The sequence below is a fragment of the Pithys albifrons genome, chromosome Z (assembly GCF_047495875.1).
Source record: "Pithys albifrons albifrons isolate INPA30051 chromosome Z, PitAlb_v1, whole genome shotgun sequence".
Lineage (NCBI taxonomy): Eukaryota > Metazoa > Chordata > Aves > Passeriformes > Thamnophilidae > Pithys > Pithys albifrons.
Genome location: NC_092497.1, coordinates 82,150,179 through 82,293,639, shown reverse-complemented (window position 1 = coordinate 82,293,639; position 143,461 = coordinate 82,150,179). Strand labels below are relative to the sequence as shown.

The 143,461-nt window shown below is 47.2% G+C and overlaps 1 protein-coding gene across 4 annotated transcripts; it reads left to right on the top strand.

The window, feature by feature from the left end:
- Positions 1 to 51,950: 51,950 nt before the first annotated feature.
- Positions 51,951 to 143,065, top strand: TRABD2A (TraB domain containing 2A). 4 transcript variants are annotated; one of them, XM_071580306.1, is made up of 8 exons: positions 51,951 to 52,297; positions 61,243 to 61,885; positions 82,126 to 82,208; positions 114,604 to 114,750; positions 116,910 to 117,084; positions 130,244 to 130,334; positions 138,246 to 138,494; positions 142,129 to 143,065. In XM_071580306.1, the coding sequence occupies exons 1-8, from the start codon at positions 52,190 to 52,192 to the stop codon at positions 142,307 to 142,309; spliced, it is 1,677 nt and encodes a 558-aa protein (XP_071436407.1). In that variant the 5' UTR covers positions 51,951 to 52,189; the 3' UTR covers positions 142,310 to 143,065. The 4 variants fall into 4 exon arrangements, with proteins under 4 accessions (XP_071436407.1, XP_071436408.1, XP_071436409.1 ...); XM_071580307.1 differs by lacking the exon at positions 82,126 to 82,208 and having other exon boundaries at positions 61,243 to 61,803; XM_071580308.1 differs by lacking the exon at positions 138,246 to 138,494.
- Positions 143,066 to 143,461: the final 396 nt, after the last annotated feature.

Below are 143,461 nucleotides of genomic sequence, written 5' to 3'. Positions count from 1 at the left end.
CCAAGGTGCGACACTTCAGTACTGGGAAAGAGGGTTCCCCTGGGAAGCCGACAGTGGTGCGACACTTCAGGCACTGGGGAAGGGGGGTCCCCTGGGCGGCCTCTTGAGGGGTGACATTTCGGGCACCGGGAAAGAGGGTTCCCCCGGGTGGTCTCCCACAGGGCGACACTTCGGGCTCAGGGAAAGGGGGATCCCCTGGGCAGCCTTCCGAGGGGCGACACTTTGGGCTCCGGGGAAGGGGGTTCCCCCGAGTGGCTTTTCGAAGAGCGACACTTCGTGCACGGGTAAAGGGGGGTCCCCCGGGCGGCCTCCTGAGTGGCGACACTTCGGGCACCGGGAAAGGGGGATCCCCTGGGCAGCCTACTGTGGTACAACACTTCGGGCACTGGGGAAGTGGAGTCTCACGGGCGGCCTCCCGAGGGGCGACACTTCGGTCTCAGGGAAAGGGGGGTCTCTTGGGAGGCCGCCCGAAGGTTGACACTTCGGGCTCAGAAAAAGGGGGTTCCCCCGGGAGGCGTCCCAAATAGCAAAACTTCTGGCTCCGGAGAAGGGGGTTCCCCCGGGCGGCCTCACGAGGGGCGCCACTTCGGTCTCAGGGAAAGGGGGCTCCCCTGTGCGGCCTCATGAGGGGCGACACTTCAAGAACAGGGGAAGGGGGTTTCCCCGGGCGGCCTCCCGAGGGGCGACACTTCAGGCACTGGGGAAGAGGGCTCCCCCTGGCTGCCTCCCGAGGGGCGACGCTTTGGTACAGGGAAAGAGGGTTCCCCTGGGCAGCCTACAATGCTGCGACACTTCAGGCACTGGGGAAGGGGGGTCCCCAGGGCAGCCTCTTGAGAGGTGACTTTTCAGGCACTGGGAAAGAGGGTTCCCCCGGTTGGCCTCTCGAGGGGCGACACTTTGGGCACCAAAGAGAAGGGTTCCCCCGGGCGGCCTCCCACGGGGCGACACTTCAAGCTCAGGGATAGAGGGATCCCCTGGGAAGCCTTCTGAGGGGCGACACTTTGGGCACCGGGAAAGTGGGTTCCCCTGGGTGGCTTTTAGAAGAGTGACACTTTGTGCACGGGGAAAGCGGGGTCCCCTGGGCGGCCTCCCGAGGGGCAACACTTCGGGCCCTGGGAAAGTGGAGTTTCCCGGACAACCTAATGTGGTGCAACACTTCAGGCACTGGGGAAGGGTTGTCCCCCGGGCAGAATCCCGAGGGGCGACACTTAGGGCAGTGGGAAAGGGGACGTTTCCTGGGCAGCCTACTGTGGTGCGACACTTCGGGCACTTGGGAAGGAGGGTCCACTGGGCAGCCTTCCGAGGGGCAACACTTTGGGTACCGGGGAAGGGGGTTCCCCTGGGCGGCTTTTCAAAGTGCGACACTTCATGCACGGGGAAAGGGGGGTCCCCCGGACGGCCTCCCAAGTGGCGACACTTCGGACGCCACAAAAGGGGGATCCCCTGGGCAGCCTACTGTGGTACAACACTTCGGGCACTGGGGAACGGGGGTCTCCCGGGCGCCTTCCCAAGGTGCGACACTTAAGGCACCGGGAAAGGGGGTTCCCCAGGGCGGCCTCCCGAAGGGCGACACTTTTGGCATCAGGAAAGGCGTTTCCCCCAGGCGGCCTCCGGAGCGGCGACACTTCGGTCCCAGGGAAAGGGGGCTGCCCCGGGTGGCCTTCCGAGGGGGCAACACTTTAGGCACTGGGAAGGGGGTTCACCCGCGCGGCCTCCCTACGGGCAACACTTCAGGCTTTGGGGAAGGGGGCTCCCCCAGGTGGCCTCCCGACAGGCGACACTTAGGGTACCAGGGAAATGGGTTCCCCTGGGCGGAGTCCCGAAGGGTAACACTTCGGGTACCGGGGAAGGGGGTTCCCCCAAACGGCCTGCCAAGGGGCGACATTTCAGGCACCAGGAAAGGGGGGACCCTTGGCGGCCTCCCGAAGGGAGACACTTCGCACACTGGGAAAGGCGGTTCCCCTGGGCGGCCTCCCGCGGGGCGACACTTTGAGCTCAGGAAAAGGGGTTTCCCCTGGGCAGCCTTCCGAGGGACGACACTTTGGGTACCGAGAAAGGGAGTTCCCCCGAGAGGCTTTTCAAAGTGCGACACTTCGTGCACGGAGAAAGGGGGGTCCCCTGGGCGTCCTCCCAAGTGGCGACACTTCGGGCACCAGGAAAGGGGGGTCCCCCAGGCAGCCTACTGTGGTGCAACACTTCGGGCACTGGGGAAGGGGGGTCTCCCGGGCGGCTTCCTGTGGGGCGACTCTTCGAGCTCAGGGAAAGGGGGATCCCCTAGGCAGCCTTCCGAGGGGCGAAACTTTGGGCACCGGGGAAGTGGGTTCCCCTGTACGGCTTTTCGAAGAGTGACACTTCATGCACGGGGAAAGGGGGGTTCCCCGGGCGGCCTCCAAGGAGGTGACACTTCGGGCACCGGGAAAAGGGGGTTCCTTAGGGCGGCCTCCCAAGTGGCGACACTTCGGGCACCAGGAAACGGGGATCCCCTGGGCAACCTACTGTGGTACAAAACTTCGGGCACTGAGGAAGGGGGGTCTCACGGGCGGCCTCCCGAGGGGTGACACTTTTGGCACCGGGAAAGGGGTTTCCCCCGGGCGGCCTCCCGAGGGGCGCCACTTTGGTCTCGGGGAAAGGGGGCTCTCCCAGGCGGCCTCACGAGAGGCGACAATTCAAGAACTGGGGAAGGGGGTTCACCCGGCCGGCCTCCCGAGGAGCGACACTTTGAGAACAGGGGAAGGGGGTTGCTCCGGACGGCCTCCCAAGGGGCGACACTTCAGGCACTGGGGAAGAGGGCTCCCCCTGGCGGCCTCCCGAGGGGCGACACTTTGGGTACTGGGGAATGAGGTTCCCCTGGGCGGCCTGCCGAGGGGCGACACTTCAGGCACGAGGAAAGGCGGGTCCCACTGGCGGCCTCCCGAAGGGAGACACTTCACGCACTGGGAAAGGGGCGTCCCACAGGCGGCCTCCTGTGGGGCGACATTTCGAGCTCAGGAAAAGGGGGTTCCCCTGGGCGGCCTCCCGAGGGGCGACACTTTGGTACTGGGAAAGAGGGTTCCCCTGGGCAGCCTGCAATGCTCTGACACTTCAGGCACTGGGGAAGGGGGGTCCCCCGGGCAGCCTCTTGAGAGGTGACATTTCAGGCACTGGGAAAGAGGGTTCCCCCGGTTGGCCTCCCGAGGGGCGACAATTTGGGTACCAAAGACGAGGGTTCCCCCGGGCGGCCTCCTGCGGGGCGACACTTCGAGCTCAGGGAAAGAGGGATCCCCTGGAAAGCCTTCAGAGTGGCGACACTTTGGGCACAGGGGAAGTGGGTTCCCCTGGGTGGCTTCTTGAAGAGCAACACTTCGTGCACGGGGAAAGGGGGGTCCCCTGGGCGGCCTCCCGAAGGGCGACACTTCGGTACAGGGAAAGAGGGTTCTCCTGGGCAGCCTACATTTCTGCGACACTTCGGACACTGGGGAAGGGGGTTCCCCCGGGCAGCCTTTTGAGAGGTGACATTTCGGGCACTGGAAAGGGGGTTCCCCCGGGCGGCCTCCCGAGGGGCGACACTTCAGGCACTGGGGAAGGGGGTCCCCCGGGCAGCCTCTTGAGAGGTGACATTTCGGGCACTGGGAAAGAGGGTTCCCCCCGGTGGCCTCCCGATAGCGAAACTTTGGGGACCAAAGAGGAGGGTTCCCCAGGGCGGCCTCCCGTGGGGCGACACTTCAAGCTCAGGGAAAGGGGGATCCCCTGGGAAGCCTTCTGAGGGGTGACACTGGGCACCGGGGATGTGGGTTCCCCCGGGCAGCTTTTCGAAGAGCGACACTTCGTGCACGGAGAAAGGGGGGTCCCCTGGGCGTCCTCCCAAGTGGCGACACTTCGGGCACCAGGAAAGGGGGGTCCCCCAGGCAGCCTACTGTGGTGCAACACTTCGGGCACTGGGGAAGGGGGGTCTCCCGGGCGGCTTCCTGTGGGGCGACTCTTCGAGCTCAGGGAAAGGGGGATCCCCTAGGCAGCCTTCCGAGGGGCGAAACTTTGGGCACCGGGGAAGTGGGTTCCCCTGTACGGCTTTTCGAAGAGTGACACTTCATGCACGGGGAAAGGGGGGTTCCCCGGGCGGCCTCCAAGGAGGTGACACTTCGGGCACCGGGAAAAGGGGGTTCCTTAGGGCGGCCTCCCAAGTGGCGACACTTCGGGCACCAGGAAACGGGGATCCCCTGGGCAACCTACTGTGGTACAAAACTTCGGGCACTGAGGAAGGGGGGTCTCACGGGCGGCCTCCCGAGGGGTGACACTTTTGGCACCGGGAAAGGGGTTTCCCCCGGGCGGCCTCCCGAGGGGCGCCACTTTGGTCTCGGGGAAAGGGGGCTCTCCCAGGCGGCCTCACGAGAGGCGACAATTCAAGAACTGGGGAAGGGGGTTCACCCGGCCGGCCTCCCGAGGAGCGACACTTTGAGAACAGGGGAAGGGGGTTGCTCCGGACGGCCTCCCAAGGGGCGACACTTCAGGCACTGGGGAAGAGGGCTCCCCCTGGCGGCCTCCCGAGGGGCGACACTTTGGGTACTGGGGAATGAGGTTCCCCTGGGCGGCCTGCCGAGGGGCGACACTTCAGGCACGAGGAAAGGCGGGTCCCACTGGCGGCCTCCCGAAGGGAGACACTTCACGCACTGGGAAAGGGGCGTCCCACAGGCGGCCTCCTGTGGGGCGACATTTCGAGCTCAGGAAAAGGGGGTTCCCCTGGGCGGCCTCCCGAGGGGCGACACTTTGGTACTGGGAAAGAGGGTTCCCCTGGGCAGCCTGCAATGCTCTGACACTTCAGGCACTGGGGAAGGGGGGTCCCCCGGGCAGCCTCTTGAGAGGTGACATTTCAGGCACTGGGAAAGAGGGTTCCCCCGGTTGGCCTCCCGAGGGGCGACAATTTGGGTACCAAAGACGAGGGTTCCCCCGGGCGGCCTCCTGCGGGGCGACACTTCGAGCTCAGGGAAAGAGGGATCCCCTGGAAAGCCTTCAGAGTGGCGACACTTTGGGCACAGGGGAAGTGGGTTCCCCTGGGTGGCTTCTTGAAGAGCAACACTTCGTGCACGGGGAAAGGGGGGTCCCCTGGGCGGCCTCCCGAAGGGCGACACTTCGGTACAGGGAAAGAGGGTTCTCCTGGGCAGCCTACATTTCTGCGACACTTCGGACACTGGGGAAGGGGGTTCCCCCGGGCAGCCTTTTGAGAGGTGACATTTCGGGCACTGGAAAGGGGGTTCCCCCGGGCGGCCTCCCGAGGGGCGACACTTCAGGCACTGGGGAAGGGGGTCCCCCGGGCAGCCTCTTGAGAGGTGACATTTCGGGCACTGGGAAAGAGGGTTCCCCCCGGTGGCCTCCCGATAGCGAAACTTTGGGGACCAAAGAGGAGGGTTCCCCAGGGCGGCCTCCCGTGGGGCGACACTTCAAGCTCAGGGAAAGGGGGATCCCCTGGGAAGCCTTCTGAGGGGTGACACTGGGCACCGGGGATGTGGGTTCCCCCGGGCAGCTTTTCGAAGAGCGACACTTCGTGCACGGGGAAAGGAGGGTCCCCCGGGCGGCCTCCCATGTTGCGACACTTCAGGCACCAGGAAAGGGGGGTCCCCCGGGCGGCCTCCCGAGGGGCGACACTTCAGCCACTGGGAAAGTGAAGTTTCCCGGACAGCCTAATGTGGTGCGACTCTTCGGGCACTTGGGAAGGGGGGTCCGCTGGGCGGCCTTCCGAGGTGCGACACTTTGGGCACCGGGAAAGGCGGGTCCTCCGGGCGGCCTCCCGAGGGGTAACACTTCGGTACTGGGAAAGAGGGTTCCCCTGGGAAGCCGACAGTGGTGCGACAATTCAGGCACTGGGGAAGGCGGGTCCCCCGGTCGGCCTCTTGAGGGTTGACATTTTTAGGCACTGGGAAAGAGGGTTTCCCCGGGTGGCCTCCTGAGGGGCGACACTTTGGGCACCGGAGAAGAGGGTTCCCCCGGGCGGCCTCCCGCGAAGCGACACTTCGAGCTCAGGTAAAGGGGGATCCCCTGGGCAGCCTTCTGAGGGGAAACACTTTGGGCACAGGGGATGTGGGTTCCCCCGGGCGGCTTTTTGAAGAGCGACACTTTGTGCATGGGGAAAGGGGGGTCCCCCGGGCGGCCTCCTGAGCGGCGACACTTCAGGCACTGGGGAAGGGGGGTCCCCAGGGCAGCCTCTTGAGAGGTGACATTTCGGGCACTGGGAAAGAGGGTTCCCCCGGGTGGCCTCCCGAGAAGCGAAACTTTGGGCAGCAAAGAGGAGGGTTCCCCAGGGCGGTCTCCCAAGCGGCGAAACTTTGGGCACCAAAGAGGAGGGTTCCCCAGGTCGGCCTCCCGCAGGGCGACACTTCAAGCTCAGGGAAAGGGGGATCCCCTGGGAAGCCTTCTGAGGGGTGACACTGGGCACCGGGGATGTGGGTTCCCCCGGGCAGCTTTTCGAAGAGCGACACTTCGTGCACGGGGAAAGGGGGGTCCCCCGGGCGGCCTCCCGAGGGGCGACACTTCGGGCACTGGGAAAGTGGAGTTTCCCGGACAGCCTAATGTGGTGCGACTCTTCGGGCACTTGGGAAGGGGGGTCTGCTGGGCGGCCTTCTGAGGTGCGACACTTTGGGCACCGGGAAAGGCGGGTCCCCCGGGCGGCCTCCCGAGGGGTAACACTTCGGTACTGGGAAAGAGGGTTCCCCTGGGAAGCCGACAGTGGTGCGACACTTCAGGCACTGGGGAAGGGAGGTCCCCCGGTCGGCCTCTTGAGGGGTGACATTTTGGGCACTGGGAAAGAGGGTTCCCCCGGGTGGCCTCCCGAGGGGCGACACTTTGGGCACCGGAGAAGAGGGTTTCCCCGGGCGGCCTCCCGCGGGGCGACACTTCAAGCTCAGGGAAAGGGGGATCCCCTGGCAAGCCTTCCAAGGGGCAACACTTTGGGCATTGGGCATGTGGGTTCCCCCGGGCGGCTTTTCGAAGAGCGACACTGCGTGCACGGGGAAACGGGGGTCCCCCGGGCGGCCTCCCGAGGGGCGACAGTTCAGGCACTGGGAAAGGGGAGTTTCCCAGGCAGCCTACTGTTGTGCGACACTTCGGGCATATGGGAAAGGGGGTTCGCTAGGCGGTCTCCCGAGGGGCGACACTTTGTGCACCGGAAAAGGTGGGTCCCCCGAGCAGCCTTCCGAAGGGCGACACTTTGGTACAGGGAAAGAGGGTTCCCCTGGGCAGCCTACATTTCTGCAACACTTCGGACACTGGGGAAGGGGGTTCCCCTGGGCGGCCTCCCGAAGGGTAAAACTTCGGGTACCGGGGAATGCGGTTTCCCCAGTCGGCCTTCCGAGGGGCGACACTTCAGGCACCGGAAAAGGGGTCCCCCGGGCGGCCTCCTGTGGTGCGACACTTTGGGCACCTGGGAAGGGGGGTCGCCAGGGCAGCCTCCCGAGGGGAGACACTTTGGTCTCAGGGAAAGGGGGGTCTCTTGGGAGGCCTCCCGAAGGTTGACACTTCGGGCTCAGAAAAAGGGGGTTCCCCTGGGAGGCGTCCCAAAAGGCAAGACTTCTGGCTCCGGAGAAGGGGGTTCCACCGGGCGGCCTCCCGAGGGGCGACGCTTTGGTACTGGGAAAGAGGGTTCCCCTGGGCAGCCTACAATGCTGCGACACTTCAGACACTGGGGAAGGTGGGTCCCCCGGGCAGCCTCTTGAGAGGTGACATTTCGGGCACTGGGAAAGAGGGTTCCCCCGGGCGGCCTCCTGAGGGGCGACACTTTGGGCAGTGGAGAAGAGGGTTCCCCCAGGCGGCCTCCCGCGGGGCGACACTTTGAGCTCAGGAAAAGGGGTTTCCCCTGGGAAGCCTTCCGAGGGGCGACACTTTGGGTACCGGGAAAGGGAGTTCCCCCGAGAGGCTTTTCAAAGTGCGACACTTCATGCACAGGGAAAGGGGGGTCCCGCTGGGCACCCTCCCAAGTGGTGACACTTCAGGCACTGGGGAAGGGGGGTCTCCCGGGCGGCCTCCTGAGGGGCAACACTTCGGGCACTGGGAAAGGGGAGTTTCCCGGGTGGCCTCCTGTGGGGCGACTCTTCGAGCTCAGGGAAAGGGGGATCCCCTGGGCAGCCTTCCGAGGAGTGACACTTTGGGAACCAGGGAAGTGGGTTCCCCCGTACGACTTTTCAAAGAGTGACACTTCGTGCACGGGGAAAGGGCGAGTCCCCCGGGCGGCCTCCCAAGAGGCAACACTTTGGGCACCGGGAAAGGGGTTTCCCCCGGGCGGCCTCCCGAGGGGCGACACTTTGGTCGCAGGGAAAGGGGGGTCTCTTGGGAGGCCACCCGAAGGTTGACACTTTGGGCTCAGAAAAAGGGGGTTCCCCTGGGAGGCATGCCAAGAGGCAACACTTCTGGCTCCAGAGAAGGGGGTTCCCCATGGTGGCCTCCCGAAGGGTGACACTTCTCTTTTAGGGAAAGGAGGCTGCCCTGGGTGGCCTTCCAAGGGCGCGACACTTTGGGCACTGGGAAGGGGGTTCACCCTCGCGGCCTCCCGACGGGCAACATTTCGGGTACTGGGAAGGGGGTTCCCCTGGGTGGAGTCCCGAAGGGTAACACTTCGGGTACCGGGGAAGGGGGGTTCCCCCAAACACCCTGCCGAGGGGCGACACTTCAGGCCCCAGGAAAGGGGGGACGCCCTGGCAGCCTCCCAAAGGGAGACCCTTCACGCACTGGGAAAGGCGGGTTCCCCGGCGGCCTCCCGCGGGGCGACACTTTGAGCTCAGGGAAAGGGGTTTCCCTCGGGTGGCTTTTCAAAGTGCGACACTTCGTTCACGGAGAAAGGGGGGTCCCCTGGGCGCCCTCCCAAGTGGCGACACTTCGGGCACCAGGAAATGGGGGTCCCCTGGGCAGCCTACTGAGGTGCAACACTTCGGGCACTGGGGAAGGGTTTTCCCCCGGGCGGCCTCCCGAGGGGCGACACTTCAGACACTGGGAAAGGGGAGTTTCCCAGGCAGCCTACTGTGGTGCGACACTTCGGGCACTTGGGAAAGTGGTTCCCCTGGGCGCCCTCCCAAGGGGTGACACTTCAAGCACCATGGAAGAGGGTTCCCCCAGGCTGCCGCCCAAGGGGCGACACTTCAGGTACGGGAGAAGGGGGATCCCCCGGGCGCCCTCCCGAGGGGTGACACTTCGGTCTCATGAAAAGGGGGCTCCCCCGGGTGGCATCCCGAGGGGCGACACTTTTAGCATCATGGAAGAGGGTTCCCCCCTGGTGGCCTCCCGAAGGGCGACACTTCGGGCACCGGGAAGGGGGGTCCCCCGGGCGGCCTCCCAAGGGGCGACACTTCAGGCACGGGGGAAGGGGGGTTCCCAGAGCGGCCTCCCAAGGGGCGGCACCTCGTGCACAGGGAAAGGGGGGTCCCCCCGGGCGGCCTCTCAAGGGGGCAACACTTCGGGAACCGGGAAATGGGGGTCCCCCGGGGGGCCTCCTTAGGGGCGACAGTTCGGGAACCGGGAAAGGGGGGTCCCCTGGGCAGCCTACTGTGGTGCAACACTTCGGGCACCGGGAAAGGTGGGTCCCCCGGCGGCCTCCTGTGGTGTGACACTTCAGGCACCGGGGAAGGGGGGTCCCCCGGGCGGCCTCCCGAGGGGCGACACTTTGTGCACTGGAAAAGGCGGGTACCCCGGGCGACCTCCCGAGGAGCAACACTTCGGTACTGGGAAGGAGGGTTCCCCTGAGAAGCCTACAGTTGTCCGACACTTCGGGCATTGGGGAAGGGGGGTCCCCCGGGCAGCCTCCCGAGGGGTGACATTTTGGGCACCGGGAAAGAGGGTTCCCCCGGGTGGCCTCCCGAGGGGCGACACTTCAGGCACCGGGGAAGGGGGTTCCCCCGGGCAGCCTCCCGAGGGACGACACTTCGGGTACTGGAGAAGAGGGTTCCCCCGGGCGACATCCCGAGGGGCGACACTTCGAGCACCAGGCAAGGGGGTTCTCCCAGGCGGCATCACAAGGGGCGACACTTCGGGCACTGGGGAAGGGTGTTGCCCCGGGCGGCCTCCTGATGGGCGACATTTCGGTCTCAGAGAAAGGGGGCTCCCCCCAGCGGCCTCCCGAGGGGCAATACTTCAGGCACTGGGGATGAGGGCTCCCCTGGGCGGCATCCCGAGGGGCGACACTTTGAGCACCGAGGAAGGGGGTTCCCCTGGGCGGCCTCCCGAGGGGCGACACTTCAGGCACTGGGGAAAGAGGGTCCCCCTGGCGGCCTCCCGAGGGGCGACAGGTCGGGCACCAGGAAAGGGGGTTCCCCCTGGCGGCCTCCCCGGGGGCAACATTTCAGGTACTGGGAAAGAGGGTTGCCTTGGGCGGCCACCCAAAGGGTAACACTTCGGGTACCAGGGAAGGGGGTTCCCCCGGTCGGCCTCCCAAGGGACGACACTTCAGGCACCAGGGAAGGGGGTTCCCCGAGTCGGCCTCCCGAAGTGCGAAATTTTGGGCACTGGGGGTCCCCAAGGGGGGTTCCTGAGGGCCGATATTTTGGGCACTGGGGGTCCCCAAGGGGGGTTCCCGAGGGCCGACATTTTGGGCACCGGAGGTCCCCAAGAGGGGTTCCCGAGGGCCGACATTTTGGGCACCGGGGGTCCCCAAAGGGGGTTCCAGAGGGCCGACATTTTGGGCACCGAGGGTCCCCAAGGGGGGTTTCCGAGGGCCAACATTTTTGGCACCGGGGGTCCCCAATAGGGGTTTTTGGGGAGGCGACATTTCAGGCACGCAAGGGGTTCCCCGGCAGGGGGTCCCGGGGGGCGACATTTCGGGCACCGGAAGGAGGGATCCCAGGCGGGAGATCCCGAGGGGTGACATTTCGGGCACTGGGCGCCGGGGAGTCCCTGGCAAACGCTCCCAGGGGGCAGCATTTCGGGCACCGTGAGGTGGGGTCCCCGGCAGGAACTCCGGGGGGCGACATGTCGGGTACCGGGGTGGGAGAGTGCCTGGGGACCCCAAGGCGGGGCTGGCCGAGGGGCAACGCCACGGGCGCCGGGGGTCCCCAGGGTGGGGCTGGCCGAGGGGCGGCGCCTCGGGCGCCTCGGGTCCCCAAGGTGGGCCTGGCCGAGGGGCGGAGCGTCGGGCGCCAAGGGTCCCCAAGGCGGGGCTGGCCGAGGGGCGGAGCCTCGGGCGCCAGGGATCCCTAAGGCGGCCCTGGCCGAGGGGCGGAGCCTCGGGCGCCTGGGGTCCCCGAAGTGGGGCTGGCCGATGGGCGGCGCCTCGGGCGCCGTGGGTCCCCAAGTCGAAGCTGCCCAAAGGGGCGGCGCCTCGGGCGCCGGCGGTACCCAAGGGGGGGTTGCCGAGGGGCGAGCTCTTGGGCACCGAGGGTCCCCGAAGGTTGGTTGCCGTGGGACGACGACTCGGGCGTCAAAGGTCCCCAATGTGCGCCAGCCATGGGGCAAAGCCTCGGGCGCCGGGGGTCCCCAAGGGGGGGGTTCCGAGGGGCGGAGCCTCGGGCGCCGTAGGTCCCTAAGGGGGGGTTGCCGAGGGGAGGCGCCTCGGGCGCCAGGGGTCCCCGAAGAGGGGGTTGCCGAGGGACGACATTTCGGGCAGCGGGTTCCCCAAGAAGGATTCCCGAGGGACGACATTTTGGGCACTGGTGCACCCCACGGGGGAGTTGCCGAGGGTCGACGCCTCGGGCGCCGGGGGTCCCCAAAAGGGGGTTGCCGAGGGGCGAAGACTCGGGCGCCGGGGGACCCCAAGGCGGGGCTGGCCGAGGGGCGGCGCCTCGAGCGCTGAGGGTCCCCAAGACGGGGCTGGCCGAGGGGCGGAGCCTCGGGCGCCGAGGGTCCCCAAGGCGGGCCTGGCCGAGGGGCGGAGCCTCGGGCGCTGAGGGTCCTCAAGACGGGGCTGGCCGAGGGGCGGAGCCTCGGGCGCCGAGGGTCCCCAAGGCGGGCCTGGCCGAGGGGCGGAGCCTCGGGCGCCAAGGGTTCCCAAGGCGGGGCTGGCCGAGGGGCGGAGCCTCGAATGCCGGGGGTCCCCAAGGCGGGGCTGGCCGATGGGCGGCGCCTCGGGAGTCGGGAGTCCACAAGACGGGGCTGCCGAGGGGCGGCGCCTCGGGCGCCTCGGGTCCCCAAGGCGGGGCTGGCCGAGGGGCGGAGCCTCGGGCGCCTGGGGTCCCCAAGGCGGGGCTGGCCGAGGGGCGGAGCCTCGAATGCCGGGGGTCCCCAAGGCGGGGCTGGCCGAGGGGCGGAGCCTCGGGCGCCGAAGGTCCCCAGGGCAGGCCTGCCCGAGGGGCGGAGCCTCGGGCGCCGGGGGTCCCCAAGGCGGGGCTGGCCGATGGGTGGCGTCCCGGGCGCCGGGGTTCCCCAAGGCGGGGCTGGCCGAGGGGCGGAGCCTCGGGCGCCTCGGGTCTCCAAGGCGGGGCTGGCCGAGGGGCGGAGCCTCGGGCGCCGGGGGTCCACAAGGCGGGCCTGGCCGAGGGGCGGAGCTTCGGGCGCCATGGGTCCCCAAGTCGAAGCTGGCCGAGAGGCGGCGCCTCGGACGCCGGCGGTACCCAAGGGGGGGTTGCCGAGGGGCGAACTCTTGGGCGCCGAGGGTCCCCGAAGGTTGGTTGCCGTGGGGCGACGACTCGGGCGTCAAAGGTCCCCAATGTGCGCCAGCCATGGGGCAAAGCCTCGGGCGCCGGGGGTCCCCAAGGGGGGGGTTCCAAAGGGCGGAGCCTCGGGCTCCAGGGGTCCCCGAAGGGGGGGTTGCCGAGGGACGACATTTCGGGCACCGGGTTCCCCAAGAAGGATTCCCGAGGGACGACATTTTGGGCACTGGTGCACCCCACGGGGGAGTTGCCGAGGGTCGACGCCTCGCGCGCCGGGGGTCCCCAAAAGGGGGTTGCCGAGGGGCGAAGACTCGGGCGCCGGGGGTCCCCAAGACGGGGCTGGCCGAGGGGCGGAGCCTCGGGCGCCGAGGGTCCCCAAGGCGGGCCTGGCCGAGGGGCGGAGCCTCGGGCGCCGGGGGTCCCCAAGGCGGGGCTGGCCGAGGGGCGGAGCCTCGGGTCCCCAAGGCGGGGCTGGCCGAGGGGCGGAGCCTCGGGCGCCTGGGGTCCCCAAGGCGGGGCTAGCCGAGGGGCGGAGCCTCGAATGCCGGGGGTCCCCAAGGCGGGGCTGGCCGAGGGGCGGAGCCTCGGGCGCCGAAGGTCCCCAGGGCAGGCCTGCCCGAGGGGCGGAGCCTCGGGCGCCGGGGGTCCCCAAGGCGGGGCTGGCCAATGGGTGGCGTCCCGGGCGCCGGGGTTCCCCAAGGCAGGGCTGGCCGAGGGGCGGAGCCTCGAATGCCGGGGGTCCCCAAGGCGGGGCTGGCCGTTGGGTGGCGCCTCGGGCGTCGGGAGTCCCCAAGACGGGGCTGCCTCGGGGCGGCGCCTCGGGCGCCTCGGGTCCCCAAGGCGGGGCTGGCTTAGGGGCGGCGCCTCGGGCGCCGGTGGTCCCCAAAGGGGGGTTGCCGAGGGGCGAGATTTTGGGCACCGGGGGTCCCCAAGAGGGGGTTGCCGAGGAGCGACGCCACAGGCCCCAGGGGGCCCAAAAGGGGGGGTTGCCGAGCGGCGACGCCTCCGGCGCTGGGGGTCCCTGAGGCGTTGTTGCCGTGGGGCGACGCCTCGGGCGCCGGCGGTCCCAAAAGGGGGGGCTGGCCGAGTGTGGGCGCTTTGGGTGCCGAGCGTCCCCAAAAGGGGGCTGGCCGAGAGGCGGCGCCATGGGCGTCGCGGATTCCCAAGGCGGGGCTAGCCGAGGGGCGGTGCCTCGGGCGCCGGGGGTCCCCAAGGAGGGGTTTTCGCTGGGCAACACCTCGGGCGCCGGGGATCCCAAAGAGGGGGTCCGAGGGGCGACACCTCGGGCGCCGGGGGTCCCCAAGGGGGGTTGTCGAGGGCCGAGCCCTCAGGCCCTGGTTTTCCCCAAGGGGGAGTTTGCCGATGGGCGAGACCTCGGTCGTCGGGGGTCCCCAAGACGGGGCTGGCCGATGGGCGGCGCCTCGGGCGCCTCGGGTCGCCATGGGCGGGGATGGCCGAGGGGCGGCGCCTCGGGAGCCGGAAGTCCCCAAGGCGGGGCTGGCCGAAGGGCGGAGCCTCGGGCGCCGAGGGTCCCCAAGGCGGGCCTTGCCGAGGGGCGGCGCCTCGGGCGCCGGGGGTCCCCAAGGAGGGGTTTCCGCTGGGACACCTCGGGCACCGGGGATCCCAAAGAGGGGGTCCGAGGGGAGACACCTCGGGCGCCGGGGGCCCCCAAGGGGGGTTCCCGAGGGACGACATTTTGGGCACTGGGGGTCCCCAAGGGGGGTTCCCGAGGGCCGACATTTTGGGCACTGGGGGTCCCCAAGGGGGGTTCCCGACGGACGACATTTTGGGCACCGGGGGTCCCCAAGGGGGGTTCCCGACGGACGACATTTTGGGCACCGGGGGTCCCCAAGGGGGGTTCCCGAGGGCCGACATTTTGGGCACCGGGGGTCCCCAAGGGGGGTTCCCGACGGACGACATTTTGGGCACCGGGGGTCCCCAAGGGGGGTTCCCGAGGGTCGACATTTTGGGCACCGGGGGTCCCCAAGGGGGGTTCCCGAGGGCCGACATTTTGGGCGCCGGGGGTCCCCAAGGGGGGTTCCCGAGGGTCGACATTTTGGGCACCGGGGGTCCCCAAGGGGGATTCCGGAAGGACGAACTTTTGGGCACCGAGGTCCTCCAAGGGGGGTTCCCGAGGGGCAACATTTTTGGCACCGGGGTCCTCAAGGGAGGTTTCCGAGAGACGAACTTTTGGGCACCCGGGGTCCCCAAGTCGGGCTCCCGAGGGCCGACATTTTGAGCACCGGGGGTCCCTAAGGGAGGTTCCCAAGGGACGACGCTTTGGGCACCCGGGTCCCCAAAGGGGGGTTCCCGAGGGCCCACATTTTTGGCACCGGGGCTCCCCAATAGGTGTTTTCGGGAGGGCGACATTTCGGGCACGCAGGTGGGGTCCCCGGGTGGGGCTCCCGAGGGGCGACATTTCGGGCACCGGGCGCCGGGAGGTCCCCGGCGGGGGCTCCCGGGGGGCCTGCATTTTAGGCAACAGGGGCGGGGGTTCCCGGCGGGCGCTCCCAGAGGGCGGCATCTTGGGCACCGTGAGGTGGGGTCCCCGGTGGGAACTCCGGGGGGCGACATGTCAGGCACCGGGGTGAGGGAGTCCCTGGGGTCCCCAAGGCGGAATTGCCGAGGGGCGACGCCACGGGCGCCGGGACTCCCCAGGGCGGGGCTGGCCGAGGGGCGGCGCCTCGGGCGCCTCGGGTCCCCAAGGTGGGCCTGGCCGAGGGGCGGAGCCTCGGGCGCCAAGGGTCCCCAAGGCGGGGCTGGCCGAGGGGCGGAGCCTCGGGCGCCGGGGGTCCCTAAGGCGGCCCTGGCCGAGGGGCGGCCCCTCGGGCGCCTGGTGTCCCCGAAGCGGGGCTGGCCGATGGGCGGAGCCTCGGGCGTCGTGGGTCCACAAGGCGGGCCTGGCCGAGGGGCGGAGCTTCGGGCGCCATGGGTCCCCAAGTCGAAGCTGGCCGAGAGGCGGCGCCTCGGGCGCCGGCGATACCCAAGGGGGGGTTGCCGAGGGGCGAGCTCTTGGGCGCCGAGGGTCCCCAAAGGTTGGTTGCCGTGGGGCGACGACTCGGGCGTCAAAGGTCCCCAATGTGCGCCAGCCATGGGGCAAAGCCTCGGGCGCCGGGGGTCCCCAAGGGGGGGTTCCGAGGGGCGGAGCCTCGGGCGCCGTAGGTCCTTAAGGGGGGGTTGCCGAGGGGAGGCGCCTCGGGCGCCAGGAGTCCCCGAAGGGGGGGTTGCCGAGGGACGACATTTCGGGCAGCGGGTTCCCCAAGAAGGATTCCCGAGGGACGACATTTTGGGCACTGGTGCACCCCAAGGCTAAGCCTGACCCGAATCCTAAACCTCACTGAAACACTAATCCTAATACTAACCCTAAACCATGGGGGTCCGAACCCTAACCCTAACCCTAACCCTAACCCTAACCCTAACCCTAACCCGAACTCTAACCCTAACCCTATCCCAAAAACCTATCAATAACCCTAACCCTAACCCTAACCCTAACATTTAGCCTAAACCTAAGATTATGATGAAGCCTAAGCCTAACCCTAAGCCTAACTGTTACCATAACCCAAACCCTATTTCTGGCCGTAGCCCTGGCCCTTGCCGTAGGCCTGGCCATCACATTGGCATTGTTTTGGCCCTTTCTTTGGCCGTCGCCCTTGCCGTGGCCCTGGCCCTAGCTCTAGCCTTGGTCAGAGCCCAAGCCCTGGGCCTAGCTCTTGCCCTGGCCCTGGCCCTGACCTTAGCCCTCATCTTGGATAGGGTCAGGACCTGGGGCAGGGCCAGGTCCTGGACCATGTCCAGAACGAGGCCCAGGTGTAGGGTGGGAGTCAGAGCCAGAGCCAGGGTCAGGGCCAAAAAGAAAGCTCAACGGCTAGAGCCAGGGCCAAAGCCAGGACCAGGGTTACAGCGAGGGCCAAGGCTAAGGTGAGAGTCGGGGTCAGGGCCTGGGCCAGGGCCACGGTCAGGTCTGAGGTCAGGGAGAGGTCAGGGCCCGAGCCAGAAGCAATTCCAGGGCAAGGGCTAGGGCCAGGACAAGGTCTAGGGACATGGCCAGGGCCAGGTTGAGGGCCAAGGACAGGGCCAGGGCCAGGGCAAGGCTGAGAGCCAGGGTCAGGGCCCAGGTGAAGGCTGGGGCCAGGGCGAGGAGAAGCGCGAAGGCCAGAGGCAGGGTAACGACCAGGGCCAGAGCAAGGGCAAGGGCGAGGGATAAGGCCAGGGCCAGGGCCAGGCTCCAGGCAAGGACCTGGGCGACATTCAGGGATCCAGGGCGGGTCTAGAACTCTCCAAGATGGTTCAGGTGGATCCAGAGAGGTCCAAGAAAATCCAGGGAGATGCTAAAAGGATGCAGAAGGGTCCAAAAGGGTACCTAACCCTAAGCCTAACCCTAATGCTGCCCTAAGCCTTAACCTATGAATAAGCCTAAGCGTAACCCTAAGCCTAACCCTAAGCGTAACCCTAACCCAAACCCTAACCCTGACCCCAACCCTAAACCTAAGAAGGCTAATCCGATTATTAATCCTTACCTTACCCCTGGCCCCGAACAAAGCCCTAGCCGTCGCCCTTGCCACTCCCATAGCCTTGGCCCTGGCTTTGGCCCTCTCCCTGGCCATAGCCCCAATTGTGGTCCTGGCACTGGCCCTGGTTCTAGCTGTGGTCTTAGCCGTAGCCCTAGCCTTAGATCTCGCCATAAGCCTGGCCCTGGCCCTAGACCTCATCCTACCGAGGGTTAGGGCCTGGACCAGGGCCAGGAACACGGTCATGGCCAGGGCAAGATGCAGGGCTAGGGTGAGAGCCAGGGGCAAGGGCAAGTGCAGGGCTAGAGCAAAGGTCTGGGCCAGGGCGATGGCACAGGCAAGGGTCTGGGACAGCATTAATGCCAGGACCAGATGCACGGGCAGGCCCAGGGCAAGGGCTAAAGCCAGGAACTGGGCAAGGGCCATGGTCAGGGCCAGGGCCAAGGGCCACGGCAAGGGCAAGGGCAAGGGCGAGGATAAAGACCAGGGATACGGCGAGGGCCAAAACTAATGCCAGGGCGACAGTCAGGAGTCCAGACTGATCTCGCAGTGTCCAATATGGTCCAGATATATCCAGAGAGATCCATGAGAATAGAGGGAGTTCCAAGACAATCCAGGCGGGTCCAAGTGGGTAACTAACTCTAATCCCAACCCTAACCTTTATGAAGCTCTAACCCTGACCCTAAACCTACCGATACCCTAAACCTGAACCTCACCCTAAACCTAAGCCAAACTCGAAACCGCACGATAAGCCTAAACCTAAACCTAAACCTAATCTCAACCCTAACGCTAACACTAACCATAAACCCTAACCGGAACTCGAAATCCGAAACCTAACCCTAAACCTAACCCTAACCCTAACCGGAACCCGAACCTGACCCTAACCGTAATCCTAAGGCTAAGCCTAACCCTAAATATTACCATAACCCCAACCATAATCATAACCTGAATCCTAAACCTAACCCTATGACTAAACGAAAGGGGTCCCTAACTCTTTCCCTAATACAAATCCTAATCCTAATCCTAACCTTAACCCTAATCCTAAGCCGAATCCTAAACCTCACTGAAACACTAATCCTAATGCTAACCCTAAACCATGGGGGTCCGAACCCTAACCCTAATCCTAACCCTTACCCTAAAACTAATACTAACCCAAAACCTAACTGAAACCCTAACACTAGTGCTTACCTTTAACCATGGTGGCCCCTTATTCTAACCCTAACCCTAACCCTAACCGTATCCCTAACTGTAACCCTAACCGTAAATCTAACCATAATCCTCACCCTAACCCTAACCCTAACCCTAACCATAACCATAACCGTAAAATCTAACCCTAATCCTAATGCTAACCCTAAACCTTAACCTAAACCTGACCCTAACCCTAATGGCGCCCTAACCCTAACTCTAACCCTAATGGCTCCCTAACCCTAACCCTAACCCTATCCCTAAACCTAACAATGACCCTAACTCTAACCCTAACCCTAACATTTAGCCTAAACCTAAGATTATGATGAAGCCTAAGCCTAAGCCTAAGCCTAACTCTTACCATAACCCAAACCCTATTTCTGGCCGTAGCCCTGGCCCTTGCCGTAGGCCTGGCCATCACATTGGCATTGTTTTGGCCCTTTCTTTGGCCGTCGCCCTTGCCGTGGCCCTGGCCCTAGCTCTAGCCTTGGTCGGAGCCCAAGCCCTGGGCCTAGCTCTCGCCCTGGCCCTGGCCCTGACCTTAGCCCTCATCTTGGATAGGGTCAGGACCTGGGGCAGGGCCAGGTCCTGGACCATGTCCAGGACGAGGGCCAGGTGTAGGGTGAGAGTCAGAGCCAGAGCCAGGGTCAGGGCCAAAAAGAAAGCTCAACGGCTAGAGCCAGGGCCAAAGCCAGGGCCAGGGTTACAGCGAGGGCCAAGGCTAAGGTGAGAGTTGGGGTCAGGGCCTGGGCCAGGGCCACGGTCAGGTCTGAGGTCAGGGAGAGGTCAGGGCCTGAGCCAGAAGCAATTCCAGGGCAAGGGCTAGGGCCAGGACAAGGTCTAGGGACATGGCCAGGGCCAGGTTGAGGGCCAAGGACAGGGCCAGGGCCAGGGCAAGGCTGAGAGCCAGGGTCAGGGCACAAATGAAGGCTGGGGCCAGGGCGAGGAGAAGCGCGAAGGCCAGAGGCAGGGTAATGACCAGGGCCAGAGCAAGGGCAAGGGCGAGGGATAAGGCCAGGGCCAGGGCCAGGCTCCAGGCAAGGACCTGAGCGACATTCAGGGATCCAGGGTGGGTCTAGAACTCTCCAAGATGGTTCAGGTGGATCCAGAGAGGTCCAAGAAAATCCAGGGAGATGCTAAAAGGATGCAGAAGGGTCCAAAAGGGTACCTAACCCTAAGCCTAACCCTAATGCTGCCCTAAGCCTTAACCTATGCATAAGCCTAAGCGTAACCCTAAGCCTAACCCTAAGCGTAACCCTAACCCAAACCCTAACCCTAACCCTGACCCCAACCCTAAACCTAAGGCTAATCCGATTATTAATCCTTACCTTACCCCTGGCCCCGGTCAAAGCCCTAGCCGTCACCCTTGCCGCTCCCATAGCCTTGGCCCTGGCTTTGGTCCTCTCCCTGGCCATAGCCCCAGTTGTCATCCTGGCCCTAGACCTGGCCCTGGCCCTGGTTCTAGCTGTGGTCTTAGCCGTTGCCCTAGCCCTAGATCTTGCCATAAGCCTGGCCCTGGCCCTAGACCGCCTCCTGCCTAGGGTTAGAGCCTGGACCAGGGCCAGGAACTGGGCCACGGCCAGGGCAAGGTCCAGGGCTAGGGTGAGAGCAAGGGGCAAGGGCAGGTGGGGGGCTAGAGCAAAGGTCTGGGCCAGGGCAATGGCACAGGCCAGGGCCTGAGACAGCATTAATGCCAGGACCAGATCCACGGGCAGGCCCAGGGCAAGGGCTAAAGCCAGGAACTGGGCAAGGGCCATGGTCAGGGCCAGGGCCAAGGCCAGGGCCAGGGTCAGGGCCATGGCAAGGGCAAGTGCAAGGGCGAGGATAAAGACCAGGGATATGGCAAGGGCCAAAACTAATGCCAGGGCGACAGTCAGGAGTCCAGGCTGATCTTGCTGTGTCCAATATGGTCCAGATATATCCAGAGAGATCCAAGAGAATGGAGGGAGATCCAAGACAATCCAGTCGAGTTCAAAAGGGTAACTAACTCTAATCCCAACCCTAACCTTTATGAAGCTCTAACCCTGACCCTAAACCTACCGATACCCTAAACCTGAACCTCACCCTAAACCAAAACCAAACTCGAAACCGCACGATAAGCCTAAACCAAAACCTGAACCTAATCCCAACCCTAACCCTAACACTAACCATAAACCCTAACCGTAACCCTAACCGGAATTCGAAATCCGAACCCTAACCCTAAACCTAACCCTAATCCGAACCCGAACCCGAACCTGACCCTAACCATAACTCTAAGGCTAAGCCTAACCCTAAATATTACCATAACCCCAACCATAATCATAACCTGAATCCTAAACCTAACCCTAAGACTAAATGAAAGGGGTCCCTAACTCTTACCTTAATCCTAATCCTAATCCTAACCCTAACACTAATCATAACCCGAATCCTAAACCTCACTGAAACACTAATCCTAATGCTAACCCTAAACCATGGGGGTCCGAACCCTAACCCTAACCCTAACCCTAACCTGACCCTAACCGTAACCCTAAGGCTAAGCCTGACCCGAATCCTAAACCTCACTGAAACACTAATCCTAATGCTAACCCTAAACCATGGGGGTCCGAACCCTAACCCTAACCCTAACCCTAACCCTAACCCTAACCCTAACCCGAACCCTAACCCTAACCCTATCCCAAAAACCTATCAATAACCCTAACCCTAACCCTAACCCTAACATTTAGCCTAAACCTAAGATTATGATGAAGCCTAAGCCTAACCCTAAGCCTAACTGTTACCATAACCCAAACCCTATTTCTGGCCATAGCCCTGGCCCTTGCCGTAGGCCTGGCCATCACATTGGCATTGTTTTGGCCCTTTCTTTGGCCGTCGCCCTTGCCGTGGCCCTGGCCCTAGCTCTAGCCTTCGTCGGAGCCCAAGCCCTGGGCCTAGCTCTCGCCCTGGCCCTGGCCCTGACCTTAGCCCTCATCTTGGATAGGGTCAGGACCTGGGGCAGGGCCAGGTCCTGGACCATGTCCAGGACGAGGGCCAGGTGTAGGGTGAGAGTCAGAGCCAGAGCCAGGGTCAGGGCCAAAAAGAAAGCTCAACGGCTAGAGCCAGGGCCAAAGCCAGGGCCAGGGTTACAGCGAGGGCCAAGGCTAAGGTGAGAGTTGGGGTCAGGGCCTGGGCCAGGGCCACGGTCAGGTCTGAGGTCAGGGAGAGGTCAGGGCCTGAGCCAGAAGCAATTCCAGGGCAAGGGCTAGGGCCAGGACAAGGTCTAGGGACATGGCCAGGGCCAGGTTGAGGGCCAAGGACAGGGCCAGGGCCAGGGCAAGGCTGAGAGCCAGGGTCAGGGCACAAATGAAGGCTGGGGCCAGGGCGAGGAGAAGCGCGAAGGCCAGAGGCAGGGTAATGACCAGGGCCAGAGCAAGGGCAAGGGCGAGGGATAAGGCCAGGGCCAGGGCCAGGCTCCAGGCAAGGACCTGAGCGACATTCAGGGATCCAGGATGGGTCTAGAACTCTCCAAGATGGTTCAGGTGGATCCAGAGAGGTCCAAGAAAATCCAGGGAGATGCTAAAAGGATGCAGAAGGGTCCAAAAGGGTACCTAACCCTAAGCCTAACCCTAATGCTGCCCTAAGCCTTAACCTATGCATAAGCCTAAGCGTAACCCTAAGCCTAACCCTAAGCGTAACCCTAACCCAAACCCTAACCCTAACCCTGACCCCAACCCTAAACCTAAGGCTAATCCGATTATTAATCCTTACCTTACCCCTGGCCCCGGTCAAAGCCCTAGCCGTCACCCTTGCCGCTCCCATAGCCTTGGCCCTGGCTTTGGTCCTCTCCCTGGCCATAGCCCCAGTTGTCATCCTGGCCCTAGACCTGGCCCTGGCCCTGGTTCTAGCTGTGGTCTTAGCCGTTGCCCTAGCCCTAGATCTTGCCATAAGCCTGGCCCTGGCCCTAGACCTCCTCCTGCCTAGGGTTAGGGCCTGGACCAGGGCCAGGAACTGGGCCACGGCCAGGGCAAGGTCCAGGGCTAGGGTGAGAGCAAGGGGCAAGGGCAGGTGGGGGGCTAGAGCAAAGGTCTGGGCCAGGGCAATGGCACAGGCCAGGGCCTGGGACAGCATTAATGCCAGGACCAGATCCACGGGCAGGCCCAGGGCAAGGGCTAAAGCCAGGAACTGGGCAAGGGCCATGGTCAGGGCCAGGGCCAAGGCCAGGGCCAGGGTCAGGGCCATGGCAAGGGCAAGTGCAAGGGCGAGGATAAAGACCAGGGATACGGCAAGGGCCAAAACTAATGCCAGGGCGACAGTCAGGAGTCCAGGCTGATCTTGCAGTGTCCAATATGGTCCAGATATATCCAGAGAGATCCAAGAGAATGGAGGGAGATCCAAGACAATCCAGTCGAGTCCAAAAGGGTAACTAACTCTAATCCCAACCCTAACCTTTATGAAGCTCTAACCCTGACCCTAAACCTACCGATACCCTAAACCTGAACCTCACCCTAAACCAAAACCAAACTCGAAACCGCACGATAAGCCTAAACCTAAACCTGAACCTAATCCCAACCCTAACCCTAACACTAACCATAAACCCTAACCGTAACCCTAACCAGAATTCGAAATCCGAACCCTAACCCTAAACCTAACCCTAATCCGAACCCGAACCTGACCCTAACCGTAACTCTAAAGCTAAGCCTAACCCTAAATATTACCATAACCCCAACCATAATCATAACCTGAATCCTAAACCTAACCCTAAGACTAAATGAAAGGGGTCCCTAACTCTTACCTTAATCCTAATCCTAATCCTAACCCTAACACTAATCATAACCCGAATCCTAAACCTCACTGAAACACTAATCCTAATGCTAACCCTAAACCATGGGGGTCCGAACCCTAACCCTAACCCTAACCCTAACCCTAACCCTAACCCTCACCCTAACCTGACCCTAACCGTAACCCTAAGGCTAAGCCTGACCCGAATCCTAAACCTCACTGAAACATTAATCCTAATGCTAACCCTAAACCATGGGAGTCCGAACCTTAACCCCAACCCTAACCCTAACCCTAACCCTAACCCTAACCCTAACCCTCGCCCAAACCCTACCAATAACCCTAACCCTAACCCTAACCCTAACATTTAGCCTAAACCTAAGATTATGATGAAGCCTAAGCCTAACCCTAAGCCTAACCGTTACCATAACCCAAACCCTATTTCTGGCCGTAGCCCTGGCCCTTGCCGTAGGCCTGGCCATCACATTGGCATTGTTTTGGCCCTTTCTTTGGCTGTCGCCCTTGCCGTGGCCCTGGCCCTAGCTCTAGCCTTGGTCGGAGCCCAAGCCCTGGGCCTAGCTCTCGCCCTGGCCCTGGCCCTGACCTTAGCCCTCATCTTGGATAGGGTCAGGACCTGGGGCAGGGCCAGGTCCTGGACCATGTGCAGGACGAGGGCCAGGTGTAGGGTGAGAGTCAGAGCCAGAGCCAGGGTCAGGGCCAAAAAGAAAGCTCAATGGCTAGAGCCAGGGCCAAAGCGAGGGGCAGGGTTACAGCGAGGGCCAAGGCTAAGGTGAGAGTTGGGGTCAGGGCCTGGGCCAGGGCCACGGTCAGGTCTGAGGTCAGGGAGAGGTCAGGGGACGAGCCAGAAGCAATTCCAGGGCAAGGGCTAGGGCCAGGACAAGGTCTAGGGACATGGCCAGGGCCAGGTTGAAGGCCAAGGACAGGGCCACGGCCAGGGCAAGGCTGAGAGCCAGGGTCAGGGCCCAGGTGAAGGCTGTGGCCAGGGTGAGGAGAAGCGCGAAGGCCAGAGGCAGGGTAACGACCAGGGCCAGAGCAAGGGCAAGGGCGAGGGATAAAGCCAGGGCCAGGGCCAGGCTCCAGGCAAGGACCTGGGCGACATTCAGGGATCCAGGGCGGGTCTAGAACTCTCCAAGATGGTTCAGGTGGATCCAGAGAGGTCCAAGAAAATCCAGGGAGATGCTAAAAGGATGCAGAAGGGTCCAAAAGGGTACCTAACCCTAAGCCTAACCCTAATGCTGCCCTAACCTTTAACCTACGCATAAGCCTAAGCCTAACACTAAGCCTATCCCTAACCCAAACCCTAACCCAAACCCTGACCCCAACCCTAAACCTATGGCTAACCCTAATCTTAATCCTTACCTTACCCCTGGCCCCGATCAAAGTCCTAGCCGTCGCCCTTGTCGCTCCCATAGCCTTGGCCCTGGCTTTGGCCCTCTCCCTGGCCATAGCCCCAATTTTGGTCCTGGCCCTGGCCCTGGTTCTAGCTGTGGTCTTAGCCGTAGATCTCACCATAAGCCTGGCCCTGGCCCTAGACCTCCTCCTGCCTAGGGTTAGGGCCTGGACCAGGGCCAGGAACTGGGCCATGGGCAGGGCAAGGTCCAGGGCTAGGGTGAGAGCCAGGGGCAAGGGCAGGTGGGGGGGCTAGAGCAAAGGTCTGGGCCAGGGCGATGGCACAGGTCAGGGCCTGGGACAGCATTAATGCCAGGACCAGATCCACGGGCAGGCCCAGGGCAAGGGCTAAAGCCAGGAACTGGGCAAGGGCCATGGTCAGGGCCAGGGCCAAGGCCAGGGCCAGGGTCAGGGCCACGGCAAGGGCAAGGGCAAGGGCAAGGGCAAGGGCGAGGATAAGGACCAGGGATACGGCGAGGGCCAAAACTAATGCCAGGGCAACAGTCAGGGGTCCAGGCTGATCTCGCAGTGTCCAATATGGTCCAGATGTATCCAGAGAGATCCAAGAGAATGGAGGGAGATCCAAGACAATCCAGTCGGGTCCAAAAGGGTAACTAACTCTAATCCAAACCCTAACCTTTATGAAGCGCTAACCCTGACCCTAAACCTGAACCTCACCCTAAACCTAAGCCAAACTCGAAACTGCACGATAAGCCTAAACCTAAACCTAAACCTAATCCCAACCCTAACCCTAACACTAACCATAAACCCTAACTGTAACCCTAACCGGAACTCGAAATCCGAACCCTAACCCTAAACCTAACCCTAACCCTAACCCGAACCCGAACCTGATCCCAACCGTAACCCTAAGGCTAAGCCTAACCCTAAATATTACCATAACCCCAACCATAATCATAACCTGAATCCTAAACCTAACCCTAAGACTAAATGAAAGGGGTCCCTAACTCTTACCCTAATCCTAATCCTAATCCTAATCCTAACCCTAACCCTAATCCTAACCCGAATCCTAACCTCACTGAAACACTAATCCTAATGCTAACCCTAAACCATGGGAGTCCGAACTCTAACCCTAACCCTAACCCTAACCCTAACCCTAACCCTATCCCAAAAACCTATCAATAACCCTAACCCTAACCCTAACCCTAACATTTAGCCTAAACCTAAGATTATGATGAAGCCTAAGCCTAAGCCTAACCATTACCATAATCCAAATCCTATTTCTGGCCATAGCTCTAGCCCTTGCCCTGGACTTGGCCATCACCTTGGCATTTGGTTTTGCCCTTTATGTGGCGGTTGTCCTCGCCGTGGCCCTGGCCCTAGCTCTAGCCTTGGTTGGAGCCCGAGCCCTGGCCCTAGCTCTCGTCCTGGCCCTGCCCCTGCCCCTAGACCTCATCCTGCCTGGGATCAGTACCTGGGTCAGGTCCAGGTCCCGGACCACGGCCAGGGCAAGGGCAAGGGCTAGTGCGTGAGCCAAGGGCAGGGGCTGCTGGAGGGCTAGAGCAAGGGCCTGGGTCAGGGCGATGACACAGGCCAGGGCCTGGGACAGGATGAAGGGCAGGGCCAGAGCCCCGGGCAGGGCCAGGGCAAGGGCTAAAGCCAGGACTTGGGCAAGGGTAAGGGCAAGGGCAAGGATAAAGGCCAGGGCTATGGTGAGGGCCAAAACTAAAGCCAGGCGACAGTCAGGGGTCCAGAGTGAGCTCGCAGTGTCCAATACGGTCCAGGTGAATCCACAGAGACCCAAGAGAATGGAGGAGATCAGAAAGGGTCCAGTCTGGTCCAAAACGGTACCTAAACCTAACCCCAACACTAATCCTTATGTAGCCTCAACACTGACCCTAAAGCTAATGGTGCCCTAACAGTTAACCTCGCCGGAAACCTAAGCCAGACCCGAAGCCTAACTCGAAAGTGAAGGATAACCCTACAACGAAACCTAATGCTAATCCTAAACCTAACCCTAACGCTAACCCAAACACGAACCCTAATTTTAACCCTAAACCTAACCCTACCCCTAATCCGAACCCTAACCCTAATTCTCACCCTGACCGTAACCCAGACCCTGACCCTAAAACTTACCCAAAACCAAACCCTAACCCTAACCCTAACCCGATCACGAACCGTAATTTTAACCCTAAACCTAACTCTACCCCTAATCCGAACCCTAACCCTAACCCTAATCCTGACCATAACCCAGACCCTGACCCTAAAACTTACCCAGAACCTAACCCCAACCCTAACCCTAACACTAACCCTAACCTTGACCCTAACCCTAACCCTGACGCTAACCCTAACCCTAACCCTACACCTAACCCTAACCCTAACCCTAACCATAACCCTAATCCTAAACCTAACCCTAACCCTAGGCCCTAACCCTAACCCTAAACCTAAACGATAAACCGAACCCTAACCGTAAACCTAACCCTAGCTCTAACCCTAATAGCATCCTAAACCTAAACCTAAGCCAAAACGTAACCTGAACCCTAACCGTAACCCTCACCCTAATGGCGCCCCAACTCTAAACCTAATCCTAACCCGAATCTGAACCCTGGCCGTAACCGTAATGCTAACCGTAACACTAACCATAACCCTAACCCTAAACCTAAGGCTACGCCTAACCTTAAACATAACCCTAACCCTAACCATAAACCTAACTGGAATCCTAAATGAAGGGAGTCCGTAACCGTTACCCTAACCCTAATCCTAATACTAATCCAAAACCTAACTGAAACCCTAATCCTAATCCAAATCACAACCCTAATCCTAATCCTAACTCTAATCCTAATCCTAATACTAATCCTAATCCTACTCATCACACCAATCCAAATACTAATCCTAATTCTAATAGGAATCCTAATCCGAACCTAATCCTAAAACTAATACTAACCCTAAAACTAATCCCAACCGGAACACTAAACCTAACTGAAACCCTAACACTAGTGCTTACCTTGAACCATGGTGGTCCCTAATCCTAACCCTAACCCTAACCCTAACCCTAACCCTAACCCTAACCGTAATCCTAACCCTAAGCCTCACCCTAACCCTAACCATGACCATAACCGTAAAATCTAACCCTAATCCTAACCCTAACCCTAAACCTTAACCTAAACCTAACCCTAACCCTAATGGCACCCTAACCCTAACCCTAACCCTAATGGCTCCCTAACCCTAACCCTAACCCTATCCCAAAAACCTATCAATAACCCTAACCCTAACATTTAGCCTAAACCTAAGATTATGATGAAGCCTAAGCCTAACCCTAAGCCTAACTGTTACCATAACCCAAACCCTATTTCTGGCCGTAGCCCTGGCCCTTGCCGTAGGCCTGGCCATCACATTGGCATTGTTTTGGCCCTTTCTTTGGCCGTCGCCCTTGCCGTGGCCCTGGCCCTAGCTCTAGCCTTGGTCGGATCCCAAGCCCTGGGCCTAGCTCTTGCCCTGGCCCTGGCCCTGACCTTAGCCCTCATCTTGGATAGGGTCAGGACCTGGGGCAGGGCCAGGTCCTGGACCATGTCCAGGACGAGGGCCAGGTGTAGGGTGAGAGTCAGAGCCAGAGCCAGGGTCAGGGCCAAAAAGAAAGCTCAACGGCTAGAGCCAGGGCCAAAGTCAGGGGCAGGGTTACAGCGAGGGCCAAGGCTAAGGTGAGAGTTGGGGTCAGGGCCTGGGCCAGGGCCACGGTCAGGTCTGAGGTCAGGGAGAGGTCAGGCCCGAGCCAGAAGCAATTCCAGGGCAAGGGCTAGGGCCAGGACAAGGTCTAGGGACATGGCCAGGGCCAGGTTGAGGGCCAAGGACAGGGCCAGGGCCAGGGCCAGGGCAAGGCTGAGAGCCAGGGTCAGGGCCCAGGTGAAGGCTGGGGCCAGGGCGAGGAGAAGCGTGAAGGCCAGAGGCAGGGTAACGACCAGGGCCAGAGAAAGGGCAAGGGCGAGGGATAAGGCCAGGGCCAGGGCCAGGCTCCAGGCAAGGACCTGGGCGACATTCAGGGATCCAGGGTGGGTCTAGAACTCTCCAAGATGGTTCAGGTGGATCCAGAGAGGTCCAAGAAAATCCAGGGAGATGCTAAAAGGATGCAGAAGGGTCCAACAGGGTACCTAACCCTAAGCCTAACCCTAATGCTGCCCTAACCCTTAACCTATGCATAAGCCTAAGCGTAACCCTAAGCCTAACCCTAAGCCAAACCCTAAACCTGACCCCATACCTAAACCTAAGGCTAACCCTGATCTTAATCCTTACCTTACCCCTGGCCCCGGTCAAAGCCCTAGCCGTCACCCTTGCCACTCCCATAGCCTTGGCCCTGGCTTTGGCCCTCTCCCTGGACATAGCCCCAGTTGTCGTCCTGGTCCTAGACGTGGCCCTGGCCCTTGTTCTAGCTGTGGTCTTAGCCGTTGCCCTAGCCCTAGATCTCGCCATATGCCTGGCCCTGGCCCTAGACCTCCTCCTGCCTAGGGTTAGGGCCTGGACCAGGGCCAGGAACTGGGCCATGGCCAGGGTAAGGTCCAGGGCTAGGGTGAGAGCAAGGGGCAAGGGCAGGTGGAGGGCTAGAGCAAAGGTCTGGGCCAGGGCAATGGCACAGGCCAGGGCCTGGAACAGCATTAAAGCCAGGACCAGATCCACGGGCAGGCCCAGGGCAAGGGCTAAAGCCAGGAACTGGGCAAGGGCCATGGTCAGGGCCAGGGCCAAGGCCAGGGCCAGGGTCAGGGCCATGGCAAGGGCAAGTGCAAGGGCGAGGATAAAGACCAGGGATACGGCAAGGGCCAAAACTAATGCCAGGGCGACAGTCAGGAGTCCAGGGTGATCTCGCAGTGTCCAATATGGTCCAGATGTATCCAGAGAGATCCAAGAGAATGGAGGGAGATCCAAGACAATCCAGTCGAGTCCAAAAGGGTAACTAACTCTAATCCCAACCCTTAACTTTATGAAGCTCTAACCCTGACCCTAAACCTACCGATACCCTAAACCTGAACCTCACCCTAAACCTAAGCCAAACTCGAAACCGCACGATAAGCCTAAACCTAAACCTAAACCTAATCGCAGCCCTAACCCTAACACTAACCATAAACCCTAACTGTAACCCTAATCGGAACTCGAAATCCGAAACCTAACCCTAAACTTAACCCTAATCCGAACCCGAACCCGAACCTGACCCCAACCGTAACCCTAAGGCTAAGCCTAACCCTAAATATTACCATAACTCCAACCATAATCATAACCTGAATCCTAAACCTAACCCTAAGACTAAATAAAAGGGGTCCCTAACTCTTACCCTAATCCTAATCCTAATCCTAACCATAACCCTAATCCTAAGCCGAATCCTAAACCTCACTGAAACATTAATCCTAATGCTAACCCTAAACCATGGGGGTCCCAACCCTAACCCTAACCCTAACCCTAACCCTATCCCTATCCCTAAATCTAACAATGACCCTAACCCTAACCCTAACCCTAATATTTAGCCTAAACCTAAGATTATGATGAAGCCTAAGCCTAACCCTAAGCCTAACTGTTACCATAACCCAAACCCTATTTCTGGCCGTAGCCCTGGCCCTTGCCGTAGGCCTGGCCATCACATTGGCATTGTTTTGGCCCTTTCTTTGGCCGTCGCCCTTGCCGTGGCCCTGGCCCTAGCTCTAGCCTTGGTCGGAGCCCAAGCCCTGGGCCTAGCTCTCGCCCTGGCCCTGGCCCTGACCTCAGCCCTCATCTTGGATAGGGTCAGGACCTGGGGCAGGGCCAGGTCCTGGACCATGTCCAGGACGAGGGCCAGGTGTAGGGTGAGAGTCAGAGCCAGAGCCAGGGTCAGGGCCAAAAAGAAAGCTCAACGGCTAGAGCCAGGGCCAAAGCCAGGGGCAGGGTTACAGCGAGGGCCAAGGCTAAGGTGAGAGTTGGGGTCAGGGCCTGGGCCAGGGCCACGGTCAGGTCTGAGGTCAGGGAGAGGGTCAGGGCCCAAGCCAGAAGCAATTCCAGGGTAAGGGCTAGGGCCAGGACAAGGGCTAGGGCCAGGACAAGGTCTAGGGACATGGCCAGGGCCAGGTTGAGGGCCAAGGACAGGGCCACGGCCAGGGCAAGACTGAGAGCCAGGGTCAGGGCCCAGGTGAAGGCTGGGGCCAGGGCGAGGAGAAGCGCGAAGGCCAGAGGCAGGGTAACGACCAGGGCCAGAGCAAGGGCAAGGGCGAGGGATAAGGCCAGGGCCAGGGCCAGGCTCCAGGCAAGGACCTGGGCGACATTCAGGGATCCAGGGTGGGTCTAGAACTCTCCAAGATGGTTCAGGTGGATCCAGAGAGGTCCAAGAAAATCCAGGGAGATGCTAAAAGGATGCAGAAGGGTCCAACAGGGTACCTAACCCTAAGCCTAACCCTAATGCTGCCTAACCCTTAACCTATGCATAAACCTAAGCATAACCCTAAGCCTAACATAAGCCTAACCCTAACCCAAACCCTAACCCTGACCCCAACCCTAAACCTAAGGCTAACCCTAATCTTAATCCTTACCTTACCCCTGGCCCCGATCAAAGCCCTAGCTGTCGCCCTTCTCGTTCCCATAGCCTTGGCCCTGGCTTTGACCCTCTCCCTGGCCCTAGCCTCAGTTGTGGCCCTGGCCCTAGACTTGGCCCTGGCCCTGGTTCTGGTTGTGATCTTAGCCGTAGCCCTAGCCCTAGATCTCGCCATAAGCCTGGCCCTGGCCCTAAACCTCATCCTGGCTAGGGTTAGGGCCTGGACCAGGGCCAGGAACTGGGCCATGGCCAGGGCAAGGTCCAGGGCTAGGGTGAGAGCAAGGGGCAAGGGCAGGTGGAGGGCTAGAGCAAAGGTCTGGGCCAGGGCAATGGCACAGGACAGGGCCTGGAACAGCATTAAAGCCAGGACCAGATCCACGGGCAGGCCCAGGGCAAGGGCTAAAGCCAGGAACTGGGCAAGGGCCATGGTCAGGGCCAGGGCCAAGGCCAGGGCCAGGGCCCAAGCCAGGGCTAGGGCTAGAGCCTAGGCCAGGGCCAAAGTCAGGGCCACGGCCAGGGCAAGGGCAAGGGCGAGGATAAAGACCAGGGCAATGGCGAGGGCCAAAACTAACGCCAGGGCGACAGTCAGGGGTCCAGGGTGATCTCGCAGAGTCCAATATGGTCCAGATGTATCCACAGAGATCCAAGAGAATGGAGGGAGATCCAAGATAATCCAGTCGGGTCCAAAAGGGTAACTAACTCTAATCCCAACCCTAACCTTTATGAAGCTCTAACCCTGACCCTAAACCTACCGATACCCTAAACCTGAACCTCACCCTAAACCTAAGCCAAACTTGAAACCGCACAATAAGCCGAAAACTAAACCTAAACCTAATTCCAACCCTAACCCTAACACTAACCATAAACCCTAACCGTAACACTAACCGGAACTCGAAATCCGAACCCTAACCCTAAACCTAACCCTAACCCTAACCCGAACCCGAACCCTAACCCTAACCGTAACCCTAAGGCTAAGCCTAACCCTAAATATTACCATAACCCTAACCATAATCATAACTTGAATCCTAAACCTAACCCTAAGACTAAATGAAAGGGGTCCCTAACTCTTACCCTAATCCTAATCTTAATCCTAATCTTAATCTTAATCCCAATCCTAATCGTAATCCTATCCCTAACCCTAATCCTAACCCGAATCCTAAATCTCACTGAAACACTAATCCTAATGCTAACCCTAAACCATGGAGCTCCAAACCCTAACCCTAATCCTAACCCTAACCCTAACCCTAACCCTAACCCTAACCCTAACCCTAACTCTATCTCAAAAACCTATCAATAACCCTAACCCTAACATTTATCCTAAACCTAAGATTATGATGAAGCCTAAGCCTAAGCCTAAGCCTAACCATTACCATAACCCAAATCCTATTTCTGGCCATAGCCCTAGCCCTGGCCCTGGACTTGGCCATCACCTTGGCTTTTGGTTTTGCCCTTTATGTGGCGGTTGTCCTCGCCGTGGGCTGGCCCTAGCTCTAGCCTTGGTTGGAGCCCGAGCCCTGGCCCTAGCTCTCGTCCTGGCCCTGCCCCTGCCCCTAGACCTCATCCTGCCTAGGGTCAGTACCTGGGTCAGGTCCAGGTCCTGGACCATGATCAGGGCAAGGGCAAGGGCTAGTGCGTGAGCCAATGGCAGGGGCTGCTGGAGGGCTAGAGCAAGGGCCTGGGTCAGGGCGATGAAACAGGCCAGGGCCTGGGACAGGATGAAGGGCAGGGCCAGAGCCCCGGGCAGGGCCAGGGCAAGGGCTAAAGCCAGGACCTGGGCAAGGGTAAGGGCAAGGGCAAGGATAAAGGCCAGGGCTACGGTGAGGGCCAAAACTAAAGCCAGGCGACAGTCAGGGGTCCAGAGTGACCTCGCAGTGTCCAATATGGTCCAGGTGAATCCATAGAGACCCAAGAGAATGGAGGGAGATCAAAAAGGATCCAGTCTGGTCCAAAACGGTACCTAAACCTAACCCCAACAATAACCCTCACGTAGCCTCAACACTGACCCTAAAGCTAATGGTGCCCTAAGAGTTAACCTTGCCCGAAACCTAAGCCAGACCCAAAGCCTATCTCGAAAGCGAAGAAAAACCCTAAACCGAAACCTAATCCTAATCCTAACCCTAACCCTAACCCTAACCTGAACACGAACCTAATTTTAACCCTAAACCTAACCCTACCCCCAATCCGAAGCCTAACCCTAACCCTAACCCTGACCGTAACCCAGACCCTGACCCTAAAACTTACCCAAAACCTAACCCCAACCCTAACCCTAACCTTGACCCTAACCCTAACCCTGACGCTAACCCTAACCCTAACCCTACACCTAACCCTAACCCTAACCCTAACCCTAAGCCTAAGCCTAAACCTAACTCGAACCCTAACCGCAACCCTCACCCTAATGGCGCCCCAACCCTAACCCTAATCCTAACCCAAATCTGAACTCTGGCCGTAACCGTAATGCTAACCGTAACCCTAACCATAACCCTAACCCTAAACCTAAGGGTATGCCTAACCCTAAACATAACCCTAACCCTAACCATAAACCTAACTGGAATCCTAAATGAAGGGAGTCCGTAACCGTTACCCTAACCCTAATCCTAATACTAATCCAAAACCTAACTGAAACCCTAATCCTAATCCAAATCACAACCCTAATCCTAATCCTAACTCTAATCCTAATCCTAATCCTAATCCTTATCCTAATCCTAGTTGTCATACCAATCCAAATACTAATCCTTATCCTAATTCCAATTGGAATCCTAATTCAAATCCTAATCCTAAAACTAATACTAACCCTAAATCTAATCCCAACCGGAACCCTAAACCTAACTGAAACCCTAACACTAGTGCTTACCTTTAACCATGGTGGTCCCTAATCCTAACCCTAACCCTAAGTGTAACCCTAACCGTAAACGCTAACCGTAATCCTAACCCGAACCCTAACCCTAACCCTAACCCTAACCCTAAACCTACCCCTAACCATATCCGTAAAATCTAATCCTAATCCTAAACCTAACCCTAACCCTAAACCTTAACCTAAACCTAACCCTAACCCTAATGGCGCCCTAACCCTAACCCTAACCCTAACCCTAACCCTAACCCTAATCCCAACCCTAACCCTAACACTAACCATAAACCCTAACTGTAACCCTAACTGAAACTCGAAATCCGAAACCTAACCCTAAACCTAACCCTAACCCTAACCCGAACCTGAACCTGACCCTAACCGTAACCCTAAGGCTAAGCCTAACCCTAAATATTACCATAACCCCAACCATAATCATAACCTGAATCCTAAACCTAACCCTAAGACTAAATGAAAGGGGTCCCTAACTCTTACCCTAAACCTAATCCTAATCCTAACCCTAACCCTAATCCTAAACCGAATCCTAAACCTCACTGAAACACAAATCCTAATGCTAACCCTAAACCACGGGGGTCCGAACCCTAACCCTAACCCTAACCCTAACCCTAACCCTAACTCTATCCCAAACATTTAGCCTAAACCTAAGATTATGATGAAGCCTAAGCCTAACCCTAAGCCTAACCGTTACCATAACCCAAATCCTATTTCTGGCCGTAGCCCTGGCCCTTGCTGTAGGCCTGGCCATCACATTGGCATTGTTTTGGCCCTTTCTTTGGCTGTCGCCCTTGCCGTGGCCCTGGCCCTAGCTCTAGCCTTGGTCGGAGCCCAAGCCCTGGGCCTAGCTCTCGCCCTGGCCCTGGCCCTGACCTTAACCCTCATCTTGGATAGGGTCAGGACCTGGGGCAGGGCCAGGTCCTGGACCATGTCCAGGACGAGGGCCAGGTGTAGGGTGAGAGTCAGAGCCAGAGCCAGGGTCAGGACCAAAAAGAAAGCTCAACGGCTAGAGCCAGGGCCAAAGCCAGGGGCAGGGTTACAGCAAGGGCCAAGGCTAAGGTGAGAGTCGGGGTCAGGGCCTGGGCCAGGGCCACGGTCAGGTCTGAGGTCAGGGAGAGGTCAGGGCCCGAGCCAGAAGCAATTCCAGGGCAAGGGCTAGGGCCAGGACAAGGTCTAGGGACATGGCCAGGGCCAGGTTGAGGGCCAAGGACAGGGCCAGGGCAAGGCTGAGAGCCAGGGTCAGGGCCCAGGTGAAGGCTGGGGCCAGGGCGAGGAGAAGCACGAAGGCCAGAGGCAGGGTAACGACCAGGGCCAGAGAAAGGGCAAGGGCGAGGGATAAGGCCAGGGCCAGGGCCAGGCTCCAGGCAAGGACCTGGGCGACATTCAGGGATCCAGGGTGGGTCTAGAACTCTCCACGATGGTTCAGGTGGATCCAGAGAGGTCCAAGAAAATCCAGGAAGATGCTAAAAGGATGCAGAAGGGTCCAACAGGGTACCTAACCCTAAGCCTAACCCTAATGCTGCCCTAACCTTTAACCTACGCATAAGCCTAAGCCTAACCCTAAGCCAAACCCTAACCCAAACCCTAAACTTGACCCCATCCCTAAACCTAAGGCTAACCCTAATCTTAATCCTTACCTTTCCCCTGGCCCCGGTCAAAGCCCTAGCTGTCGCCCTTGCCGCTCCCATAGCCTTGGCCCTGGCTTTGGCCCTTTCCCTGGCCATAGCCCCAGTTGTGGCCCTGGTTCTAGCCCTGGCCCTGGCCCTTGTTCTAGCTGTGGTCTTAGCCCTAGCCCTAGCCCTAGATCTCGCCCTAAGCCTGGCCCTGGCTCTAGACCTCGTCCTGGCTAGGGTTAGGGCCTGGACCAGGGCCAGTAACTGGGCCATGGCCAGGGCAAGGTCCAGGGCTAGGGTGAGAGCCAAGGGCAAGGGCAGGTGGAGGGCTAGAGCAAAGGTCTGGGGCAGGGCGACGGCACAGGCCAGGGCCTGGGACAGCATTAATGCCAGGACCAGATCCACGGGCAGGCCCAGGGCAAGGGCTAAAGCCAGGAACTGGGCATGGACCATGGTCAGGGTCAAGGCCAAGTCCAGGGCCAGGGCCTGGGCCAGGGCTAGGGCCAGAGCCTAGGCCAGGGCCAGGGTCAGGGCCACGGCCAGGGCAAAGGCAAGGGCAAGGTGGTCTGGCACCTCTCCTCCTTCGATTCCTTTTCCAAGAGGCATCTTGGTCCGCCTTCAATTCTTGGATGAGAAATGGCAATTTCCCAGCCCCAGTGGTGCCAAGGAGGGACTGAGTTTTGTGCCAAGAGAAAAGGTGGCAGCCTTGGACTCTCAGGTGCTAATGATGCCGTGCCATGAACAGTCAAAAGACACCCAAACCTTAATCCTAACACGAAAGAGAAGCCTAAATCTAACCCTAACCCTAAACCTAACCCTAACCCTAATTCTAAGCGTAACTCTAAGCGTAACCCTAACTGAGGAGTCGCGAGTGGAGAGAGGAGGGAGTGTGGCATAATAGAGAGAACATGGCCAGCCCTTTGTGGGCTGGCACCTTTCCTCTTTCGATTCCTTTTCCAGGAGGGATCTTGGTCCGCCTTCAAATCTTGGCTGAAAAATGGCAATTTCCCAGCCCCACTGGTGCCAAGGAGGGACTGAGTTTTGTGCCAAGAGAAAAGGTGGCAGCCTTGGACTCTCAGGTGCTAATGATGCCGTGCCATGAACAGTCAAAAGACACCCAAACCTTAATCCTAACACAAAAGAGAAGCCTAACCCTAACCCTAACCCTAACCCTAACCCTAACCCTAACCCTAATTCTAAGCGTAACTCTAAGCGTAACCCTAACCCAGGAGTTGAGACTGGAGAGAAAAGGGAGTGTGGCATAATAGAGAGAACTAGGCCAGCCCTTTGTGGGCTGGAACATTTCCTCCTTCAATTCCTTTTCTAAGAGGGATCTTGGTCCGCCTTCAATACTTGGCTGAGAAATGGCAATTTCCCAGCCCCACTGGTGCCAAGGAGGGACTGAGCATTGTGCCAAGAGAAAAGGTGGCAGCCTTGGGCTCTCAGGTGCTAATGATGCTGCGCCATGAACAGTCAAAAGACACCCAAACCCTAATCCTAACACAAAAGAGAAGCCTAACGCTAACCCTGACCCTAACCCTAACCCTAACCCTAACTCTTACCCTAATTCTAAGCGTAACTCTAAGCGTAACCCTAAGTGAGAGATATCAGGCTCCTCGCTGATATCTATCTTCTCTCCTTCCCCAAGTACACTTTCCTGGAACCAGAAACACCACTCAGCAAGCTATGTGAAGCTCTGTCAGACTAGCAACATTTCCATGCTGTATCTGAAAATTGTAATTATTTGCATAATTTAAAGGGAAGTGCAGACATCCCAGCCTAAAGCCTTCTCTGTCCCTTCTTCTCCCCATTACCTGTTTTGGTGTAGCCAAATGCAGTCCTACTCATTCGGCATCCAGCCATGCCTGGAGCACCTTAGAGATCCTGAGATGTGATTTCTCGTAGGACTGAATGACTTAGCCACTTTGGAAATTGAAATAGCAGCATTGCAGGACACATTTGTGAGTATTGTTTTCAAGTGACAAACAAGCTTTGTTGCAAATGCAATGGCTTATGATCTTCCTTGGCTGTGAAGATGCCTTGCTCTGAAACTCCACCTTCGTGTGAAATCTCTCATCTTCCACTGAGTACTTGGTCCTGTCTCCTGGTAGTTGCCCCTATTCACCAGTATCTCTAGCACCTCCTCCATCTTCAGGGCAGTGGATAGTCCTTCATGCCCTTCAGTGATGCTGGAGACAAGGGCAGCTAGACACAGTGGTAAAGAAGCACCAACTTCCTCACATAACTGCAAAGTTACCTCCAAGGATCTTTCCTGTCCTCCTTCTTTAGAAGTGGAAACAGCCTGCCTCTCACTGTACACCCAGGTCTTGCCAATGTGCTGATGTCACTGTGAAGGTTCAGGTCCCTGACATATTTCATGCTTCCTTCCTGAAGCTCCAATTGCATGCCAACACCTTGATCTTCTGGGAAAGTTTTCCTGTGTGCAGTTTGTGTCCTAAATATGGCAAAACAACTACTTGTCCTTGTTCCCTTGCCCTCTTTATATTGGGTTTGGCATCGTAAGTTGGTTGTAGGAGTCCTGAACAACCCACTGATACAAGATTGCAATATCATTGGGTCATGTTCCCAGATTTGCCTCAGCAAAGCACTAGCATCTCTGTCTAGGTCTTTTTTTTCATCCTATGAAAATTCTTGTTGGCTGCTCTGCACATTTATGAATTACAGGGAACAAGGGCCAAGGCTGACTAAAGCCAAAGGGCTGGCTGTACTTTTCAGATATGCAGTTAAAGTGTCCATTTCCTTTCTAGGATGACAGTGCCATGATTGCAGACTGATTCATGGCATCATCCTTCCTGCTGCCAGGTAGAAAAATTTGGAAACGTATCTATTTGAACTCTTGCTGTGGAGGTAACACCTCTCAGACACTATACTATGTGACTTCTGTACAGTTTTGCAGAAGTGGCATAGGATGGAAGGACCTAGTGGAGTTAATCCTCCAGGGATGCATTGTCTTGAGGTTTGTCAAGCTGAAAGCATCACACAGCACACACGTGGGTTTAGTGTTTTCATCTCCAGCTCTGAGATCACAGGTATGTCTGGAAACCAGGAAAGCCAAGAAATTTCTTATTTTAAGTCTCTATCACTCTGCATTGTCATAGGCCAGACTTGGAAAGGGGCCTCTAAACAGAAATCCCTAAGGAGGAAGTGCATGTAAAGGGCCAAGTGTTGGAGGCTGGCTGCTCATCACCAAGCACCGAGTATGTTCCATAAGAAAGATGTTTGAGTGCTTTAGCTTGTCCTCTTGAACATTTTTGTGATGAACAGATGAAGTTGAATGATCAAGAAGTGTTCAAATACTATTAAGAAGTTTGGGAAAAAGAGATCAGATCACTTGGTCCTTGACAAAAGGTTGTTATCCAATGCACAATGATGATTAAGAAGACTTTGGGAGTTAGTTTTTTAATGTGGTGTGCAAGGTGATGCAGCTTGGCTTATGACAGTATCTGTCACAGTAACCACTGTATCAGTACTGCAGAATCAGCCTGGATTTGGAGTTTGTCTCCACCTGCCCTTCCAGCACTTAGTGAAGAATTCAGATCACTTGATAACCTAAGTAGCAGGTCTCCAAACACTGCCTGAGAGGAGAAAATGAAAATGTCTCCCTCACTCTTACATTGCATCATCAGGGGAAAGGATAGGAGCATGTTGCTGTGAGGTTTTCAGGCAGATATGTTCACCCAGACATGATGCAAGCAGCAGACAGTAAGTTAGAAAATGACATGTTTACACAGACACCTTTCTGATTCTAACTATTGTGGATGTGCCCAAATCCTCTGCTGAGATCACGTTTTTTTATGCTGCTCTGAGAGTAATATGTATGGAGTCTTTCAGCATAGGCAGTACAGGTAAAGCCCTGTTTCTGAGACAGAGACGTGAAGGTTTGCTTTAACAGCTTTGTGGGACTCTGTGGCTATTATAGCTGACAGAGAGGATCTGCCACAAAATTTAAAATCAGAGCATCAGCCTTTTAAATGATCTTCCCTCTGCAACTCAAGAGTAGCTTGTTAGCATGGTAGTTCAAACTTCCCAGTTTGACTGTGATGTCTGAGTAAGTGTTTTGCAGGCTGCCTTTTAATCCTGGTAGGAGCAGAGCAGTCATTCAGCAGTTAGCTGGCCCGGCAAATGAATTCCCACTTCTACAGGCATACACTGTGTGAGATTACAGATATCTACACAAGAAAGGAAACGTTGTCATCAAAGGCTGTGGCTCAGATGAGAATGCATGAGCTGTTTTACTTGTATCATGTCATCTGGAGGAAGGGTCTTTCTGCATTTAAAAACAAAACAAAACAAAACAAAAACCAGCAGAAAAACACAAATGGGAAGAAAAGTGGGGATTTCATCAATTTGTATAAATAGTTGAAGGAAGGGTGCAAATATGTTGGAGCTAATTTCTTTTCAGTGATGCCAAGTAATGGGACCAGAGACAATGGACAGAAATTGAAACACAAGAGGTTCTCTCTCAACAGGAGGAAACAGTTTTTTACTGTGAGGGTTATGAAGCATTGGCACAGAATGGCCAGAGGTGGTGGCTTTCTTGGAGATATTCAAAAACTGTCTGGACACAGTCCTGGACAACTGGCTCTTAAGTGGCTCTGCTGGACTATGGGGCTGATTTTGCAACAGTGAGTGAGGGTATCTCTTCACACCAGGCTGATGTGACCATGCTCTTCACCCAGATACCGGGAGCAGAGTTCACCAGCTCAGTGGCACAAGGCAGTGAAATGCCTTAGCCATGATACTGTGTTAGTAGCAGTGCTTACTCTTATACAGCTTCTCTCTGTTGCAGACAAACAAGCGCATTAACAACCACCCACATTTCACAACCACATTAAAATGAGGCACTGGAAATTTCATATGGGGTCATTTAAATCTAAGACAGCTTCAGAGGCCAAAGCACAAGGTAATACCAGTTACTGCATGAGGTACTTATGCAATTCTGTCCTAGAGAGAAATGAAGCAATGCATTCCAGCTTTTCCTCTTAGGACAACTCAGTTATACCTTCCTTTTCCTTCTATCCTCTATGTCTGGGGACAGTTTAACTGGTAACTGACACAGGTGAAATTTCTGAAAGAGTTCCCAGCTCATAGAAATATAATATGTAATATATTTATATAATTGTATAAATATAATAAGTCACATAAAAGTAGAAAAGGAACAGAACTAGAAATGTCCTTGGATAATCAGCAGATGAACAACCTGTTCCAGCCTACTAAACTTGAAACACAAGCAACGATTTGGTCAGTTTTGTTTCAGTGCTAAATAATTATGTGGTATGAATGAAATAAAAGGCCAGTGAAAAGGTTTCTCTTCTACTGCGTTGAGGAAATGTGCACCAGATGATTGGAGTCTGTGGGCAACAAACAGCAGTGTGACAGACTGGATGGATTTTGAAACTATGTTTCTAACTGATCTAAAGAATACATAAAGATAAAATGTCCAGCAACTGGCTAGGTGAAGATAATAAATAGAATATTAGAATCCAGGCCTCAAAGATGGTTCTCATTGACTTTATCTGGGAGGAATTTTCAGAGAACTGACCCAAAACCAATCCTAAAGTTGAATGATTCATTCTCTCAATATACTGGTAGACACAGGGACAATTTTCTAGTGACTGCCTGGTTTAAATCCTACTTACAGTTTTGAGTTTACAGCACTGCAAATCAAGAAGAGCAACATTATTTCTGAGATAGTTTGTTGTCTGTGGAAGTCAGCCTTGGTTCTCTGAGAGCTTTTGAGGTCTTTGCCAGCACCAATAATCTTCCCTTGAGGAAGAATACAGACACTGATAAAAACAGTGCAAAGCATCTAAAGACATGATCCTTCTGAAGCTGATACAAAAGTGCATCTGGTCTCAGAGCACAGGTTATGTGAGACATCAATACCATTTCATAGGGGTCTTCTCACTTGTGATGCCACAGTAGAGCTAGTTTGGGATTCTGATGCAAGATCAACCTAGCCTGTGCATAATCAGCTGTGTAGTAAGACTTGACCTGAGATCCTATGTTCTCACTGTTTGTCATTAATAGTCTACCTTAAAGAAAACCAAGTCCCAGATTTAGCAGAAGCTTTATGGCTTGAAGACGAGCTAATGTGCACATGGAGTGGTGTGGTGACTTCAGCTAAAGAAAAGCCTTCTTGCCACTCAGCTGACCACTGTAGCAAGGATGTCGCGCATCTCCAGGAGTTTCTGTGGCAGTTGACTTCTGCTGAACTCACCTGTTCTATTCATGTTTATGAAGGTGCAGCCACAGTTTTTAATCAGATGGGAAACTTTTTAGTACTATAGTTTTCATATAGCACTTGTTTTCTGTCCAAAATGTCACTTCTAAGCTCTTAGTTCTGCTTACACCAGGACTGGATAATGTTTGTGACAGTGGCAGATGTCATAGATATATCAGGATGCTTGATTACAATACTTCACCTTAGAACACTTTTCATCCTCACTCAGCATGGCTGGATGACCCTGGCTCCTAAAACAGAGCATGGATCACAGACAGGTCCAGAAGTAGAATAGCTGCTTTAGCATAGTGATACAGGGACACACCACATAACCTGGCCCCTGAATATGCTGCAGTATGGAGTTGTGCAGTTCTATCTGCCTTTGAACTTTGTTATCTCAGCATGAGACTACATATTATAGCATATTCATCCCACTGTCTATCAAGGACCTTAAACCGCTGTAACTTTCAAGCAAACTTGAACACCTGGCTGTTGAATTGCATCCTTCAGCTTTTCTGAAAACACGAACTGTAAAAATATGATGTAATGTTTTTCACAAGGTGTGTTCCATTGGTTAAGGTAAGGTGACCTATCCTAAAAGCTGGTTAGACTGCTATGACACAGCAGGCAGTTTGCAAATATTCATTGTTCCAGTTTTTCACTATATGTAACAAAATCCATCTCTGGAAGCCAGAACTGGTGTATGAGAACAAGTGGGTAGGCAAAGTTATTTGAAAATGCTTCTGGAGACCAGAGCCTGCTTGGGGGTGTCAAGCACTGCCTTAAAATTAGAAGACAAAGGGCAAACCCACAGTAGATCTCCATCCTTTAATTTTGAATTTTCTTGAAGGGGATCACATAGATCAGTCCCATGGAAATCTGCTGGAGTCTGACCTCTGGGTAGGTGTTGAGGAGAGAAGAGGGTGAATTAAAACAAGAAGGATTTGAATTGCAGACAAGAAGTGACAAGGTATAATTGTGTTTTCAGGAGTGATGGGAAGAATCCCAGGAAGCGCAATGTAAATTATCTGGTTTCTTCCACTGTTTGCTTAGGAGAGGGCCTGTGGTGCTTTCTACAAGGGTCCATGCTGCTGCTGTCTCACACAAATAGGTCAAATGAGCACTTCTGAGCAAGTGTAATGAATCAACACTGGCCCAGGCTCAGAAGGAAAACAGTGAGCCCTCCAGTCCTTACTGAGAGTGTATCTGTAGTTACAGATGCCTGGGGGTATGCGTCATGAGGAAGTGCAATCTTCCCCTTTCTTTTAGGGTTACAGCCTGAAGACCATTTTTAGAAATGACAGGGAGTATGTTGTGTGCCAGCACAGGAAGAACATGTACCGGTGTCTCAATGTGCTCTTCGTGATAGGTTTATTAGCTGCTCCTGAGGAGCAACTGGAGGGATTTTTCTTGCAGGATGACATTTAGCACAGTCATGGAATTGTTAACACAGGGTTAGCCTTTGTGTTTCTAACATCACCACCTTGTAGATGAATTCTTTATGGGGGATGTGGACAGACACAATCACCTTTTGTTATTCTGGCACACTAAGATTCAGCATTGAAACCAGAGTGGTGGCATTGCTCCCCTCCCAAGACACTGGCCTCACCCTCTGTGCCCTTCCTGTCACCCTCCATCAGAGGTCTATCACTTCTTTAAGTAATGATGATTTTTAAAAATGATTAGATAGAAAGACTGACTTGATAGAAGCATACTGTAAGGAAAACCCCTTCTATACATAAGTGATGCTCCAGTAGTATCTTCTGTCTAGTCAGTCTGGAGCTAAACCCTGCCAGTGCATAGTCACTCCAGGGGGCCCCTTGCAGCCAGCCTGGGACTAGAAGTGATTTTGCTGTGTATGCAAGGCACTGAGCCCAAATTCACAAGCCCTGCCAGGCCGGAGTGGGCATTCCAACAGCATTGACAGGCAGGATGGAGAAGCAAGAGGTTAGGAAAAATAAATCCTTACTAACAGAATGCCTTGAGGGTGTGCTAAGTGTAAACAGGCAGAAAAATCCTTTTCCAGACAGGTCCAAGAAAGAAATCTTGTAGGTGATGGAAAAGATAACAAGACAATGCAAAGACTGGAGGTGCAGCAGATGCTGCTGAATTGGTGTGAAGAGCTGTCAGAGGTAAAATAGATGGTGAACAAAGTCATACTCTAGCACCACAGGTTTTTTGGCATACAAAATGGCTATGTTGTGCTCTTTTCCTTTTCCTCACCAGGAACTAAATTCGCATCCAGGCAAAAGCCATTTACAGATTGGAGTATGAAACCATCCAAGCCAGTTCCCTACTCTAGCATTCATACGGCTTTTAGAGATGTAGTTTTGCAGTAATGAAGATGTTGCTCCGTTTTAAAGAGTTATTCTGTCAAACATTGGCAGAAAAACACTTCTTCCTGCCCTCACTTCCTCATCTATCTGCTCTTTTGACTTGATAATGGCCAGGATATATCCTACAAAGCTTGGTATTCATCCAAAATATTTTATTAAACTTTCAGACAGTAGGAAATGGTATTGTCTTTAATGTCATTTGTCCCCCAAATCCTTTCGACAGGATCTAAATCCTCTTTAGAACACAGTCTCTGTATTGTTCACATTAGAACATTTTCTGTTCACTTAAATTGCATGAATGCCACTCCACCTCATTGCTGTACCTGTCCAGAGACAGACTGACACATCTAGATAGTGATTATTCTTGCTTTGTTGTCATATTGCTCAACAATAGAAAGCAGCAAAATCAAGAAGAGAGTGGAGGAAAGAAACATTCTCTAACTGGATTTAAAATGTTATCTGTAACTTTTCTTAATCACTTATACTGAAATGTCTGGCATTTATAAATCAGTCAAATAGAGCCAGGGAGTTAGAGTTCAGGAAAAAATAGCACCTCCCTAATTCCTTCTAGTAGAACTGGTCACGATTGTTTCCTGTGTTGAATATAGCTGCTTTTATTTGAGCATGTGGCCTTCCTGCCTTCTCTGTAGAGCTGTGAGAGCTGACTTGCCATGGCACTGAATGCTTGGTACCAGTCTGCATGCTTTGTGTGGAGTCTAGACATTGCCTTGCTATCGGGCTCCGATGTTGGCAGCTACTGAACAGAAGGACCCAGAAGCAGATGGTTCATAGAGTCTAACAGATATTGGGGCACGTAGTGAGGCCTGAAGCCTGCTAAAATGGCTTGAATCCCATGAAGATGAATAAGGGGGAAGAGACCATCCTAGGAAAGGGATGGTCCTATGCCTTAGGATGGATCCACAGAAATCATAATGCTAAATTTGTGCCACAATGTCAGGAAAAGAGAAGGGGCAAAGAACAATATATCCCAAATCCCTTTATCTGCAAAGAAAGAAGACTGGAGTCAATGTTGAAATTTTAGAATCCCCCTCAGTATCTTGTGTAGATCTCATCTCTGCACAGGTAATCATTTGTGCTTGAATCCTGTGCAGTCTGAGTCAGGCAAGTAACTCTGACCCTCTGTATGCAGTTTCAAGCAAGCAGATGAAATAAGCCTGTGCATGGGCTTCTATTACTGATACAAGCTAACCCTGTGGCCTGGGGAGAACAAAGAGGTAGCAGCTAGCTTGGCTACTTCTCAGGTATGGAGGTAAAGAGACCTGGGAGATTCATAGAAGTCCTGTTCTGGATCTCTCATTTTCTGACTATGGGACAAGTGTCCCCGTCCGCCTGAAGGAAGGCTAGATGAGGTCCACAGGCCCTTCTGCTTCTGTTTCATATGTTAGGCTTTTCCATCCACAGTTGCACCACAAAGTGTCAGAAGTCATTTTAGAAAATGTCTCTAAAGTTTAAAAAAGTGAAGCTTTGGTTTAAAATAGTTGCAGATAGTCATGGCAACTAGGTAGGAGTCCTATCCACCACTGGAAGGCAAACAAAGAGGGCGAAGTAGCTTTATTGCATGGTCCAGGGGTCCAGTGAAGAGTGGGCTGTCTTGCTGATGTTTTGGTACAGATGGCTCAGTACCAGGTCTTTAGTCTTCACATGCTGAGGAGATATTACGAAAGAACTATCTCCTCAGGAACTACCCTCCTAAGTGATTTTACATGTATTCAGTACTACATGAGGGTTCAGATTTCTTTGATTGTTCTGGTTTGGGTTTATTTGCTGCACAACAGAGTTTGACTAGATCTCAGCCTCAAGTGGATATCTGTTTCAGCTGGGGTACTGTCCGTCTGCTTCAGGTTAAGCATGCTTTCAAGAACCTTCCTGGTCTGGAGTTAGAACATGCTCCCTCTGCTTTCTTGTCACTGGCAACTCACTTACTTGAAAGATATCACAATGATAAAAAAAATTGTTTTATGTCATCATAATGAGTCCAGAGGAGGTAATTTGGTAATTTGTAGCACATCATCAACACAGGATTTAGGGAGTAATCCTGTGGTCACTCATATTCTGGACAGAGCTGTTAGTATGGAGAGTGCAAATCAGACACAGACTGGCTGAGAAAATTAAATAGCATTTCCAGCAGAAATGGTCATGGTGTCTGATAAAGGTTGGACAATCTTTCAGCTTCTCAAGTTCACCTGTATGGCAAAGGTGGGTGAAAGAGCCATGACTGAAGAAAGTTATTAGCCCCCTCTCTTCACCCCAAAAGGCTATTTCAGCAAATAAATTCAGCATTAAAAATCGACAACTTAGAGTTGTGCCATTTCTTGGAACAAGTAGAAAGCAACTTCCTTTCAATTTTTGTTTGTTTTTTGTTTGCTGGTTTGGGGGCTTTTGTTGTGTTTGTTGGGGTTTTTTTTTTGTTTTTTTTTTTTTTAATCCTGATAAAGAAGCATAGGCATTTTCCTTTTTTCCTCATTATTTGGTGGAGTGAAAGAAAATTCACATTTGACAGAAAGCAAAGCAAGCACTGGCTAAAAGACAATACAGCTAGAATAGAAACTTAATTTCAGCTCTGCTACACTGGGCTGAAGAGAAAGAAGAATCTTTGCAATTAAGAAAGGGATAATTGCTCACAGAATCATACCCAGCTATGTTGTCTGCTGAAAGGGTTCAAGGCTAATTCAGAATTGCATGGAACATTTTCAGTATGCTGTTTCTTTAATTTTCCTGGGATATTTGGCAGTTAGAGAAGGAAACTGCCTATGTAAATCTTCACAAGCTCTAGGCTTTAAATGCCTTGAGGCAGGGTTGCCATTTGCTATGCCAGACTATATCGCAAATAGCCTATCATGATCACCAGTGGCTTTCTGCCACACAAGCACACATTCAAGTGCTGCTCAGAAATCAGGTCTAAATGGGTTGGCAAATACATAGTAGTTCTGTAGTGCCACAAATGACTCATCTGACCTTCAGCATCCCAAAGAAAAATTCTGCCCCACTGAAATCAGTATCAAAACTACTGAACCCCCCGAAAAAATGGTTTCTCTTGTGCTGGAGCTTCACTCCCAAGATGCACTCTGTGGCTCTTCGTGCAGGGATACATTCACCAGGTATTTGTCCAGTTTTACAAAACAAGAAAACCAAAAAACAAAAAAGCACCTTGCACACTGTTAAGACAACAAGTTAGAGGTGTCTACACTGTGTCTTCAGCTCTGACATCTTTGCTTGTGCTTTTTTTTAGAGACAGATAGAAAACCAGGAGAAAGTAAGTGTTTCCTCTTGAAAAATTGCTCCCATATTTATGGAAATCCTTAATTACAGCTGCTAGAAAACCATGATAGCTTTTCTCCCCTAAAGACATCTTGAAAAAAAATTCTAAATTAATGAATAAACTGAATTCAATGCATATTTATGTGTTTTAGATTGGCTGTTCCACGGCAAAGTTGTCCTGATCTTTCCTGAAGGATGTCAGAAATATACCTGTGTAAATTAAAGGTTTTGCAATTTTTAAGCCCTTCTGAAGGCCAGCTGCCTCTCAAGTGGATGCTTCTGTGCATAGGACCAGGATTCAATGGGGTTTCAAGGACTCAATGCTCCTGTATCTTTTTTCCAACTCAATAAAGGGCTTGAGAAGGAAGAGAAGAGAAAGAACAGAGGAGAGGAGAGGAGAGGAGAGGAGAGGAGAGGAGAGGAGAGGAGAGGAGAGGAGAGGAGAGGAGAGGAGAGGAGAGGAGAGGAGAGGAGAGGAGAGGAGAGGAGAGGAGAGGAGAGGAGAGGAGAGGAGAGGAGAGGAGAGGAGAGGAGAGGAGAGGAGAGGAGAGGAGAGGAGAGGAGAGGAGAGGAGACTGTTACATCCCTACTTTTCAATGCCTGAGTAGAAGTTTTTCTGCCAATGGGGCTGAGGGTCTTGTATAGGGTAGAAGCGGAATTACAGTTCCCACAGGCAGACGGACTAGCCTTCTGTGACAAATATTTCTCTGGTGCAGAACTTACTGTGCTTACTGTCCAGTATGTGATTTCCATGCTCAATACAGAGGAGCATCAAAGCATAAGGTGAGAGGGTGAGCCATGGCCTGAGCAGGATGAAACATTCGTATTGGAGAAAATCAATTAATTTAACTCAGATTACTGGAGCTGTGGTCTGTTTCTGCTTTTCCAGTTGCAGTATGATGGCAATGCAAATCAGCAACCCCTTTAAAATACCTCAATATACACAGGAATTTCTATCTGCATGAGATATGGGGTCCCTATTACTGAATTTAATGAAATTATCTATTAATAATATTTATTTTTACAATTCTTCATGTCTTTTCTTCCTAACATTATGAATTAATATCTGGAGAGTCCATACTATTTCTACTACTTTGTTAGCACTTTATTATCACATTTTAAACAGCTCGGGTTTTGATTGCATTGTTACAAAGAATACTTTCAGATTGGGGAAAGTGGTTTGCAAGTTTTCCTTTAACTCCTTCCTGCCTGGCTTCAAATGATCCTCTTTTATTTCTAAAGTACTGGAGCCCAGCACAATTCAGAACTCCCTGTTATGGTCATGTCCTTTCTCCTCATGTCCTTTCAATGTCTAAGAGATTTATTTTTGTTTAGCATTCTCTCTCCATTCAAAATGAGAATAGTATTATTAAGATGCATTTAGGGAACAGAATTCCACTCTTTACTCTTTATTTTTGGCTTTTGACTAACTATGCTTGATAATTACATGTAACCACTTCACTTTGTAATATATTCCCCATATTTCCCTTCCAGCTGACCTAACACTTTCATACAGTAACATACTACAAAGTTCACTAACTCTTTTTTATTTAGAGGCATAATTAGGACTCAGTGTTCCTGAAGCTCTGAAGTCCACATCAATCCTTCTAAGCAAACTTCCTTTCAAATGCAGATAGAGTCCTTTTTCTCAACTTGATGAAGAAAGCCCCTTTGCCTCCTTTATTATTTGCTTTATGATATCTGTTCCATAATTTTAAATTGTGAGAAATCCTCATGCTTAATTTTCAGGGTGCTTAAAATCTATGTTAAATTCAAAACCAGTAAAATCATGTTCAGCAGTGGGTGAATCAGAGCTGACCTGCCTGTTAACGGACCGTGAATATAATTCTGTCCTGAAGTCTGTGCAAATCTCTTTTGTGGCAGCTTCTTCCATGCAAAGTTCACTGTGTTTGATTGTTTGAGCTGGCTTTCTTTCCCACTGCAGGTTGATGTTACGTAACAAAGGCACATGGACAATCTGGAGGTCCCTGGAGGTCCCTCAGGCGTGCGTGCACTGTGCCATGTGTACACATGAATGCATGCCATCTAAATTAGCATATAGGAGTTTTGGACGGTGATCCTTTGCAGATCTGTCAGCAGTAACACCCACTTGAGCAGGCTTGTGCCTCTGACAGCCTCTCAGCCATTTCTATGTAACTACTCTTGTGGCCTGCGAAACTGGCTGAAGTTATTAAGCTATTAAGCTATTAAAGTTATTAAGCTATTAAAAATAATTGCTTCTGTTTACACAGAGCACATGTTACTTCTTGGCCCCACCCATAGGCACACCTAAAGCATAGGAGGTGAGTGTAAGCAACTGCCTGTGCATGACAGATGCTTAAACTAGCTGCTTAAACTCTGCTGCTGTAAGAGACATGGCTCCTTCAGTTACTTTGAATTAACTACCAATCAGACAACTCAGGCCACAGACTCTCTGTGGTCTAAGGCCATGATTAAGAAAAGCATTTAAGGGCGTACTTCAGTTTATGCATTCTCTGCAATGTACAGAAGCATATGGTTGAAGTCCTATTGAAATAATTTCACAAGGGACTGGGATAAACAAATACCAGTCATTCTAGAGACAGAAATTTATCAAATAAAATGTTAGGTTTGTCTTTGAGGTCTCTGATAATAGGTCTAAATCTAGCTTTCTACTGAAATGTTGCAGTGAAAGCATAAATAACTTTTGAAGTTTCTTTAAAACATTCCCATTGTCCTTCCTTTTCCCCTGTTTTCCATTAGAAATTCACAACAAAGAATGCATTCCCCCCAGTTCAAAAATAAGGCCAAGCGGCATGTTAACCTGCATTGCCTGTATGTCTGCAAGCTGTGTTTCAGAAAGTGTTGTTACGTATTTTGCTATTTTAGAATCAAAAGCAAACCAAATGGTCACATAGAAGGTAGCTAATTGGTCAGGGAGCATATATCTCTGCCAAGAACATTTTTTCTTATTTCCTGTAGATGGATCTAGGTATTGAATGAATGCTATCTGGCTTTCAAGCTGAGAAATACATAGGACAAAATATAGGTCTGGCTTACTACATTCCAGGGCAAAGAAAATGTTGCTGCTTTACATCGAGCTGCTAAGACCAATGTTTAGAAAAGCTGCTTAACTGTCTGTGACCGGTGGGCAAACTCATTTTTTGAACACTCAGTGTTGAATCAGGGTTGCTTTTTTTTGAGAGGATGATGAAAAAACACTTCTAGCTCTGACTGGTATAGAAACACCCGGATCACTAGAAAAATGTAGGTAGTATTTTAACTTGCTGTAAAAGAAAAAAAATAATTAAAATAGTTAGGATTTTAACTACTGTATGTTGCATAAATTCATACTTGCTCAGGTAATGCCTCTTACTCAGATAATGCTTTTTCATCTAAATGGTTAGCATGACTTAAAAAATGAAAATATATTCCATGTATTACCACTATCATTCTCCTCATCAAAATTTACAGTATTCTGACAGAAGGAAAAATAATGAAGGGGTTTTATTTTACCTACCTTCTTCTGGGAAGAAGGAATGATCTCCATTATAAAGAAATTATAGTGGCCTTTTAAGAACATTTTTTTCATTCCGTTTACCCAGTTCAAGAGTAAGTCAGGACCATCAGCAACTAAACAAAAAAAAAAATCCAGACGCAACCTCATTCATCCACACAGGACAGTAGACATAATTATGACTACTAAAGTAGAAATGGTAAAACACTATTACTTAATAGTATATGTTACCACATTACTCTTATAATAATATATATTACTAATATATACAATATTAAAAATTTATAAAATAATACTGAGAAAAGATGGAGAAATGCATTGTGCAGAAAGATTTGCATAAAAGCAACACTTTACTATTCTTCTTAAATAGCTTGTGCTGGCTCACAGAGTGGCATAACCTTTTCCTTTCATTTGACTTCTATTGTCTTTTTATTTAAGGCTCCAACATATTTTGGCTTTGGTGTTAGGAGGTACTGAATTAAAACACCTGGGGATGGTACAGAAGGAAGTCTTTCATACAATAGCACAATAAACCTTGGTGAGGCACAGTGTGTTAGTATTCTAACTTTAAAGGTTTACTTAGCTTAAACTTTAAAAGTGGTAAGTTTTGGTGAATTAATTATACACGCCGTAATAAAATTACCAGAAATATCCTACTGAGTATTTTGAGAACTATGAAAGCTCATTATTTTAATTCACATTGGACTAAAAACTGATGTATTTTTGGCTTTTCTCAATGTTTTTAAGACTGTGCTTCATAACAAGATGTACTTTTGTGAGGATTTAAATACCAGTCTCCTCTGTAAGAACGGCTGATTTTCGCTATTTGAGATGGTGATAATTTTTACTGTATTTTTAATCATAAAAGGATCACACTTAGAGAGTGGTGCTAATAACTGCAAGGCGACCGGTTCAATCCTTATAAGGGCCATTCGCTGAAGAGATGGACTTGACGATCCTTGTGTATCCCTTCCAATACAGAATATTCTGTGATTCTGTGAACGCTGCTTGGGCAAAGCACCTTGGACGCAACATTTTTGGACAGTCACCCCTGAAAGAAGAACGAGTCAGAGTAGTTCAAGCCAACGAAGGGGCACAGCCGGGGTCTCCCCGCGTTGGGTGGCGCTGTCGGCGTCTGCGGGACACCCGCTGCTGCCCCACTTCCCGCCCCCTGCCCGGGGAGACCCGCGCCCTCCCCTTCCTCCCCCGCCCGGCACGGGACCATTTAAGAGGAGGGGGTAGCGACTTGAGTGCTCGGCTGGGGGACGAGGCTGCTCCTGAGAGGGCGCTAGGATTAGATCGGCCGAAAGAAAAAAGAAGAAAACAAAACAAATTACCTAAAGAGGGAGCGAAGGGGAGGGGAGAAAGGAGGGAAAAATAGTCAAATTAAGAAAAAAAGAAGGACAAGAAGGAAAACGGGAGGTGTGGGAGCAGGAAAAGAGGGGGAAGAGCAGAAATAGCTGTGGGACCCGGTCTACAGGCTGCGCGCAGGGCGGGGATGGTGCGCCGCGGCGAGCTGTGCCTGTTGCTGCTGCTGCTGCAGGGCTCCCTCCTCTTGCTGGCCTCAGCCCGACGCGGCCGCTCCGCCTGCGCCCTCGGCAGAAAGGTAAGCGCTGGCCGATATGCCCCCTGGGGACCGGGGTGCCTTGGGGCAGAGGGTCTGTTCCCCTCGGGGAGCGGTGGTGGGAGGGTGGGGTGTTCGAGGCCGTGCCGATCGCAGCCCTGCCCGGTCTCGGGTGGGCGCGGGCGGCGGAGCTCGGCTGGCGGCCGCCCGAGAGCGGCGCCGCGGAAGGCGGGCGGTGGCTTCCCGGAGCGGTGCGCCAGGTGGGACGACCACCACCTGAGTGCTGAGCGAAGAGCGTGACGGAGGAGCAAGACCCCGGGCTGAAGGCCAGAAGGACCTTTTGCTTATGCCGGATTGGACGAGCTGCGCCGTTCGCGATAGGACGGACTGGCCCGGAGTGACTTGCTGCCAGCATCACTCGCATCGGTACTCTCTATCCCTATTGCGTAACGCCGAGATGCTGGAGTAGGTTTGGACCAGCAAAAGGCCGTGCCCCGGGAGTAAAAATGCGGGTACAGCTTGTGTTGGGCTTTGCTTCTAAGCTCGTCAACCTAACTGCAGTAACCCGGAGCAGCACGAGCTGACCTAGCTACGGTGGGTGGCTAGCGCAGCTGAGAATCTCTGTTGCAGGTGAGGGGTGATACGGCCAATATGAGGCTTGTGAGCAGCGTGTCTGTCATTTCCATTGAAAATCAGACACTGAGAAAAAAGCCGTTCTCGATGAAGTTTCTGACATAAAAGCACCAAAAATCAAGTAGGAAAAGCCTTCTTGAACTTTGTGTTAACAGACCATCTGTGCTGTCTCTTGGCATCTTCTGGGAAGCAAGGTGTATCTGGGACACGTGTACCACCTGTTGTGCTCATCATCCTTCTCAGGCAGGGTTAACTCCTCCAGCACAACTGTTACGGAAACTAGAAGTCTTTAGAATTAAGTGCAGCCCTGCTGCACTGGTGAGGTGACAAAGCCACAGCAGACTTGTCGGGGTAGGTGTGAGAAATCTTTGCAACTCTGAAAAAGGTCTGTTCTGTGATTTTACTCCTCACTCTCACCTGCACATACCCCAGGTCCTGGGGTGTTGCTGCCACCAGTTGAGTGTGCCAGTTTCCTGGGATGTCTTCTGGGTGGGGAATTGCTGATTCAACCACATACCAAGCTACATGTGCTTCACTGGCCGTGTCTGCCTGAGCTTGAATTCAATAGAGCTTAACCCTGCCTTGTGGGGAGTGTGTCTTTTTGATTTGTTTGTACCTGGAACCAGTTTGTCAACTGGATTTATAGGTGGCCAGCTGTGACACTGCCATAAAGCCAGGTGAAGCATTTGGAGTGGGTACCTCCTTCACCTGGAGGGCATGAAGCACAAAAACCTGTGAGCTGCTGTGAAACTACTGCAAGGAGCTAGTGAGAGCAAGGACTGCGGGGACAGCCTCAGAGAACCTGAGCAGCAGAAGTCATACTTGTGGAAAGTTCACAGATTTAGTGTGACACGCAGGGTTTTTTTCTCAGGAGCTATTGACTGGACTCACGCCAGTCACTGGCAAAACTGATGGTGAAATGTGTTAATGTTATGTCATTATCTGCTGATTACTTTGTCATTAAAATGTGAGACTACTTGTAGCTGTGGAATTGACAGGCTGTTTCCTGGGTCATTAGGACAGTGTAGTAACCACACTGTCTAGGAATGGCAGCGTGTGCCTTATTTACTAAACTGTTGAGTTTATGAATATTTACACCAACCCCTGAGGAAAAAATATATTGTCTTGTTCCTCCATCATCAGGGATGGCTTTTTTGTTGTTTATTTTAGTTCTTGATGGGATTCATTTTTTCATCTCTCTAGATTACAAGTCTACCTTTCTTCCTTTTGTCGGGTTGCCTAAAGTTTTTGTAATGTAAGAAATATGTGCATTGGTGCCTGAAGGAGAGAAGCTGCTATTTTAGGGAATGATCATACAATAAATTAAGAGGGCTTTCTCATCATCACTTTAAGTTATAGTTAAAACTACTACCAGTAATATGCCTTATCATTTTTTTTAAATAGGGAAAAAGAAAGACATTGAAAACTGTTAATCTAAAATAAAGTACGCTGGAATCTTTTGGGGTTATATGCCAGTTACTAAATAATGTGGTCTGGTAGTGTTTTCTTTTTGCTTAACATTGGAGTGTATCTGAAAAAATGAAGCCAGAATTCAGGGATTAGCAGTGGAATGCTTGTGGTTGTACTTGGTTATTATTCTCTGATGTGTTGTTCCTGATAGAGGGCCAATTAATTCATATGGCTACTTTTCCCCTAATAAGGACTTTGGCAGAGCAACTAATCTGTCTGTCCTCAAACTGTGGCTTTTTAGTTAAAAAGATATTTTTTTTCTCTTCTGGCAAATGGAGACTGAACGTGTGTTCTTTTAGTAGTTGTAGTCAGAGCACTGTTTATCCCTAGATGAGTTCTGCTTAAAGTCTTAAGCTGAGTTTGAATGTCAGTAATGCAAGTGGGCAAAAGCTCAAGACCATTACAGTGTGGTTAGCATTTTGGTATGCATTACCGTAGTTGTATGGGCTGTTAACATGGTTAATAAAATTACAATCTTTGCCTGTATTAGGTGCAAATGAACATGACAAGATATGACATCAGGATAGATAAAAGCAAGGGAGAAAGCCATATAGGGAGGGTTATAGGGCTGCCTGCTGGGGTGAAATATTGCATGCCATGTGTTCTGCCTTCTTTAGCAAGGAAAAAAAAATACCACCAGTAAACATATATTGTAGATTAAGAAACAGTGCAGTTCTGGACTGAGGTTTGGAAGGTGCGGCTGTGAGGCCAAGTGGTGAGTATTAGAATTAGGGGTCCTGAAAGATACTGAAGCCACAGAGGGCACTTACCTGCCCAGTGAATTATACACTTTTTGCTTGGAAATGTATGGTCTACACAGATGAGAGAGAGAATGGAAGAAAGCACAACCAATGTAGAAGGAAGCAGACCAAGTGTAGGTTTTCCATGTCCACAGTTCATGTGCAGTTCCTCAGTCTGTGGACAGCAGTTTTCCTTTCACTCTGAGCCACTGTTTCACATGTAACCACAGCCTTCCATCTTTATTTTTTCCTTTTCAGTTTTAAACTCTTATGTGCTTCTAGATGTTTGGAATATTGCCAAATGCATTCTTTGTTCTTCCTGGTGTTTTTCTGTATTGTTTATCATAATTTTACTCTTGATAGTACATAATGTGTCCCAATTTGAGCTAATTTCTCTGACACACCCCCTAAATGACACTTTCTCTGATCCTCTTCTGCACCATTCTTCCAAAGGAGTCATTGCTGCCTCACCTGAAGTGTTGCATGATAACTGACAAACACAGTAGTTTTTCTGTATTTGAAGTCTACAGGTTGCATCCTGTGGTGGATTTATAAATACTGCTGGAAAGACAAGCTGCTGGGCCTAGTTAAAATGAAATGAACCTGAAGCTTAGGGTTTTTTAACTGATAGAAGAAGGAACCTCAGCTCCTGAGGGAAAACCCTGGATGTGCACCATGCTTTTTCAGAATTTCTTCAAGGGCTGACACTGTCCCCTCGTGTTGGGTAAGCATTGTCAGGCTTTATGTGTCACCATTGCACCTCCCAGTGGACAGTGAAGTTTGTCCCCTGTGCAGTTCTGGTTGAGAAGGAGACTTTCCAAGTCTCATGGTAGGGAATGGATTCTACAAGTCCAAGTGTGTTTTCTGTGACAGTGTCAACTTGCACAGCTCCATTTCCTTCTCCCTCATTCTTCTGCTGGCTGAGGAAAAGACATTCTCCTTTATTTTTCTAAATCAAGGAATTTTTTGTCTAGGCTGATACCCTGAATCAGTTTACAGATGGCTGTTTTTCACCCAGGCAAATGAGGTAGGGGAGAAGGCACCATGCCAAAGTGCTGAGGATTTGGAAATACCTTGATCTGATGACCCCTTAGATCTCGGTGTGGCACCAAATTGTGTTCTCTTGTGGGACTGCTGCTCTTTCCAGTTGCTTGTAGTTTTTCCCATCATGAGTAATGTATGGAGTGACATTGGTAAGTTGAAGAGTGGACACAGAAATACACATCTTGATCTTTTTGTGGACCTTCTTGTTATGCTGCTGAAACTGAAATTCCTCAAGTTGTACAGCCTCTCTTAAGCTTCCAGGACACCACTTTGACTGTAGTTTATGTTGGTTTTAAACCACCCTTTTTTGATGTAGTTGTGTTAAAGGATCCTACTGCAAAGCAAAATTGGGTTGTAGCACCTTTATCTACTGCATGCTGTCAGGCAAGTAATGTGCTGCCAGTGTTGGTGTATAGTGCGATGCTTAACAAGCCTCAGCACTGCTCCTGTGCTATTTCACAGCCACCTCGAGCACTTCTAAGGGCTTCCCTTTTAAGGTATTGGTGGAGATTATATCCATGCTTTTCCCTTTCTGAAGGTGCAGTGAAACATGTGAGGTAGGCAGGAATATGAGTGGGCTCAAAGGTACAGCAAGGGAATACAGACCTGCTCAGGCACACCAAGGATTTTCATAGAATAGAATCATAGAATCGATTAGGTTGGAAAAGACCTCCAAGATCATCAAGTCCAATCCTTGGTCCAACTCCAGTCCATTTACCAGATCATGGCACTCAGCACCACGTCCAATCTGCGTTTAAAAATCTCTAGGGATGGTGAATCCACCACCTCTCTGGGCAGCCCATTCCAATGCCTGATTACTCTCTCTGTAAAGAATTTTTTTCTGATATCCAACTTAAATTTCCCCTGGCAGAGCTTAAGCCCATGCCCCCTTGTCCTATTGCTGAGTGCCTGGGAGAAGAGACCAGCCTCCACCTGGCTATAATTTCCCTTCAGGTAGTTATAGACAGTGATGACGTCACCTCTGAACCTCCTCTTCTCCAGGCTAAACAACCCCAGCTCCCTCAGCCCCTCCCCATAGGGCTTGTGCTCCAGTCCCTTCACCAGCCTTGTTGCTCTTCTCTGGACTTGCTCCAGCCCCTCAATATCCTTTCTGAACTGAGGGGCCCAGAACTGAACACAGTACTCAAGGTGTGGCCTCCCCAAGGCAGAGTACAGGGGAAGGCACTTGGCCTTGTTGAACTTCAGCCCATTGGAATCAGCCCATCTCTCAAGTCTATCCAGAGCCCTCTGCAGAGCCCTCCTGCCTTCCAGCAGATCGACACTCCCTCCCAGCTTGGTGTCATCAGCAAATTTGCTGATGATGGACTCAATCCCCTCATCTCAATCATCCATGAAGATATTAAACAGGACTGGACCCAACACAGACCCCTGGGGAACACCACTGGTGACCGGCCGCCAGCTGGATGCAGCTCCATTCACCAGCACTCTCTGGGCCTGACCCTCCAGCCAGCTCCTAATCCAGGAGAGGGTACACTTGTCCAGGCCATGGGCTACCAGCTTTTCCAGGAGTATATTATGTGAGACAGTGTCAAAGGCCTTGCTGAAGTCCAGATAGACCACATCCACAGCCTTCCCCTCATCCACCGGGTGGGTCACCTGATTGTATAAAGAGATCAGGTTGGTCAGACAGGACCTGCCCCTCCTAAACCCATGCTGGCTGGGTCTAATCCCTTGTCCACCCTGAAGGTGCTGTGTGATTGCACTCAGGATGCCCCATCTCCTCTTGCACAGAGCAGTAGCAGTCTGTTTGCAGGGGTCTGGCATGGACACAGAGCAGTGTTGGGACTCCAGTCTCTGCTTTCTGAAGAAAAAGGAGATGCCAAAGGAGTGCAAGGCATTAGCATGTCCTGAGGGTCTTTTAAAGGGAGAGTGAGTTTTGTGAGCTCCCTAAGTACCATCCTTTGGTGATGATATCTGTCATGACTGTTTCCTAACAGATACCAAACTCCTGGTGCCCAGAAACTGACTTGGCAGGGTCCAGGGAAGTTTCCCATCAGTGATGGAAAACTGAGGATTCTCTGTTTTCCATGCTGGTTCCCAGCTATTCTGAGAAGGCAGGTCTGAATGGTGCTTGGAGTGATTTCCGAAGTTCACAACTGCTGATGTTGAGATGGAAGTGCCAGCAAGACTGCTCAGCTGCTCTGCTTTGAAATGTCTCAGTCTCAGGGATTGAGTGAAAATTTTTGTTAGGTCTCAGACTGCTTTTTTCTGCTTGTACTACAGACTCTTTAAAGGAAGATTTTACTCTGTGCCTGATGGCCTGTGTGATTTCTTTAGTGGTACCACTAGTAGCTGGCAGTGTTACTCTGTTTTCAGTATCCAATTATGAAAGCGGGAGGACTATGTAGAACAAAAATAGCCTTTGTAGCTAGGCTGTGGCCAGTACTCCAGAGTAGCACTGATGAGCCCTATTAAAGTCTAGTACCATTTATCTGGCTTGAGTCTTCTGCCTGGGTTTAGGAGCTGGAATGAAGTTTTAATCTGGCTGCTGTCCACTTGTTCTTTACAAGTCTTTGCAGTTGTGGCTGTTCTTGTGCAATCCCAGACACATGCTCAGACTTGTGTGACAAGGAGTATTGACCTCCTAACCTTGCGCCTTTCCCAGGTGCCTCTTCTCTCTTTACATTTGCAGTAGATAGAAAGTAGAACTTCTGGTCCTTCCTCGTTGCTGTCTGGCCACTATTTTCAGTTCATATCCCTCCACAGTGGTGTGTCCTTCCATTTTCCCTTTCGGACTAATGACAGGAGAAGCCCTGTCTTGTTTTCCCTCTTTCATCCTTCCTGGGTCTGTAATGATCTGTAATTCAGGTGTGTTCCAGGATTGTCCTATAGGATACAAAACTGTAGCGTGGTGTTATTAGGGTCCAAAGTATCCTTCAGACTCTTGATATGGTACAGAAAGGTCTGAAGAGTCCTTTGGAATATATTTGGTGTGGACAGTGCTCTCAGATACATAGTGTGATTCTTGAGGCTGTGCTGTGTAGTACCAGAAGTTGGACTTTGATGATCCCCATGGATCCCTTTCAGCTCAGGATATTCTATGATACTGTGAGGCACGCTGATAAGCTTGGACTGGTGGTAGCACTTCTCTGAAGTGCTGCTTGATCTGTCGCCTGGGTTTGATGTAGAGAGCTGCTGGAGAAGGTTATCTAGGATGAGCCATTGCAGAGCAGCCTTCAAGATTAACCTTTCTGACCCTGGGTTATAGTGTCAGAAGTTTATAGGCAATGTGCTTCCAATAAATTCCTCCAGGCAGCCTGTTCTGCATTTGGTAGTCAAGCAGGATTGTTAGACCAGCACACATGCACAGTTAGCCTCATTGCTGAGGCTAGAGGTATCTGCTGGCTCAAGGCTGACCAGATGTTTAACTGCATCTGGAAGCCTATTCTCTTACTTAGACATGCAAAGGCTATCTCTTCCTGTCTGTGCAGACAGAAACTGTGTCCATTGCTCTGCAAAGTGCTGCTGTGCCTGTGGAGGGCATGCTGTGGGTGATGAAGGTTGTGCATGGTGCTGGTGTGAAGTGAGTTGGAAGGATTCAGGCAGGATCCATTTTGTCCCATCTTCTGTCTTGTGGAAACACCACAGACTTTTACTGAGGTATTCCTAGTGATGCTGTGAAGTACATTTTTCATCAGAACAAACTTAATTCTGATTCTGACTTTCTGATGGCTGTGGTTTTGAAGAGATTTTAAAAGCTAATTTAAAGAAAGAAGCTTTTTCCTCCGCTATTTTAAAAGTGTGATACCCTGGAACCACAGGCCAAGAATTTTTCACTCATTTTCCAAGGTATTTCATGCCCTTCTCTGTTTCTTAAGGAGGAGAACTGGGCTGAGAAGGGTTTTTATTGACTGTGTGTCTGTCTGACATGTGCTTCATCCCTGTAAAACTATTTCTACCTGCTCCAGCAAGTCTGCCTGCCAGCTGTGACTTGTGTTACTCATTTTCTTGGTGTCTTGTGTCGTGGTTTAACCCCAGTTGGCAACCAGGTACTGTGCAGCCATGCAGTCAGTCCTTTCCCCATGGGATGGGGAAGAGCACTGGAAAGGTAAAAGTGGAAAAACTCTTGGGTTGAGATAAAGACATTTTAATAGGTAAAGTGAAAACCACACACACAAGCAAAGAAATTCAAGGAATTCATTCACCAATTCCCAGGGATGGGCAGGTATGCAGCCATCTCCAGGAAGACTGGGCACTATCACATACAACAGTTACTTGAGAAGACAAACCCCATCACTCTGAATGTCACCTCTTCCTTATTCTTCCCCTTGCTTTTTGTACTGAGGATAATACCATATGGTATAGCATATCACTTTGGTTGGTTGGGGTTAACTGTCCTGACTGTATCCCCTCCCAATATCTTGTGCACCCTCAGTGTCCTCACCAGCAGTCTTGACAGGTAGAAAAGGTCTTGACTCTGTGTAGCCCCTGCTAAGCAGTAACAAAAGCATCTCTATATTATCAACACTGTTTTCAGCACAAATCCGAAACATAGTCTCATACTAGACTCTGTGAAGTAAATTAACTGTATCCCAACCAAAACGAGTGCACTCAAAGCAGAATGTTCTCCCAAAATGCTGCACTACCCTCTGACTCAGTGTCACAATAGTCTCTTTGATGAAAGGTGCCTTGCTGTGCTGAGGTGAATATGATAGAAACCCTGGTGTCCTGCTCTGCTGCAGCAAAGTGGTGCCAACTTTTGACTCAATAAAAGGCAAAACTTGGGTAAGCATCCTGCCTGAAGCATGGTGTGCTAGGGCTGTACTCTGCTGCTGGTTTTGCTAGATACCCAGGTGATGCATCGGGTGGTGTTACTGTTGAGAAGACCTGGTGTTACCTTTCAGGAGGAGAAAGTCACAGCCCATCTTACATTTTTATTTAATGAAAATTGAATTTGACCTCAAGACCTGAAAAAAAGGATGGTCAAAGAGGACTCTGTATGAGCAAAGTCACTTTAGAAAAAGTCCATAGTGGCAAGCTGCTGAGCCAGGCTTGGCACCGTGTTTTTCTTAAGTCCTGTACCGTAGTGGCCTGGAGTAAATGTATGCACTTACTCATCTATATCTCCCTCTCTTCCAGCAAAATGAGCTGAACTCCTTTCTGTGGACCATCAAGAGAGACCCCCCATCTTACTTCTTTGGTACCATCCATGTCCCATACACACGTGTTTGGGATTTCATCCCAGAGAACTCCAAGAAAGCCTTCCAGCAGAGCCACATTGTGTACTTTGAACTGGACCTCACTGACCCCTACACCATCTCAGCTCTCACCAGCTGCCAGCTTCTGCCACAAGGGGAGAACCTCCAGGATGTGCTGCCCCGTGACATCTACAGCCGGCTCAAGCGGCACCTGGATTATGTCAAGCTCATGATGCCATTCTGGATGACACCAGACCAGCGGGGCAAGGGGCTATATGCAGACTACCTCTTTAACGCCATCGCTGGCAACTGGGAGAGGAAGAGGCCTGTCTGGGTGATGCTGATGGTGAACTCTCTCACAGAGGCAGATATCAAGTCACGGGGTGTGCCTGTTCTGGATCTATACCTGGCCCAGGAAGCGGAGCGGCTGCAGAAGCAAACAGGTGCTGTGGAGAAAGTAGAAGAGCAGTGCCACCCGCTCAATGGCCTGAACTTCTCCCAGGTGAGGCAGAGTGGTGTACAGGGTGCCAGGCTGGCTGCTCAAGTGGATATCGCAGCAGCAAGAGCATGGGCTGGGGCATTGGGTAAGTGCTTTCTACCCAGAGACTCACTTATTCACTGTAGCCTATGCCTTTTTCTATGTCCTCAGGAGAGTTTTCTAGTAAAGGAGTTCAGGCCAGATAGTAAATTCATTTAGGCCTGGCCTGGGGAGACCTCTATTTTCTTCCTTGGGCAGGCTCCACCCTCAAAGACTACTGGACCTTTGGATGTATACTCTTTAACCCTGACTGGCCTGCTCTTCAGGAGCTCAGGTCCAGCTGGGGCTCAATATTTGTAATAGCAAGTTCAAAAGAAAGGGAGAGCATGAGTGCTGCGAGTAGTGCTGAGAAGTAAGTGCTGGTTGTAAGAATAGCACGGTGGATATCTCAATGCCCTCGGTTATAGAGGCTGATCCTCTACAGTGGGAAAAATATTTTTTGATTTTATTTTGTTTGGGATTCTTTCCCTTACTTTCAGATCAGGTGAGTCAGCACAGCACGGCTTTCTGCAGGTAGCTTCACAGGGTAGTGCGGGCACTAGTGCAAGTGCCTTTGTGTTTGCAAACTAGATGGAATTCAGCACTGTTGTACATGCAGTATCACACCAAGTAAGCAGAGTGTCCTCTGTGCTGTCCATGTGTTGGGTGGGCTGCTTCTCTCTGAACTAAATACACCAGGGAGCGATGACTGTCTCTGCCTGCCTGCTATTGCTACAGGGAGGTGCTAATTTGGGGAGAGAAAGTGGCATTTGCTTAGGAATAGATGAGACCTGCGTTTTGCACCATGCCCTGATAGAACAATATCATGAGGCTGGGGAGTTTTGACTGATGCCTGACCCTTTCCTCTGCATCCTGTCCTGTCACTGATGCAGCGTTTCTCTTGCTGGAAGGGAAGGAGAGAAAGCGAGGTCCAGCCCTGTAAGGGCAGGGACAGCCGTTCAGAGCAAATATCTGAAGTACTGCTATCCTAGCCAACACTGGTAGGGAACCCTTGTGCAGGGAATAGCACACAGTACAGGCTGCATCACTTGTGCAGTCCTTAACTGCAGACAGAATATCTGCATTTCTCTCTTCCCTTGTTTGGAGCTGGGCAGCCTCATTTACATCTCCAGTCTTTTGCTCAACACTGTGCTTTTAATCCTTATGTTGTCTCTGTTTGCTTGGATTATTGCTTGGAATAGTCCGTGAAGTCCCATCTCCTCCACCTCTTTCCTGGTTGAGGTTTTATTAACACTTTTTGCCCATGTTTTTCTGTTGCTGACATAGGCTCTTTGGCTTAGTCGTGATAGAAGTGGAGAGAGGGAGGGCAGATCACGTGCATTTTTCTCTATGATCTTCTAAGAAAGCAGTAGGTAGACTGAGACATATTGATTGCAAATTCTGTCACTGTTAAGCTCATTGCAAATGTTGACTCTTTCACACATCTTTCTTCAAAGGGCAGCTGTTGCTGTGCTGTTTTGCAGATGGAGTAAATATCAAGCTGGCAGTTAAATGCCACCCTAACGCCTGATTCTGATAGATCTCAGAAGCTTAGCAGGGCCAGGCCCAGTTAGTACTTGGATGAGGGACCTCCTGGGAATACTGGGGGCTGCAGGTTCTAGGCCTGGGGACTTCACTGTCACAGTCCAAGCTTGATCGGCCATGGCAGATGAACCTTAGAAGTTAAAGGGTGGGGCCAGTTCCAAACACACAGTGCCTCACCTGAAGAATACACTGTGCAGACTCAAAGGATACACCAAGATAGGTAGAGCCCTTCCCAAATCTTCATTCACAAAGCCTAGACATTGATGCCGGAGGGGTTTTTTGATTTTTCAATTTTCATATTTTGTAGAATTTAGGAACACAGTAAATGTAGCACTGTAGATTTTAATGGATTAATATTTAGCAGCTTGTAGTATAAAGTCCTATATCTACCCCTGCTCCAGAACTGGCAGCTAAGATCTGCCAGATATTTAGTTTCTTTCTCAAGGTACCAGATTAGAGAATATCAGAGAGAACATACACATGGAGCAGTGTGTCTTGAAGCCCTGGAGAGCATCCAAAGAACCTTTATGTGCTGAAGAAGAGGTGGATGAAGACAGAGGGTCCCAACGACCCCAGCCCCAATTCAACAGGGGGTGGGAACTGGGAGGGGACAGAGGTGGAACTGGATATGTGGACAGTAGTGATTGGATAGATGATATTATTAAAGCTATAGAACTTAGAGCTTGCATGCACGCATGTCTGTGTATTCCTGGATGAGTGGGGTTGCTCATTAAAGTGCCTGCCCTTTATCTTATCTCCCACAAGCTCCCACAGCTCGAAGTTTTTTTTACAGACTTTTACAGCAACAACATGAATGGATGAAATATCAAGCTGCATGGGCTAGGGTCACAGAACTTCAACATCCAGAATTGCCCAACCTGCTGATGGAGCCACAGTGACCAGAACTGCAGGAGAAACCTGCCTCTAATTGGGATAGTCACAGCCCATGTTTGCCCCATGACGAGTGGAGGTGTACATGTGCACCATGCAGGCTGTGGCTCTTTCTATACCTTCTCACTTCGAGGCGAAGAAGTACACTGTCTCTTGAAGGAGCATGCCTGAAGCTGCACTGTAAATTCACACCTTCACTTCTGCCCACGACTAGATTTTCAAAATAGTCAGCTTAAGCAAAAGGAGAACCAGAAGCAGATGGTGTTTATATTTCTAAGCTAATTTCTTGGCTGTTTCAGAAACTGGCTTGTAAACTGTCAAGGTTGGGAATTGTGTAAATCTTTGAATTTAGAGATTTCTTCTGAGTTTGTTCAGGCATTAGAGTTAATTATGTGTTTAATGAAAATTGAACAAAGATTTTGAAATATGCTCTTTGAAAATAATTTTCTTTGGTGTTGTGCTGCTGTCTGCAAATCCCCACTATCTGATTGCTTCTGTGACTGCTTTTCCAGTGAGTGAACACACGGGCATGACTTAGAAACTTCTGTTGGGGAAAATGGGGAACATAAAGCCATAAGGACTAACCTATTCCTGTTGTTGCTGTGAATGACCCTTCCCCCCAAAAACAGGACTTCGAGCCACGTTAGTGTAGGGTAAGATAAAACGTAAAGGTCCTTTAATAACACAGGGCCTACAGCCCACAGGAATACAGGATGACATGCATGTGCCCCAGTTCTTCTTTCCATGGCTTTTATAATAAGATCCCTCCAATCATTGCTTTACACATTTCTCAGTCCAGCCCCAGTCCCACCCCTGGAATTGGGTCTGGGGTCGTCAGGACCCTCTGTCTTCATCAGCTCTTCTTCCTCAGGCACACAAAGGTCTCTTGGAGTTCATCCAATTCTGGCTTTTGGGTCACTCTGACCTGTGTTTATGTTTCATTCTGTAGGCCTTCTGATATCCTTCAGCTCTTTACCTTGGAAAGGAGTCTAAACAAGATTAATTAACTAAAGGAATTTGAGCTCCCTGTTCTGGGACAGGGGTAGTGATAGAAAGGCATTAAACTTAAACTGTTAGAAATATTAACCCTCTAAAAATCTACAACTACTGTGTTCCTAAAATCTACAAAATGTAAAAATCAGAACAAAAACCCTTTCGGCATCAAGTACCCCCTTTAGAAACAGACAAAACTCAAAAATTTTGTCTGGATTCTACTACTTAAACTTAGCATTACACTAAAAGATAAACAAAAACTATAGTATTAAATCTTACAGCTAGCTATAATGCAAAACACTAATGATAAACATAACTAAACAGTTGGTTAGGTTCAGTAACCATGAAGTTGGTTTGTGGAAACTTTGCAAGAGTTACTTGATTTGTAGTACTACATGAGACAAACTCTGGACTTTTCTGAAGCTGCAATAGCATCTGAGGGCTGATTTTGGATAATTTCAATGACAGTGTTTTTTCAATTGACTTACTTTTAGAGATGGAATCTCCAGGTCTCTGGAATTTCATAGGACTTTCCAAAGTTTGTTTCACTCATCAAAATGCCAATTAGGGCCAATTGTTTTCTATCTTCAATTGCTGGTATTTGAATACAAATACAGCAGTCAGTTTTTGAAGGATTTTATATATGTGACTAGGGTCACATGCAAGTTTTGATTTCAAATTTCAGCTAAATTCATAATGCAAATTTAGCAATTTTTTGGTGTTTTGGCTAAAGCCAAATGCAATTACAAATTTTAGTTCCTAACCTAATTCATGGTTAGTAGCAATGCAAACAATACATACAAAAAGTAATTTAAGAAAGTAATAGTCTCTGTTGCCCTTGTTCTAGGGGCAGAGGACTTCTGTCCTGCAGTAAGTCCAGGAAACTTGCTATGCAAAGAAAGCAGTCTATTTTGTCTTTTAAGATGACATCAGGTTGTTAATCTTTGAAGTGGTCCTGGAGTCTGTATCATAGGGGTACAGTTCTGTCTTTGACTGTGGTGTAGTTAGTTGACAGTACTTGAGATGACTCTTTCTAGTCAGCATGCAGATGTCAGTGTCCCATCTTTCAACAGTTCTCAGTCTGGAACAGGAATGTCCAATTTCATGGGCTTTTGGAGTTTCTGCAAAGTGAAAGGAAATCTAGACCATTTAATAATTTTGCAAACCAACTTTTCTTATGTGAATATGAAGAATCAATGAAACAGTTGTTTCTCTGCCTTAGCTATAGGCAAGGCTTGAGTATGTAAGGTGTCTTATGTCTCTCATATCTCTTCACAAATTTTGCTAATTTGAGTTTTAGAAGTGTGCAATTTTGCAAATCCCAGGCAATTTTAAAGGAATCTCGAATTTCAGAATTCTTGCATTTTGACAATACAAAAAGCAGATTCAGCTTTTATAACATGAAGGGGTTGACTGCTAGCCATGAATGCACGGGCCCATCAGGAGCTTTCCACCACCAAGGTGTGTCTGGAGTTTCTGCAACACCAAACATCATCTTGGCACTCCTAATTGCTCCTCACAGCGTGCTTGCATCCTCTGAGTATATTTCAGGCCCTGTCGAGGTCAGACCATCCTGCCACAGCCTGCCTTGACCACAGTCAGTCCTCTCCACCTCACGGAGTAGCTGTGCAGGAGCTTCTTGCCTCCGTGTATAAAAGTATTTTCATTGCTAAATTGTATATGTTAGCATGTTAAATAACAATGGCATCTTCACACATTGTGAGCCATAATGCAGGTTTCTAAAAGATCGTTTTGCTGAAAGAAATCCAAGAGACATAAGAGCATGAAAAAGTTTTCAGGACAAGACTGAAATTCACTTAATTAAGCTAAAATAGGGTACAAGCATCACTTAGATGGCTTAAACAAGCTATTTAGCTAGGATGTTACCAGTTCATTTCAAAAATTGCAGGCTTAGATGTAACTCAATGTTCATGAGACAGTCTACTAAATCAGTTTTTTTAATTCTTCAGCTGCACCGTTGTGACTAGCTGCTTGCTTTCTTGTCTTGTAACACAGGGCACACAGAACTTGTTTCGCTTCTCTTTTGCGAGGCTCAGTGCTTCACACACTGTAACAGACACTAGATGATAAGACGTTAAGAGACAAACTCAAAATAAACAAATTTGAAGTTACAATCATACAACCTCCGTGTAGAACTTTCAAACCAGGTTTAGAGAAATTTTTCTTACATGTAACAGCAATTAAAGAGAAGACACGGTTGTTCTACACAATGCTTGCACAACGATGTTTTCATCAACTTTGCTCTCAGACTGGATTCTTGAGAGGCATGTCCTTCAGGTCTGGTGGTGACAGACTCCTTTGGTTGTCTGCAAATAATCATATTCTAATAGCAGATGGTTAGTTCACAATAAAGACAAAAATACATAGGTGGCAACTATTGATTGATTTTGCACCAGTATGATACTGGTCCTAGTTTTTAGCAGCCTCAGAGCTATGCTGAGACAGACATGCTACAAGCTGGAGCAGCTCAGAGCAAACTCGGAACACAGAGACTACCACAGAAAGCTTTGGGTTCGCTTTGCAAATCTGTCTCAGTGTATCAGGTGTTGAGGCTTCTCTAAAACTGGAAATGAGAAAATTGCAAACACAGATAGAGTCTTTAAATTTAAGATAGAGATTCCTTAAACTTAAATTGGTGCTTTAACATTGATCTCAGTTGGAAAGAACTGAGTTTATTCAGGCAGCTTGTAACACAGTGACACTATCACTCTTTTGCTCCCCCCTTTTCTGTCTTGATGGCAGGGGTAGAGGGAAAATGCTGGAAATGCTCTTGGGGGTAGAGGAACTCGCCCCCCCCTTTCCTGCCATTAGAAATTTTGCACACTTGGGCAAGGCAGTCGAGATGTTCAGGCTGCCTGCCTGCTTGCTGGGGAGTCCTGTATTCCAGGACAAGGTGTTTAAATTCTCTGCTTGCTCGCCGAGGCAGGTAGGGATTGTTAGCGACAGGGATAGAAAGGAAAGGGTCGCCCACGGCCCTCCCGCTGTCGGTCTGGGCAAGGTCTCAGCTGTAGGTATTGACCCTGGGTCTATGCTGGCCTCTGCTATTGCTGTAGCACTGGCTTTGAGCACAGCTTCTTTGGTCCTTTTTGTCAGGGCCGTGCTGGCTCTTAAGGGAATGGTCCCGTCCCTGATGGCCCTTGGGCTGGCCTCTGTTGCTTTAGAAACCGTGGCGTCCAGAGCCGCTGCCGGTGTTGCCCCCGGCTCTGGGCCTGCCGTGCAGTGCTGCCCACCTGGCTCTTTGCCGGCTTCACTCGCTGCTCCAAGGGAAGCAACGCTGACAGGAGTTAGTTCTACGGTCCCAGGGGTGGAACTCCCCGGGATCGGGGGTCCTGGACAGTGTTCTAGTCCTTTTCTTCTCCAAAAGCTACTCATGCTTTGTTTACAAGGAGTTTCAATAGCAACATTCTCTGCTCTATCTCTAGTGAGGGAGCACAAGGAAAACTTTCCTTTCCTTGCTTTCCCAGGAGAAGGCAAAGATGAAGATGCCTTCCTCCCTCTGGGTCCACTTTGGCCCAGCTTTGCTCTTAACTCTCCATTATAAAGATGACACAAAGGCTCCTTTCCAACCGCAGACAAAAGGCAAACTAGCACTGATTTTTCTCTCTCTCCACCACGAACAAGGGAAGGGAAAGCAGGAAGGAGACCATGTCTCTCTGCTCTTGTGCCTTTTGCAATCTCGGTGTCAGAAGCGGCTCTCTCCACCCTGCCTCTCTGCACAGCACACACTGGCTGCCGGACAGGGGCAGAGCTGGCCACGTCGCCTGTCCCTGCCTTTGCATGGTCACGAACAGCATCGGCGAGAGATGGAGGAAGGGACGGTGCTGGCTCCCCCTTCCCGCTTTTCCCCGCGGTCTCTGCTAAAACCTCCTTCGCCCTCCTTTCTGCCACCGCAGCTGCTGAAGGGTCAGCAAAGCCAGTGCCCGCTCTGTTCTCAGCAGCGGGAGAGCCCAGCACGGAGGACCAGCCCATGGCCGAGCAAGACTGATCTTGCTCTTGCTGCAGCTGCCTTTCCGTCACAAGCACCTCCTTTCCACTGGTACCTTCAGGACTTTTTGCTGCTCTAGCTGCCCAAGGAAAAGCTGCGTTTACCTGGCCAGCAAGCCCTGCTTGTTCATCTCCCGGTCCCGGGAATATGTGTGCTGCCTCCCCCGCACTCGCTCTGTCTGCTTGCTTGGCTACCGCCCTTCTGCAGGCACTCTCACAGCTGCTGGCTCTGCTCGCCACTCCAGGTGGAGCGATGCTGGCAGAGGTCAATTTCACGGCTCTGGTGGAACCCGCTCCTGGCTGTCCTGGGACAGCTATTATGCCAAGCTTTCCTTCTCCGGGGGGTTCTGCTTGCGCTGCATATGCGCTTGTCTCAGCGTCCCCGGGAGCAGCCTCAGTGTATCCCCGCACCTGTGGGACAACCTCAGTGCATCCCTGTATCCGCCGGGACAGCCTCCTGGGGGGCTCTGGGGGTCCCGGCCCGTTTCCGGAGTTTTCTCCTTCCCAGGAGCTGCTGGGCTTCTGGTTACTCATTTGTTTACAGGAGGTCTCTATGGCAACTTTCCCTGCTCCCTCTCCGATAGGGGAACGCAGAGAAAACACCTTCCTCTTTGCCTCCTCAGGAGGTGGCAAAGGTACTTTCTTTCTCAAGGGAACGGAAACATTCCCTCTCTCTCCCTTTGGGAACACAGACCTTTCATGGTCTTTAAAAGAAAAGTAAGTTAGAAAGTTGAGATTATTGCTTTTGTTAATCTCCCAGGCTAAGACTAGCCTTGAATCCATGCAGCTGTGCCACAGCCACGCTTGTCTTGGCTTCTCCCAGCCCAGCTCCCTGAGCTCAGAGACAGCCGCTCCATCCCAGAAAATCAGCTTTGCCTTAGCCTTTTCACCAGGCTGGCTCCAGCTTATCTTTGCTTTTTGTTCTTCACTACAGAGGTGCTGATATAAATCCTCTTTTTCAACAACAGACAAGATGCAAACCACTGCTTCATTAAAACACGAAACTGACAGCTCTCTCACAGCTATGAACAGGGGAAGGGAAGGCAGAAAGGAGATTGTTCTCTACAATCCTGGTGTTATCCACTGCTTTGGTCTCCCTGTTATTCTGTACCGGACAAGCTGGCTGCCGAGCAACGGCAGTGTCTGCTGCTCTTCCCTCGCTTGTCTCTGCCTCTGCATAGCTGGAAACGCCAGAGGTGGGGAAAGGGGGAAGGGAGGGTGCTGCCTCCCCCTGTACAGCTCGGGCCGACTGATGGGAAGAGGGAAATGAGCCTGCTGCTTCCTGCCCCACGCTGCTCTCTGCAGTCCTTGCAACATTCCTTCTGGCCACCCTTTCCAGGGCTGCCTTATCAGTGACTGTGCTTGCCAGAGCAACCTCGGGAAAGCCACCGGTGCCTCCCTGCTCTGTATATTTGATCTTTTCCCACTGTTTCTCTTTTCGTAACACTTGCCTTCTCAAAGATGTTTCAGGGCTTGTTAGATGCTTCCATTTCTGCAAAACCAAAGCTAGAGGGGACTCCACTGGAGTCTCCTCTTCCATAGATTGCATACAACCCATGCTGACAAGTTACAGGCAAAGGAAAAAAACTTTTCAGCACCCAGATTTGAACTGCTGGCCTCAGGAATACCAAGCAAGCTCACTCCTCCAAGTGCTATGTTACCGCTTCAGGCTAAGACAGAGTGATGTAATCCCAGAGAGATATTCCTCTCCTTTCCAGCTGCATTCAGCTAACATGAAACCCCTGAGCACTCTGCTTTGCCCTTCCCGAAGCAACAAGGGACCAAACCGTCCCTCACCCAGGCAAAACACCCTTTTGCCCACCAGGCTGAGAAACTGACTGGCCAGATCAGCTATACCTCCCAGCCCAAGGTATTCCCAGTTCCAGGGAAAAACCTTCCCTTAGTTTGCTAGCAAAAATACCCAAAGGAACTGCTCCTTTTATCTTACCCGGTTGTTAGGAGTTTCAAAGGTCACTGAAGGAACCCTCCAAAATGTGCCGGCAGTAGAGAATTCCCGCAGGATGAAACTTCTTGCTCTGGAGCCCCTCATGGTTCCAGGGTGCTGGATTCTCTGATTCCACCTTTCGCTCGCCAAACTGTTGCCGTGAATGACCCTTCCCCCCAAAAACAGGACTTCGAGCCACGTTAGTGCAGGGTAAGATAAAACGTAAAGGTCCTTTAATAACACAGGCCTACAGCCCACAGGAATACAGGATGACATGCATGTGCCCCAGTTCTTGTTTCCATGGCTTTTATAATAAGATCCCTCCAATCATTGCTTTACACATTTCTCAGTCCAGCCCCAGTCCCACCCCTGGAATTGGGTCTGGCGTCGTCAGGACCCTCTGTCTTCATCAGCTCTTCTTCCTCAGGCACACAAAGGTCTCTTGGAGTTCATCCAATTCTGGCTTTTGGGTCACTCTGACCTATGTTTATGTTTCATTCTGTAGGCCTTCTGATATCCTTCAGCTCTTTACCTTGGAAAGGAGTCTAAACAAGATTAATTAACTAAAGGAATTTGAGCTCCCTGTTCTGGGACAGGGGTAGTGATAGAAAGGCATTAAACTTAAACTGTTAGAAATATTAACCCTCTAAAAATCTACAACTACTGTGTTCCTAAAATCTACTAAATGTAAAAATCAGAAACCTAAAACCCTTTCGGCATCACTGTGAAAGAAATACAGTAGAATCATAGAATGCCTTGGGTTGGAAGGGACCTTAAAGATCACAAATTCCATACCCCCTGCCAGACACAGGAAAACCTTTTACTAGACCAGGTTCCTTGAACTCCTGTCCAACTTGGTCTTTCACTATTTATTCCAGTGATTTCTTTATCTTTTGTTTTATGACTCTCTCATTTTACCAGACAAATCTCTGTTCTTGCTCAACCTAAGCTGGCTGCCCACATTGCCAAGTCATAGAAGTATCATTTCTGTACTGTGCACAGTGATGTGTACACAGCTTGGGAAATACTTTACTACCTTTTCAATCTCCTTCTCTTGTTCTAAATTCTATGTGAATTTAGGGAGTATGGAAAGATTAGTCTCTCTCCATTCAGGGGCCATTATGTTTAGTTTTCCTCTTTCATGCTGTTTCTATCTTAATTTGTCTTAAAGATTTTTTATCCCACCCCACCTTCTTTCATAGTTGTTGTCTTGTTGCAATAAGATGCAGGTCTCATTCATAGCAGCATCTGGGCTTCTCTAGAAGATAAAAGGCTTTGTAGCTATATATAATCTGCCACTGTTGACTTCCAGCACTGGAGTCAGTCCCTCATACCTGCCAGCTGTTCCTTTCAAGTTATGCACGTGCTTACATGTTTGTTATTTTGTAAGTATTTAATGTTCCAGCCTAAAAACCTTACAGCTTTGCTGTTGGCTTCAGCTGTAGTATCATGAACATTAGTTTAGTATTGGCTCAGAAAATGAGTGGACATTGGCTATCCTGTGCCATGCTGTTGCTTTGGTATACTAAGGTGGCATCCAGGCTGTATTTCTCACAAACTGGTTTAAGCTTGAACACAAAGTCTGGGCTTACGTCTATCTTCTGTATAGACCAGTGTTTAAGTGTGTAAGTTGTTCAGCCATCACCACTTCCTAGCCAGATCCCCGGTGGTTTGGCTTCTCCACTACAGGGACACTTGTTGGAAAATCGGTTCTTGATTTGAGAACTATCTCCCCATGTGACTTTCCTGTGGTCAGACCTTGCCACAGCACTCTTCCTACCTGAACATCTGAATACATGGCTACATCTTAAAAGTAGTTTTCAAAACTGCTTGGGTGGCAGGAGAAAGCAGGGAACCACTTAGGTTCTGACTGCTCATGAAATTCTTGCTCCAAACGTGGGACTGAGCACTTAAAAGACGTCATTTTCATGTTTCAGCCAGTTTCTTATGCAGTTTCTTGCAGATAGACAATGAAGAAAAATCTTCTACATTGATCATTTTGCATTAACTAAGACATAATTTGTCCAAGTTTCTAGTCAAAGAGCAATGTTTGCAAGTAACAACGCACTGAGATGGTTGCTTTCCTCTGGGGGTTCTGAGCTCTTCCATGTTCTGGACCACTAACATCACTGTGAGAGCTGTAAGACTCCTGCTTAGCAAATACAACACTTCTGGCATAATAGCAACATCATTTTTCCTACTTAATTGCCTGCCTGAGTGGAAGAGCTACCCTTGATGGTCCCTCATATAAAATTATTGTTTAGGAACAGTTTACGTCTGTGGGGCAGGTAGGAACCGGAGACGTTACTGCCTTGTTACCTGTGTTACATGATTTGTTGGTTGATTTGGTTTCACCCCTCCCCACTTTTAAGGAAGTTAGAAGTGATGGCTTGAAATTAGGTGCAAAGGGCACCAATATAAAACTGGAGAGAATTGTACTAATGCTCTCATTTCAAATAAAAGGGTTTTTTGCTAAATTAGTTGGTCAATTATAATGTTTTTCCTTAATTTCTGGGGTGATGAGGCCAGATTTTGCAGTGATTCCATTCATAAGACTTTGGTTCAGATTAATTTTTGACAATGGCAGTAATGGAGAATTTCAAAAGAAGAAAAAACAAGGAGAGGAACATGGTGCAAGATCTGCAAGGAGTAGTCCAGAACTAAATTTGGAGCAAAGTGAAGAGCAGTTGTTTGATGAAAAAGCTGGTGGAGGAGCAGAGCATTTTAAGTGTGAGACACTGCTTGTGGTAACCCGATTGCATCTTCTGCCCTGAGGGTGTAACTTCAAGTTGTATTTTTCAGGAACAGCCCTCCCTTCTCAGGTGATGGGAACATCAGGGTTTTCTGCCCATAAACTGGAGCTGAAACAACTGAATTGATCTTATTTACATCTTTGGCTGCTGGAGTCTGTGACCTAGATTTGTTTTTGTTCTCAGTTTTTGTGTAGACAGACAGAGGACAGAAATGGCTGCCAGGAGAACACAGAATCACAGAATCCTAGAAAAGACCTCCAAGATCATCAAGTCCAACCCTTGGTCCAACTCCAGTCCATTTACTAGATCAAGGCACTCAGTGCCATGTCCAATCTCAGTTTAAAAACCTCCAGGAATGGTGAATCCACCACCTGTCTGGGCAGGCCATTCCAATGCCAAATTACTCTCTCTGTAAAGAATTTTTTTCTGATATCCAACTTAAATTTCCCCTGGCAGAGCTTGAGCCCATCGTGCCCCCTTGTCCTATTGCTGAGTGCCTGGGAGAAGAGACCAACCCCCACCTGGCTAGAACTGCCCTTCAGGGAGTTATAGACAGTGCTGAGGTCACCTCTGAGCCTCCTCTTCTCCAGGCTAGACAACCCCAGCTCTCTCAGCCTCTCCCCATAGGACTTGTGCTCCAGTCCCTTCACCAGCCTTGTAGCTCTTCTCGACCCGCTCCAGCACCTCAATATCTTTCCTGAACTGAGGGGCCCAGAACTGAACACAACACTCAAGGTGTGGCCTCACCAATGCAGAGTCCAGGGGAAGGGTCACTGCCCTGGGCCTGCTGGCCACGCTATTTTTGACACAAGCCAGGATCCCATTGGCCTTCTTGGCCACCTGGGCATACAGTTGCCTCATGTTGAGCTTCCTGTCAATTAGTACTCCAAGGTCCCTTTCTCCCTGGCTGCTCTCCAGCCACTCTGTGCCCAGCCTGGAGCGCTGCAGGGCGTTGTTGTGGCCGAAGTGCAGGACCCGGCACTTGGCCTTGTTGAACTTCATCCCATTGGAATCAGCCCATCTCTCAAGTCTATCCAGATCCCTCTGCAGAGCCCTCCTGCCATCCAGCAGGTCGGCACTCCCTCCCAGCTTGGTGTCATCAGCAAATTTGCCGATGATGGACTCAATCCCCTCATCTAAATCATCCATGAAGATATTAAACAGGACTGAACCCAACACAGATCCCTGGGGAGCACCACTGGTGACCGGCCGCCAGCTGGATGCAGCTCCGTTCACCAGCACTCTCTGGGCCCGACCCTCCAGCCAGCTCTTAATCCAGGAGAGGGTACACTTGTCCAGGCCATGGGCTACCAGCTTTTCCAGGAGTATATTGTGGGAGACAGTGTCAAAGGCCTTGCTGAAGTCCAGATAGACACATCCACAGCCTTCCCCTCATCCACCAGATGGGTCACCTGATTGTATAAAGAGATCAGGTTGGTCAGACAGGACCTGCCCCTCCTAAACCCCTGCTGACTGGGTCTAATCCCTTGTCCATCCTGACGGTGCTGTGTGATTGCACTCAGGATGATCTGCTCCATAACCCTGCCAGGCACCAAGGTCAAGCTGACAGGCTTGTAGTTGCCAGGGTCAGCCTTGCAGCCCTTTTTGTGGTTTGGGGTGATATTTGCCACACCTGCATACCTGCAGCCTCCATGATTAGACTTCAGGAATGGGGAATGGGCTGGCTGGTGTGAACCAAAATAATTAAGGCTTCACATTTCTATTGTCATAATTAGAGTTTAATTAACATCTTTTTAACTGAGGTTTTCAGGGTTCTTCCCTCAGTGAGAGTAAAAATGGAATTCAGTTGGTGCTCTTTTGTCTCCACCTTCAGAAAGGTGGAGAGTTTGTTTCAAACAGCCTGGACTCTGTGGTAGGGCTTTGGAATCCCAAACAGTGAACTTTGCCATGACATGGCTAGCGTGTACCATTTATAAGCTCCTTGCATTTGCAATCTATATTCCAATCAACTAGCTGGATTTTCCCATTAAAAATGCCCTTTGCTCAGCATATTAGACAGCATAAAAAGAAGATGTCAGGTGGCAAACATGACTTTGTCTCTCCCTGCTGCTCCCACAGATGGCTTATTGCCTGGTGCTGACTCCCAGTGTTACAATGTGAGCATGCTAATAGGCTTTCGTTTTTACTCAGTTAGCAAGGGCTTGGCCATGAGTTGTATGCAGTGCTCTGAGGCCAGTTGTGACTGGGTTATCCTGTTGTCCTCAGACAAGTCAGCACTAGACTTGTGGGCTGGTTGGCAGGTGTGCTATGTGAGACTTGAGGTCGTGTAGCTTTGGGTGAGAACACTTCTTGATAGGCTGAAGGGTCCTATGCGTTAGCAGCCAGTCAAGGTAGAAGTTTGGGCTGGATGCTTTCTGGAGCAACTCAACTAACAGTAAGGGTGTATGGAGCAGGAAGGGCATGTGGACTTGGCTTATTCACCTGATTAGCTTTGATGTGCACATTCTTAGGTCTTGATGCAGAATTACAGCAGTCTGATGCTGTGGCTCTGTCTCATCACTGATCCCAAGGGCTCACTACTTGTTGCCCATTACAGAACCCAAAGTGTGGAACTGTTGCTGTCAGCTTTTGCCTTGGACAATAAGGTTGAAACTGTTCTAGACACCCTAAAGGCACATGCCTGCAGACTTGTAGAAGACAACTACCTCTCTGACCTAAGAACTTGACTTCAGTCTTGTCACCCTCCTGTCCAGTACTGGTCAGATGGTTCTTTTTTGGCCCAGACTAGATTGTCAGGTCCGTGGACCTGCAAGTTGGCTCCTAAATCCCGATCAATAGCATTTCTGTATCATAGCAGTAATTCTAAAGACTAATTTTTAATTTTCATCAAAAAATCCAGAAAAAATTGTCAGAAAACACATCCCAGCTTTAGCTTTCAGCTATTTGATTTTGTGAGGGGTTTTATTCCACCAAAGAGCCTCTACTATCAACTTTCTTTACCTGCAACTGTAATCACTTTGTCCTTTAATGTTCTATTTGTTGAGCTTTTGCCAGTGGGGCACTTCTTCTATGTATTAACTGTTCTCTTAGCTCTCCCCAGGCCTAGCAGCATCTGTCTTGTGTCATGGCTGTCATGTGTATGCTTGGTGCAGTGATGTTGTCACCATCATCATCATCCCTTGTTTATGCATCTGAGTTTGGCTGTGGTTCTTTCAGGTATGCTGGTTTTCATGCTTGGTCATGTCAAAGTACTTTTTACTGTCACTCCTTTCCAGGAAAGGAAGTATTACTATTATTGTTGCCCCTGTCCCTGACTGCTCTCTGGACAAGATGAACTGCAAGCCAGATTACACAGTTGTTTCTTATCTGTGTTTACATTTTCAGGTCTTCTAACTACCATTTCTGTTTGACATGTCTTGAGTATGTGAAGTGTTGGCTTTATCTTTCTTTAAATTCCTGCTGCCATACACTCTCTTCAGAAATCTGTTCACTGCTGCTGATGTCTTTACCCAGAAAACTTGAAAACTTGGAAAGTGCTGTCAGGATTTTTTCAAAGTTTCCATTAATGGTTTCCATTATCCTTGTTGACTTAAAATTTTTGTGTCTTATAATTATTTGCAATAATCTTCATGAAGGCTTTTATCAGATAATTTGAAAGGTTTATTGCTAGCAGGGTGAGGCTGAAATGCAGTTTTATGATGACTATTGCTTTATCTGACCTAATAAAGAAACAGAACAGCAGGAACAATTCTTCATTATTTTAGATAACAGAGAAACAATTGGGTTCCCCTATAAAATTCTTACCAGGCAGCAGGCTTAGCAAGAAGATGCATATCCATATAAGACATCATCCATTTCCAGCTTGACTGAATGAAAGATACACCAAGACGGGTGAACAGTTTCAAAGGTATTTAAGCAGATCACAGAATATACTGAGTTGAAACGGATCCACAAGGGTCATAGAGTCGAACTCCTGGCCATGCACAGGACCTTCCCCATGAGTCACACCATGTGAGAGCATTGTCCAAATGCTTCTTGACTGCTGTCAGGCTTGGTGCTGTGACCATTTCACTGGGGAGCCTGTTCAGTGCTCAACCACTCTCTGGGTGAAGAAGCTTTCTCTAATATCCAACTGTGATAGTTTTGATCCAGGCCTTCCTTAGTAACCAGTTGTAACTAAGGAAATGCCCATTTTCCCAGGTATTCCACACTGTTTTTTCACATAACAAAGGAGTATACATAATCGAGAGATAGGAAGTTTCTTTTCTTCTTCTTCTTCTGGGGAGGTTTGGAAGCAATTGGTCTCTGTGTTAGTATCACTTATCAGAGCCTGATGCCTGTTGCAAAGACTGCTGTTATCTGCCACTCAGGAAATCAGAGGGAGAGCAAGCTTTCTCTTGAGAGAAGTTGGTAAGATAGTATTGTGCTAGTTTTTAGATTTTTAATTGTACTTTTCTGTTCTGTTTGGTTTTGTCCCTCCTTTGTCCCCGTTTCTCCCTCCTTTTTTTCCTTTTCCTTTTCCTTTTCCCCTCAGGAGCTCCCTATTGTATGTACATAATTGTATCTGATATAATTCAGTTTCATTCAGGCTTCTTTCAAGGTTTCGGGGGTTTTGTTTGTTTGGTTGGTTTTTTTCCCCTTTGTTTAAAAGGGAGAGAGAGCGAAAGAAGAGAGGGCAGCTTGGCCTCAGCAAGGGACTCAGGCCAAACCAATACACCAACCTAAACTTCCTCTCACACAACTTCAGGGCATTCCCTCAGGTCCTGTCATTGGTCACCACAGAGAAGAGCTCAGTGCCTGCCCCTCCACTTCCGTTCACAAGGAAGTTGTAGACTGCAATCAGGTCTCCAAGTAACTTCAGTCATTCCTTGTACAGCTTCCCTTCACCATTTTTGTTGCCCTGCCTTGTATACTCTCTAATAGCTGAATACTTTCTCATATTCCATTGCCCAAAACTGCACACAATATTCAAGGTGAGGCTGCCCTAGTGCAGAGTAGAGCAGGAAAATCCCCTCCTTCGATCGACTGGTGATGCTGTGCCTGATGCCCCCCAGGACATGGTCGGACCTCCTGGCTGCCAGGGCACTGCTGACTCATAGTCAACCTGCTATTGACCAAGACTCCCAGGTCCCTTTACATGGCACTGCTTTTTAGCTTCTCATTTCCCAATCTGTACAAACATCCAGTACTGCTCCATCAAGGGGCAGAATCCAGCACTTGCCCTTTTTGAACTTCATGTTGTTGGTGATTGCCCAGCCCTCTAATTTGTCAAGGTCTCTATGCAGGGCCTCCTGGCCTTCTCTCAGTTGTTCTGTGTTATTTGAAAACTTGCTTAGTATTCCTTTCAGTCCAAGTAATTTATGGAGATGTTGAAAAGCATGGGACCAAGGATGGAGCTCTGTGGAACACCACTAGTGTCAGGTCACCACTCTGCATTCACTGTTACCCTCTCTGCTCAACCTGTGAAATGATTGCTCATCCACCACATGATGTGTTTATTCAGCTGAGTGCTGGACATTTTGTCCAGAAGGATCTTGTGAGAGACAATATTGAAACCTATACTGAAATCCAAGATTACATAAACTGGCTTGCCTTGATCAACTAGATGAGTTACCTTGTCATAAAAGGAAATCAAGTTTGATAAGGAGGATTTCCCTCTCATGAAGCTGTGCTTTCTGTAGTCAATGATTATGTTGTCTTTCAGGTGTTATTCAATACTTCCCAGAATAATCTTTGCCATAATTTTAGCAGGCACTGAAGTGAGATGGCAGGCCTGTGGTTTCTGGAGTCCTGCTTCTTGCCTTACTTAAAAATCAGGGCAGCATTTGCCGGCTTCCAGTCAACTGAGACCTCTCTGGATTCCCAAGACAGCTCAAAATATCATTGAGAAATGTTTTCCAATGACATCAGCTAGACCTTTGGGTATTCTGGGATGAATCTTATCAGGCGCCATAGACACCTAGGAATCCAACTGGAGCTGCAGATCCCACAGAGTTTCAGGGTTGATTGAAAGTTGATCATTCTTGCAGTCCTAGTCCTCCAGTGCAGGTCACTGAGATCCCCTTGGTCCGTCATCCGTGTTGAAGACAGAGGCAAAGAAAGCGTTAAACACCTCTGCTTTGTCTCTGTCTGTGTTTGTGAATTGACCTTCCTCATCCTGTAATGGGCCTATGATATTTCTGTACTGCCTATTGCTGTTAAATATATTTAATATCCCCCACATTTCTGGCCAGATTCAACTCCAGCTGAGCTTTGGCTGCATGAATTTTCTCCCTACAGTGACAAGCAGCATGTCTGAATTGTTCCCACGTCACTTGACCTTTCTTGCACTGGGCATACACCTTTCTGTTTTTGCCTTATTTTCAAGGAAACATTCCTGCTTGGCCAAGCTGGCCTTCTGCCACACCTGCTTAACATCACCATTTGGAGATTTCCTGTGCCATTAGGAGGTAGTGTTTGAAAAGTGACCAGCACTGATGGACCCCAGCACCTGCTAAAACATTTTCCCAGGGGACCTTACTATTTCCCTGAGTAGGCTGAAGTCTGCTCTCCTCAAGTCCAGAGTTGAGGTTTTGCTGGCACATTTGCTTTTGTCAACAGGGATTTTAACCTCAATCACTTTGTGGTCACTGTGGCCAAGGGCACCAATCTCCACTTCTCTCACAAAACTGACTCTGTTGCCAAGCAGCAGATCAAGGAGAGTAGCATCTTTCCAAGTCAGCTCCCTCAGAACCTATTCCATAAAGTTGTCATCCCTGTTTTTTAGGAATGTTCTGGCCCATGGTCTACCAGCTTTTTGATGCTCCCAGTTAATATCTGGCAAGTTGAAGTCCCTCATAACAAAAAAGGGCAGTTACCTTGAAACTGTCCCTTAGCTCCTCAAAGGAATTCATCAATGTCATTATGCTGGCTGGGAGGTCTATAGGAGACTCCCACAGAGACATTCACATTATTTGTTTGCCTTCTGATTCTCAACCAGACGTTCTCAACTGTGCCACTGCCAGCTGTGAGCTCCATACATTCTGATTCTTCTATTACATGTAGTACCACCCCTTTGCCTTGCCTGCCCTACATATCCCCCCTGAAGTGCCTGCAACTATCCAACAGGGCACTCCAGTCACAGGCCTCATCCCATCAGGTTTCATTTACACCTGTGATGTCAATCTCTGGGACTGGGATAAAGCTTTGAGCTTTTCTTGTTTGTTCCTCATACTGCATGCACTGGTGTAGGAACATTTCAGGAGTGGAACATTGTAACTAACACCTCATGAAACAGATTGAGGGATGCCATTAGTGGTCTTCCCTCAAGTTCTGGCTCACCATCCCATCTTTCATCACTAGCATGCTTGGTTTTGCCCCTTCTCACTTCCAAGCTGGTTTAAAGCTCTGCCAACAAGCCCTGCTACCTCCTCTGCTAGAACTCTTTTCCGCCTTTGAGAAAGGTGCATCCCATCAGGTGTCAGTAAGACCAGGTGTTGAGTAGGTCACTCTGTGGTCAAAACCCCCAAATTTTTCCAGTTACAGTAACCTCAGAGCCACGTATTGACCTGATGGATCCACCTATTCCTATCAACATTATTCCTTGTCACCAGAAGAACTGAGGAAATCACTTCACTACCTGTGCTCCTGATCCCTCTACCAAATGTCCTAGGGCCCCAAAGTCTTTTTTGATTGTCCTTGGATTTCTCTTTGTTATGACATCATTGCCAGTTTGAACAACCAATAATAGACAGTAATCCAAGGGCCTTACGGGAGTGGAGAGTTTTCCAGTAATGTCCCTTAGCCAAGCCCCTGGCAAACATTTTGAAGAGCTTCTTGCAAGCTCAGAGGAAGTGTTTGAGTGTCTTGTGGGAACTTATACAAATAACACCAGATGCTCTGGACTCGCGGGAGAGCTGTAGCCCTGCAATGATGTTCTGCTGGATGTATCCCAGCACAGGGTGCTGCTACTGAGGCTACAGTCCTCTGATTCATTGTAGGCCAAATTTTCAATTGTGTCAAGTAAAAGCTGTAACTTTGCTAGGGGTACTGGATTAACTGCTTAAAGATTCTAACTGCTGAGAAAATTTGAACTTTTGCCTAGATATTGTCCTAAACATCTTGCCTCTCTTACCTGAAAATCTCTTAGTGCTGGCTTCTGCATATGCCTGAAGAAACAGGGTGAAAAGCAGGTTTTGGTATTGCTTTGGATTTCTACTTTTTTTTTTTTTGCAGAGGGAAGCTGGCTAAATCACTCAGAGACTCAAAATCAGCTGGTCTCTTTCCACATTTTTGCTGCTGTGTCCTCTGAAGGACAGGTAAGTTACATCAGAATACAGTGATAAAGAAGGCTGAAGCAGATTAGCTTTCTGTGGTTGCACAGGATCAGCACAAAGTTCACTCTCCCAGATCTTTACCTAGACATGTAACTCAGGGCTATGCAGCTTTGTGAACACTGTGGTGACTAATCTGCTTGGCCAGGGCTGTCTCAGCAGGGAAGACATGTCCTTAGCCAGTGCTAGACAGACAGAGATTTGCTGCTGTTCTGACTTATTTTTAAGCTCTTGCCTTATTCTGGCTAAAACAGCTCAACCCCCTGGGAATGTTCAGCAGTTTGTAGCCCTTGTGATAGCCCATGCCTATAGTCATACAAGAACTTCCCCTAATTTCCATGTATGCCTGGGAAAATTCCTGCCTCTGGATCTTCAGGCTGTCCCCCTAAGTGCAAACATACAAAATTCCTCTGTAAGTCTTTGAGAGAAGAACTAAAATCCTGTCACTGTTGATATGTCTGGTAAAATGGTCTCTGGAAATTTTTAGGCCTGAAATTTCTGTACTCAAGCAGTTGCAGATATCATTGTGAGTTATATCTGTAGTCTGCTTGAGACCATAATGGGTATCTGGTAGAGAGGTAATGTGACTTTCAGCCTTGCATTGGGCATTGCATTTCCAGTTTCACAGGAGCCTTCTCAAATGCTTGACCCTGCAAAATGAAGGCATATCAGGAGTAGCTAGGACCTTTTAATGGAGTAATTTCTGCTGAAACAAATCATAGTGTATAGCCTAAGTCTGACCTCCTGAACAGTCTCCTCTGCTCAGCCAGTGTACAGTAAGTTGTTAGGCTAGGGTAACTTGATCATAAGTTTCATCCCTGGGTGAATTTATAAGGCCTATTTATAAAGATAAATGGGCTATTGTCACAGCTGGAGTCCCACAGGATGAGCCGCATTTTTGGAACGTTTAACAATAAAGTGGCTGCAGCCATGTTTTCTAGGAAGTGTGAAATGGAGAAAGATGAGAAGGTGACACCACAAAAAGAAGACATGGAAAGACCAAGGTTATAGCTGATTACCAGTGATGCAGGGAATGGAAGCACTTGTTAACAGTATTGTGCAGTGCCTGGGTGAGGATCTCCTCAAAACTCTGCCAGAGGAGAACAGGAGAGAGATTAGACTTCCATTCAGGTATCTTAGGTGTGTTTTTGCAGCCCTGGAAGAAACCTATTCACTTAAAATGCATAGGTGAGTAGATACTATCTAGAAAGTATTGCTGCTGTCTTGAAGTAATGCAGCTTGATCTCATTCAGGTTAATAAAAAATTAATTAATTGCTGAACTGAAAAGGTTGTTTGCTTAGGTACAAGTAATCATGAATGAACTTTATTTTTATGTGGAAAGAGACTATTTCATCCCAACTGATAGTATATATGATTGGTGCTTTAAGCGGGTTCAATATTCTGAAACAGAAAAGAATTACAGGCCAAATAAAGTAGGAGGAAGTACTTAATCATAAAAATGTGAATGAAAATTGAGAGTTGTTCAATAATCCTGTGTTAGATCCCTGATAAACAACAATTCTGCATTTGCAAAGATTAATTCTTTAGTTAAAGCTGCTTTGGTTAACAAAGGAGATGAAAACAGCATGGACAAGCAATCTGCAAGGAAGGGCACACAGTTCATGGGCGAATGAAGTGCTTTTGGACAGCAAGTTTAAACAATAAAAAGGGATTCTTTAAATGGATCCAGGATTCCTGAACTCTTAGCAGTGATATAGGCTCTGTACTGAACAGGGTTGCAAAATTGTTATTTATGAAAAAGCAGTGGCAGAAATAATAGTATTTCATGGTGTTTAGAAGAGAAAAGACTCTGTAATCACAACTTGGTTGGAAGAAAATATTTTCTGGTCTGGTGACAAATTACTTTCAATAATTGGGAAAAATGTTACATGCCATTGTTTTTAAATGTACAAAACAATGGTTAACTTACAGTCCATAATTTTTAGACTAAGCCAAGGAGCTCTTTGAAACATTTATGCAGACACTTGAAAAAAATCAGGGAAATGGAAAAAAACCTACTGTAACAGCATTATTCTGGGACAATAAGGGGAAAGCCTGCAAGGCTATCCAAACTTCAGCTTGGTCAGAGCACAAAAAGGATGATAAGTTCTGCAGCTGGTAAAGAACTGAGAGAAGGCAGGATGACACTAGACAATTTTCCTTGAATGGGTAACTGGCCTTGTCAGAAAACTTTTTGATATGAGTTTTGAAAATAAAAGTCATTGTGTTGACATAATTATATGTAGATTTAAAGGCTTCTGACTTTGTTCGTGGTGATACTCTGATATATACGCACACATTAGACAAAATTGAAGTGGCTTATTGTAAGTAGTTCAAGGGGTTTGTGCATTCTTATTGAAGAGACTGCAGATGGAGGGTCATCCGCCACTAGTGAGGAGGGAAGCTAGAAGATGCTTGTAAAGTAGAGGCACTAAATGAACCTATTCCTGGCCCTGCATTACCCAATGGCTTTGTCGGTGATACAAATCCTACATAATTATTGGCACAAACTTGGAGACCCTGCAGATGGAGGGAAGCTAAACAACAGGTCAGTTGTGGGAGCACAGCTGAGTCACCGAGAAGCCCAACTCATTTACTGTTGTGCAATGCAAGACTGTAGGTCTAGGAGCAAAGCATGGAGCAAGACTGGTGGCCTTGTGTGAAATATATTGATGGTGCAATGGGCTTGGATGACTATTAACATCCTGCCAAGCCCAATATTTCAGATCAGAGAGAGGATCCCTCACTTATTTTTTTAGGTTAGTCTACTTTGATATTAAAAGCTAAAATTTCCAACTAGCCAAGGGAGTAGTTGGAGCTCATTACCATTATTGCAAACCTGTTTCCAAAATGTCATTGTGGTGTCAATGATAGAGGTAGCACTGTGGATAGGTGGGGATGCCTCTTCTATCCTCTCCATGTTCAGTGAGGATTGGAAGCCTGGCCAAATATATTGCCTTGCTCAGGGAATTTTCTGACAGGTAGTGTTTCAAGGCCATTGTGGTGAAGGAAGACCTGTCTTGAATGTATCTGGTCCCTGTCTTGGTGGATTAGGGAAGATGGGTTGTCTTGACCCATTGACCGTGGCTGCTGGAGAGTAATGTTTCAGTAACTTTAGAGATCATGGGCTCACAGGTGGAAGTCCTTGAGGAAAGCCATGGTTTCATTTTCCAGTTATCATGTGTGATTGTGCACATGCAGTAGCTAAGCAGACATCTAAAATTTAGATGAATTAGTGATTGTGTTACTATGATGCAGAAAAATCAGGTGTTTCTACATACCATTGTCTTTAGGAGATGTGTGCTTATCCTTAATTGATGCTTCTATGTATTCTTCTGCCAGCAATACCTGTCTGGAAGGAACCACCCTGCAGGCTTTTTGCTGAGGTCAGTGCTGTTGACTGTGATTTGGAAAGGAGCATGCAGAACTGCAAGCTAGCATAAAGCAAGCTCTTGGAAAATGTGGTGGAGTGATGGTGGTGACTCCGTAGTATTTGCCCAGTTGTGATCTCATGTGCTGCATGATTTTCTGTTCTTGCTCTTAACACAGATGCTAGAGATCTCTTGAGAGCCTGTTGGTTCAATCAAGTCTGTAGAATGGTTGCATGGTGCTAGATCTCACTAAGTAAGGGAGTTTGCCTTGTGATGCTAGAGCCAGAGTGGTTGATCCAGAACGTGTCCTCCAAGCCAGAATAGCCTTGGCTTAGGAAAGACTGTGGAAAAGGAATCCTGCAGCACTTGGGCAGATGTTGGAGAGCCCTCCACAGACAGACAGAAAATAAGTTGCTTCACATCTGTTCTAAATTTTGCGGAGAAGCTGTCCTAGCCTGTGGTGACATTTTCCTTTTCCTCCTCTGTGACTAGCAATGGTGAAGCTCACAACCGGGTGTAGAGCTCCCCCTGCATGCAGACCAAGTTGACAAAGGGTGAAGCAGGTAGACCTTGGCAAATGGAAAGGTACCTACAAATAATCTTCTCTGAATGAATTTTTTGAAAAGTCAGCTGCTATTTCTTGGTGCGAAGTTGGTGTAAATGAGGAAGGGATCTTCTGCATACACCAGTGGACTTCAGCCCCTTTAGAAGAAGTGAGAAAAGTCCTAGGAATAAATTCTTATGGTAGATTTCTTTATACAAGCATGGGATGCATGGTGAATACCTCTGGAAAACAGAGCCATTGTAAACTGATTTTACGGCTGCTCCTCAGGGCAGATGGTGGAGCTGACCTTTACCTTTTACCCCTCTGTGAACTCTGCTTCCCTGAGGTGTGTCTCAGCCAGGGAGAGCACCAATTCTCTGTATCAAGCATGTTATACACATTTTTGTAGTGTAACATTGTGGGGTACTAGTTCTGTAGTCATGTGCCTTGGTCACACTGGCTTACATCCCACAATATTCCTACTCCTTCAAAGGGTCAGTAGTTGCAAATCAGCATTGATTCTCTAACTTGATTAGAAATGTGCAAGTTTTTCACATTCAACTCTCTCTTTTTAGTCTTTGTATGGGTACTTATGCATATAGTGCCCAAGATTTGAATGGGGACTCAAAGACTGCATTACATGGGCTAGAACCATCCTGCAATCTCAGCTCTTTGGAAAACACGTTGCAAGTGATCCTTCTTTTTTCCTGCCTTTTCACGTCTATTGGTTTTTCCCTGCTGTCCCTAAAACTTCACTCCTTCTCCAGTTTCCATGGTCAACAGCTGTAGATGTAGTGATGAGAAACACTGTGTTTGGTTCTACTTTCCCTTTACTTGTGTTTTCTTCTCTTCCTCTTGCCCTGTCTTAACTTCAGTGTGGTTTAGGGCAGATGTTGTTGCTGATGCAGAAGTTAAATGACAAGTTATTTTGTGCTTATGTGATTGTATGCACAACACCAGCTGCCAAAGGATGTGTGCAGTAGGAAAGGGGAGATGCAAAAGAATCGGGATTTGAGTTACTCCCAGTTTCTGCTTCAGGCCAGTATTCTGCCTTTCATCCCACATCCAGGGCTTGGCTTTTCAGAAACTCTCAGTCAGGTCTGGCTTGCTTGGCACCCTGGTACTGTGATGGTCTGTAAAATCCTTCTCCTATCACTTTCTCTGTTGCCTCTGAGTCCACAGGAATTAGGACATTTAGTTCTATTCCACTTCAGTATGAGCGGAGTTTTATTTTCTTAGTTTTCCCCCTGCAAATACTTGGCTTATGCCCTTTTCTGGAGGTAGCAAAAAGGGGCAAAGCTGGAATTTAGTTTTAACTGCATTCTGCCTGGCTCTTTTGCAGTTAGCCAAGACTTTGGTTTTTTGTTGTGTTTTTTTTTGTTGTTGTTGGGTTTTTTGTTTTGTTTTTATTTTATTTTATTTTAATTTTTTTCCTGTAGTACACAGGCACATTTACTCACAGGACAGGTGGACAGGTCTAATGCAAACAAGTGGAGTGCCTGAGCACTGACTGTAATCATGCAAATACTTTGGCCTTCCATAAAGTTCATGTTTAACAACAATAACCATGACTGTTGGGTGACAGGCATCAGCTCTGCAAGAGCATCACTGCTTTCACCAGGGTACTTCAACTACATGGTGGAGTGCCACAGGCCTCCTGCAAGTCAGTGTTTGTTAAAGGTTTCCTCCTCCAGCATCATGTGCACACACACGTGACATACATGCTTACTGGATGCAGAGCTTGAGACAGCAGGTATTTCCACTGTGCTCCTGCTCTCAATGTGCGTGCACCAGGTGGCGGTTCTGGTAGCCAGGAGATGACCAAGAAGGAAGACCAGATTCCTGCAAGTCTAATTGCCACAACCTTATTACACTGTACATGGAAAATACTCTCTGGACAAGACTGCATTCCTGGCTGGATTTGTATATCTGTGTGCTCTGCAGGTTGCACAGCCAGAGGTGGAGGGAGGAGCAGGATAAAGCTTAGGTTTGCACTCGCTGACAGCCTCTTGTAAAGTAAAAAGGAATACTTGTTCCTTCAGCTGGGAAACAGAGAACATGAGCAAGTGAATTGGGTTCACCAGGACATGTGCAGTACATAGACAGTGCCATTCCACAGATGGTTAAAGAGCTTCCTAAGGTCTGCAGTGGTGAGAGCTGCACAGACATCTGTCAACTTCTGTCTAGTAGAGGGAGGAAAAAATGCAACTTGCTGGGAGGCTGGCAGGAAGGCGGTTGTCCTACTGGTGCTTCATTTTCTTCCCAGCTGAGGTTCCTGGTTTCTATGCTCACTAGCCTTTCTCAAGGACTTTCAGTGAGACAGAGGTTCTCATGTTGCTACATTGTCCCAGGGGACAACACAGTGCTGCTGTTCAGAGCCTTTTTCTGTCCCACTCTTTCTCCTCCATCCCCCATGCTAGGCAGAGACACTGAATTAGGAGGAATATCTGCTTTGAAGCTGGGAGCTCACACAAAATTGACTGAGATCTTCTTCAGCCCCAGCATCTCTGCTTGCAAATGCCTGCCTTTATGCTGTCAGAGCATAGTGTGTATATTGCTACTGCTGGTTTGCTTGAACTCCGGTTTATTTTTCTGTTCCCACTGTGTTTTAACCCAGCATGGGTCCCCTAGAAAGTAGTCAATTCAGGGTCTAGCCGCAGTTCATGTAATGCAAACCTGGAGATTCACCAATATATTAGTCTTCAAATTAGGTATTGTAAGTATTTTGTGAGGCTTTCAAACATACTGTAGATAGGTTACTCTGTTTCTAGTTGCATTTACCTTGGCCAATGTTTTCCTTCACCCCTTTAGTCCCTAGCGGAGAGTAATTGCAAATTAGTTAGGTGATAACAGGAACTTTGTCTTGGCCATAGAGGGTTCCAGCAGAGGATTTTACAGATGGGCTTTCATGTCTGAGAGTTAGTGCTGTTGGGAAGGCACCTTTCTGAAAACTGTGCTGCCTTTACTTTTAATGAGGGCAGAAACTGTCGTTGCCTAAGACTATGATTTTAATAAGTGTAGCAGGCAAAGATGAAGGTACTATCTTGTAGCTAAGACTCACAGAAATGAAAATCTGGTGAAGTCTCTGCTTCTCCAATAGCAGTGATTGAAGCCCATCCATTGCTCAGCTTTAGCTCCTTCCAGGAAGATGATCTTATTTTCAGTCACATGCCATATTATTTAGGAGCAGCAGAACCACGGTAGGAAGCGACTCTGACCCAGTGTGAGTCAAACAGCAAAGGGATTGCTGGTTTAGGCTTCAAAACTGCACAGCATGAGCAGCCATGGGAAAAGGAGTTGTGAAATGGTTGGTGCAGAAGTGGAGAAGGCTGAAATCAAATTTCTCAAGGACAGAGACTGCTATGTCTGAGAGGTATTTCAGTCATTGAGTAAGTGACAGAGTGCAGGGAAAATAGCACAACAGACCAGCTGTTAGTTCTGGCATCAGGGCTTTCCCGTCCCATACTTGGAGCTATGCTGGTGGCAGGCATTTAGCATATCCTGTAGAAGTCTGGTTGCTCTTCTTAAGTGTTTACATTTCATGCATATCTGCTTATGCTCTTTGTAATTGATACTCAGGCTATGTGTAACCTTGCAGAATTTGGCTCTGAGGCTTTTCAAGGGGGCTAAACTTGTCTTACATCAGGCTGGGAGGGTTAGATCACCTATGCTCTGCTTCATGTGGTAAATGGAGTGGCAACTAAAGAAACTTAACTGCAGAATTAAAGAGCCAGAGTTCATGAGATAAGTGCTTGATGTTCTCCATCACTTTTCATATATTGCTTAAAGTTTTACATGTCCAGGTCTTTTGAGGACCCTCATGGAGAGTCTCATAACTTATCCTGATGAAACAGTGAGAACACCACATTACTTTTCCAGATGATGAATCCATGTGCTGATTTGTAGCTAGGCAGGGCTTTGTGGACTCAGTGCATTGAGAGAGGGATGTGCTGGGAAGAAGCAGACAGGTTGTGGTCTTGAGAGGTTGGGATGGGGCATACAGCAGAAACTGATACAGGGATAGCCCATTGTGGTTTCTGTTTGAATGCAAGTTTATAATGCTGTACATCAAGCTGTCTGGAGAAGTGTGCCAAAGATTGACTAATACTGCATAAGTAATGCTTAGTGGTGTACCCTATGGTAAGAGTTCTCTTTTGTCAATGTGATTGACAAAAGTATTTCTTATGTTTTCATTTTTTTTTTGATTAAACAACTAGTCCATCTGTTTTGCAGCCTGCTCTGCTGAATTTAATTTGCAGTTCTATGCTTCCTCTAATCAGACATTGCAAGGGTTGCTCCAGGGTATGCTTGGTAGATCAGTTACCCTCTCCTGGGCTAGCATGTTTACAACCCAAAATTGTGCAACAAGAAAATTTTTACTCCCTTATGTTCTTTCCAGTGAGTAGTGAAACATGAAATTCCTAGACTGAACGTAGCTGTTCCTGCTCTCTGAGCTCAGCCTGACTCATTAATGACAGTTTTGCATTCACTGCTTAACTGAGAATCATGATTCTTGTTTGTCATTCCCAAGTCAAAGGACTGAATTACTCAGAAAACATAGAAGACATTTGTCAATGGCTTACACACCAGAGAAGGATCCTGTGGTCCCACACACAGCATGGTGGAAAACATGGTATCTTAGTTTGAGGGGAGAAACCAAAATGTTTACCAAAAAGCAGAGGAGAGAATTCCTCCACAATAATTATGTCACTCTTAATTAAATTTAAGAAAAGGAACTTTAATTAGAAAACGATTATAAGAAGGATAACTGTTTTTAACTACTGTATATATCTACACACATATATATGTAGATATAGATATAACTGTAAACAGACCAGAGCAAACTACGCCCCCAACACCACAAGTAAAAACAAAAGAGAACAGCTCCCAAAATGGTAGGCTTCTCCTGGGGTAGCTATATTTATGGTCAGAGTCAGTGTCACACCTTGGCTGGCCGCAGGGTGAGTTCTCAGTCTTTTCCCAGCAAAACAGAGATGAGTGGTAAGCACTCAGATGAATTCTCTCTCTCTCTACTTGTCCTTTGTCCTAAAGGAAGAAGGAAAGCTGGGAGTAGAGAGCTGCAGCATGTTCCGAAAGGCAGCAGTGACTCCTCTTTCTCAGGTTGCTGCCACAGTGGGGTGGGCAGCCGTGCCACTGCCAGCGACGGTGAGGCTGAAGCAGCAACCGGGGGCCCCAGTGCTGAAACCAGGAGAAACAGCAGTGGCAAGAAAAAAACTAGCTTACTCCACAGGAGCATTGAGGAGCAGGAGAAAAGGTTTCTCTCCACAGCCAGCACACGCAGCTCCAACCTTCCCCCAGAGCTGTGTGATGCCCCACCCAAAATGATCAAGAAGGAATTGGTAGTAGTTAACTACGTCTTTTGTTAACTAATGGTATGGGAAGTTAGTGTCAGGGAGAGAATTTACATCAACACATGGGCAGAAACCTGAAGTCAGGAACAAGGAAGGAAGAAACCATGAGAGGAAGAGCCAGATACACTCTTACCAGTGGTGTACTGTTAAAGTAGGTCACTGTATCTTCTGCAGTAGAATGAGGTATGGTAACAAACTTATTCATCTGTTTTCTTCATTAATCTTTCAAAATGGAAGTGGATAGCTTCACTAGAAAAGAGAAAAGATCCCAGGAAAAGGGGGCTGGTTTGAGACCTGTCAGAGAAGTTTCCATTCAACCATCTTCCTTGTAATGTGATTTTTGGAGCTGCTGGTCTGGATGTATTGGTAAACACCAGTTCAAAACAGTTTATCTGTTCAAACAGGTAAAACTATGTTAATCAGGTCAGCTAAATTAAATAAGTGTTGGCCTCTTAAATGTTTTCCAGGTTTGGTATCCTCTAAGGTCACTGTTTATAGCTTTTACTTTTTCTGCTGGAGCAAGCAGTGTAGTACTCCACTACACAGCTGGGGTGTGATGCAGCAGCAGATGAGCTGGTACTACAACTGGTGCATCCAGCCAAGTCCTGGCTAGCTTCTTGTCCAGGTGTAGGCAGGAGGGAGAGTTGAACAATGTGTAGTCCCATAAAGAAGTGAATTGGATTGAAAAAATGCTATTGGATAATTAGCTGACTGTAATAGGTTCAAAGAATCAGCATGCTGATACATCCACGTTAACTGTTTACACGATGTAATCTAGGCTGGCCTGGACCCTGCATTGCAGTATAGAATGTTTTGTGAGTGGCTTACCTGTGCAAAATTAATCTTTTGTTGAGAAGAGCTGAGAGCACATGTTTAGTTGTAGAAATGGGATATGTGTAGTGGAAGAGGAGGGATCAGATGCTCCAAACACATGCTCTAGGTGCCTGAACACCTGATTGCATAGTCTCTTGAACCCTCCCTCTCTCTGTGTTTATCTCCTCAGCGTGATTAGTTCTGACACAAACCAGAGACTTGCCACCAGATAAAAATGAAAATAGGCTGAACCTGAAAGATGTGTACAAGGATGCCCAGCAAAGCTTGCAAGACAAGGTCTAGAGCCACAGTAGGCTTTGGTAATCAGGAGAATGAGATGGCGACCCTTGTTTGCAAATGGTGGCTTGCAGCAAGTTTCTGCAAACAGGTCCTGTGGGCTGGAAGGGGAAGCAGGTGCTGTTATGTTCCTGCAGATTTCCACATACCTTGTTCAGGGTGACAAGGTGGTGGTGTGCCCTCCATGTCTTACTTGTCTTGTGCTCTGGGCCAGCTTTCTGGCAGCACTGCAATTCCTCATTGCCAGTTCTGTAGAGGGCTTTGACCAGGTTTCCTCTGAGGATTTGAGGTGGACTCTTTTCTACCAAAAGTCTTGTAAAAAGGACAGGGAGTCCTCAGTTTGAAAAAAGCCCATGTTAATGCAATCTTGCTGATGGTTTGAAAGAGAAAATTCTTTTGACTGTTGGGTTTGCTTTGTTGTTGTTTTGTTGTTGTTGTTGTTGTTGTTGTTTTTTGGCAAAAGCATTCTTTTCTTTGAAGGATGCTATGAGATGGCGTGTGATGGAAAAAGAACCTGGTGCCTTCAGGCTGGAAGAAGACCTGACCATAATTCCCAGATGCACCCCTACCTTTCTTCCTCTACTGTGCCTTCTCTTCCTTGTATAATATCAGGATTAGCAGTGCTGTGCAGAGCTGCCATGGAGATGTTGCAATGAATACACTGTTCCAGTGCTTGGAAATAGCAGTTGCAAAAGAATTCACATAAACAGAGAGGATGGTAGCATGCTGCTTCTGATGTTGGCTTTCCTAGAGAAATACAGTCTGGCCAAATGCTTTAGCCACACTTTAGGTTCTTTTTTTGTTTTTTTGAGGAGTCCTGAGAAACTGATCTTTTGCTAGCCTGAGAATCCAGTCTCCTTATTAGTAACAAGCTGCTTCAGTAGTCTTTTAGGGAGGTAGAACTGGGTTGTTACTGCAAAGCAAGCTGAGGAGAGGTGAGATAGTCTGACTTCTTTGAATGAAGGTGGATTTAGTCCCTCAGGAAGTCTAGGTTTTTCACATGAAGTGAAGCTCTCTGCTAATAAAATACATTTCAAATGTTTTCTTTCAGGAGCTAAGAATGGCTTTTTGGCAAAAAGTAGGAAGTATGCATCAGGATTACAACAGATGTGCTTTTGTGGATGGGTACAAAATCTGTTCTATAAGCAACAGACAAGTAATTGCCTAGAAGAAAAGGAAATACCAGAACACAATTGCTTTGCATACTCTCTCCACTGTTTTGTTAATATATATTTTTAGCCTCAGATGCTGCTGCTCTAGTTTTTGATGTTTCCTATTAAAAAAATCCACATTCCTGTTAAAGGATTTAGTGAAGGTGGATTTTGATAATTTATGTTGCCTTAATTTTGGCACAAATTTCATTAAGATTGACAGCATTGCAGAGATACAGCTGTAGGTGAGTGTTTTGGTTTTTTTGCATCTTAGTAGATCTCTGCTCCTCTGGCAGGAATTAGATTGTCATGTTTGAGAAGATTATATTCTAAAGCATAATTACTTTAGAGGATAGTATTGCACCAAAGTGACTAAATACTTCTTTGGAGGTGAGGATAGGGAATATGTCAGGATTTCTTTATTTTCAGGGCTTGAGTGTAAATTCAGGACTGAGTGTAAATTGAATTATTTTGGAGACTGGAACGGTATTTCACACTTCTGTCACCAAAGGGCATGTTAAAAAGCAGCAGAAGGATAAATCCCTTTATACTGGGGGAGAGGGGCTGTTCATAGATGCTGCTATGTGGTCTGAACCTAATGTTCTTGAGTGCTTTGTCTCTTGAATGATTTGTCTCATGGTTAAATGAGTTATACTGTTCAAGCCTATGAGTCATGTTCACGGGTTTGTGTCTAGTGCAGGGAGCAATGCACTATTTCTTACAGGTTTCTTGCAGTGTGAAAGCAGAACACACACTCTGCTCCTGGATGTGATCTTTGCCAGACAAGTAAATCGGTATTGGCTAAAGCAGATTTAGAAAAGTATTAAGTGAAGAACAGGTCTTACTAGTCTCAGTGGTATTTTGAATCCAACATCCCTTGTCTGCATCTGAAGGTCTTTGCTCATTGGGGCTGTATGGGATAGACCGAAATCTGTGTAGTACTAGATTTTTGAAGTAGCTATTTAAAGTGCACTGTTTCTTTTGTGTTATACAGTTTGTTAGCGGATGTTAGGTCTGAATCTCCTCATAGTTACTTTGCCTGTGTTGTGACAGCCCCATCATCAGTGTCACTGCAGAAGGAGCTATAAACAAATGAGTTTTCCAGCTGTTAGTGCAAGCTCAGAGTTGAGAAGACTCTTTGCTTCTTATTGGTTTAGGTCTGCTCTCAGCTATGCTGTTATGTAAGAAGAAGCATCAGCATGTTTGTTAACCTAGAGCAGAGTGAAGGTTTTGGCTTACTTTCCAAGTGCTTTCCTGGATATCTTTTCCATGGATTTTGCTTACAGCAAAGACAGGAGGCTAGACAAAGACAGGTGGAAACGTACTTCAGTGTGATCTTGGGTGGTGGGAGTGCTGGCTTTTTGAAAACATGGGCGTAGTATTAACTCCAGGCAAGGGAAATCTGAACCTTTCGCATATACAATTAATTGGTTTTGTTTTGATGTAGAATTGTCCTCACAAGAAATACATCAGGAAGAAGCCTGCCTTGGAGTAGACAAGGCATGTCCTCTAGTTCTGTAGTTTAAATGGACCTTCAGCACAGTCCTGGTAGTTGATACTTATTCTCTCTCATCGCTGGATTGTTCATAGCCAGAGGCCAAGGAATCATGTTTTCTCAGCTATGACTTTCAAAGGTACAACTGAAAGTGTGTGGAAAAGGGTTTCATTTTCCATTAGAATTTTCCAGGTTATGGAAAGATCTCTGTTGTGAATTGCAGTGTGACCTCAATTTTATGACCACAGGAGACCTAAGATGGACTTAGACTTAGGTTTTGGAACTCCCATTTTTGAATTTTTATATCATTATGTTTGTTTGTTAAATTTTGTTTTCAAGGTACTGATTCTCAGTCATTTTGAAATGGTCTGAAAGGGACACAGAATTTTTAAAAATGCATTCTCTTTACATACAGGAACTTAAGTTGATTTTCTCCTGGGCTTTCAGGTTGTGTAAGGCAGCAGGGAAAGACTAGAACTGCCTGTGAATTGCTCTGAAGGTCAGTACAGAGGAAGACAACAGGAACGCTATTGTCTACACTGAAAGAAGGCTCCTGTATATATTTGGGAGTTGCAAGCAATTTTGTGGAGAATTTGAGGACAGTGTAAATGCTATAGCCCAAAATCCTTTTCTGTCTGTTTTTCTCTCCTGTAATTATGTGAAAATTTATGATTCTTGGGGAAGGTAGAAGAGGCTGATGCCATTCCAGCCAAAGAAAACACGCACACATGGTAAGAACTAGGCAACACCTTGGCAGCAAATTCTATTTCTGTCTGCTACCAAGATTTAGGCTTGGCTTTTGCTTCTGATCTGTAGCCTCTCCTGACAGTCCCCTCCTGCAGGAGCCATTCTTTCTGCAACCTGCTGTTTGCTAGCCTATGCTAGAGATGCAACTTCAGGTGCTACTGATGCTGCTGCAGTTCAGGCTTTTTTTGTATGTGGATGTAAGTATAAGCTTGCTAGCATGGGTGAAGCCTTGCAGCCACTGTTCTGCCTCAGCAATATTAGGGCAGGCCACCAGTGCAGGGTGTCTGCGTGCCTACCATTTCTGAGTCTCAGAGGAAAAGTAGTGCTCTACATCCATCTCCACTGGAGCCATTCTGTGCTGAGGAGCAGCCTCAAGTGCTTCATAACACTGCTCTGAAATGTCACTCAGACTTTGCTCAGTGGTGTGCATCTGTTTGTGTGCATTTGGGCACACTGAGCTGAAGTGGCACTGTGATGGGAAGTCAGACATGTGATGAGAATCTGGGAAAGACATGGAGTCAAGGGACAGTGTGTGGCAAAGAGATGATTTGCCATGATGGACTGGCATACTGGGAAATCAGAACTCTCCTTATGACATGTTATTTTGGTGTTTGAGTTGTTAATTTTTTCTCTGCCCTAAAGACTTGTGGATGGCACTCATGCGTAACAGAAATTAATCCAGTCCTTTGGCTGCAGTCACACTTTTAGCAGCTTTTTCTGGTTGTTAGAAATACGTTGTGAATCTGTCTGTACTATGGGAACAATTTAAGTCACCTGTGAGCTCTGTGGATATGCATGAATGATTTCTGTTCAGTAACTAAATTAGGAGCTAATTTAATAATGGCACTTGGTACGTTAAGTAGATTTGTAAGATAAACTGACTGATTTAATTAATTGAATAAAACTGAAATTGAAGCATCAATGAAGTACTTGCAGCTGGCAGTTACTCAACCTCCTGACTGAGCGGGTTTGCAGACCACTACCGACCTCATCTGATGTGGACGATTTTATTGTCATCAGGTGTCAAGATTCAGAGAAAATGATAACTACCACTTTGTAAACAATTTTCAAGTTGAAATTATTCCATCCTGTAACAAACAGAAATATTTCAGATATTGTGGGTTAGCTGAATTTAACAAAATTATTAGAGAAAATGTGCTTTCTGTCTTCTCAGAAATTAATCTTTGGGAATATTAACATTTTATTTTGATCACTGACTTTATCTTTACATTAATTTATTTTCACCACACTAGATGGCTTGTAATTATTGTGCATACAATATTTGGGTTTTAGCCAATTTCAGTTTTGTGTTACAGCAGCAGCTGAAACTTTTTTAATAGGCAGGCACAGACATGCAGAAAAGACTAGAGATTGGAGCAACTTGTCAATTAATACAACTCCTGGCTCATTTCCATGATTAGTTTTTCAGGGCTGGAAAGATTCAGTATTCTGGTATCACTTGAAACAAGAAAATTCTGTACAAAGTAGCTAGACTTAGAAGATGGGGACTGTTTCAGAGATAACTGAGAAAATAAGGCAACAAAAAATTTAAAAAGAAAACATTCTCAAATGTTTTGTCAGTTCAAATTGGAGATGGACTTTGACAATTCAACTGATACTACTATAGTAGGAAATGGTAGTTTGAGGCACCTTGCTTGTTTCTGTCTATGATTTCTAATACCATTTATAAAAACAAAGTTTGCTTCCTTTTTGCCTTTTTTTGGCTCAACACAGGGTAGTATCTGGTGTTTTACTTACCTTACTGCCCAAAATGCACCATTTTTTTGAGTGTCCTTTCTTTAAGAATGTAGCCTGACAAGAATGGTAAGCAGATGATGGTTTAGGCATCAAAGACTTAAAAAATCGTGACTGACTATCACATGTGTGTTGCAACAAGAAAATGCATAGTAGAAACACTAGCAGGCCACATCTACTCATGCCCTGTGTGCTGGGGTTTTCTAGAGGAAACAGTCAGGAGCCTTAACCTTATGGCTATCAGGGAAACCATTCAGGTGGCTCCCAGGCAGTAACAGGGTGTGGTGGGAACTCAGTGGCCGGAAGTGTTCTTTGTGTCCAGGCTCTGCTGAACACACTGAGTCTTTCCTAATAGTGATGTGTCTGCCTTCAGTTACTGTCTTCTCACCTGAAGAAGCAGATACTTCACATACTTGTTGAAAGCATTTGGTTCTTACAGCTGAAAAGACTTTCTGGGACCCCAGAATTCTAATTCATCTTCTTGTGTCATGGCAGATGTATACCAAAATGATGCCTAGGAAATCAGGCTAATGGATGTCTTAAATTCAGTGGTGAAGACTGTACAGTGACCCAGCAGAATCCATCCCATCTTCTTGCCTTCCTATCTTAGCTTCCCCTTGTACCTAAGATACTTGCTGTTGCAAGCTGAACTGGTGTCGTCTTCTTGTCCCCAAGCAGTGGACCATAACTTGAGTACATTTTAATTTGTTAACTGCCTTTTTTAGGCAGGTTGAACTGTGGTGATGCCTGTCTCCTTCCTCAGGCTTCTCTTTTCTGAATTGGTTAAGCCAGTATCTTCAACCTTTCCTGTAGCTTATATTTCCAAACCTCTGAACAGTCTTCCTTTACTCCTTTGGACTCTGAATGTGTTTGTGTCTGAGAAGTGTCCAAAACCGGACGCAAGCAACTTGCAGAGACCTTGATGGGACTGGATAGGATGGGCTAAATACTTCCCAGTGTTTTTATATTACACTATGAGAAACTGCCTTTGGCAAAAGCATCATGTTTTTGATTCCCAAATTTTCTAGTACCCTGCCACCTACAAGTCCCGTGGTGGCATGGCTATTTTCCCAAGAATTCCTCATGCTTATTTGTGTATCACTGCTGATTTTTTCCTCCCACATTTCGATTTGATTCTTCAGAGGCTATCGTTTCTGTTGTGAAGTATTACTCCATTTCCAAAGAAGTTTTGACAACCTTTTCAACTTTGAAATTAAAACCGACATAAAAATACCAAAACAGACAAAAAAATCAAAATCAAAACAAAAAAATCCAAACCAAGACAAAACCAACTTCCTCCCACCCCCAATTTATTTTTCATAATAAATCTTTATACTGAGACAGAGATTCAGGAGTTCACAATTTTATTATTTTTAGCTTCTTAACCTATTACAGAAAGGCATTTTCTATTTGCAGTGGGAGGCTCTGTCCTGGGAAGACCTCATAAATTAGCTTGCTTAAACATACTGCCTGTTTGTACGTCCGAAAAGCTCTTTGATTTCAGTGCCCTTTTGGTTTAGAAGCTCAAGAAAAATGACAGTCTTGAGACACAAATTCGTCTGTAATGTTGCAAATGAATTGTAATTACACATTCATTCCATTAAAGTAAAATACCATAATCATTTGCTGGATAGGAAATACTTATAGTGTCAGAACATATGAAGCACAAAATGAAGTGTGGAAGGATTATGGTGTTCTAGTTCACTCAGCTGTATTAGTTTGGGCAGTGAGCCTGGACAGAGTGCTTCTATCCCTGTGTCTGACTTTTTGCAGTGCTACACATGTCACAAGCCCTGTGTGACTGCAGACTCCCTTAGTCATGGTACAGCTATGCCCAGTAGCTTGGGGTGGTACATGATATCAAGCTCAAGTCCTTGTTTGGTGTGGATTACTGTATGGAGAGAGAAGCAGGAAATGTTTTGGGAGCTCTGTGCTCAACAAATATAGCAGTGTGTCTGAGATTGTGATATTTCACACCTGCAGAGGGAGACTTTTGCAGTAGCAGCTTTAGCGTTGGTAGCCAGCCCATGGTCCAGGTTTCTGGTAGTCCCTGGTGAGCTGTTTGAATAGGTTTGGTGCATCCATCTAGTCACTCTGTAAAGGGTACCTGATATTAGCACTTGGGCTGTTTGTCGGTTTGGATGTTTTTCCCCTCTAGAGTGTGCACCTTCTGCAACAGCTTTTTTTTTTGTGTTAGCTGTAATGCTTGAAAATGCCTTTGAAAGGCACACCATTGTCCATTATATGGTTTTTAAAGAGAATAGGACTCAGAATGAAGGCCCTCATGACAACTGAAGAGCTATTTTCTTGTGTCAGAATTTAAGAATTTTAAAGACTGTAAAAAAAATTTTTACAGAGGATGACCATGGGACTTCCTTTCTACTGCCCCCTCTAGTAGCCAGGAAATGTCGGACTGCTGCTCATAACTAGGGTAAAAGTTTCAGAGGACTTTCTCAGTTTAACCAAACCAGTTCCTGTGGCGGCTGATGCTTTGTTACTTATGTTCCCTTCCAAGTGAAGGAAATTGACTGTCCAGACTAGTGCTCATGTAGCATTTTTGCACTTGACTTGTTAAATGAGATATTTGCTTCCAGTGTAAATAAAGCCATCAGGTCTAATGAATGTGATTAGAAAATGGAATTGGTAGAAGCAAGAAATGCTTCAACAGTTTTTCTGCTGGGCAGGTTTTTTGAGAACTGTCCATCAGCAGGTCTGTACTGGTGCAAAGTGCCTTGTTACCCAGAAATATTTATTGCACCATTTTGGAGCAGGGGAGCAAAAGCTATGGAGGTAGTAGAGATAAATAAAAAGAGAGAAGCTTATGAGGAGCTTTGGTGTATCTGAGCATGGCAGAAAGGCTGAAGTAAGCAAATATTTTCATTTAAAACAGTGCTATTGTGGACCATCAGGAAAAGAATAGAAATTATACTGGATAACCAGTATTCCCTGATGAGGGGAAAGTGAGAAGATACCTACTAAAACTAACCATTTCAAAAGTATACACAGCCAAGGCTTCTAAAGGAATTGGTACAGGATACTACAAACTGCTAGGCAGCCTTCTTGAACATTCATGGCAAACAAGTCAGATCCAAGGAAACTGTACTAGGGAAATATAGTAACAATCTTTAACAAGATAAAAGTCATGTCCTTGGAAATTGTTAAGCAGAAAGTTGAATTGAAATGATTTTCAAATGTTACAAAAGGTCAAACATGTCAGCACTTCTATCAAATTATATTTTTCAGCTATTTTGAATTAAAATTGAATTAGCCTTTCTGGTGGCAGAGAATTGCAGACCATTTTATGCAGTGTTGTTGCAACAGTTCCATCAGCACAAAATAAAATGATGAAAGGCTTGAAGTATTAATTAATTTTTTTTCATGTTTGCTTGGGTCTGATTTTTGGTGGTTGTTTTCAAAATGTGCAGTCATTCCATGTACAATCGTCTGGTGTCCTTGAATGACTGCTCTGTCTGACCACAATTGAAATCAACATTGAACAGCACCAAATGCACCCTTGACACAAAGTACTGCAGATTGGCCCAGTGGTTTTTGAGTTTCATGAGGCTATTCAAGATAAAAGATTGTGCTGACAAAACTTTGAGGGCCTTTGGAGCAGAGTTATGGGTTTGCTCAAGAAACTGAAGGGCTGAATTAACTGAAACATAAGTAAAATTATTTGTGTGTTCCTTCCTGGATGCAAAATAAAGGTGCTATTAGTACTTTCTAAGGACCACTACAGAGGGGTGATATATTCCCAGCAGAGGCTGGGTATCTCCAGGAGGTAGACTGAGAAGAGAGTTAGGATTTGGACTGACATTTATTTGGCTGTCTTTCTTGGGCGGGGGGAAGACTAGAGAAATTACATGTCCCATGGCTGAAACTCCTTGACAATTTCCATAGTCAAAGATAGGGAACAAAGAAGTTACTTCCCAGGAGTTGAGCCTTCAAGTTTTGTTTTACTTGGTTTGAACTGTTTAGGAACATCTGTGCAATTGGTCATACTAAATGTGAGCCTGGTGTATGACTCAGGTTTGAACCTTTTAAACAGTGGTGCTGCTGTTTTTGAGTTTGTAAGCTTGCAATGTCCTGGTGTGAACAAGGCAAGCAGGACAGTTGTCAGACAGCAGTGCTGTTTATTTCATCTGAAAGGTCTCCTGGGAGGAATTGTACAATAGGGTTGCAGTAGGGGCTGCAAAGTATTGGAGTCTGGGCTTGGTACTAAGCTTTGATATTGACCAGAGGATATAACAAGGGAGTGAATTGTCTCCCTTTGATCTCACACTCACTATTTATGGATGAGTGTCCAAGCACTTCTTCCGCAGTGCTCCTTGTCACCTGACAGAGAATCATGCGAGAAGAATTTGTCATGTCATATCATGTCTCTCATGTCAGAAGAATTTGATACATTGCCATTGCAACTCACATTTCATACTGAAATATCCACACCTTTTGCCGTTTTTTCCAGGAGGTATGGACAGCCTGATTATAAAAAGCAAATGTGAGAGCAGTTAGCATGTGAAGTTGACCTATGAGCATGTGACCATCAGGAATGGACCCTTACCCTTCTTCCAACCTTTGGAGCAGCAGAAAACTGGGAACATTGAATTGAGTGAGCTCTGACTGAATTTGTCAGGTCTCCAGCCCACCAATAGCATTTTCACTGACTCTGTGGCTTATTTGAATAGTTACACAAATAAAGTGAATGCCAGCAGGTCACACACAAACGAGCAGAAGAGAAGACTAAACCTGGAAGCAGGGGCTTGGAATGAAAATGGAAGAGAATTTATATAGATCTCTGGTTTGTGCAGGAGGAGGAGGCTTCAGCTAATATATCAAAACCAACTCAATGTGCTTATATAGCATGAAATCCTATTTTTGAGTGCAAGAAGGCAAGTAGAAACAATGAAGTGAGACACTAAGCAAGCCTTACATTTAATTTGCAGCACTGCTCAGTTGAAAGTCTGTAGCTGATGAGGGCTGAATTTCTGGCGAGTGGTATGCATGAACATGTCAAAAGGCTTTAATGTTCTCTATCTTTGAAATTCACATGTGCACCCCCAGTAGTTTATAGATCTTCACTGGGCTTGCAGCGGTCACAGTGGGATTGATCTGCAAAGCATCCAGTGGCTGCTCAAACATTTTTGCAAACATAAATTTTCTTTTTTGCAAACATAAATTTTCTTTTTTCATTATTTCTAAACTTCTCATCAGGTTCTGGGGATTTCACCTTATTTCAGGGGTTTTGGTATTTATATAAGAGTTTGAAATGCTGTTCTGAGGGATGGTGAATTCATTCCTTATTTTATCTGTCACAAACAGATGTTATTCTTTGCTAGGTTTCCTAACAAATGTTTGACATAAATTTACTTTTTAATACCAGTTGTGTTTAACAACATAACAAATATAACATATTATGAACAATAAATCTCTTCTCCTGTTAGGTTTGTGTTTAGTTGTATTTAATCTTGAATGATGCAGAGCCTGGATACCGGGTATCATTGAGAGCAACTCATGTCTGGTATTGATTGATGAGTGGTTTTGGATGAGTGCTCTTAGACCAATGTCTGGAAAGGTTCCTACACCCACAAGGCTCTTGTGGGCTTTTCTTTCAAGTTGAAATACTACTATGTCTGGAAAAATAGGATAAGAAGTAATATTGACCTTTTTCTGTATTTAGTGAGTTACCTGTCCTGCTCATGTGTAACAAGACAAAAACCCCAAATATGAGCTGGAGTGAAAAAGCAAGCTAACACACCTGCAAAAAGAGTAGCTACTAGAAAGGAACAGGAAGTTTGGAGTTAGGGTGCTTTGAAGAGCAAATGAGCACAACTTTGGAAACAGAATCCTGATAGGATGCAGTGGAAAAACACTACAGCATAAGGGTGCACTGTGTATTGTGGCTTAGTGGTGTGGTAGTCTTTCAGTAGGGCTGGATTAAGCTGCCATTGAGTTGAGACACAAGTTAGTCCAGTGGGGTCACCCGTTGTTAATGACTGTGGTAAACATTCCCTCTTTGGGAATCACACACTGCAGGCTAGCAAACACCAAGTATCCTATTGTTAGGAGGCAATTTCGTCTCAGGAGTCCTTGCTAGTTAGAATGAGTCAGAAATGCCATCAGGGCAGCATTTTTCCTAAAATTATAAAATGAAGAATTTATAGGAATTCATAATTATAAGAGCTGCTTTTTTCTGTCTGATGGATTTTGACACATTTCTCAATGTGAGCTTTATTTTCCTTGTATATGAGTTTGGGAGGAATCCTTTTATGTGTATGAATATTTTAAAAAACTCTGTAAGAGCTGTATCAGATGGGATAAGTAGAAAATTTAAAGGGACCAGTAGATGCTTTATGTTATCTAGTCTGTATCACAATCCAGAATGAGGTAATCTCTGAACGCTTTGATCCTTAATCCAGTGTCACAACACTGCATAGACACATGGCTTGTGAAGCTGTATCTCAGATTTTAACTGAGGGAATATAACCGTAAGGAGTTCCTCTAGATGTTACCTGACATAGAGAAGGGGCACACTAGTAAGGATGTATAAATGTGTAATGATGCAGGAGGGCAGTATCCTTCTGCAGCTCTTTGGGGTGGATCGTAGTAATAAAATGTAACCCAGGACTTTGTATTCTGTTGTGTGTATTCTGTTGTGTTGTCATTCAAATGTAAGTTTTCAGACTAGACTTTCTGTAGTACAAGTCTCATGCTTATGCTGTACTGACTTTCTTGAGAGTTTATTGCCCAAAAAATGGATTTAAGTCCCTTGAGAATACCTAGAAAAGATCCCATTAGTCTATAAACACAGCTTGTCAGAATTTACCTAGCTTGGGCTGCTTGAATTGATTTCCCTAGTTACGTGTTTTGTGTTTTGCTTCTGTCACAGCTCCAGCAGATGGTCGCCAAGCAACTGCTGTTGTACAATATTGTTTGCATTTCCAAAACTGAATTTGGAGAAGGATGATTCACATTACATTATACCTTTAAAATCTTTTGCACAATTCAGAGTGCACCAGAGCTTTTTAATTTGGTCGTGAAAGTTACAAACCTTAAGCCAATATATTCTTGCATTTTTTCCATACATAGAGTTGCAGGTTGAGTTGATACCAATTGCACTGGGGTTTTTCCATATAATTTCTGAAAAAGCATTGGCCTACTTAGCCTGGAAAAAATATCCAGTTGTTAATTTCTGAGGCCAAAGTATAACATGCCCATGAGATAAGTTTTGACATGCTTTGTTCATGTTATTGTTCACTTCAACACACCGCAGAGCCTGCCTGTTTGTCTTAGGCCATTTTACTCTTAACAGGCAGACTTATGTAGCCATGGTGACTTTGCTAAAATTATGAGCTCTTGGCAGATGCCTCTGCTTTTCTCAGAGATCCTTGAGCAAATGTTTACCCAGGACACTTAAACTGACTGTAAGTGTGTGTGACCATGTTCTGTAACTGCTGTGGGGCAGGTGACCTGCCCTGGCCTTTAACAAAATTGTTTGACTATGTAGGGCTGAGAAGTGCTAAAGAAGAAAGAGTTATTCTTGTTTGGAACTGTTGTCTACCTTGTTGTCTACCTGAGATGATTAAGAAATTTCTCTTCAGGAGATCCAAACTGTGAGTTCAGAGATAGTCACATGGGTTTTTTGCCTGATACAATTTTTGAGATCATTTTTTCTGTGATTCTTCTTGTCCATTCCAAGTGGCAGTGTTGATAGATGCTTCTCAATCCAATTTGAACTAGCATCCTTCTGACTCCACATCCTAATGGACTGCAGTTACATTTTGGTGATTTAACATCTTTATTTTTAATGTAGGCATCAGGGGAAGAGAAGTAATTAAGGCTTGTAGTACGTTGGACAAGTCTTGGGGTTAGCAGGGCAAATAATCCTTTCTTCTGGTTTTGGATCCATTTAAGTTGACTTAGAAGTCCACAGGTTAAAATCTTCCATACTTCTACAGCAAAGCTTACCTGATAAGATATTTTTACAAGTTAGACAGCCTCTTAAAATTCCTAAGGGGGGCCTCTGGACATGCAACCATGCTTTTTAAGAACAAAAAAAAAAAAAGGAAAAACAAACCAAAAAATGATAGATATATTTTTAGCAATAAACAGCTTTTATTTCACAGTCACCAAACACTCAGCAGTTTCCTGATTGTACTGAATCTGAAAATCAGAGTGTTTTAGATTTTTTCACAAAAGCAGCTTTGTATATTGTTTAAATTGTATACACTGGTTGTCCCAATCTGGACAGCCAGGGAGGTAAGTGGAGGTTGCCATCCAGCAGTGGAGCCAGCTGACTCATTCCAAAAACATCATCTCAGGGAGTTTGCACTGCATGGCTGGTGGCTTGTAAATTCCCATCATACTGTGGGACATGTTCTTTTTTCTGTGTGGCTAAGCTCACAGTTACTAGGAAGGGCACAGATTTAGGCCTGTGTCTCATTCTTTGAAAATGTTGTCAGGTATTCCTCTTGGCACATTTTTGCACTGAGACCTCCAATCTATGATCTGCCTGAAGCCAGCCAGGGACCATTTCAGAACTTCTTGTTTGAGGTTTTTCTTAACAAGTCTAACAGGATATAGCAATATGCAAATGTAATATAAATTCTCCCTTTCACCCCTGTATCTGTGGAAAATGTCAGCTTGTGCTCTGCTGTGTTCCGTTTGGAACCCAGAACCTTCACTTAAAGATGCTTCTAGATGGCTACAACATAAGCACTAGTTCAAAGCTGTTGTTCTGTTTGAAACAGCAGCCAGAGCCCTGGCCTAATTGTTTTATTGAGTGGAAAATTGTTTTATCAGTGCTGAGTGTTTTATATGGAACATGGTTTCCCAGCTGGGAGAATGTCAAGAAAATCCAGAGACCTCCTTGCATGGTTACCAGAATACATATGATAACTGTGTGGGGCTGTTTGTGACATTGCAAGGCTGGGTTGTTTACTCTGTTGAATTTATAATCTTGATTTGCTCACAATTACATGAATTATGCAAATAATGCAGATAAGTTTTGCAGTAAGAGGGGAAAGCACTGCAGCCAATTAAATATTTGTTTCCTGAATTATTACATTCCAACAAAAAAGGTGTAGAAGCAGTGGTGAGAATAAGTTCAAATTTCAGTATTCTACATTTTTAAGGCATGATATTTCTACCAATCCTCCAAACTGCTGTCAAGCTTAGTCCTAAAGTATGCATGGCCTGTGGTAGAGAGGACAAGCAAAAAAATAATGAAGGCAAGAGGGGACCTATGACAGTCTTTCTTTCATCTAGCAGCACTGCAAAGAACACCTTTGGTTGAGTGAAAAAAAAATAGAGGCCAAATCACAGGTCATCAGTAACAAGTTTATTTAGTTTCAGTGGTTGTCTTTTAGAAAAATTAAAAAGTACTGCTAATTGTTGTCCTTGAAGTTGTGGAAGATAGGTAGGCTTCAGCTGTTTTACTAGCTTACTCCTTACAGTCACAAACACAGTGATATGTCATTATTCCTACTTTTTAACTTATTTTCTACAGTTGGGAAGCCAAATTGTTTCCTTTCCAAGGGAATTTTCCTGTAAAGTTTTTTAAAAGTTAAAATAAAAACTTTATTTTCCCCAGTATTTTAGGGTTTTTTTCATCTAAATTCAAGAGTATCTAGTGGAAAAGAAGAAGTGTAGACCAAACTAACTATTTCGGTAGAAGGTTGGGTTTTTTTTTTTTAAAAAATCCAAAAACAGAAATGAAAAGACCAACAAAACATCAATTGGAGGTGTTGAATTTTAAAAGTATAGCTAGTCTCAGCTCAGGAAGTCCTAGTTTCAGATTTTTCCTTTGCAACCTTTTCATTCTTTTAATACAGTTTCGAGATGGTTGTGTTAAGTGTCTTGTGAACTAAATAATTAGGCAAAGGAAAGAAAGCCTTACTACTAGTGTACTAGTTACACGGTTCTGTAAATTGGAAAGTGACCATATACTAAGAGCAATCAGGATTGTTAGCAACTCCTTTTCATTTGGTTAATTTTTTCCAAGTCTGCTAACTGAAGAAATGCTGAGTAGGGAACAGGCGGGAATTCTAAGTGTAGTGTGTTGACTTTGGGGGGTTTTGTGTGTTTTTGTTTGTTTGTTTATTTTTTGCCTTAGACTTGCATTCAGGACTGTAGAAACCCACAAATTAGACAAAGGGCTAGTCTCTAGTTCTGTATGTTGAAGTAAAAATGTATCTGGTGAAGGTTTTATATGTGAAGGTTTTAAAAACAAACTTTGCTAATGTTTACAAAATCTTGAACACAGATGGAGTTAAAAAAAAAAGTTTAATCCTTCTGTATTAACACACCAAAATGGATCCCAGTTCAAAATTTTCCTGTACAAAGATGCACTTCATGAAAGCATGAAGCATTCCAGCAGCACAGGGAGGAATCCTAGTGAGCTTAGATAGAGGGTGCCCAGGGATGAGGTGGAGCAGCAGATTCATAGCCATGCAATTAGCCCTGTAGAAAGTTGGGAGCAAGTTCTTGGAGGTGTCCAGATGTGAATTGCAAGCTGCCCTGAGAAATGGAAATGATCTATTCCACTGCTTGTCTTACTCCACATTCAGCATATAACGGGGTGTTTATTTTTGCTACTGTCAGTGGAAACATAAAAATTACAGTTTACACTGTAAATTAGTGTAAATTACTCAGAAAAAGGCTACATATTAATGCAGTCTATTACAAGTAAATGAGTTGCACTTCCAGCAATGTCCTAAGTAGTGTTCCTCTGATTCAGCATTATCAATCATCCTATTGCAACAAGAAGATTGCTTCTAAGGTCCCCTGTTTTATATAGCTAGTTGAAAAATGATTAGTTTACGTATTCTCACATAAATTCCAGATAACCAAAAACTTCAGGGTTTTTTGTTTGGTTCTGGAAAGACAAACTGCAAGAATCTGGCATGTCCTAGTGTAAGTTTGTTGTCAGCAGACTAAAGATGAAATTCTTCACTGCCTTTACCTGTGTTTGGATCTCTGTATCTGATTTGAGGCACCAGCATGTCATTGAAGTTCTAGAGAAAAGGTGCTCCCTCTATTTGCAATTCTGGCTTTTGATTAAAAAATCCCAAACATAAATAATATGAAAGCCATGGGAAACTTACAGCTCATAAGTAACTTAAAGTAGTTTACACTTCCTTTGGTTTCATTGACTTTTACTGTTCATCTCTTGTCCGCTGGGTAAGACATCATATAACCTTTCTCTGCTAATGGCTTTAATCCAGTCTTTCTTACAGAAGTGGTCTCAGTTTGGTTATTTGTTTCCTTTTTCTCTCTTGTTTATAAAAGCTTGTTGCAGAGGCAACAAGGAGCATCTCATCAGGTGCAACAGTTCTGAAAGTGACTTGGACTGCTCTGAAGGCTGCAGATGGTGGGTTAAACCTCCTTTTGCTGTTTTCAGCCCATGCCAGAATCAGACTGCTCCCACCTATGTGTGCAGGCTGTTTTTTGCAGAGCTTCTGATGACAGGTGGGTTCAGGTCTCCAGGTTCTGACATTGCCAGTGCTGACTTTCTGCCTTGAAGGCCCACCAGACAGCTAAGGAGCTGCATCACACTGGAGCAAGGAATCCTGCTTTCTGCTCAATGCTTGGTCTGCTGGACCATTATCTTGACAAAAGAAGATTATTGACTTTCATAGTCATAATGCTTTTGATTTATTGCTTGCTTTGATTTGGGGCAGTAGTGTTCACTGGCCCAGAGAAGCGATGATCTCCTCCAGGTGAAGAGCAAGGACAGAAACACACTTTTGAGAAGGAGGAGAAAGGGGGAAAGAATTGGCTGATGAGGGTCAGTGGAAGCCATAATTGATGCAGTTATTTGCTGGGAAGGACCCAAAAGCAGCCCTTGATTCCTTAAGACAATTAAAAGCAAGTTGTCTGGCTGAGCAATCGCAGAGCAAGAAAGATGCTCCCCCAGACTATAATTCAAGGGACTGAATGACCCTCAAAAACTGAGAGCAGAAAGAGGAAAAAATAAACCCCAAAAACCAGAAGATGAGGCAAATGATGAAGCAGATGTGAGTGCTTTTGTTGGGAAGACTTGGAGGCTAGCAGGATGGCGATGGGCTAATTTGAGGTGAATAATGCCTGGTTCCTTTCATATGCAGAATAGCACTTTGATCCAGCATGGATGAAAGTACTGAAAAGTGGAGAGGATGGCAGGAGGTCTTTTGTCTTTGACAAAAAAGGCATCTGCCAGGCTCTAACTCCCTTTTCCCCACCCCTTTAGCCTAGCAGGCAACTACAACAATGCTAGCAAAGGGGACAAGTGTCTCCTGACAGCTGAAGAAATCTCCAGGGGGAGAATGAGGTTTGCAGCAGTACATAACTAGAGAGTTTAATCGATTTTTTCCACAGTACAAAAAGGGAGAGGGTTGGGGGAAGACGGAGATCACAGTGAAAACGGGAGGTGAGAGATAAAAACACCCTTTCTAATAAACTTGTTACATTTGTTCTCTGAATACATCTTTTTCAGGAGATCCTCTGATGCTAGTATGAATACACTTAATGGAGCAGAGTAGGATAGAGTTGCTGAGTGGGATGGGGTGTGAAGTAAAGAAGAATAACTTTGCAAGAGGATGAATGTGGAATGATTTCTGTGGATTCCAACATAGGAAAGAACTTGGAAGTAGTAAGACAGTGCAATGCAAGAGATACCTGCAACACAGGTGCATGCTTTTGATACCACCTCTTGGATGAGCTTACAAATTCTTTTGTTTGATTACTAAGCAAAATTGAAAATTTCTTTTCAACCTTTCCTTATTTTCTGTTTTCTTAACTGCTTGAAATTATTAGGAATTTAAAGGACTGCAGGATTGAATGGGGAGCTAGGGAGCCAGGCAGTTTTTGTGCCAAGGTAACATAGCAGTTTCAGACCAGCTGCTGACCTGCTCCCTCATTATAATGCTCTGTTGACTTTCTTCAGCTTTTCACATCTGGGATCCGATTTGCAGTTTGATGAGCTGTGGTCTTCTTAAGTATCACTTTGCACCTAGGCTAATGTTTTCTTGACAGATAAGAGTTATCAACTTCTGAGCAATGCCCATCTCAGTAAATTAAATCCTTTAAGAAAAGTAGGTTCAGTGATCTTCCTTCTGTTGAGAAACTGACGGTGTTTATCCATTATTATTTACCGAAGATAACCTCCTCACCAGGGCAGAACTTTAAGAAACACCTGGTCCTGAAAACAGATCTCTTCTTCTTTATACAACCCCCCCCCCCCCGTCCTCTTTCTGATGAGGATATTCAATTCCCCCAAGAAGGTACAAGTGATACAGAAAATGCAAGCAACTATCACATTCCTTAGAGAGGCTGTACGCTCATGCTGATGCCAAATTGTAATACTGTGTAGTTGTTCACTAGGTGTGCCATCATGCCCCTCCAGCAGATGCCACTGTTCTGTTCAGACCAGCTGATGTGGTCAATATTTTTGGCTCTCCTGCTCTCCTGTTGTGCAAAGCCTGACACATGAGTTACTATCACTCATTAGGGAGAGCTAATTGTCAAGGACATTGATGATTTTTTGTATCCTTTTGTATCTTGGCTATTCTTGGTCCTGGTGTAGAGGGACTTGAGCTACTGCTGCTGTCCTCAAAGGTGCTGAGACTACCTGTGTCCCTTACAGCATCAAGGTGGAATTGCACTCCCTGGATGGGGAACTTTAGATGGTTCTTGTGTGACTTTTCTCTAAGGTGTGGGGTACAGTGATAGGACGCTGGTCTAGATCCAGATGGTGAAAGACCTTGGTCATGGGGAAGTCTGACCTGTCTGGGAACTGTCCTCTTTAGTCCTCCATGCAAAAGAAAAACAGCCTGTGCAGTGCAACACAAACTATTGACTGGCCATGGAGTCTGTGGCAGGGTGCCAATGCTCTATCCCCAGGCACTCGTGGTTAGGACAGGATGTAGGAGTCTTGCCCAGTGAGTTAGGACACTTTGTTCTTTGAGGTGCAACACCAACCATCTCATTCTGAAAGGTCTTTCGTGCTTCCTAATCTGGGCAGGCAAGCCCTTCAGCTGCTGCCATCCTGAAATTTCTTCAGGTGTCTGGTGTCAACTCCCATACCTCAACACCAGAAAGATGTACTCTTCTCAAAGACCATAGAGCTGCCAAAGTTGCCTCACTAGGACAGTTTTGTGTCATGCCAGCAGTAATAGTAGAAGTATGAAGGAAGAGGGGTGAGTTGTCTTTATTCCTGTGAAATGTGTGCAGTAGTCCTCCATAACTGCAGGTCATCACTGCAGTATAAACTGTGCTCTTGGGACAGATTGATATAGCTCTTTGCAGTTTCTTATTGCTAGTGAATGGGCATGAATAGGGAAAGTTCCTGTGTGGTTCAACCTGTCTGCTACAGTGCAGACCAAGACTGCAGGACAGACTGAATGTTTCACCTAAAGGGAGGAGGGAAGAGATATGTGTGGAGCTGAAGGTAGTGTGCAGAGCAAATGACAGTAGGAATGCAGGCTGTGGGGGTACAGTGGAGAGAGGAAGATTTGCTTCGGTCTCACATCTCTCCCAGCAGGATGGTGTTTCCTCGACAGAAGCCAGTTAGCTTCTGCTGGTTTGTGTTTAGATTAAAATCAAACAGTAGAGATTGCAAGGCCTCTTTGATGTGCTTAGACTACTCTGAGGCAGAGCTTCCTGACCAGCTCAGGAGAATGTCACAGTCCCTGCCTGCTCTGTGGACAGGGACAGTCTGGTTATTGTTTCAAAGGCTGCAAGGTCTAAAAAGGGGCATACTGCTTTATTGGTAAATTGTTGAGCAGATGATCCAATGTTTGTTAGTCAAATAGCTTACAAAATAAGCCACTCCCATGGAAATGCTTTTGGCTGGACTTATTGTACATATGAGATTTTCTTGCCATGACCTGGCAGTCCCCGCTGACAAAATCCCATATTTTCAGCGTAATTTGGCTTGTATCTCAGTAAATCTTGTACGGTCACTAACATCCATTAGGACTTCTCCATGTGAGAAATGAACCCAAAGAAATGGAAAACAATGGTTTTGGAATAGGATAGACCTCAGCCCATATGCAAACTTTTGTTCAGGCATAAAGTGATTTCAATTTGGTTTTGTTTAATTTACTTTTAAATTAAACAGAGGTCCTTTGCAAGATGGCTACTGCTTAGTTTGATGTAACTTTTCTGAGTGTTAACCTGGAGGTATTATTTTAATTGAGTGCAGTTCGTACCAAGAAAGTAATTCTTGCCCTTTTTAAAACCATAAGGTGGGATTGAATGTTGGTATTCATGAACGCCCTCCAGAACTAATGCTAAGTTGTGTGCTTTCATAATGGGTTGAATACACGGTGATTTGGATCCAAATAGGCAGCTCTAGCTGTAGTGATGACAGTGTGATTTCAAGTTTGGTGGAATTTGCACCGTTCTGTAGAGTATAGATTATTGTTTTAGGGGAAAGAAATTGCACCTGTTTGTTCCCACATCTGCTCTGTAATCCCCAAATGTTGTTCACATAATCTCAGGACATTAAGAGCATGCTTACTCATGTGTGAGTTTCATGGTGTTGGCAAACACTTCCAGTTCCAGAGTGCCTTTGATGGTGTTTGAGGCAAATATCCAGGAGGAGTTAACTACCCAGAGAGTAACTGGATCATAGAAAATAACACTCCCAAGAGTAATTTTTGAAAAATTTCAAAGCAATATCCCTAAGTTTATTTCCTTTAAAAAGGCCAGTAGGTAGTAGGAAAGCTTGTTACAGATATCTAGTTTTGGTGTGAAAATGAGTGGTAGTTTGAGTAAGCACTGTGCTCAAGAGAGATGGTTTGTACTTGCCAGGGGCTAACAGAGGACTGCTACCTGTGCGAATGTTTATCCAGCTCCACACCCCACCAAAGGTGCCCGCTGGCATCCCATGTTCAGCCTGGGGAGTTTTTACCCAAAGTCTTTCCTTGGTTCCCTGCCTTTCTGGGGTTTGGTGGCCACCAGCTGTGATGGCTCAAGCAGCTAGGGAGAGGTATGAATGTTCTGCATATTCTGTTGGGCTCCAGAGGCACCTGTGAAGTGTTGCTCCAAAGTGCTGTCTTGCCCCTTTTAAGTGGAGTGAGAATTGCCTCAGGCATGGGACAGCTGGATAAGCAGCTGTCTGTGCATCAGGTCCTGAGGCCACTGCCTTGGGAGAGCCCTGCTGTGCTCTGCTGATCTTCTCCCTTTATTAGTCAGTGAAAAGGCTCCCTGGTGGTAAGACAGCCAGACATTTTACCTTGAGAAAAAGTGAATGGGAGTTATGCACAGGCAGTCAGCTGGGAGAGAGTCTCTCTGCATCCCCCAACAGCCACCATCCTTCCCTGGACTGCTCCAGGAAGAGCCCTTCCCATGTGAAAAATAGATGTGGTCTTAGAGGAGGAGGTATGTAGCAGGAAACAACAGACCATGGCTATTCTTGCAGATGAGGAAGGAAGGAAGGGCATACAAGGAGAAGCTATGCTTAATTTAAGTAGGTGGCTGAGGAACTACAGGGATAGCCACATGTTAGGTTTTTGGGCTCTGTGGTGGTCAAGCAAAGGGTCATCTAGGAGAGCAAGATTGGCTCTGTTTCCACCTGTCCCTTTGTATCATCTGTATTAATCATGTCCTGAGCAAAACCCCATGGAGTTAAATGTAGTGAGCCAGTTCCCTCTGTGCAGGCCGACAGGACCCAAGGTATGAGTACTTGTGGACCCAGAGGAGGTGCCTGTTGGTGAAGTGTGGACTGGTATACTCAGAGCAGGAACAGCTTCAGAGAGCCCTTGTCAGGTGGCTGTGTTTGTGACCTCCTCATGGGATGAAAAGAGAACTTACCAGGAACTCTGTCTTTTCCTCCCTCTACCCCCTTCCTCAGGTGGTCTTTGCTTTGAATCAGACTCTCTTGCAGCAGGAGAGCCTTCGAGCAGGCAGTTTCCAGATCCCCTATACGACTGAAGACCTTATCAAGCATTACAACTGTGGAGACCTCAGCTCCATCATCTTGAACCATGACACTTCTCAAGTGAGTTTTGCCTCCATAGCCCTTGTACTACACACATGCCCCTTTAGTGTTAATCCTGTCACACTTATGCTTGTCTCTCCCCAAGGCAAGCCCTTTACAGATGAGGGTCAAGGGCATGTTGCTGGCTCCCTGGCACATCTGCTCTCCTGAGCCTCCTGTTCCAGGAGTCTGCACAACCTCAACCCCTTTCTTCCTGCTCACAAGCAGCAAAGGTTGCACCTGGCTTTCCCTTTTGGATGAGTGCCACATTTGTTTTAGCATCAAAGCTCTAAGAGTTAATCCTATATTTTCTTAAGGACCCTGTGGAATTGTGCTAGCCTAGGTATGACCAAACTTAACAGGAACAGAGAACAACAGCAGGCTCTTTTGTTCAAATAGCGACAGAGAAATCACTCGTGACTTGGACCCTTGTGTAAGGCTGGCCAAGTTGCAAGCTTTTAAATGTCCCTTATCAATATGATTGTGTACTGTGGACAAGGCCCAAAGAAGAGAAATGTAGTGAAATGAAGAAAAATTAGATTTAGATAGAATGTGAAGGAAAAGAGACCTTCTGAGACCTCACAGACTTGGTTTTATGGAGATGGTTTCCTAAGCAGCACAATGGAATGCAACACTGATCTTTAAACTACAAGAAAATTCCCAGCAGGGACCAATTTGGCCTGTTTGGGCTGTTAGATTAGCTAACCTCAGACTGAAATGTTAGGTCTCTCTATTCTTGTCTGCAAGGTATTGCCTGGTAATTCATGTATGTCAATGAAAATGTAGGCTCTGTCCTTACAGTGCTGGAATGGCAGATGTTGATACTTGGGCTTTTCTTGCTGAATAACCATTTTCCTATGATGTTTTGATACTATAGTTTGATACTGCAGAGCTGCAGAGTCATACTAATCCTTGCTTCTCTGGCACTGAGCTTTGTGTGTGCATTGTTGCCTTCCTGTCCTGCACGCCTTTCCTCCTGCAAATGCAGGCAACTTGGTTGTACCACACAGTGCACTTCATTCACAGATTTTAAAGGATTTCTCAAAGGAGGCCAGCATTGTAAGAGAGTATAGGTGCTGCATCACTATTTGCAAAGCTGTCACAGACTGCAGACAGCTGATGTTGCCTCTAGGTCCTTGGAGAGAGTGGCTGTTTTGGGATGTATACGTTTCCAAAGGAACAACTGTCCTTTACTTAACATGAGGGAGGGGCTTCACCTCAGGGTACTCACCTTGATGGAAGACCTGAGTACTAATAGTTTGCAACATTGTCAATTTATGTTTTAAGCAGCACTTTTCAGTAAATTGTATTATTTGACCCCAGTAGATGATCCACTGTGGGCTAAGAACCCTTTCGAAAGAGTCAGTAATAGTCTAAGTGGCTCTAGAATCTCTTCATCTGCTGCAGGCTTGCAAGGGAAAGCACCTGGCTTATTAGTACCTCTGCTCTCCAGAAAGAACTGGTTGCAGGTCCTTTTATTAGTAGTCCAGGTAACAGCAATGCCTAAAGCTACTTGTCAAGAAGCCAGGATTGCTACAACTGCAGACCCAGATTTCTCTTCACTGGCAAGAGTTCAGGTGTCCTGGGGGAGATGAAGCCAACATTTTAAAAGATACCTTTAGAACAAGGTAACTGGAGGGGGTATTGCTTTCTTTCCTAACAAAATCTGGCCCTCTTTCTTTTGAAAAGTTTAGGGGTGTTTTTTCAGTTCAAATTGCACAGTTATTAGTTGGCAGCCTGAGGGCTCTGGTACCAGTCAAATTCTCTTAGAAGTCAAATTCTCTTAGAAGAGTGTAATTATCATTACAGTTATGTCGTACCTATGGCAATTTAAGGAACAGGTATGCAGCTAAAGGAAGCCAGGGGCAAATGTGTACTTTCTTCAGGCAAACAATCAGGATTTTGGATCTCCAGTGCAGCCAAGCTGATAATATTTGTTGACTTTGATTAAAAAAAAACCAATTGGCTGACTGATGAATTGATGCATTGAGAGAAATGAAGCACCATGCATTATTTAGAAGCTTGCTAAGTATTTTTTAGCTTGCTTTGGGTTTTGTCCTACTGGCTGTGTCTTAAGGGACAAATCAATCTGCACATTCAGTGTGGAGCAAAATGCCTGTGCATGATGGCTGCCTGTGAAATAAATTCCCCTTTCATGAAGACTTTTTTTTCTACCTTAGGTCCCAAATTTCATTAATGCTACACTTCCAGCCCATGAACGCATTATTGCCCAAGAGATAGACAGCTACTTCCGTCAGGAGCTCATCTACAAACGAAATGAGCGAATGGGCAGGAGGGTGAAGGACCTGCTGGAAGAGCATCCAGAAGAGAGTTTCTTCTTTGCATTTGGAGCTGGTATGTGATTGAGGTGCAGTTCAACCTGAACACATTCTTGCCATGTCCATGAGGAGCTTTTTACAAATGCTCATCTCAGTTTAAAGAAGGGTCAGTACTTTTACAATGGTGGACATGGAACTCAGCTTTTACCTGAAAATTGTACCCTAGTAGAAAAACATTTTCAGTGCAAGAGACGGTTAATTTTCAGTGTGCAAAGAACTCATAGTTTATGCACTTATTGCAATATCTGTTCATTACATGCATAGCTAAAGATACTGAATCAACTGCAGCACATATACAGAAGGAGCAGCTCATAGACCTACATACTTGTTTGTGGTCTGGGCAGTCAGCATAAAAGAGTAGGAGAAATAGGGAGCTGAGATAAAAGGCAGCAAGTGAGAGGTTTCCACAGTGTTTGAATTGACCTTTCAAGAGCACATTCAGAAGAAGTATGTGCCAAATTGTGTGAATCTAAGGGATTTAATAAATGCAAGAGGGGAAAAGCATGGTACAATTTCACTTTTCTCTTCCTTCTGCAGCTCCTTACCTCTTTCACTGTGCTTCTACAACTACAAAGAGATTGTGCCTGCTACTATTTTTGAACAGTGTATTGGGCCCAGCTGGGGAAAACCTACTCCATTTTCTACATCTTAGCAGGCAGCAGGATTCTACAGGCATACCCATCTGTACATCCAACTAAATGAGGTTAACACCTGCCCTTCAGACTAGGACTGAGGGGAGGATATAAACAGATTGGTTTGCCATTACTCTTATCCTTTGTTCTAGATCCAGGTTAGGAAATAAGTGAGGATCAGCATTAGAAAAGACAGGTGCTAATTCCCAGAGAAATATCACATTACTCCATCCCATGAACGGCCCTTGGGAAATGGGGAGAACTGAAATGGATGTCAGTATCCATGTGTGATTTTCTGGTCTTGGTGCATACTGCTTTAGTGAGGATGGAAGATCTAGACAAGGCAAGGAAAATATTTACTTAAACACTTAACAGCATTTGTATTCAAAATCTGAGACAATTTCTGCACTTGCAGCAGGGAGTTGTGATTACAAACTTACCATAACAAAGGTCCTGTATGTGACAGCAGGGAGGTAACAATGTTTGTTCAGACACCTGTGAAGATTGTAACCTGGTATCTTCCTGCAGTATCACTGCTCTGTGCCACTCAGTGTCACACAGAACTGTAAGGAGTAGATTTTGGTTGTTTCTGTCTGAAGGCTAAGACCAGGACTTTGCTGTACTCCACTGATATTTCAAATCAAAGCACATGCCAGCCCCAAATGCTAGTTGCATCAGTTGCAGGTAGCTAGTCTTCTGTTGGGAGAATAGTCATAGGTATTTGGGCTTCAGTTCCTGTATCACAACTTGAGTGATGAGCAGCCCATGCCAATGGACAGATGTGGATGCATGTGTCACTCTGGGTCTGTCTTATCGCAAGAGCAGGATCCTTTGAGGAAAGAGAGCCTTTTCCCCTCCTTACACACACTCTGCATCCCAGCAACTGCAAATCACATGTTTTTAGATGGTTTTGTGTCATTTGCCTCCTCACCCATCAATTTTCTTCTGTTTTTGCTCTTCTATTCCAGACTGTGTTCATTGTCATTTGTGTGCACAGTGCTGCTTCAGAAGCACTGCAGCAGCAGGGCAGATTTCTGTCCTCAAAATCTCTTGTTTTCAACTTTCACGATGTTCTTAAAATCTGTTCCCAGCCTTCTGGATTCTCACTTTCCTCCTTCCCCTTTTCTCAGTTGTCGCCTTTTTTTGTGTGCCAGTTGCCAACATTGCTATACTGCCACACTTCCTGGAGCCTTAGGCCTATATGAACACCCTTAGTCAGTGGATTATGTGCATGTGGCTTGATCTCTGAGCACCTGGTCTGCTCTTCTCCTGCTTTTCCATAATACCTGTGAATCCAGACAGGTTCCCTGTCATCTCTGGGGATGCTGGGTTGGTTTTGAAATTGCCTCTAAGGATGCTTTGTCTTTGGAAACAGTCTGTCCTCTGTTCTCAGCTCTTCCAAATAGTTTTGTTCAAAGAATAGTACCAGCCTCCCATTTTTAGCAGCACAATTCCTCATTACGCCTGTGTTTGACTGCATGAGTATTTTGGGGGGGGGTTGTTTTCTGTTTGTTTGGTTTTTTTTTTTAATTTTTATTTTTAATTTGTTTCATATTAAGTGTCTAAATGAGAAATAACATCACAGGATATACTGCAGAAAACAGATCAATTTCTACAGATTTCTTAGGTTTCCTGAGTGCACATTACAATTCTGAATTCAATCTTTTATTGTTTTCCAGCCAGCTAATTTAGTCTTATGCTTGTGTAGATTGCTGTATGTGATAGACAATTATGTGGAAGATTTATTTTTATGCCAACAAACAGTGAAAATGAACAAATACAAGATGATCAGTTTTGAGCATTGGTTGAGTATTGTACTGCTGTTAATTACTGAAAGAAAGTTCCAGGAAAGGGTTTACACAAGGCAGGTTAGAATGAGCTGTAGGAAAAGAAGAGAAAAAGAAAGGCTATAGGAATAGGAGTAAATCATGACTCTCTTCTGACCACTAGGGAAAAAAGTATCTCCTAGCAGTGGCTTATAAACTACAGGACAAGGTTGTGTTAAAGTGGTAGCAGGATATTGAAGGGTCTCCAGGTTAGAAGGTGAGAGAATACTTATCACTGTTTTCTTTACATATTTTTTCACCTTATGCTTTTCCATTTTTAAAACAGCTAGGCTTTTGTAAGAAAGGTTCAATTCTTTTCGTTAACGAAACTTCATTGGAGAAAGAGCTTTTATCATCAGTTATGTGCAAAGTCATGGTTCATGGGAGAAATACAAATACCTTCACTTCTTGTTTAAACTACTCTTGATACTTATATTTTAAATGGAGCAAAATCAGAAAAATACTGATTTCTTTCATATTCCAACTGGACTGATGACATTTAGAGATGTGTAATACATTGTGCAAAAAAAAATCTTCTCTTTCCAGGTATTAATATAGGTCTGTGGCTATAGATGTTGATCTCCTGTATGTTATTACATGTGGTTATTTGGACTGTAATAGATTTGATAATAAGATTCAGCATATTTTATGCTTTTATTATATTTTAACAGATCATGCAAACTCCCCCTATATTCTGTAAAAAATGCTTCACAATCAGAGCTCATTCCTGGAACTATTTTTGTCTGGAAGTAATTTGTACAAAAATGGAATAGTGAAAAATAAGATCCGAAAAGACTTACTTCTGGCCAAAGTGCAAACACTCAAACTTTCAAGCCAAAATGTCTGAAAGAATTAGAGGAAAGCATGGGAAGAGAGAGTTGGTAATACCGCAGCATTCCACTAGGTTCAGTTAGGGTTTTATCTTAATTATGTACAAACCTTTTTTGTATGGTGGCACTACAGTTGCAAGCCAGACCTACTCCCTGTTGGCAGTGATAGAGCTCATGAAGCAAAGCTAGCTATAATCTTTTGCCTGCATTCTTCCTTCTATATGCATTTTTAACTTCCCTTAACTCTAAGTGGAGCACTCAGGATCTGAATACTAAGCTGATGTAGGTGATTACATACGTGATTCCACAGCAAGCCAGCTAGATAATGCCATGGGTTCCTGGTTTGTCTAAGAAATACACATTGATGTAGAGAGAGCTGTGTTGTCCATCTGTGCTACAGGGAGTTTTACCATTTGTTCAGGTCTCACAAGAGTGCTGTATGCTGGTTAAACCTTCACAGAATCAAAGTGTAATTGACACTGACAGGCACCTCTGGAGATCATCTGCTCCACCCCTCTCCTCAAAGCAGGATCATATAGAGCAGTTATCGTAGGACTGGATTCTGGTCTGGTTCTGAATATGGGCAAGGATGAAGACTGCAGAATCTCTCTGAACAACCAGTGCTAGTGTTTAACCATTAAAAATGCCTTTTCTCATGTTTAGATGGGATTTCCTGTATATCAATTTGTGCTCATTGCCTGTTGTCCTTTCATGCGACACCACTGCTCCACCTCTTTTGCAACCTTCCATCAGGTTAATTATATCAATTGCATCAATTATACCCCCGAGCATTCCCTTGTCCAGGCTGAACAGTCTCGGCCTCTTCTTCTGTGACATGTGCTCTAGTTGTTCATCATCATTGTGGGCCTTTGCTGCACTCTCTCCAGTATGTCCACATGTCTTTTGAACTGGGGAGCTCAGAGCCAGGCACTGGTCCCAAGTAAATATCCCTGGTGCTAAAGAGCAGGGAAGGATCACTCTTCTCTGTTTGCTGGCAACACTCCTCCTAGCACAGTCCAAGTGGCCACTGGCTGCCTTTCCCACAAGGAAACGTTTGTAGCTCAAGGTCTGCTTGATGATCACCAGGACACCACATCTTTTTCTACCAAACTACTCTTCAGCCATTGGTGCCCAGCCTGTTGTGGTGAGCACCAGGACAGGAGCTGCTCCTGTCCAGATGCAGAACTTGATTAGCTGAATTTCTTGAGCCAAGTTTCCCTCATAATAAACCTGTAGGGACCTCTCACAGCCATCTGCTTATCCGTGACACATTTAGAAATGGTTTTTAGGATAATTTGTCCCACCCATCTTCCCCAGGAACAGAGGTGTAGCTGGAGCACTTTGTAGTTCCCCAGATCCTTCTTCGTGCCCTTCTTGATAATAGGAGGGATACGAGCTTCCTTCCAGTCTTCAGGGGCCTTCCCCAATTGCAATGACCTTTTAAAAGGAGTTGAGAGTGGCCTCACAGTGGCATTGGTAAGCTAACACAGTTCCTCCAGGTGTATTCTATGGGGACTTGTACATGGCTGGTCTTTTTGAATGTTCCTGATCCTTCTCCCTGCACTTTCACTCTACTCATAGGAATCTGAGGTTCCTAAAGCCTGGTTTGACCACTAAAGAAAGTACCTGACCTTTTCCATATACTTTGATGTCCAGTCTCCTGCCTCCTTCAGCATTTGGATTATACTTGCCCTGAGATTAGCTCAGTTGATTAGAGCATGATGCTGGTAATGCTAAGGTCCCTAGTTTGATCCCTGTACAGGACATTCACTTGAGAATTTGACTCGATGATTGTTGTGAGTCCTTTCCAACTTAGAATATTCTGTGATTCTGCTTATGATTTGCTACTGATATATCAATGGAAGCATTCTTTGTTTCCTTTGATGCTTTTAAGCAGATTCAACTCTGGGTGGGCTTTCCTTCAGCATGGTAATTTTATTCCAGGATTAACAGGGCTTGTTTATTTAGCTTACTTATTGTTTCTGTTGAAGGGGCTAATGACAGAAAAAAAGAAGTGTTTGGGGTTTTTATTGGTTGGTTGGTCGGTTGGTTTGGTGGGCTTCGGGGGAGAGTTTATGTAGGAGGAAACATGCTTAGTGGAGTGAGATCCTAACTTTATTATGGCAGAGAAGGCCTCAGGTGAAGCCAGAGTTTCTAGGAACTAAGTTTAAATTCCTCCAGTCTCTCCTGTCTTTTTGAACAGTTGAGAAACTCCAGAAGTGTCAGTTCATCAATGAGAAGTACAGAAGGATCTAAGATGCCTTATATTCCTGTGGAAGAAATTAGTGACTTCAGTGAGAAATGCTGGCTGATTTGACAACCTGAGAGGTTGGTTCCCTTAATCTTGTAAATACTGAAAAATTCCTTTTTGTCTCAGAGCTATTTTTATTTTGTTGTTCTTGAAAAAAGCATCATTCTGAGGCTTTAAAGTGTAGTGGATGTTGGCAAGCTACCATTAACACAAAGAAAAGCAGGATGATGGTGAGAAGCTATTATTTCTTCTGATCACTAAAGGAAATAACAAATGTGTTTATTCAGCATTAGTCAGACCGTAAGGATTCAAACCTCTAGGGACTGTTTTCTTTACAGTCTTGACTCCCCCACCCCCCACAAGACCTCCCACAAAGGATTGTTATGAGCAGACTGATGAATCGATGTCTGAATTAGCAGCTCCAGATCCAAGTTGTCTTCCTCACAGTAACTAAGTCAACTGATACACGCTAAACTAAAACTGGCTCTCAGATGGTTGGCTTGTGACTGAACAACAAGCAGGAGGGTTTGGACATCAGTATAGAAGCGTAATTGACCCTACCTGAGCTGAGGATAAATGCATAACCTTTAGGCTCAGCCACCTGCTAAAGGAAAAGAGAAAACATGCTACCATTAGTACTTAGCTCAGAGTCTTCTGTGGTTCACCAAATGGCTTCCTGTAACTTCTTGAAGTTTTGAGGCAGTCCTTAAGATGTGAGACTGGTAAGTTATGTGTCAGCCTTACATGCCAAGTGCATTGGGTTCACAGACATGTCTGATGCCTTTTCCCTAGTCCTTTATGTCATAAAGAGGGGGAGAAAAAAAAAAGAAAAGAAAGGAAGAAAGAGGGATAGAAAGAAAGGAAAGAAAGAAGGAGGAAAGAAAGAAAAGAAAGAAGGAAGAAAGAAAAGAAAGAAAGAAAAGAAAGAAAGAAAGAAAGAAAGAAAGAAAGAAAGAAAGAAAGAAAGAAAGAAAGAAAGAAAGAAAGAAAGAAAGAAAGAAAGAAAGAAAGAAAGAAAGAAAGAAAGAAAGAAAGAAAGAAAGAAAAAGAAAAAAAGAAAGAAAATAGTTTTCCAGGGGAAAGTGAAATTGTACTGAATCAAAATAGTGTGTTAGGTGATACTGTTTCCATGTAGAGCAGTTCACTGTTACTTCTTGAAATTTGCTGCCTCATCTGGATTTTTTGGATTGGAAATTATGCAAGAGGAACAAGAGTTATTGCCCCTGGGTAAGAAAACATTAGAGAAATGTCAGCAGTGGGTGTGAAAAACAGTCAACAGTGCTAAGCCCAGAATGTCTCTGTCCAGCTTGTGTAGGTGTTTATATCTATAAAACAAAACCAAGCAAAACCCTGCCATGGGAATATGAAAGTTGCTTAGGTGAATGTGGTAACACTTTGAAACTCAGTGTGAATTCAGAACCCAGCATGGAAACTTTGAACCTGCCATTAGTACATTTGGGACTGGAGAACAATGTGCACAGGGAATGTAAATTTATTTATGCCTTATGTAAGAGATTGTAAATGTATAATAAAGAAGTTTGTAAAAAGTCCATAGGAAACTGAATCTTCATAGATCCTGGAAAAGGAAAAAAAAAAAGGAGGAGGGAAAAGGGCAGAGAAGATGATGTAGTAATGAACCAGAATTAAAACAAACAAACAAACAAAACAACAAAAAAACAGAAAAAAAACCAGATTAATTTAGTCCTGTGGGGCCACCTCTCCTCACCTTGGGCACAGAGCGTGCTTGCCTCTGTCCCTGGAATGCAGTGTTATTTTATCTTCCTTGTGTAAGAGGAAAGGCTTAGTGCCTCAAGGTGTGCCTGGACCTCTGTAATCTGAGAATGCCAGATACAACCCAGCAGCTTTGAGACTGTTTTCCTTACTAGCCTCTTTGAGTCTGAAGAATGCTAATGACAGGGTTTATTAGAACAACAACCCCCGACGGGGATAGATAATGTTGTGTGGAGACAGGACTCACATCCAAAGCCCCAGGGTTCACATGAAGGGCACTACTCTTGACATCTCTGACATGTGAAATGAAGAAGGCTTTGCATTTCTGCATTAGAGGCAGTAACCTCTGTTCAACCGTATTAGTGCAACTGTTAAAAGGGAAACTGTAAGACCAATAATACTCAGATCTTACATTTAGGTGACCTAATTTTTGACAGAACCTGGTAGATAAAAGATACCTTCTTATCTTTCACAAGAAAAATTCCTTCATTTTGGCTCATGCAAACTGAAACTTTAAATGTTTATTTTCCATGGTATTAGGTCATTTTCCCCATGTTGTGCAAGGCCTTCATTGACCACTCTGAGCAGCTACATAGGTGAGATAATTAGTAAAGCACATCCCTTTTGAAGTAATAGGAGAATTTTTTTCTTCATACTGAGTGAATGCAGGTTTGAAGCACTTTCTTTAGGTCTCTTCATGTCTAGCGGAAGTACATTAGGCATGGAGAATGCCACTGTTCCATGGTCATGCCCACCAGATTTTCCCCTTTTGTTTGAGAGTGGTGAAGCATGATCCACTAAGGTCTTGTATTAAAAGAAGATTTCCAGGAAATCACATCTTTTGAAGACAACCACTTGTCACGGCCTGAGTGGAGTAAATCTCAGGTTCAATGTTTCTGGTGCAGTATTGGTGCAGTATTTCATTAATGTTTCATGTTGCAGGTAATCATAGGAAGGATTACATTTGGAACTCTACAATCTCAACAAGACTGGAGGGCATGGAAGGGTTGCTTACATGGGATTTGACCTGCAAACCTGCATAAGTATTGTGGTGCAACATCCTTATACTCCTGCACTTAATGAGATCTCAGGAAATCTTTAAGTTGACTTACAGTACCACTGGAGCCATCTCACCCCTTCAGTTTTTGTCATTTCCTTCTGACTGCAGCACTAAACATGTCAAGAGTACCATGGTTTTCATCCTTTAGTTTATATTCTGGTACTTGAACTTTTCCATATTGGAAATATTGTTAAAAGTAAGATTTTACTGGATCTAGTGTTTTACATTTGATAAAGCTGGTTTAACTTAAATAGCAAATTTGGAATTCCAGCCACTGACCCCTGTTTTCCATATATTGCTTGGGTTACCTTGTCTATGTGCACAAAATTTCCTCCTTGTGATTCTGGGAGAAGTGAAATGTGACCTTGCTATAACTGGATGAATGGTGTTCATGCTTTTAAGAAGTGTCTTCCTCTTGAGAAGTGTGTGCAGAAAGCAAGAGTCTGAAGGAAAATAATTTGTAACTAAGTTGATTGCCTCACCTCTTTCCTTCTTTTGCTTTGGATCATATTAAATATTTTATCTAACTTTTTTCCTCCATCATTTTGCTAACTGGATTAAAATTACTCCATCTTTTGCATCCCAATATGTACCTAAAAGTGTAACTATGTATATGTGAGAGGCAAAGTGATGAAGAAGAGTAGGAGATGATAATTGCAATATGCATTTCCAGCAAGTTTCTAAATAATTGTAAGATCTGTATTTCTAAAACATTCTTGAAAGTATTTGTTTCAGTGATGTATAGAGTCTCTGGCACCAAAGGTCCATTTGAGCACTCCTAGTCCATAAAACATTTAGCTTTATGATGTCTGTAATGACTGGAGTAATTTGAGCCATTTTGTAGTTGCACTGTTAACAATCATGTGTTGCAGTTGTTCCCACCATGTCTTGGAGGTCAGCAGCCCAGATCAGGTTTCCTAACAAACAGTTCAGTGTCTTTACATGTACGTCCAGTGATTCGTTGTCTTGGCATGTTTGTGAATGGTGAGTTCCTGACATGTTTCTGGGGCAGATTGTTAGTGGCATCTTTCTATTAAGGAAAACACAGAATTATATATGCTTGTGGGTTTCCTTTTACATGACTCTAAGAGGTGGTCAAGGAACTTTGTTTATCTACTTGGAACTGTCAATTTTATTGAAATTCAGAGAGGAACATAGTTTCATCTGTCTTAAAGACTTGATTTCTGAGAAAAAATTAAAATTTAGGAACAGAAACAGAACTTCTGTTTTGCAATACTTCCTTGTTCCTTTCTCTGGATGCAGAAAATTTTCAGCCTCACAATGGCTAAAATTTGGGTTCAAGAACCTCTGCTGAAAACCACAGTCCTTGCACAGTTATCTAGATAAAAGCAGCTGTGCAAACACTGGCAGTAAAAGCTGCAAACAGAAGACACAGGTTTTAGGGTAGCCTGTGTTCCACAAGATTGGGTATTGCTACTGAGGAAGGTCGGGAGTGCACAACACATGCCCGGGAGCGTGGCCAAGTCTACAAGCGCACGTTAGTCTTACAGAATTGTTCTTTGAGCATATTGCCTGTTTGTGGCCCCTGCATGCAATCTCCTTTCAGTGCAGATTAAAGGCTGGGGTCTTATTCACTCTCCAGTAGAGTGCATGGCTGAGCTGGTGCACACAACAGCTTTTTAGTTTCTCTTTGAGCTTGAACACATAAGAATAGAGATTCATGGCTCCCCACCCCCTGCCAGAGTAAATTGACCTCTTGGAGGTATCTCTTCACCTAGTGGTGGGAAGATAATGCAGGGCTGTGTACAGAAAGAAAAGAGCAGGCTTTCTGATGGTACAGGGCCCTGGCCTTTTCTTTTGGGAGGCATTCAAGTGTGTTAAGCTAGAATAGAAAACAGGTGAAAGAGGCCTGCTCCCTGTCATGTGACTCATCTAAGTCTCCCTTGCAGCAATAGCTGCTTGATCTCAAACCTTGGAGAGTGAATCTTTCTCATGTTTCTTATGCATGTTTTTGACTGTCTGATCCCTCATACACCACTGAGCTCCTTTCGTGATGGTCCCCAGAAAAGAGGCAAAAGTCCTGACTCTAGGGAGGCTCCTGATGGGGTACCTCAAACCCTCACCCTTCTGCCTTTTTTAATTTTACATCTTGCTTGGTTGAACCTGTAGATCCTCTAGGCCCCAGACAAGCTGTCTCAGGTAGCACATGTGGCCCACCTTCTGGAAAGGTAACACTACAGCTTCTAATCCTTTTATGCACCTAGCCTGAGTGGCTCCTGAGTGATCACATCTTGTGAACAACCTAATATCACATACCTGTTTGTATTTGTATATATCAATTTTACACATATTTATTCTTTTAGTCTGTGCTGTTTTGCATGATACTAGCACAACATTTTTCTTTCACATGCAGATATAGCTCATTGCCTTGGCAACAATGAGCAAAGTCACTCTGTGAAGGTATGTACACATGACTGTGATAAAAAAGATATTCTTATCACTGCATTAAATTTAAAAGAACAAGCCCAGCTTCAGGAAATCACTCAAGCAGGCTGACTGATTGAAATGAGTTTCATCCATGTGCTACAGTAACTTCCTACATACCAGTCTAAATCCCTGCTTGGAATAATGGTGACTGAAGATTGATAAGGGGTTAGTGTGTTTAATGGTGTGATGTATGCAGCTGTTCAGAAGCTCAGTCTTGAAATGCATGAAATTGTAAACTCTTAAACTTGCTTGAGGAAATTATTTTAACATCATAGATTGCCCTATAAATCACTTATCTTTATGCCTTGTCCCCTTTCCCAAAGAACTTGGATTAGGAAAATATGAGTTCAGAGCCTTGATGCTGCCTTTCACTTTTGAAGATGGGGCTCAATTCCTCCAGCATTGCCTATATGAGACAAATATCTAGTCTGAACTTGCAATATACACTGCCCCTATCATCATCAACAGAGAGACATTTCTCCAAAAGTCTTGTCCTGTCTCACTGACAGTTAAAAGGGGCAGTTCACCCTTTGGAAGCACCTTTTTCTCTGCTGTGCAGAGATAGGGAAGGAGAAGTAATTCCCTCTCTCCTTCCCTTGGTACACACCTCTCTTCAATGTTAAAGGTGAGAGACAGAACCTAGGTCTGGCATCTTATATACCTAATGTTTGCTTTCCATTGGCTAATTTTGCTCAATTACAATGTTTGATTACAGTCATTACTGTTCTCTGCTGCATCTGGTCTTTGTGCTGACATGAAGAAATTCTCAGTTAACTGTACCTGGGACTGAAACATTGGCAAGCAACAGATACCAACAGTAGCGTTAGGTTACGTCCACATTATGGCACCTTAGCTTCCTTCTGAGGACAAAATTTAAGCTGAGAAGCTGGGGCAAAGTCCAGCTACTAGGTGAGAAAATATGGTACTCAATGGGTGTGCATTGCGGTGTTTGGTTAAAAAGTTTCAATAGAGCTGGATTGGTTTGTGTTCTCAGCCTCTGGGGGAAAGTTCATCTTGCTGAATGTCTTGTGCTCAAATGATATCATCCAACTGTTGTGTCTTAATTAAGCTGGTAGTTCATAAGCACGTGGCTGTTATGTGTGAGAAAGTGGAATTTTGTGCTCCAATGCATTGAACCCATTTTGGAGTGAAAAGACATGAATTGCTTATGTTTAATTTTCTGATAATCACATCACTGTTGGAATTCTCTTACTAACTTCTTGCTTTCCCTTGCTGCTAGAATCATTCTGGGAGTTTCATTGCCATGTATTCATGAACAATGTTAGTGGAAAACAATTCTTCAGAATTTACTTACTAGTTTTAGCACTGCTTACATCTACAGAACCATAGGATTGCTCCAACCAAGTTTTAATTAATGTAGGCTGTTAAAAGACAAAATATTTCACAAAAGCTCTATGAGAGACTATGCAAGGCCTTTGTTCTCCACCAGCTTCTCGGCAGCCTGGTTTGATAAGGTGTTAGAGTGGTAGTGGAAGACATTCTGTGTGCAGAGCATACAGTCATTCAGGAATAACTTTTGCACCCTTATAGTTGACTGTAATGCCAGATTATAGTCTTGCTAGACACCACATCTGTCTGAAAATGGAGCGGAGATGTAAATAACAGAATTAGGGCAGAACTACTGAAGTCTTTCCAAAACTTTGTCAACATAACTGACGTTAAGTGGTGGAATATACAGAAGAAACTAGAGGGGTTGATCTAAGTCATTGGCTTTCAGAGGTTATTTTTCATTCTCTGAAGTTAGATGGTTCCTAAGCATTTAAAAATTGTTGGTGATAATTGAACAACTGCTCAGTGTTTTTGTAATGCCAGAGAATGTTGAAATGTGGCCATATTCTGACCTTCTTTGCATCACCACCAGTTGTGGACTCCATTCTGCTCTTGAACAGGGATGTCGGAACTTCACCTCTTATTCCTCCAAGTAATCCACAATGGCCTGATAATCACAGAATCATAGAGTCACTTAGGTTGGAAAAGACCTGTGAGATCATCAAGTCCAACCTTTGACCAGACACTAGACCATGGCACTAAATGCCACATCCAGTCTTTCCTTAAACACCTTCAGGCCTTGTGACTCCATCACCTCCTTGGGCCGCCCATTATGCAACAACCTGTGGGACCAGAGTACCTGCAATCACATCTGCATTTTAGAAAGGCAGAATGTAGTAATTGAAGTGGCCCTGGGAAAGTTCAGCAATCACTCATGAGAGATCCTGTGTTTTGGGTGCATGGTGGTGGAAAGTGATAAAGCCCTGCCTCCCTTGTGTGTGGCATGCCTCCTGTGATGAGGAAGGACTTTGATAAGGAAGGACTTTGTTGTTCTCTCTTTGTCTTTGTGCTTGTTGACTTCTGATACCACTTTTCTTTTAACTGCAGGTCACTTCATGGGCAACAACACAGTGATTGATGTTTTGAGGAGAGAAGGGTACGAGGTAGAACACACTCCAGCTGGACAAGCCATCAACAAGTAATGCATGCTTTTACCTAGCTGAGCAACCATTGGGGGTGTATGTATAAACAATTATGAAGAAGTAGTGGCAGCTGGAACTATACCTAACAGTGAGCTAGGCTCCTTCTCTCTTTCCTAGAAGTTTGATTCTCTTCCATGAGCCAGTTTGGAAACAGGATTTTATTTGGTTTGGGTTTTTTTTTGTTTGGGTTATTTTATTTTTTATTCTTTTGTTATGTTTTTTAAATGAAATAAAATTGCCTCCTCTGTAAGTTTTTAACTATTACATGAACAGCCACAGACTATACATACTTGGTTCACCAAATCTGGATGCTGTCTTATACCACATAGGCTTCCAGGCTTCTCCTTCCACCCTTTTATGTGTTTGACTGCCCTGCCCCTTAATACTCTCCTTCTATTTTTCATTCTTTCTGTTACTCTCTCTCAGCCTGGAATCTGATTGCCCAGAGTCTAGCCAGTCTCTTTGCAAGCTGTGCTCATGACTGATTGCTGTCATGTTCCTGCTCTGTTCTGCATTTTAAAGTCAAGGTACTTGCTCTGTTTCATCTTGCAGCTGTCCTTTGGGATATACCCTTACTGCCTTTTTTATCTTTCACTGGATGCTTTTATCCATCTCCATGGTTTCAGTAACTACAAATGCCAGATAATCTCCTCCTCCACTCTCTGCCGAGAATTACATGTGCCCTTGAGTCACCTCCTTCTGGTATTCTTGCCACCAGCTTAGGATCTGCAGTCGTCGTCTCCCCCTTCTCCAGACTCTTACCAAATATGTGTCTGTCAGATACACCCACATTTCCTTGCAGTCACTGCTAAAAGACCACAATGGGGAAAAGGTTTGGTCCCAATTATGATACTGTTTCCCTTCTATCTTCTGTGCCAAGCATGCTGTCCTTCTCTGTTTATATCTCTGTTACTCTTCCCCCACGTTTTTCATATGATGCTCTAAGGAAGGACTATCACCTTTTGTGTAGAGAGCACAGTGCACAGTCTTGGTCTGTGCCAAGGGTTCCACAGATGGGGTACAAAATAGTAAAAGATGTTTTTCTCATACTCTGATTACTTCACCTTTCTCTTCACACTATCATTGCTGCTGTCTAAAACCATGAGATTCAAACACTGGCAGATCATGTTTTTGCAATGATGCTTGACATGGACATACATAATTTACTTTATGTGCACCGAAAAAACGTGAGCCAAGACTTATCTCCATCAGTTTGTGAATGCCAGCCCCTAACCCTGTTGCCACAAATGGGCAGGTGGTCTGACAAGAAGTAGTCCCCTAAGTACAAGCCTTAATGATTCTCTAACACTTAAATATGCTAGAAATATGTAAGTATACTAGAATACTTAAGAATACTTAAGCATACTTAAGTATGCTAGAAAATCCAAGGTATCATTGTTTTCAGGGGTTATTAAAAAACTAAAACCAAAAAAAACCTAGCCTGCACTGACATTTTCATGTTTGTTTTTTTGTTTGTTTTTTTTTTGTTGTTGTTTGTTTGTTTTTTAATTCGTAGCTTAGGTATTCTTGAAAGCTGATGTAGCAGCTTCTTAAAGCTTAAAGAAACATATCTTAATAGGTACATGAGAATAAACAAGACCTGATACTGCTCTGTAAAGATGTAGCTGTAAGGAAATCAAAGGAAGACACCTATGGAAAGGAGGGATAGCTTTTCACTCATCAGGAACATTGTATCAAGGATACTTTGGATGGGTGAGCACTGAGTTCTCTGTCCACATCATGGGAGTTCATTGTCCAGCCAATGACTCTTGTACCTTTGAAAGCCCTCAGTTTGGCATGAGTTGCATCTCAAACCTCTCATTGGAACTACTGGACAGAACATCTTTCCTGGAGTCTTGATATTGAAGCTGAGTGAATAAGCTAGAGAAGATTGCACTTTGCTATTGACATTTCTGGATGACTTTGAAACACATTCAAAAATATGAAATATGTTTCAAGAAAAATGGAAAGAGTATATGAGGTGAGGGAAAGACCTGTGTGTCAGAATGCCAGGGATTGGATGGAGGATTTCACTTGAGTGCTATCTTGAGCTTGTTCTAGAAGCAAATAACAGGGCAGTCTGACATTAAACCCAGTTTAGCCCATAAAACGTGGAACCATATTCAGCTGTTGTCCTAGACAGCAGTGCTGCACACTGTCCAGTCAGTGCCTGTGGACTGTTTCACTGTACAGAATTAAGAGAGGAAAGAAATGGCAAGTGGTTGAACTGTGACAGAGAATTTAAGTGACTGTTCTGGTCTTGAACTCCAAGAAAGACACAGGACCATTATGCTTGTTTTCCTGTAGTAGGCAAATGAGTGTGTGCAGTTACACAATTTCACCTGCAGCTAAGGCTGCCTGAGGTGCGCTGTGCATTTGCAGGGAAAATGCGATGAATGTCCCTAGTGGAAATGAAAGAGTTCCTTCTCCCTGGTGTCTCCAAAGTAGGGAAGGCAGAAGGGATCCTTCAACTAGGCAGCAGTGCAAAGGACAGTTTGTAAATAGTATCACAAGTTCCATCAAGCTCCTTCTGACTTATTTCACACTTTAAATGTTGTTCCTGATTTTAGAATGCATATTGTAAAACATTCATCACAACCACAGCCATAATTAAGATGCTTCCTGACTCCTTTCTTAGCTGCTGTGCTGGAAGAAGAAACTGGCCTGGAGGAAGAAGGACATGCTTTTGCATCTGCATGCCTTTTCCAGTGGTTGCTTAGTTGGTGCCTGGAAGAATTGCCTGCAGAAAGTGTTGCAAAGGAGGTTAATACAGATAGTTTCTGTTGATAGTGTCTGAGGCCACATCTATCAGAATAAAAGGCTGGCCATGCAGGATCCAAGTCATCCTGTACCTGTAGTAATGCTGAGCTCCAATGTGATATGGCCATGAGTTCAACAAGAAAGACTGCAGGCAGCATGAAACTGTAATCCACAGAGTAGCTGGTGTCCACACTCTGACTTAGAAAATTAAGGAGCAAAACATAATGAAGATAAATCGGAGAAAAGGGAATCATAGGCAAGGAACCTTCAAGCAGATCAAATCAGGTCACTGGAGACAGCTAGTGGAGAATCACTCTGTAAGGTGGAGTTTAAGAGTAGATGATGTTGAGGATGTGTTGTAAATGCAGTTGAGGAGAAGAGCTGAAGGGTTGTGACAGCTCAGACATGTTAGAGTGGGACAATCACAAGGATTTTGAATGAGATTGATAGCCTAAGTCCCATTCTGCAGCAGTCTCTGTCAAATAAACTTCACCATGTGATCAGTCTGTGATTTTGCTTGCAAGAAATAAGACAATTTGCTTTGTTTTGCATCCAGCCTCTTCTTCATGTTTCAGTCCACAACTTAATTTCTCCTTCTCCAGGAAGAACTCTATTCACCATCGAATAAATGTTCACATAGTGATCAGCAAGCTTGAAAACTGCAGCTGTGCTGAAACATGTCCCTTCTGGACTTCTTCTTTTTCATTCTATTGGGAGCTGAAAAGAGAACACAGTTCTGGGAAGGTTTCAGTGCTTAAAACCACATTTCTGCCCAGTGGTCTGTGGTTTTGATGTGGTTTAGCCTCGGCCAGCAGCCAAGCCCCACACAGCTGCTCACTCATTCCCCCACCAGCAGGATCGGGGAGAGAATCAGAAGGGCAAATGCCAGAAAACTCATGGTTTGAAATAAAGACAGTTTAATAGGGAAAGCAAAACCCACACACACAAGCAAAGAAAAACAAATAATTGATTCACTGCTTCTCATGGGCGGGTGTTTAGCCATCTCCAGGAGAGTAGGGCCCCTTCACACATAACAGTTTCTTGGGTAGAAAAATGTCATCACTCCAAAAGTCTCTCCTTACTTCTGCTCCCCCCCAGCTTTATATACACTGAGCATGATGTCATATGGTATGGACTATCCCTTTGGTCAGTTTGGGTCACTTGTCCTTGTTGTGTGGCCTTCCAGCCTCTCGTGCACTCCCAACCTCTATGTCAGCAAGGCAGCACAAAAAGCAGAAAAGGCCCCAGCTCCATGCAAGCCCCATCCAGCAACAACAAAAGCATCTCTATCAATCCTGTGTTCAGCAAAAATCCCAAACAGCCCTGTACTAGCCACCATGAGGAAAATTAACTCTACCCTAGCTGAAACAAGCACAGGCTTTCTGTTACCTTTCTGAATTTCAGTCCAAGCCAGTCTCCAGTTTAGTCCTATTATAGAAGACTGTTGGATCTCTTCTCTTTATGTAGCCATGAAGATCAGTCAAACATTCTAGTTGGGTTCTCTGTATGTTCAGAGTGTATTGAGTTTGTGGTTTTGTCCAAGAGGCTCATAAAGAAGCAGGCAAATTGCTTTTTCCCAAAAAATGAGAAGTGTGGGCTAGCAAAGGCATGAGTGAATAGGGTACTGCAAACTGCCTGTTTTGAATGAGATATTGTTTGCTCTAAGTACAAAGAAACAGAGCTTCAGTAATCAGGGTGGAGCTGATGTTTTTTGTTCAATTTATCACTTTCACAGGAAGCTGGGTAGACATAGCCCTTAGAGCTTTTTGGGGGAGCTCAACTGAGTGGTCCTTTGGGTTTCCAAGATTTGCCTAATGAGAGGGTCTGTTCATGTGTATAGTATTAGTGAAGTATCTCACTTGCTGGAGCTCTTTTGAAATTCCAGATAATGCTGCCAGCCTAATAAAGGATCTGGTCAGCTGGAAAGCTGAAGGCCTGACTTCCACTCCCTCATTATTTGCTATAAATATGTGCAAAGCTCACTTCTGCTTATGAGAGAGATGCAATTGCTCCGTTTCCTTCCCTCCATGTGGACCTCCATATCGAGTTTTAAAACTATTTAGAACTACCATTTTTTGTGCTTTGGTGTGCTTTATCTGAGTGTCAGAACAGCATTATGTCCTTTTGCAGATCAACACTAGAAGTCAAAGCCACAATAGCGTGTTGAGCTCTGGTCTCTTCCGTCTCAGACATATCCCCTGATACAATGCTTTGTAAAGGCTATGCATTCACTGCTCTGTACCATCTGGCTTCATGTAAGAAAAAATGAGAAAAGAGAGAACTTGATGCTGCCAAAACTAATCTGTTTTCAGTTGCAGCAGACTAGATAGCCCAAAGCGTTGCTTGATCATAGAATTTAAGGGTTGGAAGGGGCCTTAAAGATCATCTAGTCCCAAATCCTCCGCCATGAGCAGGGACACCTCCCACTAGACAACATTGCTAAGGCCTTATCCAGCCTGGGCTTCAACACTGATAGGGTTGGGGCATCCACAACCTCCAAAGGCAACCTGTTACAGTGTCTCACCACCCTCACAGTAAAGAATTTCTTCCTAATACCTAAACTACATTACCCCTCTTTCAGATTGTATCTCTAAGTACCCCTTGTCCTGTCACTACAGTTTCTGACCAAATGTCCCTCTTCAGCTTCCCTGTAGGCCCTCTTCAGATACTTGCAGGCTGTTATGAGGTCTCCACACAACCTTCTCAGCCCGTCTTTGTAGGAGAGGTGCTCCAGTCCTCTTGTCAAATTCATAGGCCTTCTCTGGACTTGTTCCAACTGTTCTATGTCATTCTTATGCTGGGAGCACCAGAACTGCAAGCAGTCCAGGTGGGGTTTCACAAGAGCAGAGTAGAGGGACAGAATCTCCTCTGTCAACCTGTTGCCCATATTGAGTTTTACATCAACCATCACCCCAAGTCCTTCTCCATAGGGCTGCTCTCAATCAATTCTCTGCCTGACCTCTAGGTGTGCCTGGGAATGCTGAGACCCAGGTGTAGGACCTTGCACTTTGTTGAACCTCAAGAGATTTCCGTTGGCCCACCTCTCAAGCATGTCAAGGTCCCTCTGAATGGCATCTCTTCCCTCCACTGTGTGACTGCACCACATAACTTGGTGTCATCAGCAAACTTCCTGAGGCTGCCCTTGATCCCACTGTCCGTGTCACTGACAAGGATGTGGAACAGCACCAGTTCCAGTACCAACCCCTGAAGGGTAACTACTCATCACTGGACAGTGACACTGAACAGTCCTCCATGTGGAAAGTGACCCATTGACCACAACTGTCTAAGTGCAGCCAGCCAGCCAGTTCTTTGTCCACCAAGTGGTCCATTCATCAAATTCGTGTCTCTCCAATTTGGAGACAGGGATGTCATGCAGGACAGAGTCAATCCCTTTGCCTAAGTCCAGATAGATGTTACCAGTGGCTCTGGCTATCCAGCAGTGCTGCAGCCCCATCATATAAGGTCAGCAAATTTGTCAGGCATGATTTGCCCTTTGTAAAGCTGTGTTGACTGTTACCAATCACCTCTTTGTTTTCCATGTGCCTTAGCACAGGTTCCAGAAAAATCTGCTCCATGATCTTGTCTGGCACAGAGGTGAAACTGACTGCTCTGTAGTTCCCTGAATCTTCCACTTTGCACTTTTTAAAAATGAAGGTTATATTTCCCTTCTTCCAGTCTGAAGAAATGTCACTTGACTGCAACAATTTTTCAAAAATGATGGATACTGGTTTAGCAACTTTGCTCAACATTTTCCTCAGATGAATCTCATCCCATGGACTTGTGCACATTCAGGTTCCTTAAATGATCTCAGACCTGATCCTCTCCTGCAGTGGGCTTAGGGTCTTCATTCTCCCAGTCCCTGTTTTGCCTTTCCCAACTTCAGTGGTGTGGCTGGAGCCTTTGCTGTTGAAGACTGAGGCATAGAAGTAGTTGAGAACATCAACCTTCTCTTTGGTATCCAGGTCTCTCATTACCATTAATGGTATTTTTAGCCACTCCCTTCAAAGACAGTAATTTTTGCAAGATGTATTTCTGTAGCCATGACCAGTGTCTGCTTCTTACTTTACCAGTGAGAGTTATGGGTACAGGACTGGCTTCATCAGTGTTTTGGGTTGAGCTGGCAAAATGCCAACTACCCAATACAGAGTCAGTCTCTATCCTCCCCGACCCTTGCTAAGAAAAGGGTGAAAGGGAAAAAAACCTCCAAGATTTAAACTTAAACCAGTTATATATATGTTTATATAGAAAAGAGAAAATTAAAAGAAAACTACAACACAACACACACTTACATAAGTTAGAAATAGCAAAAAATAACTGCCCACTCCCCATTGAACACAAATCCCACTATTCTAGCTACAGATCACTCAAGAGAACTCAGTCCCCCGAGAGACAGACACAAGCAGAGAGAAAGACTAAGAACAAACATTTTACACTCCTAAGATACCATAGCAGTGAGGTGGTAGAGTCTGGTCCAGAAAACAACACGATACGTCGTTCCCAGATGATCAGCCATGAGAAACTGAACTAAGCCACTCCTACACCTGCTTTTATATTCGAGATGATGTCGGAATATGGTATAGAATACCATTGGCCAGTAGAAGTTAGCTATCAGCTGGCCTCACCCAGCTCAAGTCAGCTGATTATCTCAGGCCTACTCTTACACCATAACAGCAGCAAGTGTGCTTGAGTCATTTTGTCCATGCCATTTCCCCTTGTCCCACAAGTTACTTAGCTCTGGGCAGGAAATGCTGAAAGAGATAATCTGGTATGTTTTCTGCAGTACATCAGAAGAGGTGTAGTAGCCCAGAGAAGTGTGCTTGACCTTTTCTAACTTGGAAGTTGATTTTATTTTTATCTCTTTCTAGATAGGCAAAGTTATTACTGAGAGTTATTCCACCCTGAGCCAGACTGCATTCTTTTCTTAGATCCAAATTTCTTCTTTTCCAAAGTTGTCTTGTTAAAGTCAAATAATTTGATCAGAATATTAGCTTAAGGAAGAGGGAACAGGAATACAAGACAGAGAAATGAGCATCCAGGCAATATGTCAGGAATAAACACCTATTTAATATATATGTGCCTTCATAATATCTGTATACAGATTTTGCCTCAAAGCCCTTTCAAATGTTCCTGTGTTTCCTTTCTTCTAGCCGAAAATCTCCCAAAAGCTTGTTAGCCTTTTCATCATCACACAGTCCCTATGTCACATCCCATGAGCTCCCACTGCCATTGCACCCCCAGAAGGAGGAGGATGAAGAGTTTCTGCCTCACCTGCTACTGCCTGACAGCATCGATGTGCTGAAAAAGGTAGACAGGAAGTACAAAAAGAAGAAGAAGAGGCAGCAGAAGAAGCAAAGACTGCGACAGTTTAATGACCTCTGGGTTCGCCTTGAAGAAAGGTAGCGAAATGTCTGGGGAGGGAGGATGGTTTGTCATGCAGACTGGAGTTTAACTTGGACTGCTTAGTCCAGTCCACCAAACTTCTGCAGGGCCTAGACACATCCTGAGGACGGGATCTGATCTTCTCCCTCACCATGATTCTTCTGAAACTTTCACATAAGACTGCTTGTACTTTTAGTGACAAAGTAGCTGCTTTTCTTTTTTTCTTTTTTTAACATGGTTAGGTTTGTGGAAAATAAGATATAAAACAAGTGAAAGCCTTGTTTGGAAGCCTTGATCAAGCACTGAGTGCTATGATCTAGTAAATGGACTGGAGTTGGACCAAGGGCTGGACTCGATGATCTCAGAGGTCTTTTCCAACCCAGTTGATTCTATGATTCTAAGATTCTATGATTCTATGATTCTTATCTAGATCATTTTGCATTAGATCATGAGGGATTGTGAGCATATGACAGTCCTTCCTATCACGGAAGACTGGGTCAAGTATGTGTTGTGTAGATGATACACATCAAAGCCTTGGGCCCTTATCCAAGAGCTGCTGCATATATGGAAGCTGTCATACCTGGCATATGTGCTTCTTTCATTTGGACAATATTCATGTGGTAATTCCAGTTTCGGTATTCTTCCAGTCTTAAAAATCTTGACAACCTAATGGATGATGGAGTTGATATAAAAAAATTGAGTGTTTTCTGGGGCAAATGTTCACACATAGCTCTAAGTTTTCATCCAGAAGAGCTTACTTATCTACAAGTATTACAGCAACCTGCAGAAGAAAGCCACCTTCTCCCTCATGGGGCCTGTGGATGAAGGTAAACCTTAATGTTTCCTTCCTGTATGGTAACACACATTTTGTACTTGTGTCTCTGATTGTATCTCTCAAGTTGAAAACATTTTATTTTTATGGTACTGCAAATAACCAAACAAGTTGGGATGATGGAGAAAAGTCTGTCAGTTCTTGAAATGAAGCCTCTACATTCTCAGGGATTTTTTCCCCTCTAAAGAGCATTTCTTCCTGCTCCCCAGTTACTGAATATATCAGGGTTCTTATACCTTTAGTATCACATCCCTGGGTCCCAGTTGTACCACTGCTATGAATTATATAATGCTCAGGCTGAATGCAAATGCAGCAGCTGTTGTTCTGTTCAAAGCATTCAACTGTTGTCAAATGTTTTAGACCAAACTCCTTTCTCTGCTTCTTCTTCCAGCCTTAGGGTGAGTGCTTTGGAGACAGAGACAAACGCACATGGAGGTTAATGTGCCCACTGACAGACCTACACATAGTCCAAGAATCACCAGTACAACAGATCTATATTGATCACACTTGATTTTGTCTTTTACTGTATCACTTACTTTCTATTAATCCAGTTGATACCAACTGATTGTGAATAGATTTTTTGGCATTTCTGTTGACAGTGTGTTTAGTTGACATGTTAAGGAATTACTATCCTAAGCTCCCGCCCTGCCTCCACTGTGGCATGTTCAGTTTTTCACACGGAGTTTGTCCTATAAAGTTCAGGGAAGTCAGTGGGCAATGTCTGTGAAATATTTGTGCCCTTGCAGTTGTCAGTACCTTCAGAAGATCAGGGAAGACGTGAGGATATGCTACTGTGACTAAACTGGAGGTACATTATGGCTGCATACGGGATTGCAAGTGCTGCAGTGGTGAGGTAAAAACAAGGCTAGTCATGGCAGCTTAGTAAACTACTGCATAAATATGGTAGTAGCAAATACCACTTTCCTTTTTTTCCTTTGTAATGTTTCCTTTCTCTCCCTACTAATTAAGTTGTCTTTTTTGCTAGAAATTTACCCAGATGCTAGGTGACAAATTCTTTTTAGAGATGAGTCTTTAATAGCAGAGAGCTTCAACATCTGGAGATGGAGCGGTTTTATGACAATGTTGGGAAAAAGAAAGCAATGCCCAGGAAATTGCTCTGCCCTTGCTGCCAGGGGAAAGCAGCTGCCAGTCAGGCACAAGCTCCACCCGTGTTTCTGTGATGTAGAGATTATATCTGCTCTCTCTGTCCAGGCGCCCGTGCCCGTGCCCCTGCGCACTCCTGGGCAGGTGTGGGATGAGCTGACTGCCCCACCTCGTGGTGCAGCCATGCGTATTCCTGGGGAAATCCAGCATCTCTGGCTCAGGCTCACTCGTGTGCAGGCCACATCTCACTGGGAGTGTCAGCCCTTACTCTAACCATTCCTCAGGGTCCTTAGGCATAGGTAAAGCTGTCCGGTTTCTTATGCATGGGCCATTCACTTCTTTCAGGTTTACAGTTGGTCTTGATTATCTTATAGGTCTTTTCCAACCTAAATGATTCTATGATTCCTTCTGTGAGCCCAAAAATGTGAAACATACAGCTCAAGTGATTTTAATACAGTCTTGTAATGGGCTTGGCAGAATGGCTTTGGATTGTGCACTGTATGCATCAGCTGCCAGCTGTGTTTCTTTGATATTCTGCCAGCTGGCTTCTCTCCAGCTATTGTTCAAATCATCTGAGTAGCCCTTCAGGTAAGGAAGAATAAATGTTTTTAAAAGGAATACTAATTTACTTCAATTCCCCAAAGCATTTTTGCTTAATGGCCCAAAATATGACAAGAATGATGTGTAGCAGCCAGGTATTGGGTGTAGGAGAAATTACTCAGTTTTGTATTTCCCAGGTAGACTTAGTTTTGTCCATTTTTGTCTTCAAGTTCCACCCGGCACCTGCCCAGGGGTGTATGTCTCTCCTACAGCTGTGGCAACAAGCATTGCTTTCAGTCCATTGCTGAAGGGAGCACCACATTTGTAGTATCAGACCCTTTTGACTCTTGGCCTGCTGTGGTGTGTGATCTCCTCCCATACAGGACAATTAGCATTAGCAGCCTGGAGCATACATGTTTCTCTCTCTGTCACATGGTATAGTGAGAGCTCAGTGTCATGTGGGCTTTGATTCAGTTCTTGTTCATCACCACATCAGAGTACTTGCTTCCACTGGGAAATACTCTGCAATGTGGTCATCTTTTTCCAATGACTATGATATGTTTCTGGAAGTGGCTCTTCCTCTCCTTGTAGTATGTCGTGCAATCTCTTTGTAATTCCTGACCTGAGGAAGAGATAATACATTTAAAAGCAAGTTTGGTCCACAGTAAGATGCATGAAGCATGGCTGGCAAAGATGTACTCAGGTGAAAACAGATGCTTCTGCCCAGCTGTGCTCAGCAAGAATTGCTGCAGTGACACTCCTTTGCAACAATGCTCGTTTTGTTCTTATATATTTTCTGCTTTGCCGAAGGGCTCTAGGAATATGGTTGTCTTATGCACCTGATTGACTGTGGGAGCAGTGAGCAGGCTGGGTAGACCTGAGACAGGGCACGTATTTTGCTGTTCTTGTCACCCTCCTCAATCTCTTTGCTCTTCACCCTCAAGTTTACTTCACAGTTCAGATGGACAGCACCCTTGTCCTTGTGAGCTGGCATGGGAGCTGCCCACATCTTGTCTTAGGGACGACTGCACTCTGCCATAAGGAGGCACAGGCTTTTGGTGAGCGTGTACCCAGAAGACTCACAATGGGACACAGAGGCTGACCACCTCCTACTCTGTGGCTGTTGGGCAGTTCTGGGCTGGGTCTGTACTGACTGTTCTTCTCTTGCCTTGCAGTGCTACTGACTGTCCTCCCCGGATCCGCATCATTAATGGCTACATCACTGTCGAACCCCAGCCCCGGGGCCATGGATGGTCCAGTCACACTCGTGCAGACACTGGCAGCACTCACCAGCTTTCTAATTCTCTCTCTCTTCTGCTACTGACTTTGACTTTGCACATAATAATGCTGCATTGAAGCACAGGGGGACCCAAGCTGCAGGGCTCTTGCCCTAAAAATAGAAAAAGAAAAGCCCAAACCCAAAAACTTATGTGAAAAAGACATAGAAGACTCTGAGTGGGATACCCATTTTTTGGGGTGTTCTTAGACTGCCTCATTTTCCTGAGTCTGGATCATTAACACTATTAACTGTTTTGACCTGCCCAATACAGGAGAAGATACTTTAATTAAAGTGTTATTTATCCTTCTCTTGCAGAAGAATGATTTCAAGTTATCCCATAGTGCTTTGGGGAGATTATAATGTTGCTATAACATAGCTGTTGTTTAGCTATATGAGCCCAACTAAATTACGTTTTTTTCACCTTCAGTGCCTTGTAACAAATTTTACACACCACTGACTTGTTTATTAGAACAGAATATTTTGATCATATGAGCACAGCTGGGAAAGAGATTGGTGTTTTATGTCTCTTCTTGGTAATGTTTTTAATTCTTGCTTGTTAGGACTCCAGATTACATATAAAGGTTCATGACAACACCTTCTGCAATAGAATAAACCAGTGAAGACTTATGAACAGAGTGTTTCTGCTGTCTGTTTGGTGCTGTGTAAGATGGGTACACCTGAACCTCCAATGGCCAGAGAAGACTTGTAAGCGCAAACTGATCACAGAATATTCTGTATTCAAAGGGACCCACAAGGATCATCAAGTCCAGCTGTTAAGTGAATGGCCCATACAGGGATCAAGCCCATGAGCTTGGTGTTACTACTGCAATACTCTAACCAATATACATTTCAGGAAAAAAGAATTCCTGAGCAACTTCACAAATCAGACTGTTGGACACATACAAAATAAATTCTCAATAGGTGATTTGAGAGTACCAGATGCAGGCTTTCCCTCTCTTTCTAAATCACAAATGTATTTTTATTTTGTAGCTGGACTTAGTTTGGTGGGAAAGGGTTTTCTTTTCCTTTTCTGCACAATTAGACTTCATTCTTGGAAATCCTAGCAAGTTTTCTACTGAGTTTACTGCTCTGGCTTTCCAAACTGTTTTAAGTCCTTTGCTGCCTGCATGAAATGGACACAATATTGATCGTTGAATGTAAGAAGCTTGGAAGTGGTGATGAGTTGTTTCCTGTGTTTCTGCAGAACATCCTTTTGTGATTAGACTCAT

Bases quoted from the DNA above. Each gene is read 5' to 3' on its own strand.
- TRABD2A (XM_071580306.1), top strand. From the start codon at position 52,190: ATGGTGCGCCGCGGCGAGCTGTGCCTGTTGCTGCTGCTGCTGCAGGGC. The intron at 82,209-114,603 runs GTAAGTTACATC...CCCCTTCCTCAG, and splicing joins CTGTGTCCTCTGAAGGACAG to GTGGTCTTTGCTTTGAATCA. The intron at 114,751-116,909 runs GTGAGTTTTGCC...TTTCTACCTTAG, and splicing joins TGAACCATGACACTTCTCAA to GTCCCAAATTTCATTAATGC.